Source organism: Orbicella franksi, chromosome 8 (assembly GCF_964199315.1).
Source record: "Orbicella franksi chromosome 8, jaOrbFran1.1, whole genome shotgun sequence".
NCBI lineage: Eukaryota > Metazoa > Cnidaria > Anthozoa > Scleractinia > Merulinidae > Orbicella > Orbicella franksi.
Genome location: NC_138152.1, coordinates 7,610,794 through 7,746,103, shown reverse-complemented (window position 1 = coordinate 7,746,103; position 135,310 = coordinate 7,610,794). Strand labels below are relative to the sequence as shown.

At 38.9% G+C, this 135,310-nt stretch overlaps 7 protein-coding genes, 2 long non-coding RNA genes, 1 other non-coding gene and 3 pseudogenes across 20 annotated transcripts; 6 read left to right on the top strand and 7 right to left on the bottom strand.

The window, feature by feature from the left end:
- Window positions 1–4,450: 4,450 nt before the first annotated feature.
- LOC145494142 (uncharacterized) lies at window positions 4,451–13,611 on the bottom strand. Its single transcript, XM_081473603.1, has 6 exons — window positions 13,530–13,611; window positions 9,807–10,057; window positions 9,101–9,215; window positions 8,484–8,600; window positions 7,973–8,206; window positions 4,451–6,417 (listed from the first exon to the last, which is right to left on the bottom strand). The coding sequence occupies exons 1-6, from the start codon at window positions 13,600–13,602 to the stop codon at window positions 6,110–6,112; spliced, it is 1,098 nt and encodes a 365-aa protein (XP_081329729.1). The 5' UTR covers window positions 13,603–13,611; the 3' UTR covers window positions 4,451–6,109.
- Window positions 13,612–25,845: 12,234 nt separating this feature from the next.
- LOC145494140 (solute carrier family 25 member 32-like) lies at window positions 25,846–38,137 on the top strand. The gene is made up of 6 exons (XM_081473602.1): window positions 25,846–25,893; window positions 26,481–26,538; window positions 27,045–27,109; window positions 35,882–35,974; window positions 36,460–36,515; window positions 37,879–38,137. Exons 1-6 carry the CDS (start codon window positions 25,846–25,848, stop codon window positions 37,931–37,933), a joined length of 375 nt encoding a protein of 124 aa, XP_081329728.1. The 3' UTR covers window positions 37,934–38,137.
- Window positions 38,138–40,408: 2,271 nt separating this feature from the next.
- Window positions 40,409–46,954, bottom strand: LOC145494139 (uromodulin-like). Its single transcript, XM_081473601.1, has 6 exons — window positions 46,747–46,954; window positions 44,246–44,508; window positions 43,809–43,929; window positions 43,327–43,449; window positions 42,845–42,973; window positions 40,409–40,767 (listed from the first exon to the last, which is right to left on the bottom strand). The coding sequence occupies exons 1-6, from the start codon at window positions 46,814–46,816 to the stop codon at window positions 40,409–40,411; spliced, it is 1,065 nt and encodes a 354-aa protein (XP_081329727.1). The 5' UTR covers window positions 46,817–46,954.
- A 5,749-nt stretch (window positions 46,955–52,703) lies between these two features.
- LOC145494138 (uncharacterized) lies at window positions 52,704–59,968 on the bottom strand. Its single transcript, XM_081473600.1, has 7 exons — window positions 59,824–59,968; window positions 59,108–59,286; window positions 58,079–58,193; window positions 56,652–56,768; window positions 56,124–56,357; window positions 55,471–55,620; window positions 52,704–54,017 (listed from the first exon to the last, which is right to left on the bottom strand). The coding sequence occupies exons 1-7, from the start codon at window positions 59,966–59,968 to the stop codon at window positions 53,686–53,688; spliced, it is 1,272 nt and encodes a 423-aa protein (XP_081329726.1). The 3' UTR covers window positions 52,704–53,685.
- Window positions 59,969–61,873: 1,905 nt separating this feature from the next.
- Window positions 61,874–70,436, top strand: LOC145495582 (uncharacterized). Of its 4 annotated transcripts, none has more exons than XR_014050445.1 (4): window positions 61,875–61,926; window positions 65,053–65,137; window positions 65,527–68,408; window positions 69,420–70,436. It is a non-coding gene; the product is annotated as an uncharacterized LOC145495582 (long non-coding RNA). The 4 variants fall into 4 exon arrangements; XR_014050444.1 differs by having other exon boundaries at window positions 65,053–65,648; window positions 68,276–68,408; XR_014050446.1 differs by lacking the exon at window positions 65,053–65,137 and having other exon boundaries at window positions 61,874–61,926.
- A 7,192-nt stretch (window positions 70,437–77,628) lies between these two features.
- Window positions 77,629–95,051, top strand: LOC145495554 (ribitol 5-phosphate transferase FKRP-like). Of its 6 annotated transcripts, XR_014050436.1 has the most exons (6): window positions 77,631–79,593; window positions 80,056–80,104; window positions 82,757–83,199; window positions 90,362–93,506; window positions 93,603–93,673; window positions 93,824–95,051. XR_014050436.1 is itself a non-coding variant. In XM_081475192.1 (5 exons), exons 3-5 carry the CDS (start codon window positions 82,956–82,958, stop codon window positions 93,896–93,898), a joined length of 531 nt encoding a protein of 176 aa, XP_081331318.1. In that variant the 5' UTR covers window positions 77,629–79,593; window positions 80,056–80,104; window positions 82,757–82,955; the 3' UTR covers window positions 93,899–95,051. The 6 variants fall into 6 exon arrangements, 2 of the variants coding, with proteins under 2 accessions (XP_081331318.1, XP_081331317.1); XM_081475192.1 differs by lacking the exon at window positions 93,603–93,673 and having other exon boundaries at window positions 77,629–79,593; window positions 90,362–90,573; XR_014050437.1 differs by lacking the exon at window positions 93,603–93,673 and having other exon boundaries at window positions 90,362–93,103.
- On the top strand, window positions 85,686–86,209 carry LOC145495565 (uncharacterized). Its single transcript, XM_081475208.1, has 2 exons — window positions 85,686–85,893; window positions 86,037–86,209. The coding sequence occupies exons 1-2, from the start codon at window positions 85,686–85,688 to the stop codon at window positions 86,207–86,209; spliced, it is 381 nt and encodes a 126-aa protein (XP_081331334.1).
- A 1,226-nt stretch (window positions 95,052–96,277) lies between the features above and the next one.
- Window positions 96,278–113,459, top strand: LOC145495573 (uncharacterized; annotated as a pseudogene). Its single transcript, XR_014050441.1, has 17 exons — window positions 96,278–98,908; window positions 99,094–99,449; window positions 100,313–100,477; window positions 100,932–101,042; window positions 101,427–101,552; window positions 101,928–102,024; window positions 102,481–102,699; window positions 102,852–103,228; window positions 103,308–103,506; window positions 103,700–103,779; window positions 103,957–104,073; window positions 104,685–104,775; window positions 105,036–105,410; window positions 105,968–106,090; window positions 106,864–106,986; window positions 109,132–109,263; window positions 112,681–113,459. The product of XR_014050441.1 is annotated as an uncharacterized LOC145495573 (transcript).
- A 58-nt stretch (window positions 113,460–113,517) lies between these two features.
- LOC145495587 (uncharacterized) lies at window positions 113,518–114,592 on the bottom strand. Its single transcript, XR_014050451.1, has 2 exons — window positions 114,126–114,592; window positions 113,518–114,083 (listed from the first exon to the last, which is right to left on the bottom strand). It is a non-coding gene; the product is annotated as an uncharacterized LOC145495587 (long non-coding RNA).
- Window positions 114,593–118,207: 3,615 nt separating this feature from the next.
- On the bottom strand, window positions 118,208–124,051 carry LOC145495546 (uncharacterized). The gene has a single exon (XM_081475187.1). The coding sequence runs from the start codon at window positions 120,632–120,634 to the stop codon at window positions 119,768–119,770; it is 867 nt and encodes a 288-aa protein (XP_081331313.1). The 5' UTR covers window positions 120,635–124,051; the 3' UTR covers window positions 118,208–119,767.
- Window positions 122,303–122,384, bottom strand: Trnal-uag (transfer RNA leucine (anticodon UAG)). The gene has a single exon. It is a non-coding gene; the product is annotated as a tRNA-Leu (tRNA).
- A 4,090-nt stretch (window positions 124,052–128,141) lies between the features above and the next one.
- On the top strand, window positions 128,142–130,459 carry LOC145495499 (uncharacterized; annotated as a pseudogene). The gene is made up of 2 exons (XR_014050431.1): window positions 128,142–129,109; window positions 129,379–130,459. The product of XR_014050431.1 is annotated as an uncharacterized LOC145495499 (transcript).
- Window positions 130,460–133,943: 3,484 nt separating this feature from the next.
- On the bottom strand, window positions 133,944–134,876 carry LOC145495538 (melatonin receptor type 1B-B-like; annotated as a pseudogene).
- Window positions 134,877–135,310: the final 434 nt, after the last annotated feature.

The window sequence follows — 135,310 nt, the reverse complement described above, 5'->3', positions numbered from 1 at the left end:
GTGTAAAATTGGCTTGTTTTCTCCCGAAACTTTTGACACGACTTGAAGCTCATTTGACTTGCATGTTCAGTGGCGTGTAACAAAGAATAAGAAGAGTAATTAGAATTCATTATCACCAGTTATCGCGAAATCGCCTCGACTACGCGAGGCGGGAAAAATAGGTCAGGTGACTTAAGTTTTAAAAGGAACAATTTATCATGTGACGATATTCGAAGTCAAGTCATCAACCGGAGCAAGGTAGACATCAAGATAGCGAATCCAAAGGATCTAACGACTCAACAACAGAAATTTTAAGTTTCGAAATCGCTTGTCGCTTCAACTGAGAATGTTGTAAATAGTAATTTACCTAACTACTAAATTACTTCAATTTCAGTTGACTACGATGTAACAACGGACGCCACGAACCGTGTATACTCTAGTGCAAATAAATCCGACAACTTTGATCCCTCTAATCTTCCAGCTAAGTTGCACTTTCAACCGCAGGAGCGAGCCATCATTTATTATTTTCTTGGTCTTCTTTCCCATGCGACTTTCACTCTAATTTCGTTCAACTCTAATTTCGAAAGCATGGGTGAGTAAAACATAGTAGGGAACTCCTGGGTTAAAAGACTAGGGAAGGCATGAAAAAAGTGGCAGATAATCAGCACGGAATACAGAGAGCACAAAATCGAAGTTAAATTTATGACCAAGAAGGCTTGCAAATGCCCGTATGAAGCAAAGGGGAGACACATAATAACTCAACACAAAGAGTGGGAAAACAGCGACTACGCAATGGAAGGGGAGGTGTTGTAAAGCACTGTGGGGACAAACACTTCTCATTCATGATCAGATAGATTGAGATAGATAGATAGATAGATAGATAGATAGATAGATAGATAGATAGATAGATAGATAAGTATATTTCAACACGGTAAAACGTTCCTTCAGTCTGTTTATAATCTTAAACAATGCCTAACCAGTTAACAACATTAAACCAGCTAACAAAATTTAAAAAAGGAAATCCCAAAATTTCAGTTTTAATGGACAAAAACCTTGTGCCAGAGTAACTTTAAGTATATTACAGTCCTTTTTGAATTTTGTAAAAGCTAAAGACATAAACAGTTGCCTGAAATAACACCAATACCAATTTCCAATGGGAAATCGATAAAAAAAATTTCAAAGTTCAGAGAAACTGTGCAAACACGGGTGAGATTTCTTCATCACTTTCATTTCACCGTTATTTTCAAGTGTTTCATATGAACTTCAAAATTTGTTTACGACGTTCGTTTTCTCACAAATGATTTCTTTTGAGGAACTATTTTAAAACAGCCGCACAGAAGTTTGTAATACGATGTAAAAAATCTCGGTACAAAGTTATTGTTCGCTTGTTACTCGAACTTGTGGTGGATTCCTTCTTAAAGTATACGTAGAAAAAAAAATTGAATCATCTGCCAACCCGAGCTATCAACACTTAACAAACGTAATGAACTCGTATCATCTTGCCGCCACAGAAACAAAGCCCTCCTACAAAACAACTAACCCGTTAAATTTCGCGCTGCATATATTATGTAAATTATATTGTATATAAACGGTGGTAAAGATTGTTCTTATTAAATCCCCTGATGAGTGGGCAACCACGAAACAGGCTTGTAGGGATGAACTTGTAGTTTATTTGTGTTTTTCCTCCCACATTATCTATCTATCTATCTATCTATCTATCTATCTATCTATCTATCTATCTAATGGATTTTCCAAAAACATGCCCGCTATTTATGTGCTAAGTCTTTAACACGGTTTTCATAAATTCAGACATATATTGGCACAGAATGTCCTAAACTGCACAGGGAATCCCCTAGTTTGACTCTAAATGCTTTAGAAAGGTCGACAGAAATTAGACACGCTCGTTTCTCGACCTTTCTGGGTCATGCAGTCTTGTTCTCTTGAAATATATGTCTGGATTTATGAAAACGGTGTTAAAGACTGAATCAAGTGTTTTTTGATTTATTTATTTATTTTTTCATTTTTTTCATTTTTTTTTTTCTGCTTTCGCTATGACAGCAACTTGTAAATCTTACCTAGCATGAAATGTAGAAACTCCTTGCGGCATGTTTCATTTATTTAGGTATTTTTTTCATTATTTATCAACACCTCCCCACCCCCCCCCCCCCCTCTCCCCCAACCCCGTTTTCAATTTGCGTTAAGTTTAGCCCAGGCTATACTCGTCTGAATTCAGTTCGCGCGGTGACTCTGACAAGGAGCGACCGATTAGCGTTCTGTATTTGCTGTCTAAAGGAAGTCTTCCCGAGGACATCATTAAGTCCAATGAAGGCCCAAGTCTAACGATTTGCTAGTAAGCGTCGTCCATTATCGTACGTGAGGCGGGCCTGAGGAGATGTGTAAACTGTACGGGTCACATTTAGTCCCGTAACAGGAGGCCGTTTGCCCTGTGGCGATAATGTTGTGCTTGCTTTAGACAGCAAAACTCTTTAGCCACATCGATTTAGGGCTCAGACGTGCAATGGACTAGACATTTCTAGCTGCTGTTGGCGTCATTTGCTCTGAACTTTGATGTAGCTAAAAAAAAAATCTGTTGAAATCTGGATGTGCCATTCCGCGCTCGACAAAATTGAAGTACATCCGGGACATTGCTATTTGCGAGCAAAACATGGCCACGAGGAGAGAGAAGAACGTGAGTTCAAGCGCTGATCGTGAGTAGAATTTCCTTTTTTTTTATTAATTTTAGGCGTTCTCGGCTTAGCTAAGTATCAGAACTGTCCGTGATTCGCTAGCGCGGAAGAAATTTATTTGCGTGGCTTCAGGGCGATAATTGACGTAACGACAACATGTTGAATGTTCGCTTACTGCTAACTATGGCCTAGTTTGTTTGAGGTTCAATCGATTCTCGATGTAGGAAGCTCTTGTTCAGTCCATTTAGGACGATGCAGGCCTTTAGAAAGCGATAGATTAGCTCTCGGCCGCGGTTTTGATATCTGTGCGTTCGTATTGATTTAGACTCCAATTTCATGTTGAAAGCAGTCTTAATTAAATTGTACAATTCATGATTCAACGAAAAGACGGTGAATTTAGTCTTCCTGGCTTCAAAAGGCATACAGGAGAGTTATTTGCTGTTATTTGAGCTACGTTAAGCCTCGTGGAAGGCTAGTTCTAGGACAAAATTGTATCAAGGTTATCATTGACAAGTAAAATTCTATGGCTATGTTTTTGCGAGTCCGGTCAGATAGATAGATAGATAGATAGATAGATAGATAGATAGATAGATAGATAGATAGATAGATAGATAGATAGATATTAGCAACACGAGATTTCAGATTTTAAATCCTATAGCAACTGCTTCATTTTTTTTTTTTTTACTTTTTAGTATTATTATTATTATTATTTTTTATTGCCAGTTTTTCAATGTTATATAGCATCTGTTTTTCCATATCATAGCAACTGTTTTTATATCTCATAGCAACCTAAAGTTAGCTTTTAATTGCCAGTTTGTGAAATTTAACGGTCATTCGTTGATATTGCCTGATGAGTGTGATCATCCTTTGACCATACGAAACAGCGTTGTCGCAATAAAACGATGAATTGAAGTCTTGCTACCATTGTTTATTATATATATATATATAACCGAAAAATGGAGTGAAATTCTCATCTACTACAAAGTGCTCAATAGCTGAACTAGAGCGGAAATAACAGTAAAAACTCAAGAGCTAGGTTATATGGTCATTTAATCGCTACTCCGAGTTTCATGCCTCATGCGAGGCATCATCAGGCGACTGCCAGAAAAAAACAGTTACATTCAAAGATCTTTGAATGTAACCGTTTTTTCTGGCAGTCGCCTGATGATTGCCTCGCATGAGGCATGAAACTCGGAGTAGCGATTAAATGACCATATAACCTAGCTCTTGAGTTTTTACTGTTATATATATACATCTATCTATCCATCCATCTATCTATCTATCTATCTATCTATCTATCTATCTATCTATCTATCTATATATATATATATATATATATATATATATATATAAACCTCTGGCGATGATCTCAGTTTAAGTGTAAGCTGATGTAGGGACCAATATTGCTTGTCGGAAACAAGATGGCAAGCGGTTCCACACCTCGGCTGTTGTTGTTTTTTTTCGGAGCTACCTTCAACCAGACATCACTATACGAATTACAGACCTGGGAAGGGCATGGAACAAGTGACAGACGACGAAAACGATTTGGCGTGTTATTAGTTGTTTGGTCGCCAATCCTAAGGTTTATTATTATCATTATTATTATTATTATTATTATTATTATTATTATCATTATTATTATTATTATTATTATTATCATTATTATTATTAATATTATCATTGAAAGTCTACATTTAAGGAATCTTTGACTTCAATTTTTAATCTTACATTTTAAATTTCAGCGATATTTTAGATTAAGGATTTCAATGCAATCCTATGAATCCCCAGTGGTAATAGGAGACACCTAAAAAGAACTATCTAAGAATAATATACAGAAAAGTCCTATAAGAGATATTAAAATTATGAGTTACAAAGATGGCAGCCGCTACATCCATCTAGGATGTTGTCTAGATCTAGCCTCCGTACGTCGGTCTTAAACTGCTTGAGATTTATCGCCGATCTTTCTTTATTTCTTAGTTTGCTCCATAGTCTTGGGCCTAGAAATCGAATTGAATGTTTTCCACGCGTAACAGGGTTAAATCTAGGTAAATGAAAATCTCTCTACCATAAACTATAAGTGTGGCTATTAGTATAAAACATGTTACAAATAGTCCGCAGGCACAAATTATGTTTAACCTTATACATGAACTGTACATCCTTGAAATAACCGACACATATTTTCAAAACTAATATTATCCACCCGACTAACGTTCCTCTTTTCTCTGTTTCGTAAACGCTCTTTGCGGTTTTGGTTATTGTTCGGAATAATCGCAAGATATTATAGGTTGCAGAATTAGATTATAACTGTCACCGATGGTTAAAATGTTAATATGATGACAAGTCTTAAAATAGGATCAACAATATTTTTACTTAACAATTTTTTTTTTTTTTTTAAGTCAAAGCATGCTAAGTTTCTTAATAGACCATTTTACAGTTGTCTGCCCAGTGACTTGGCCTTTTAATGGTAACAAGGCTGGAGGTGACATTGCTTTAAGTTGATACAGACCTCTCTGCTTTTGCCATGTAAATGCACCTGATAAGAATTAGAACAACTTGATTTACATAACAATAGCAGTGAGGTCTGTATCAAAAGAAGGTCACCTCCAGCCTCGCTGCATGCCATTCAAAGGCCAGGTCACTGAACAGACAACTGTAAAATGGTCTACTATCCAAGGTATTAAAGTAATATGTTTACTCTGCGCTCTTCAACCTATAGTGCACGCAGTAATTATATTGTCTCTTCCTGATCCAAAAACAACAATTTACGGCCTGCATTCCTTTTCATATTTAGCTGCTAAATTATGGAACTCTCTTCCAGAATCACTTAGGACTCTAAGCGAAAGATATTACAGTATGACTGTTTTCAGTAGCATTGCAACTTTTCTCTAGTTTTATTACGTACGTAGTTAAGCTCTTTCATTATTTTTAGCATATTTATCGTATAAGTATTGTATTTTGTTATATTTATGTTCTCGAAGATATTAGCCAATTTTAGCTACCTAAACTTCGAGAGTAAATAAAGTATATGTGTATGTCTTGCTTATGGGGAGGGGAGGTTCAATTACCTGTTGTGGAGGTGTTTAAGTGTTTTGAAGACCGTACCGTCTCTAAGATCTTTGGTAAAGTAATGCGATATGCGCTCCATTGCTTTCCGCGAAAAAAGTATAGGTATGGTAAGAAATTTCCAGTAAAAGTTGGATGTGCTTACTTCAAAATCGGGACTATTTATTTATCTGGGCCTAGCTTCAGAATGATATTTGTAGGTGTTTGATTCAAATCCTCCTCGACTGCGTTGTTATGTTCTATTTGCAATATATTTTTTTTTATTTAGTTACAGTGTCACCAATTAGCACAATAGTGCTTAATTAAATACATATGAAACCTTAAATAAAGCTATTTATTTTAAGAATACGTTCGATGAATGATCCAATAATGTTGGTCACTCAAAGGAGATAAAATACCTCCACCTCATCGGGAGTGAAACGAACAATTGTGATTTGTTCTTCTACTCCAGTTGGAGCATCGTACGAGATGCCAATTCTTGTATATGAATTGCCATTACCATTTGCGTTATCAGCAATGTAAATATCATGCCCTCCACCAAATGTTGGACCGTAACTTAGATTCACGTAAATTGCTTGTGGTGGATCTTTCACCATACCCTTAATTGGGCGAATTCCTTCTTCATTGCGTAAAGAATAAATAAAGGCCTTGTCAGTGTAGCGATATCCACCATGATTGGTTGTGGAACCTAAAGAAAAGGGAATATAACTTAAAACTGAAGAACAATAGGTTCTATGCTGAGTTGAGCCCAACGGTCTGGACTTAGCCTGGTAGCTTCTTTTAAGCGAGAGCTTCACGGATCAGCGCATGTGCAAGCCACAACGTTAATCATTCAATTATATCCCATTGTTTATAAAAAAAATATCGGGAGCGTGCAGTTGAATCTTGCGGGAAAATTTGCCTTTGAAAATTCCTCGGTCAGTCACGAAAACGCGACGATATACCTATTTTCCGTCATCGTGGATTAATTACACTTTGTGTACACCATGGTGTAGGCCATGGCCTACCCTATGGCCTACCAGTGGTCAGATTTTAAGAAACATTAACAAAACATCAGTAAGAGTCGAGCGAGTTAGCTGGCATAACATTGTATCGTGTTAGTGACTTTTTTTTTAGTATACCCCCATTAGCGCTGGCTTATAATTTTATGCCAGCTAACTCGTTCGACTCTTACTGATGTTTTGTTTATGTTTTTTTTTTTTGCAAATCTGACCACCGGTAGGCCATAGGGTAGGCCACAGGGTAGGCCATGGCCTACACCATGGCCTACACCATGGCCTAGGCCATTGGCCTAGACCATGGCCTACCCCACGTTTTGTCCACACCCTCCACCACGCCCAATTAGTTGGGATTTGCAACAAGTTTTGTGTTCTATTATGTCTCTCGATTTATAGTGTTCCCATTAGCGCAGTAGTGCTAAATACCATGGCTTTTAAATAATGCGGTTTTCTTTCACCTCTTTGTTTATTTTACTTTTGCAAAACATGGAAGAAACAGCCTCGACTTCCACATTGGCTGTCATGTCTTTTTTGTTACTGGGAAGTGCTATGAAAAAAAGCTGATCATGCAAATTTGACGAACCCTCTGACTTTCTGCTTCAATAACTGCTTGCAAAAACATGGTTCACATTTCAACTGAGAGAACACATGGTTGGTTGGTCACCTTACTTGGCGAGGCTCATTTAACTTTTAGGCCAAATGGTTGGTATATTAGAGCCGCGGCCTGGATCATGGTGTTGCGTCAATGGTCAAGTCATTTTTCTCTCACGGTGCCTTTCTCCACCCTAGGGAATAAATGGGTACCGATAAACCGATCTGAGAAAAACTCTGCGGTTAAAAACCCATTCAGGATTAGTAGGAGCACTTCGGCCGAGACCAGAAGGAAGGAAGGCAAGCAGGCAGGCAGGCAGGCAGGAAGGCAGGAAGGAAGGAAGGCAGGAAGGCAGGAAAGCAGGAAGGCATGAAGGCAGGAAGGAAGGAAGGAAGGAAGGAAGGAAGGAAGGAAGGAAGGAAGGAAAGAAGGAAGGAGGGAAGGCAGGCAGGCAGGCAGGCAGGAAGGAACGAAGGCAGGAAGTAACAACTTTATTTAACAAGTGTAACACATGACGGTAAAAACTGATAAAACAGTGACAGGCAGACAGGCAGACAGGTAGACAGGTAGACAGGTAGACAGGTAGACCAAAAGAGATGAGAGGGGCTGAGCGATAAGACAGATAAAGAGGTAGCAATTACACGGTCATTTACCCCATGGAACGTCCGTGTATCCTCCGAAGACATAGTGATTACTTTCGATAACTGTAACAGTATTTTTCTTTCCGTCACACAAGCTGTGAAAGGTAAAAGCATCCCAGCCGTGTAAGGAGGCGCGGTAACACAGCTTCCACGGAGAACCATTACCAACAGCTGGCCCAAGAAAATGAAAGAGATGGGACACATACGATTCATCTTTCGACAGTATTGTTGAACTTATTGGCAACTCTGAAATGGAATGAGAAAGTTTGAAAGTAAAGGCTTAATGAGTTAATAATTAATATAAAATAAAAATACAGTCGACATTTTCTCCAGTGCATCTTCATACTTATAAATACAAACATTTCTATCTTATAGACAGTTCACTTGCATGGTCGCATAGAGAAAAAATTAACAATGCATATACTTGTAATACCACAATACGGACTCTCAGGTACTGCGACGGAACTCTTGTGCAACTGGTGAATTTGTAGGATGACGCATATGTAATATTATAATAACTTACTAGTTTCGCATGTTTTCCCAGCAAAGCCAACCTCACACCTGCAGAAGTAGCCGTCGCGTGTATTTTCGCATTCACCGCCGTTCTTGCATGGATTCTGCACGGCGCAAAAGTTTATGGCTACACGGAATAAAAATGCAAAAGGAGAATAAATTAAGAGGTGAACGTAAATGATGTTTCAGTGACCAGGCCTACCTTTTGGCCAAGGGCAGAACGGCTAGGCAGCCACTGGGGGATTTGAGCGTAGCAATCCGACGGTAAGCCAAAGAAAAAGTGAGGGTTCCCTGATGTTGATATTTATTTTTGCTATTTTTATTTCCCCTAAGCGAGGAGAAATACTATCGGCCATGAAGAAATAATGGTGAGAAAACTGGCAATTAATTGGATTTGATGTGGGGCAATTAGATCCGGAAATATTTTCTGGTTCAATTTTCAGAATATCAAAATGTCAACATTGCATGCCTTTTAGAGCTGCATGCAGTCGAATGAAGATGCCAAGCCCAGTGATTCAGCTGGTTTGGAGCAAATAGCCCAACTGCAATATTCCGGTTAATTTACAAATGCAATATATTCTGTCAACCTCAAGCTGAAAATATACGGTAAACATTTTCATTTCTTACCAAGTTCACATTTGTCACCTTTGAATCCAGAGGCACATAAACAGCGATATCCTTTGCTGGTAAAACCCGTTTGACAGGTTCCGTTGTTATGACAAGGATCGTTGGTACAAGCATTCTTAATAAATTAAACAAAAAAATCTCAGTTAAATCGATTACAAAAACCCTAAGCTGTTTTAATTATTACTACGCTCATTAAATATGCAGATAGACAAGCTTACAGCCTTGTGGTTTGTCTTTTTCCCAGGGCTCATTGAACATAATTATAACAACGCTTTCTTCCTTTTCATAAGACCCTGAAGTCATTTTTGCCGATGCGACGTGTGATAAAACGTCACATCTTCAGTCGTCTACAAACGGTTCAGTAAATTGCAGTAAAAAGAAGGTAGATAAGTTAGTGTATTTACAGTTCTTTTAATTTCTCTTAAGATCGTCGAGAGAGCAAGCAAATAGGAACCGTGGCGATCTATCGTCTTTGAAGGCCCGTCTTTACGAGTCACAATGTTACTGTTGAGCGGAGTCGTTCGATGGCATCTTTCGTCTTCAGTAGGCACATGTCCCGGGGTATGCCAGGGAAATGATGATGAATTATTGTTGACTGATACTTCAATTGTCATATGCTAGCAAAGACATTCCCCCGTTTTAACTGTCGAAATTTCATTTAAATGCAGACGGAGACTGTACATGCAAAATACGGACGTTCTACTCACAATTGTTCCATGGTATACGTAGCCTTCTGTTTTAGCAGGTCCTTATCGTGTTCTTTATGTGTTGCATTGTTCAACTCACAGTTGTGTGTTCCAGTAAACTGAAAGTTAATGCTGACACAGTTGTGTTCTAGGTAGCATTGCAGTTCACAAGAGTCCTGGTCCAACACTTTGATGGTTCTTATAACGTGATTAATCAGTCGTTCCCCATAGAAGAAGTAGGAGCCAGGAAACTCTAACTCACGGCATTGATCTGAAGCGTTCAAATGATCTCCTATTAGCTTGGTAATTAAGAATACTTTGCCACTGCAGATATTAAGGATTTTTAAGTTGACTAAGCCTATTTTAATTTACTGACATTTAATTAGCTATCGAAACAAGCCTATGCACATAAATTTAGGACAAATGCTGCTCGCTGATAGCCTACCATTACTGTTAATAAGTGTGAGTAATCAAAATTAGATCGATCAAAGATCGGCAAAACCCGGTTTTAAAATCGGAAAAACGGTTTGGAGATCGGCAAAAAAAAAACAACAACAACAACAACAACAACAACAACAAAACAGTTTTGGGATCGCCAGAGATCGGTAAAAATTCGTTTTGTAATCAAGAAAAGCCGGTTTTGTGTTGGACTAAACCAGTTTTGAGATCGACAAACACCGGTGTTGAAATTGGCGAAAATTGGTTTTGAGATAGCCAAAAATGGGTTATACTATCAGCAACAAAAGAAGGTTTTGTGGCTTAAAAAGCGGTTTTTAGATCGCCAAAAGGCGGTTTTGAGCACGGGAAATAAGCACTACATGCTCGAGGGGTCGTGTATCTAATTGATTATCTAATCATCTAATTACCTACTGATAAAATGAATGAAATATCAGAAATTAATTTACCTTATCGCAAATCTAATTTCCTTAAATATCGGACTAGATTTTGCCTTTGAATAAAATTGTTTAAAATCACGAGAATCATTAAAATATTCTGAAACACAGTTCCACAGTACAGTTCCACTGTAACAAATAGAATTTTTCATGAAATAAGTGGAAAATCGTCGAACGACGGCCTTATTATGTCCTCTTAAGTCATACGGACTATTACGCCATACAACTAAATCTGAAATCATTGCGGGCATATAGTTCTGAACTAATGAGAAATCCTACTTGCTGTTAGCTTACCATATATAACTACCAAAAAACGGTTCTAAGATCGCCAAAAACTGGTTTGTTTGACAAAAAGCGGTTTTGAGACTGGCGAAAAGTGGTTTGGGGATTGCCAAAAACCGGTTTTGGGATCGGAATAACCAGCTTTGGGATCGTCAAAACCGTTGGTAGACCGCTAAAACCGGTTTTGTGTAGGACAAAAGCCGGTTCTGAGATCGGCAAGAACCGGTTTTGGATTGGATCAAGACCGGTTTCGCTTAAAAAAAGCGGTTTGGGGATCGGCAAAAACCGGTTTCGGGACCGATAAAAACTGGTTTTGATATCGGGAACAACCATGATAGAGAATGCTGAAATTTTCGGCTAATTTAAGGAGTATTTTGTTGCTCATGATATTACTGAGCTGGTATAAATGAACGGAGCCTTCTGGATTTATGATTGTTGGGAAACCACAAATTGCCTCTTAGGCCCGGTTCAGACGCCGTTCTTCTCATGAGCCAAATCGAATTCAATGAACTGAGTTCATGTGAAGTCCGGCGTCTGAATCAATTCGAAACGTTCTTCACGCCTGGCTCAGCCGGGAATAACGGCTCTGGTTCGGTTTTGATTCAGACGTCGATCTTCACGTAACCCAAACCAAAGACATAAATTAATTGATTTTTTTTTTTTTAATTTTGAAGACGTGGGTATGCGCAAAAGTATAAATTGTACGTCAGCGTATCAAAATGGGGGGTTTCGCTCATCAGAGAAGAAGCCGATATGTTCAGTTTGCTGCCACCTCGGTAAACAGCATCAAAATTAATGAGCATTCATCACAGTGCTTGTGTTTGAATTACGTGTGAATATATTGCATTTGTAAATTAACCGGAATATTGCAGTTGGGCTATTTGCCCAAGTTGTGCTGTATTTCATGGCATACAAAAAGGTTGGAAGTTGAAATTGACCAATTTTTCAGTCGTCTTCTTGCAGTTACATATATATAGATAAATGCTCCTTTTTGCCAACGTTTCATAAATTTTTCACATGACGGCTTTTGATCGTGCCTGGTTGTTGTTTACTATGTTTATGGGACTTCAGCACATGTCAGCGCTGATCGAAATGCACTTTTATCTCCTATTGAATTTTATTCGGCTAGAATTGAGATAGGCGTCTGAATCACTTTCGCCGGTCTAAATTACTTTGGCTCGGCCTAAATTCGAATTCGATTCGACTCATGTAAAGTACGGCGTCTGAACCGGGCCTAAATAGCTAAAACCTAGCAAATATGCGAAGAACAACTGAAAAAAGCAAAAGCAGTTGAAAATATTTTTTTTGACAAAAACATCAGATATCAATATTTGAAAAACATGCCTGTTAAACACTGGTTTCCATGGAAACATAAAGGTCCTTAACCAACAACAATTCATGCAAATTCTTCCCACAAATTTGTTTAAACAGTCGCCTAAGTTGGAGATATTTGCTTTATATATATATTTTTTAAGTTTTATGCCGGCAAAGATGGTGAGGCCCCCATGGACGGTCTGAATAGAAAATAAAGATAAACGAAACAACAATTCCTCGACAATTTCAAGAAATTTTCAATGCTTTAGCGGCATGATAAACAGTCCATCATTATATGACGCGCCGCCTGTAAAGGGAACTCCCCTGTTGCAAAATTGCCTCGACTGAATTAAAAATTAAAAATTTAGCCTGTAAATGCTGCGTAAAAAGCAAAAAACATAAGAATAGATAAAAATGATAAAGAAAAGTATATTCGGGTTGTAAAACGATTTAACGTTGTATGATTCTTATCATATGGTTTGTACCTTGAAACAATTCCATATTCAAATTTAATTGTCACGTACTGTTCTCTGAAACTGTGTGGTAAAATTTTCCTTCCAGATTCTAACTTGTACGATCGACTGCGCTTTTCTTAAAAAAACGGCATTAACAAAGCTCCCCTAACACATTGTTCCTGGAAAACGTTTCTCCTAAAAGACGGATATTTTGTGAGAGATAGGCAACGCGGATAAATTAAGTCAAAATTTCGTCGTCTGAAGATTGATTAAGTTTCGCGACCTACTACACCAGAATAACAATTAATTATGACAGGGCAATTTTTAAGCCTTAAAAATTAACTTTCCCCCCTCGACTTTGCGTTGTTAAGCCAAACAATACTATCGAAATACATGTATCACGTTACCATACGATCTAGCTGGAATTGTACCTGTTGTGTAAGAATTAATTCCTTACACTAAAAATCACTCGCTTCTTAGTATGAACATTACTTTCTAGAAACAAATGACAAATTTCTTTATGACGTGAAGAAATACGTATATCAGTATTTGCTATCTCTAAAACTACAGGTGGGAGAATTTCACACTTTTATGGAAAACAAATACCCCCTCCCCCAATCCCTTCCAAGAACTTATCAAAGCGTTGTAAAAACGGTAGCAGCTTATCTAGATGATGCTTTGAACGCATTAACGCAGGGGGGCTTGAAGGGAGCTTTATTTAACGAAGCTTAAAAGTCCATATCTTGCCTCTAGCATAATAAATTAGTGGGTAAAACAGATCAACATTTACAAGACCTACCATCCAAGCAGCTCAAAATAGCTTTGAGAGAAAAAAGAAGAAAGCAGATTCGATAATGTGTAGGGAAGCCCATGTCGGAGCAGCTAAATGTGCCTTGAAGGTTTCATGGCGCAGAATATTGTGCACAATATTAAAATTCAAATAAACTGCAGCTGCAGGTGTGTTAATTCAGATCTGAGAGTCGTACATGACAGGTCTGTCAAGGCACTTAGCAGTTGTTTTATTAGTTGCTTTAATGAGAGTTTTGGGTTTGTTGTCATAACGCGGTCAAACTAATATAGACAAAACAGGTACGAGCTTAACCTATTGATTATCACAAGGGTTACTTGAATCGTTTTGTGAAAAAACACAACTTGAGCTAATTACTATTGGTAGTTTTCCGGCACAGAACATAGAGATGCAATGCGTATTGGAAACCACTACAAATCACCATGAATGAGAATATGACAGTTGTCAGACGGACAAAAAAATAATCTCACATTAGCACGTGCAGGTGGCAACTGTTATAAACAACCGATTAAATTTAGCAGAAATATTAATTGAAATGACAGTAGTCCGACGTTGTGATGTTTCTAACAGGAAAGGAAAGCGTGAGGATAGAGTCTGTTCGTAGATCAAAGGAAGGTGTTCGTTGATTATTAGCATTTCTTTAGTGAGACATTGTAATAATTTATTTCGGCATGCACTTTTTGAGTACCGTATAGTTGCTAATTAAATTCAGTTTTGCGTTTTGCGCTTCACGAGTATGTGTTTCTCAATTGAAGAGTTAAAAAAGCTAGGTATGCTGTGCAACGCGTTGTAGATGTCGGTGTGTAACCAACATAGTCCATATCGCTTGAACCGCATTGTGACTGATGATTTCAGCTCCTTGGGTTTTAACATGCTTCTGATCGATTATTCTGCTTAGGAACGCGGGTTTTAAAAGTATTCCGTCTTTGTTGCTAAGGAACTGTAGTTGTTTCGTCGTACTGTTGGCCGATCTCTGATGCTAAACGGAATGATGATGATTGCGCTTTTATCGTTTTCAATGCAATTCCCCTTTAACACGCTGGATCTACCGTCAGTGGCTTGATTGTTCGTGAATCTCTTATCAATTACGTTTGTAGGGTTGCCGGGATGTGTGATTAAAGGCATGAAAGAAGTTTAGAATAGGGAATTATTTCGGGTCCAGACAGGAATTGACATCTAACAGTTATTATTTTAATTATTATTTAGTTATTTAAGTAAACGTGGAAGGCAATATTCTACACCATTTACCGGCACTGAGATAGAAGATTGTTTTGCAGAAAAAAAAAAAAAATAAATAAATAAATAAATAACAGTTTGATCTGATTAACAAAGATCGAGAAATCTACCGGTGATGCCATTTGATAACGGAACCCGAAACTAGAAGTAATTCGATGCAAACGTAGCTACTCTAGATCAACGACTGGAATTCTCAGGGGCTCTTGTATTCTGGGGAGAACGACTGATTAATCACGTGATAAGAACCGTCAATGTGTTGGACCAAGAACACAGAAATATGACTTGAACAATACAACGGATAAAAAATAAACATGGCAAGGACCAGGTGAAAACTGCCGCCTACTTATACAATGGGACTAATGTAAGTGAGGCAACTAGGCATTTTCTTACACAGACCTCTGCAAGGTGATTTTCCGATAATAGTGCAACGAGACAACCACTCGTGAAGTTAATTTATAATCAGTTCACTGTGCATCATTGTTTGATCACTAACGGTCTTTTTCTTTGTTCACACAGATATAAGCATAGAGCTAGACCTCACCAGCACTTCCAAAAATTCTACATTTTTTTTTTCTGGGTTTCTTATACGGTTTAAGTAAACGCGGTTAGCAGAGGGTTTGGATCGATGAAGTTTAATTGATAGCTGAGAAGCTTGGAATTGACGAGGTGTAGATGATCGAGCGGCAATCAAATCTTCGCAGTTGAATTCATACTCATTACTCCCACCTGTTTGGACAACTTTGAAATCGGCGGCAGAAAGGATCACGTGGCCATCAAATGGTGAGCCACTAAAGAGACCGGCACTTTTCACAGTGCCAAGCGTGTGAGTGTTTCTATTTTGTCCGAGGTACTATTTCACCTCACCCGTTTGGGGATTAAAAAAACACGCTATCAATGTCGCTGCGACCTTAGACATTCCATGAAATGAAAGAACATTCTCTTCCTCTCCCAAATCGGCTGTGAGCTGAAATTTTTGTATGAACCATCGAACTCCCCTATAATACCAGTTATGTTCAAAGCGTCGTGTCCCCTACCAGTTTTGATTAAAATTTATTTGCTTCCTTCCACTAACCCCTTTTTCGCCAAGTCCCTATAGTCACCTATACTGATGACGTCGTTTTGGCTTGCACTTGAATCTGTACCACTTGTGACGCATTCCTAGTAGTGTCTATTTCAACACCTTTAAGCTCGTGATCAGAAATAAAATCTATATCGACAAAAACATGAACCCCATCATATTCAGTGCCCTTTTTAGATTTACCATAAAAATCAAAGCCGACCCACCCCGTCGTTTTACCCAAACCAGTAAAAGGTGGGTCTTGTGGCATTTTAGGACTATGCATAAAGTTATTTTCTCCCACACACAAGGATTGATCACCCCTTAGTTCTGCTAGGATTTCTGGTCTGTCCGGAGATGGAGTACCCAGATATCCTCGTTTATAAAAAGACGCTTTGGATATTGTGCCAACGTCTTTCATTTCCAGATTATAACCTGAGTCTGCAATACAAGCAGTCTGGTTGTTGACATAGACGTCACTGTACTGTGATCCCATTTTTCCCAGGGTCTCCATCCACTCTCAGTTCGAGCCTTGCAAGCATCCCTCAAGTCCTTGAGTTGCCCAAGTCTCTCATTGTAAGCTTTCACTGCCTCCTTGCCGTAGCCCAGAGAAGCAAGAAGCTCTACCAATGTTGCCGCGATACCAAGTAAGGCCCCTGCTATAATCCTGATTGGACCAAGTACGGCCGTTCGTGTGACTATTGCGGCAATAAATGTGGTTAGGCCAATTACTCCAGCAGCAATGCTCAACGAGGCTGCAGCGATACTTGCAGGATTATTATCTCTAATATTAATGTCCAGTCCCCAGATATTAACACCGATTGACAAAGTGTCGGTGAGTGGCCCAAGCACCTCGAGAACGGAAGTTTCTCGCAACCACTTACTTGCTTTGGAAAAGACTTTGCCCACCCGTTACTCAAAAGAGGATATCTGTTAATATCAGCTTTAAATGCTTTTTTTTTTTCAAGGCTTCCTGTGCTCTTTGAATGTTGGTTTGGTCGATGTTTGGTTTCCTGAATTCAAGCTCCAAAACCTCGGTATACACTTCAAAAGCTTTTCTGACGTTTCGAAATTTCTTTCTGTTTTTGACGTAGTCAACTGTTTTCTCCGACACGGGCAAAGCCACTCCTCCTCCAATATCCAAGAGATAATGTCAAAGCTGTTTGTGCAAGGCTTTCTTTGGCTTTGTCCAACTTTTCCTGCTCCATTAGGGATATTGCGGCCACGCTACGGGAACGGGAGTGGGCGTCAATGAGTGTATTGGGTATAGATGCTGCCATGGAGTACTTTTCAACTGTTTTGGTGAAGGAGGCCAAGCCACCACTTGAGTAAACATATGATATGAAACAGAAAATTGCCAGACATTGCAGGTTTATTAACCAAAAGCAAACCAGAGAGGCTTTGATGCCCATCATTTGTGAGGTGACTGGTCCCTGCTTAGTTAAGAAATTGTTACAATTAACACATTTCTCAGTTATTGTCTCTCATGCAAGTCTAGTCCTGTAAGGCAAATAAATTCAATTAATAAACAGTTGTTCAATAGGAACGGGCCGTCTTTTTTTAACGGGGGGGGGGGGGGTGGAGAAAAAGCCTCTACCGGTTCCTCTACGTACTTGCTTCACTGGTATGTAGCTAATACGAAGGAGCTTCACCTATGCTCTTCTTTTAAGGTAAAGCTTTGTAACTTAGTTCAAGGATGTCGAAGCAATGATGATGAAACTTACAGGGTATATCTTACATCTGAGGACGTTTCCTTTGAGAGCATGGGACGAGGACTTCATATCACGTGGTCAATACACCTAAGTCGTTATCTACAGGCAAGAGCAATCGGCGTCAATTAGCCATCTTTGTATTTACTTAGTTTCAAAAACGCCAAAACATTTTGAAACGGAGCTTTTCGAAAACGACGACGTTACGATAATCGTGGTTTCCCTGACCGAGTTTTCCTCAAACACAATTCCAAAATGACCGGCGATGGTTGCGTTTTTATATTTCTCCCTCGTAGTGTGATGGCGCCTTAATTTTATGCTTTTCAAATTAACAAATTTATATGTAAGTACTTCGTTAACGTACGAAGTAGTTTAGGCATGAATGAATGTTATTATTAAGGTAATTCTCCTGAAATAAAACTGCACATAGATTTCTGTTCAAACTTTGCCCAATGAATGTTTATCATATGAGAACTTTAAACATAAAATTAAAAAAAGAACGGTGCCCTTGCTCGTTGAGCAGTAGTGAGGCATTGAAAATGTCCCATATGCATTTTAGCGTTATTTAATGGTTATTACAAGAACACATTCCAAGTTATTGTAAACTCTTTGTGAGCCCAGACTCATGAAAACACGCCTCAAACTACAGTCAATACCTGTGTCGGACACAAATAAACTTTTTAAGTTTGATTTTAATAGACAGCTGAATCCTTTTTTAAAATATTGGAACCAAATTGCTTGCCATGGCTATCAAACTGCAAAACAGAAAAGACTACAGTGCAGCTGCTATTTTCCTTATTTATTTAATATTCAACAATGGAAGTCAGATCAGTCTTTCCTCACGCAAAGCTAATGATCAGTTGATTAAAATGACTGGAAAAACATTGGGGATGCCCGAGCTCGTTAGTGAGCTATAGCCTTTTTTCAAGTGACAGAACTCAATATCAAGGCAAATCCGCTATTTTTTCAATGTGCTCGTGCACGAACGCGCGCTAATAACGCCATAAATTATGCGCAGTAACGACGCGCAATGCGATACTAGGGAATGACCTTAATAGTGACAATCGAGCGATTTTCGATTGAGCAGTGAAAAGTAATTACTTTGGTTTTGGTTTTTATTTTGTTACGGGTTGAGAATGGCTGACAACTCTAATTAGAAAGTAATTCGTTTGGTTTTGGTTCTACCACAATCAATTTAATACCTCTTTAAAGTGTCTGATTGTATCAATAAAGGTCTCCGAGCTTATTCACGCTTGTGCCTTCAGCATCTCAATCAGGGGAATGCGTGAGTTATTTTTTTCGTAACTGTTACTTTTTTAGAGCTATGTCTGTTCTGTAGATATAGCACTGGCACTCCTTGTCGACGTATTACTTGTATTGCAATAAATGAAGTCATGACACATGCACCAAGTATTTCATTCTAACTTGTTTTTCTCTTTTCCTTTTTTAAGTCCCCTTTGTGCTGTTTCAATCATGAAATCGAATGATAACAATGCCTATGTCTCCAGTTTTCTACCAACCTTTCCACTCCTCCCTCCCAGTCGCCTGTCACCTTCTCCCCTCTCGCTTTCGAATTCATGGTCTTACCCTTAGATCTATTACATCAGTGCTACCAATCCAAGAATTCTTCAAACTATTTATGGCATTCAATAAATATTTCAACGGGCTTATACTACAGTTTTTCATACTAAAGCATTGCTTTGGAAACTAACCGATACAACAAAACTGCAGTATTTCATTGATTTATTGATTTATTGATTTATTGAATTATTTATTATTTTGTTGCTCAAACAATTACAATTAAACTTACACTACAGTTACAAAACAGTCAAAAACAGCCTACGAGTTCGTATCTATAATAATATCAATAACAGAGTATTGACATGTGATTTGACGTCACTTTCCCGCGTTCCTTGCCTTAAAAGGGCACAATATTGGATGTAGTATAGGTACACACGCTCTAAAGTTTCAGTATTACTTCCGTGATATAAGTGACTTTACCAAGGGAGGTGGATTCTATACCCCTCATATCCTCCCCGGTCGCAGACGATCAAAAAAGCCCGGTCAGAGTAGAGTTAGATAACCAAAGACTACTGGTTATGGTGTGTACGGTTAAACTTCACGCAGCCATACCTTCTTTGTCATTTGTTTCTTCAGTTGTCATCGGTATGTGGCTAGCTTTGTTGGTTTTATTGTTTCTTCAATACTTGGTACAAGCTCATTCCAGAAGGCCATCTGCTCTGGACGCATCTTGGACCTCACTGTCAAATTAGGAATCAGATACTCTTCAGATACTCTTTAGTGTCATATGTGTACTGGGGCTAAATTGTCCCTACCAACATTGGATTTTTTGGATTTCTTCAATGTACGGGAAGAAAGAAAAATATGCTAAGGTATTCAATCAATTCTATCGAATATGAGTATAGGTGAACTTTGATTGCAAGACACAAGAAAAAAGTTTGCAGGTTCACTACTGGTAGGCGTCTGTGTATTGCATCGTCTTCGAACTCAACTTATTCCAGCTTAGTACACGATTGACCAGAAGATGCTGTTGATCGCCTCTCGTGCTCTGCACGGATTAGAACTTCAAGATCATTACTTCAAGCCTCTTCCCCGTACAATTTCATCTCACTGTGAAACTTTAATTTTCGTTCCTCTAGTGTCGAAAGGTTGAGATTTGCGGTTCGAAAGCGACCTTTCCCCACTGGAAGTTGAAATTACGACGAGTTCCCTGCTTCCAGTTTAATCTCATCCGATCATTAATAAATCCCCTTATCAATAATTCCCATCTGATAAGTAAGTAGGTAAGCAACAACCTTTATTTAAACATGATGAGATTAAAAGTATTACATGCTTGAGGGAACGAGCCGGACCCTGAACTATTAAAATCTGGTAATTCAAAAGCAAGATGGGAAAAATGTCCGTCCTAAACTATCTGCGAAATTGATAGAAATAATTTTTTAAAAAAGGAACTCTCTATCACCTAGCTCACTTGCTATGCTAAAGTGCACCGACACATGAAGACTGCAGGTGTTTTCCATTATGCCAAAGATTCCTAACATTTCGGTCGAAAGCCAAATGGGAAGGTCCGTTTCGGTTCCCTCCGACCTAAATATTGCGGTCAGACCGGTCCGACCGAATTTGCCATTCCATTTTTGACAAACCGGTTCATTGCCCTACTTCTCTTCACTTATATTATGTAGGGAATTCGGAAAAAGGAATAAGACATAAGGGCATTATGCCGTTTTTTGTTTTTGTTTGTGTGTGTGTGTGTGGGAATCTTTCGAGGCTCGCAAAAAGAGACTCCCGGCTCCAGGCTCGGGCTCGCAGACTCGCAAGTCGTTGTCCATGTTAAGTTCCGCTTTGGCGAAGGGGTTTCCCAAGCAGCGGATGACAGTCTTGTTTGACCCTAGAACTGTTACGAACCCGCTAACAGATCCATGAGTTGTGTTTATAGTCTGTGCAGTCTTTGAAGATACGCACAGAAGGAGCATCGAGAAAGCATCGAGAAATTGAGAAATACGTATTTTTAAGATAGCACAAATGTGTGACACAAGGGGCAGTGTTGAGTTATGCTTCAACCAGGGGACTAAATAAAGGTCTATTAAGCATAATTTATGCGCTTATAAGTCCGGAATATCCCGATGTATTAGGACAACCATGACGTCATAAAGCTATTGTTAGCAGAGAAAATGGCGGACCTTTCATGTGGACAAAGAAAATATGTTGTTTCCAGTCTCGCATAGACTCTAGCCAGAATTAAACGGGACTTTTTGCGACCAAACGTTGAGAAGGAGAATAAGCGGCCATTTTGGTAGTGGGAGAACGTGAACTGTCTTCTAATCATTGAGCGTTTTTGGTGTCAAGCGACGATGTACACGCGATTTTGTGGTCAAATATTAAGGTTAGTAAAGACTACGCGTTATTTTCTAGTATTTGCGTATTTTTAATTGAGCCGTGTATATTTTTTACTGGTTCTAGTGTTGGTAAAGTTTCACCATGCCAAATTCCACGGTTGTAAACAACGCCAATATTTTGTAAACTCTCTTTGAATTTGAGGCCTTACAAGTGTGCTTGAACCGCTGTTGTTATAAGGCTTGAGTAATGCATTGTTCCTTCACTTTTATGACAGTTGTTTTCAATTTTTCTCTCTTAAGAGCCAGTTCCTATAAATACCGAGAATGAGATGACAGTCGCGAAATTTTTGATTTCTTCATATTTTGTCCAAATAACCTCTAAAGTGAGTTGTTTTCGAAAATAACATTCAAAGGTCCTGAAGCGCTCTAGTTTTTTCGAAATCGAGGAAAGTTTGAAAATCGCCATTTTAGCTGCCTGACGCCGCCGAAAATGGCCGAAAATTGTGCATTTTCTTTTCGCTCGTACAGATCAACGCGATGATATCTGTCAATATACTTTGGGTAGCTCATAGTGCATGTCTTGCTGTTTCTAAAGCATTAATTTGATTAGCAAAAGCTCCAAGTTTAATAATATTTTAGGCCGATACAATTACCTTCATCGAAGCTCGTGAGCGAAATGGCTAATTTTAGCTAATTTCAATACCATCAAAAGCCCACTGGTACATTGAATTTGAAGTCGAAACTAAAATTTTCTAAAGGCCCATACTCTTTATTATGATGTGTAAAAGTCTCTTCCGCGGCCCAAAAAAACTAACTCGTCGAGAGAGATAAACGTGTGGTACATTTCTGTAAACTCGTCATTCGTGAAACCAACATGGAACTTGGCCAGCTACCTTCATCAAGAACAAAAATAACCGAATAGAAACCTTTTTTCGTTAATAAGGATACTTGCAATTTTTTTTTCCCTTTTAGATTGACCACTTGATTAACTTTTGCAAAAATTTGCAGTCAAATAAAAATAGACGCTCCTTTTGGTACATTGTAATGTTATACAAATTTATCTCGATCACCGGCACGTGCATATCGCCCGAAACTGATTTTCCTTCCGCCTACTGTATGTTTCTTTTTGAAGGTTACAACTGTAGCACACATTATTCGTTCACTATCGGCAGTTTTAACTTTTGTGGAACACCCATGGCCACAGCCAAACTTGACTTCAAGTAAAAAAATAAAAACATTTTGAAACGTGAAGTTTGAGTAGTAGTAGTATTGGCATTATCGGACAATCTAGTCCATAATTTTAGCGTGTGTTAGTAATTGTACATTTCCTTAAACATTTTTTGAGATGGCTTTGGAGTCCGATTCTTGATCGGCAGATGCGGTGACAAGAACCACAGACATAAGTGGAATCAGTGGGTGGAGCAAGGGCCCTGGCCTTCTGACGTTCTCTCCTGGTATCCACTGTGATGTGCAGAAGCTTTTCTCCCTCTCGTAGGGCTTCGGTGCAATTTGTTTTCCACGCACTCCTGTCACTGGCAAGAGTCTCCCGAGAATCGATTGTAAGACCAATGGCCTGCATATCCCTCTTCGCCACGTCCTTGAAACGGTCGTCCTACCGGCCTTTTTCCTTGTACTAGTTCTCCGTACAAGAGTTGCTTGGGAATGCGGCCCTCATCCATTCGATGTACATGGCCAATCCACCGCAGACGTCTCTGGCGAAGAAGGGTGTATACGGAGGGGATGCCTGCTCTCTCTAAGACAGCACTGTTCGTAATGCGGTCCTGCCAGGCGATGGAGAGGATGCGCCGCAAGCAGCGCAGGTGGAACACATTCAGGCGTTTTTCTTGTGCTGCATACGTTGTCCAGGACTCGCTACCATAGAGGAGCGTGCTGATGATGTAGGCTCTGTAGACAGCCATTTTGGTGGGAGTAGTGAGCTTCCGATTTTCCCAGACACGTTGTGAAAGTTTGGACATGTTGGTTGCAGCGTGCCCAATCCTCTTTCCTATTTCGGTGTCAATGGAGGTGGTGCTAGTAACGGTAGAACCAAGGTAGATGAAGCTGTTGACCGTTTCAAGTGCATAGTCCTTGATGAAGAGAGAAGAGGAAACGTCTGTATCCTGAGTCATGATTTTGGTTTTTTGGAGGCTTATGGTTAGGCCGAAGTCATCACAGGCGTTCGAAAAGCCATTGAGGAGGTTCTGGAGATCGTCGTCACTATGAGCAACCAGAGCTGCATCGTCGGCAAACAAAAAGTCTCTGAGGAGAATTTGGCTGACTTTGGTTTTCGATCTGAGTCAGGCAGGATTGAAAAGTTTGCCATCAGTGCGGGAACGGAGAAAAATGCCAGCATTTGTTGCTCTAAAGGCATGTTTCAGGAGCATTGAGAAAAAGATTCCAAAGAGGGTGGGAGCCAGCACACAGCCTTGTTTGACTCCGCTGCGAATGTTGAATGCCTCAGACATGTTGCCATCGAATCGAACAGTACCGTGCATGTTGTTGTGGAAAGACTCCAGAAAGCTCAGAAGCTTTGGTGGGCAGCCGCTGAGAGGCAGGATCTTGAAGAGGCCATCTCTGCTAACCAGATCAAAAGCCTTAGTTAAATCGATGAAGGCAATGAAAAGAGGCTGTTGTTGTTCCCTGCACTTTTCTTGTAGCTGTCGCACAGAGAAGATCATATCAACCGTTGAGCGTTGGGATCGAAAACCACACTGAGACTCAGGGTACACTCCTTTTGCAAACTGCGGAAGGCGACGGAGTGCCACACGGGCAAAGAGCTTGCCAGCAACGCAAAGGAGAGAGATGTCCCGATCATTGTTGCAGTCACTGCGGTCACCCTTGTTCTTGAACAGGGTTGTGATGATGAGTAAACAATCGATTACAGCTGCATCCATCATGTTTGGCGTAAATATTCGAACACAACCATTTCATGTAAACAGGTACACTCTACTTTTAAAAATAACCGTCTCATCGCGGCATTTCTTGAAATCCTGGTCTGAGACGAGGTAATGCCGATAACAAAGCGCGAGCGGTTGACGAAACTTCATGATCAACTATCGAAACGTTGTACTTGTGGAATAAGCAAGATGATTCAACCTTTGTATTTCTTACCCGTGTGCTTGTAATTCTTATGGATACAATTGCCCCTGTCTTTTACCACCAGATTTATAGATGAATCGTTCGTTTCGTATTCCTTAATATGGCACATACCTCTGAATAAAACATACTGTGACATCATTTTTCTTGGAGTGTTCCAACAGGCGTCCGCCAATTGCAAAGCGTAAGCAGCAACACAGAAAACTACAAAGGCTTCTTCATCAATCGCACTTCGCTGTCCAGATTTCTTTCTTATAAAGTTTCCAGACTTCGCTCTCTTTTAAAATTCCAAGACTTCACCGTTCTGTTGGCCAGTCCGAATAACTGTCATGGCGTTAGTTGAGTAAGTGCTTGACTTTGTTTAGTGGTCCCAGTTGGGACAATTAGGCAAATGTGGATTGCGTGAGAATCGGCCACTGTACCAAATATGTCGATATCTGACGTTTTGCAAAGTGAGTGAAGATGGCGACGTGGACCTCGAGGGGAAGATCCCCTAAGAGGTACCAAGATCCTGTTTTTTTCTCCTTTAAAAGATGCCAATTCTTACATAACACATTATCTCCCCGCGTCATATTTTTTTGGCTCAATACCCTAAAAGGCATCGCCAAAGCTCCCGCTTTGGACTTTTTGAGGCTGAACACCCTGTGGGCTACTAAAACTTCATTTTTAACCCCTAAAAGGTACGACGAGCTCCCCCGCCCCGGGGGGCGTGGACAGGGAATCCAAACTGCTCCTTGCTCGCCTCGTGTAGGCAGGGCATTTTCTCTATATCTGCGTGAAAAAATGGAAACTACAATCGAACCTGCACAACCACCTCTCCACAAAGGACCACCTCTCTGCAACGGCCTTTCTTTTCATTCCGGCGGACGGTCACTCTTATTTTAATCTCTCTACAACGGCCACCTCTCCACAACAGCAACAGCCACTAAAACACGTCCCAACTGCCAAAAAAAACCTCTTCACAACGGCCGGTCAATCAACAACTGACGAACGCTGTCTACAAAACTGCATTTTTTATTGGACATGGTCACGAAACTTGATCCATGCCTCAGGTCTTTGGTCTCTATTTCTGTTTGGTTTCTGTCCTATTGATATATTTTGATTTTGTTACGAATTTACATGTTACACTAAGCCTTTTTTAAGATAAAAACGTTGAAACCCAAGAAAATATCGGTGTCATATTTCACCCCTACTGATACCGCTCCATAACGGAGACTTTCCTTGTCCCCAAGGTGGCCGTTGTAGAAAGTTTCGACTTTATTACCGTTCATAAAAAAAACACACCCTTCCTATTGAACTTTAAATTATAGGTATATTGCTCCAGGTTTTTGGTATAGAAATGCACCAGGGACATGACTGGGATGGAAAAAGAAGGTCTAGGAGGCACTAGTCTTAAATGGGTACGTGTTGAGAATTTACCTACATATTTACTCCTGTTACCGGTTCTTTTTTAAACCTATATAAACTATACAGTTGAACCTCCACTAACGGTCACCTCTCCACAGTGAACTCCTCTCTACAACAGACTCATTTTTTATTTATCCCGGCAGACAGTCCATACATTCGCTCTTATTTTTGCCTCTGAAATGCGCAAAATAAGGCTACAATACATCATGCCTAACTATTTTATACCGCCTAATTATGGATGGGAAGTTCGCTACAATAGGTCAATAATTATAATAATAATAATAATAATAATAATAATAATAATAATAATAATAATAATAAAGATCTTTCAACAGGGAGCCCACTTCACATACATGTGGCTTTCAGTGGGGCCCTGCAAAAAAAAACATTGTGAATTCTCAAGGTAAAATAAAGGAAAATTTTAGTTCTTCTGAGTATCCGATTTTTGGAAAGCGCCCATATTATTGTCTATATAGTTTAGCAGAAAGCAACAGGGATGGATATGTATGTAAACTCATACCGCATATCTAAGATCTGATGCCCTCTAGGCCTCCTTTAATTTGTCCTTTATGTATTCCAGCCCTATCACTGGTACATTTCTATTCAAAAAGTACGAACGACAAACGTGTATTTTAAAGGTAAAGAGGAAAGGTGTTTGCACAACTTTTGTGAACGCGGTAATACTTTCCATTAATCTAGGTAGACATGCCGTGATAGCAGGACCCGCGCACGGCTCTGTCAGTTCGTCGAGTTCTGTCCTCTTGCAGAATTTAACAACACCCCCTTCCCCTACATCCTTAAATTTCGTCCAAAAATGTTTATTTAGGCTGACAGTGCGACCCACGTTACTTGCACGAGCAAACAGTTTCACTTGCCGACATCTTCACCCACACTTTGCAAGCGGCCGTTTGTCACGCAATCCACATTTGCCGGATGGTCTGAACTGGGACCACCAAACAAAAACAAGAACTCACTCAACTAACACCATGACAATTATTCGGACTCGCCAACAGAACGGTGAAGTCTTGGAATTTTAAAAGAGAAGGAAGTCTGGAAACTTTGTAAGAAAGAAATCTGGACAGCGTAGTGCGATTGACGAAGAAGCCTTTATGGTTTTTCTGTCTTGCTGCTTACGTTTTGTAAGTGGCCGCGGACGACTGTTGGAACACTCCAAGAAAAATGATGTCACAGTATGTGTTATATTCGGAGGTATGTACCATATTAGCTAAAGAAACGAACGATTCATTTATAAATCTGGTGGTAACAGACAGGGGCCATTGTATTCATAAGAATTGCAAGCACACAGGCAAGAAATACAAAGGTTGAATCATCTTGCTTATTCCACAAGTACAACGTTTCGACAGTTGATCATGAAGTTTCGTCAACTGCTCGCGCTTTGTTATCGGTATTACATGGTCTCAGACCAGGATTTCAAGAAATGCTTCGATGAGACGGTTGTTTTTAAAGTAAAGTGTACCTGTTTACATGAAATGGTTGTGTTAGAATATTTACGCCAAACATGATGGATGCAACTGTAACCGATTGTTTACTCAAACTTCACGTTTCAAAATGTTTATTTTTACTTAAAGACAAGTTCGGCTGTTGCCATGGTTGTTCCACAAAAGTTAAAACTACCGATAGTGAACGAATAATGTGTGCTACAGTTGTAACCTTCAAGAAGAAACATACAGTAGGCGGAAGGAAAATCAGTTTCGGGCGATGTGCACGTGTCGGTGATCGAGATAAATTTGCATAACAATCAAATCTACCAAGAGCAGCGTCTGGTTTAAGTTAACTGCAAATGTTTGCAAAAGTGGTCAATCTAAAAGGGGAAAAAAAAACAGATTACAAGTATCCTTATTGACGAAAAAAGTTTCCATTCGCTTATTTTTGTTCTTGATGAAGGTAGCTGGCCAAGTTCCATGTTGGTGTCGCGAACGACGAATTTACGAAAATGTACCACACGTTTATGTCTCTCGACGAGTTAGTTTTTTCGGGCCGCGGAAGAGACTTTTACACATCATAATAAAGAGTATGGGCTTTCAGAAAATTTTAGTTTCGACTTCAAATTCAATGTACCAGTGGGCTTTTGATGGTATTGAAATTAGCTAAAATTATCCATTTCGCTCACGAGCTTCAATGATGGTACTTTTATCGGCCTAAAATATTATTAAACTTGGAGCTTTTGCTAATCAAATTAATGCTTTAGAAACAGCAAGACATGCACTATGAGCTACCCAAAGTATATTGATAGATATCATCGCGTTGATCTGTACGAGCGAAAAGAAAATGCACAATTTTCGGCCATTTTCGGTGGGGTCAGGCAGCTAAAATGGCGATTTCAAACTTTCCTCGATTTCGAAAAAACTAGAGCGCTTCAGGACCTTTGAATGTTATTTTCGAAAACAACTCACTATAATGGTTATTTGGGCAAAATATGAAGAAATCGAAAATTTCGCGACTGTCATCTCATTCTCGGTATTCACACGAACTGGCTCTTAAGTACATGGAAGAGCATACTCGACTGCTCGAGGCACTTTGCCGAATTTGTGGGGGAAAAAAGGGAAAAGAGATCTAGAGGAAAAAAGACGTCGCTAAGTACGCGGATGAAATTAAACAAATTTGGCCGGGAGGTCTCTCTGTTGGTGGATTCACCGACTGGTACCCCAGTTGTGTCACTGCAGAGCCAACAGCCTGTTGAAAACCACCTACAGCACAGAAGTGGCAGCGAAACAGACGGGCCAGGGGTAGTGCAGTGATTCCCTGTAAATGATTCTATCGGTATCCCAAGGAATGGCACAGAGAGTAGAGGAGATTGTTTGTGCTCATTTACCAGACGTTTGAGGGCCATGCAAACATGTAAGTTAAGGTTTGTAGGGGGCATTGTACTCTTTTTTTGGCATTTTTTTTTTTTAAACTATACACACTGCAGCTGTTCCTAGTAGATGATGATTCTTTTAACCTTCCCATGAAGCTTGAATGTACCAGGAAGTAATATCTTTGCATAGTAATTATTATGAAAGCAAAGAGTGAAAAATTACAAGAGTTTAGAATGTAGTGTCGAGTGTTGAACGTTACTAATTGTGAAACTAATGCAAAACATTACTTGATTGTGAACAGGAAACATATCAGTTTGGTTAAGAATATGTAATAAAATATAGAAAACATATGAGTCATCAGACCACTTGAGGGCCCTCTCTTATTTAGTGAGAACTAATGTGTTAACTACATTCAAAATAAATTCATATTTTAAAACGAAAAATACATTTGTAATAATATTGACATTTGTGAGTAATGCAATCATCTTCTAAGCGCTTGTGATTTGTTTCAGGTCCTGCATTCTGCAAAGACGCAAATTCAAGGTTGAGAGTACCTAAAGAGTGAATAAAATAAAATGGATTTTACTTTCAAGACTGAATTTGGTTTGTATACTTTAAATGAATATATAATAAACCCTTGGGACATGTGGATGGATTGTCAATGCTCCCTTGTTAACCTGTCCAGGAATTATATTTTGATATTTTTGGGTAAGTAACTTGTTATGGTCAACAATTATATGTAAGCTTTCATAATTTAAATGTGGAAATCAGACATGATGTCTTTTAGCACAGCAACAAATAGATACAAGAAATATTTGAAATAAATACCAAATGGAGAAACTTCAGATTTACAAAAAATATATTAACAGAATTTTCGATCGCTGCATCTGACAACACTAAAATTCTGGCTACATTTTTCTAGCTTAGTTTATTTTGTATAAAAGAGCAAGAATTTCTCACTCGTATGCGTTATTGAAAATTCTGCTTCAATAATGATTTCATTTCCTCGATTTAGCCAAAATGTATAACGTTTTGGACATTTACAATTTATCTTTGCCGACATATAAGAACACGTGCGTGCTGTCGATTTCGGCCCGATAATCCCTAGATAAGAGAAAGGCCTCAATTCTCATATCGATCATTTCTGTGCTTAGAAAAAATGCAGAGTAAAGATGCCTACCGATTGTACGGTCTCTTTTCAAAGAATGATAACAGCAGCTCGTCAAACTTAGCCCGCATTGCGTTCCGTAATGCTTCCTTCGGTCCGAGGATCATCGTTATCTGGGTAGAATTGTGTGTGACATGGAACGCGAACACAAACTTTCCTTTTATTTTATAATTTGCGAGATAAATATATACCTCCTGAGGGCCCGCATTCATGGCATCGGAAAGTATTCGCGGCTCTCTTTGTCCGCCATCTTGAATCTCTTGGTTTGTTATGAAACACAACACTCCAACCAAAACACGCATTATCATTGGTTGGAACGTGAGTTTCGTGACATCATAGCCATCCCAATATATCGGTATATTCCGGACTGTTTATACCATGTGGCAACGAATCAAATTAGCATATCACACAGATACCCCAACGCGGAAAATATCATGTGGTTATAGTATCGCGCTTTCAATTTGATTCGAAAGGAAAGAAATACACGCTCTTCGGGCCGGGAGGTCTTGTTAAAGGTAACATTGAATTACACTGAGTTTATAGAGGGTACAAAAAGTACCCTATTAATTTTAAAGCTGTACCGCCGTTCTTGTACTCGAGAGCGAACTTCGCGAAATGATTTCCCAAGCTTAAGGTGGATTTCTCTAGTCCTACGCAACACTATGCATTTGTAGTATTGAAGCGTTTCGCTCGAGTAAAACGTCTTCTTTCTTTCATTAGCTGTCAGTTGCTTGGTTAAAGCAATTTTTCGATCATATACCCGGTAATCGGGTACGGTTTTTGCATGGAGTTGCTTATAGCCCGCCCACCGGTCTGAAATTTTGACACATTTTCCACGGAATGCCATATTGAAGCTCTTAAACAATCTATGATTGTTTGGAAAATCTAAGGGATACCGATTTCGTTTTTGGTTTCCCATTTAATTCAGAATTTTCTGAGGTTGAGTATGAGTATACTAAATTAAAATCGCCATGTCCTCGGCCCGGCCTATTCTCGACATCTACAATTTATAGTCGGAGTCATAGCCCAAAATTTTTGTACAATTTCGACAGAACAACTTAGCAATGGGACCTCCTGAGATTATTTTACGATCTTTCAGAAATGCCAAGCGATTCTCAAAACTGTGGAAGAATCTTCGGAGCAATCGCTTCATGGTCATTAGTGTCAGACTCACTTTGATAAAAAATTGCGTGACTTGCCCGTGTTCTGCTTCCGTTTCTTTTGGTATCACAAGATCACAAAGCTTTATTGTTTTCATTACATTCCATGTTATCTAAGTATCATAATAATTGGAGACCTTAGTAAGTTTCGGTTATTCATAGCGCGACATTTCGGGGAGATTTTCTCTTTTCAGTTCCCCACTCCGATGTCGGCCACCACGCCGCACGATTCTCGGAATCGAAATCGAAACCGCTGCATCACCATTACAGAAAAACCACATTACGTTTACGGTGTATACCAGAGAAATTTTAAAGTTATATCATTGATTCCCGGATTAGTCCTCGTCGTTTTTCGAAGAGTCTTCACCTATCCGGCCCAAATACCGACTATGTTCTTGAGTAATCGCAGAATACCCTCTCACTGCTGGAGAAAATCATCGTCAAAGCAACGACTGTCACTCCTTCTATACTACAAGTACGGAGCTTAATTGAGAAAACCACGACGGCAACGGCAACGGCAAAGTCGCTAAACAAAAGGTTTAATGAGGAGAACAATGGCTGTACACGTGCGTTATGATTCTTGGTGTATTTCTTTGCCGTCCTCTGCAAAAAAACAACGTCAACGGCCAAATTCTGCGTTGTCTGGAGAACGTGAACCACGACGACTAATTTTTCACATTTACAGTGTTTTTGTAATTCCTTGCAAGAGATCTCATCGATATGGAGACGGTAGGGCAGCCTTGAAGCATTGATATCTGCAAATGTTGTATGTCTAAAGAAAGACTACTCCTAAAGAATGAATTCTTTTTTTAATGATGCATCCGGTTACTAATTAGACTCCTTATTTCTACATGCAGGATTCGCTACATGCAGATGAGCATTCGAAGCCAGGATCCAAGTGAGAGGGAAAAAACCACCAGCTACAAAATACGCCTGTCTCAACATGTTTTGCTTTGGATAATACAATATTGTTCCCCGCGTTATTTCGTCAAAGCTGTTGCGAAGCATTCTGAGTTCATCATATCAAAGACTGGTGACCAGAAAATCAAGCCGAGCATGTTTTGCTGTAAGTTGGCAGCTCGAAGACAACGCAACCTAACAAACAAAGGATTGGCAGTCAATTGTACCTTTTCAAAGGAAAAAAGGATATAGTTCTTGATCCAATTTTATAAGCCTAAAACTCATACAAAGCTCCATACAAACTCTCACAGTACTCTCTGGATACCTACTTAGTGTGTGTGCTTGGTTGAGCGGGTCCCACAGTAGCGGAGAGGACATCCAAGGGTAGGAAACAACTTGTAGACAAGGTAGAAACTACAATTCTTTATGTGAATGATTTGGTGTCTGGGGCAACAATCAGTTACAACATGTGGCGACCTAAAACAGACTTTTATGCTCAGGATAGTGAATGTGACATCGAAAGGTTTGTGGACACTCATTCGGTAATCTTGTTCCTGCAGCTCCTTGAAAACGATACCAGGCGTCAGGGCTGGACAGCAATTGATAACCGTCACAAAATAGATTCGAAGATTCGGTATAGTTAATATTTCTATCAGAGCTGTTTAGGGCTTCGTATTGATGGCATGGATCAACTAAAGGAAAAAACAAACACCAAACAAAGACAAAAAAAGAAAGAAAACGAGAAAAGAGAGTGAGTTGAATTGTTCTATGCATAAACTGTGAACTGATTTCATTTCATCATCACGTTTACAGTTTGTTTCTTATTTAATTTTGATGTTACGAAAGAATTGGTTCATAGCGGAACTTCAGCTCTGGAAGCGCATCAGAGGAGCACCATGGGTAGAGATTTTTAGTACACCATCAAGCCGAGAAAATTTGGTTATAACGTAAGAGCAAGCGAGCGTCCGTCCGTACAGACATTGCGAGAGGGAGAGAAAATCACATGGATCAACTAGAAAAATCAAACCTGTCTGGTGTGTTTAGAGACTTAAAAAAAGGGTAAAAACGGTAAAATGTGGTTGATTCATTGATCAATCAAAAACATTATTTCATTTCACTCCTCACAAATTTTGCTTGGCGTTTCTGCCTGAAAAATTCACACTGAAGCGAATTGCCAAATTGCGGTAAGAGACTCTTTGTAGAACCCTTCGTCGCGTTTTCTATAAAAAACCGTAACGTTGCTTCGGCGAGATATCTTCAATAGGAGTTGTTAAGTCTTCCTGGTTTGAAACCATGCTGTGAGACACTTAATAAAATTTCATTGTTTTAATTCCGCTAATCCCTAAACAGTGATACTTGAGTTGCATGCTTTGTCGTAGGTTCAGTTGTTTAAGTTGCATATTGTAAAATTATAGTTTTCTCACGTTTTTCACCGATATAAAACTCATGTCTAAAAAAAAATAAAACTGTATTTGTAAATACTGTCAGGCGAGTTTTGCTAGTTGCGAACGCAACAGGATTTGTTATATTTGACGCTTGGATATTGTGTTAGACTACGAGTAGTCCCTCTTTCGCTTTTTTCGCCGTGCGTGACGCGATAAAAAACGGGGGAAGAAAATCGTTTCCCTCTCAACCTCAATGACATTGCGAGTCTCGGGGAAACAAAACTCACTGTTTCCCTTGGTACCAGTCATAAAGTGCTTATTTTTGCACTCAGATTCAATGGCATAAAATTAATGATACCCTCATTGTAAAACATTGCAAAGAGTGTGTGGAAGAGAAACTAATGATGTTTTGTTTAATTGTAAAATTCTCTTTGCTCAGGTGATCAATATGTCACCTACTTAAGCTCTGTGTCTTAAGAGTGAGGAAGTATCATTAATGGTTTTAAACATTCATAACCTTACAGTGTGTGCTTTTTTAATATGCCATAGTCATTTATATCTTTTATGGTTGGCTGCAGTATCAAGCAACTCTCCCTTCTGTCAGTAGTCATCATATCTTCTCAGGCTTACACAACTTCTAATACTCTTAACTCTTACTTTAAGCCTGGCTAAGCGGGGTGGTGAGTTGGGGGTTAAAGCACCAGCTTCTAGTGTCAACATTATGCAGTATCATTCTTATCCTTTTGAAACAATTCTGTCTCACAGACGCACTTTTAAAGTTATGGAGACATGAGGGACTCCGAGGATTGTACAAGGTGAGAGTATCGCCTGTCAAAAAATCTCATATTGCTGTTGTAAAGTTTTTTGTGAATATGATCTTTTCCTCAAGTTTCAGTTACGGCGACCATAATGATTTATGAACACTTGCGCTTGGGGCTCCAGTAGGTGTATGTTACTTTGAAGGTGTGGCACTGAGCATTACCATATTGCTGTAAGATACTGCAGTATGACCTTTTATATTATTAATGCTGATGATCATTGTCGTCACATTATTTAACAATTAAAGAGGCCTAAGCCGTGTAAAATTACACAGTGATAAAACACGACGGGCATTGGAGAACTCAAGGCAGGCGAGTGCTTTCTACATTTCTCAAGTGTTTTCAAATGCCCGGTGTGTTTTATCACAGTGTACTTTTACATGGCTTAGGCTTGATCATTTGCTTTATGATATAGAAGTAATGTGGCGAAAAACATTAAAACACGCTTTTTCTATGTTTTGTACTCTGATAAAAGATCGGTTTTCGACCAATCAGAGCGTGCGCAGGTATAAAAACTGATAATCGAGCCAAGTTGAGCCCCTCTAGTACAGGTGACAAAGCGCCAAACTGAGTGCCCATGTTATGGTAGTGTCTGTATCATACAGGGGGAGATTCTATGAATTCTGATTTATCTGATGACCGTATTGTTTAAGTGTCTCTGAGGAGGGGTGTGACTGTATTTGATGTGGTTCAATTTTAACTTTGGTTTAATTTTGTATTTTACATTGTTCTGGTGTATTCACGATAATATTATGACTACCGTAATGCAGGTCAAAGAAAGTAAAATATCAAATTTTACGAAGGCTAGAATTGAACGAAGTTAATAGAGGGGTATGGTTATGAGATCCAAATTTTAAAGTTCTTTGTTGTTTGTTTTTGCTCGCTTTTTTGGCCTTGACCTTGCACAAAACACAATAATTTTTTACTACTGACCGAGGAACTGACCAATAGAAACGATTTTGCTGCGTAATTCATGTATAGTGTATGAGCGGAAAACAAAAGATTGTGCGCGCGCGGTCGTGGACCTTCCAATGTAAATCTTGGCATTTTTGTTTGCTCCTTTGATGTTTTCCGGGCTTCATAACCATTCCCCTCTATTAACTGTGAATTGAACCACAACATATACATTCAAAATAGACCTGTTAATATTTTTCGAGAATCTGCAAGCCTCTTCACGTAAAGTTTGTTTGATCTGCAGGGGTATGCACCGGGACTTGTTGGTGTTTCACATGGAGCACTGCAGTTTATGGCATATGAGGAACTTAAGCATGGCTACAGCCAGTACTTTGGAACACCAATCAATAAGAAACTGTAAATAAATGTTATTATTTGAATATGCATTTGAAACCTTAAGACTAAGATTGAAGCAAAGGTACTCGAACAAAACATGCAAGCAGACATTCAAACACACTATTAAAATAAGTCTGCAGTGCTTACAAGTGTGGATTACAAGCTAACTACTTGAAAGGAGAACAAACTGAATTATCTTGAAAAAAAAATGGAAGACACCAAGCCTTTAAGGCTAGTATAAGTGTTAATAAATGGCCTGTAGTGGATTTAAAAAATAACCCTTAACTCTCTACTCAGAACTTAGCATATACATGTAGGTCAGTGATACTAGAAGCTGTGAATATGATATGTTTTAGGGAATAGTATTTAAATGTAATTCTGTTCATTTAGAGGCTGAAATAATGCATCTAGAACGTGACTCAATTATTACTTTTTTCCTAGAACTCCACAGAATATCTCATAATTGCGTCATTGTCAAAAATCGTTGCCGCCACTGCAACGTATCCCTATCAAGTGGTCAGGTCAAGGCTTCAGGTAAGGACTGACCAGGCATTGTTTGATGTCATTCAAAATGGCGCATCACTTCCCATGTAAAGCTTTTTAGACCAGAGGGCGTTTCAAGAGCAGTGGGTCATCGAATATATTGTATGGCTTTGTAGGACTGGTAACCAGTCTAGAGGAGGTTACCAAGGGAGGCACGGTATTCCAGAATTTGTGGTGTTCAACTGTTGAACGAAACTATTCACACTATTTTTTGACGTCAGAGTATCTTTTAGGGTGCACTCTCGAAAAAAAATAAAAACAGAAAGTAACAAGAAAAATATTGTTATTTCCGATTTTCCGTTTTAAATGGTATCTTTTGAGGGTCGAATAAAGTTCGAGCCACGCGTCATTGGAAGAACAGACCTTATTTTAGAGAACAGATTCAAAAGAGAGCGGTGTTTGCTGAGAGGAGGGCTTTATATTAAGTAACGATACCTGAACTGAACTATTGCAATTGTCAATTTTCTAATTTTAAGAATCATTACACAATGGCCGAGTACAAAGGAGCAGTGAACATACGAAAAACGTTCAGGTGAGAGTCGAGTCGAGATCTCTTACCCAGCGAGAAACAATGAAATTAAATAGTAAATGGTTATTGTGTTCGACTTAAGCTAACAGTGGATGTCTGTTGACTGTCTTTAAGTTGTACTCTCCTCTAACAAATTAATTGTTGAGCAGTGTGGCTATGGACATCTTCAGTAGAACAACAAGGGAAGGAGACTCCTTTCTTGCCCCTCACGCCTGAAAAGATATAAGGCCCAGAGGGCTGAAAGTTCTTCCCCCTCCCCCCTCCCCCCTCTCCCCCGTTATTGGAGCCACAAAGGGTCCATCCTTACTTCGGGGCCTAGGCGGGCAAGAGAGGTCCATCTTAACTTCGCTTTTCCATTGATCACGTCCTCTGTGTTAATAGATCAGTAGCGCGTACATGTAGTTAATCAAATTTTCGGCGCTATCAGATGCGGCTTGAGTTAAAAGTTCCTGAATTTCCAAATCCAGGCAAATGACACGGAAATGTCCTACCAAAGTCTCTGGAAATTCTGAGAATTGTTAAATTTTCGAAAAGCGAACCAGCATTCAACTAAGAAATTCGAAAAAAATTCAGCGTGCAAAATAAAATGGAACGGAAATCCACGGGGAGAAACTCGACAAAATTTGGGCATACCATAGTCTGGAAATTATGAAAAATGCTGTTCCACTTGGGAATTGCCGGTCTGGAGATTTGAACCGAAATTTTGGATGTAGTGGAAAGCACGCTCCATTAAAATGCATTTATACAACCGACACTCTCCGGGGGGTACTCCCTTACACGAGCTATATAGGTATGTGCAGCCCAAAAGGGTATGGTTTTTGAGCCGTTTTGGTCATAAGTAGGTTCGATTTTAGCTGATTTCGGCCATTTTGGTCATAAACAGGGTATGGTTTTTGCGCTTTAGCCTTGATATGGGTATGTTTTTAAGAAGAAGCCTGCACTTTTTCATCATTATTGAAAAGAAAATTCACAAAAGCCCTTCACAAATTATGTTTACAATAATTTAACATTGGTCTGAACTAGGGAACTGAAACAGGTCTGAAACAGGGTTTTAAGTTAAGGGTCAGGTCATAAATAGGGTAGTGAATATTGCAGAATTTGGTCATAAATAGGGTACGGGTTTTGGGAAGTGGGCTACACACCCCCACCCAATTTTTCTGGGAGTACCCCCCCCCTCCCCCCGGGGGGCAGACACTTTTAGAAGTAGAGAATTATTAGAATTACTCGTCAGAATCAGCAGAGGGACGCTTATACAAACCCAGCAGGTGTCTTAAGCTTGTCTGGGTAATGCGAGGCGTGTCACTGTAGTTATATTATTGTCGTCTTAACGTGACATCTTCCTTCTTGTTCCATTTCAAATTTATAGATACGAAGGGGTGAAAGGATTTTACAAGGGACTGGTTCCTAATGTTCTGAGATAAGATGAATTTTTGACATATACAATAATCCCAAATTACCACAATTACCACAAAGTCTGAGAACATGCGTTCTTGTTTGCGTCTCTCCGCGTTGTTCTCAAATCCCAGTGTTAGGAACCAGGATTGCAGTTTGGGTCATTCTTGCTGGTGTGACGGTATCGAAGTACAGCATGCATGGTAGGCTTTTGTAGAACACAGTGGAACAGATAATGCATCTACATTTCTCGGGTGTCCGTATTAAGCGGGTTCTCATAACAGACTTAGCGAACACATGTTTTGTCGATGCGTAAGTAAATCATAACTTTATTTATCAGTGCCGATGTATTTAGCTTAACAGAGCTAATTGACGACGCTCTAAATTACAATTTATTGTAACAGAAAAAAATGGCAAAAAGTATTGAGTATAAATCTATCTTATCTAAAATTATATACAAAAAAATTTACTGAATTATAATCTACTTCCAAAATATCTATTTAGTCTATGTAACTAAAGAACAAATATACAAATGTCTCGCACTCAATTTAACGTTCCCTTGTCAAGTGCAAGAGCATCCATACTCAATTATTATGGTAAGTTTAGGATGAAATTAAAAGCTTTCATTTTCTAACAGATTAGAATTGGTACATAATTATGAAAATCTGCAGTGTGCAAATAACCAGTGTCTGTAACACGAGGTGAACTTTGTATACGAACTTGTCACTCGGGAAACTGGAAAATGTACGTTGTCGTTGTTAGCCGGTCTCCTTATCTTATCTCCTTATCTCCCTGTCATTATCATTGACAGCAGCGAAAAAAAAATTAGTCGAGGTTTGACTGAGCTTCAGAGTTCGCGTGCTTCGAAATAATTCAACTACTCTTTCACTTGATGTGGTTAACAATGTTTAAAACATAAACACCAGTGAAAGAAAGAGCAAAAATAATTACATGTTACAAGCAAACACAGACAACAGAGTAGCCAGATGGAAAACGAAATAAAAACAAACAAACAAAGGAAACAAGAAAGCAAACATTAAAACACGATAACAAAAAATGAAAACTAGGAAACAGAAATCAAAACAAGCAAACGAACCAACTAGCAAAGTAACCAACACAAACAAACAAACAAACACGAAAACTAGAAAGCACGTAAAAAGGATATTACCAACAAACAAGCCAACTCGAAACCAAATTTTGAAATCAATAAACAATCAAAGAAGCAACTGTCTGTCCTTATGTGTGTGTGTGTGTTTTTTTTTATTTCATTTTTTTTTTTTTTTCGTTTTTGTTTTTCAGAGTGACTCCAGCTTGTGCGCTTACCTTTATGGTGTACGAAAACGTAATTCACGCTTTAATGCCGTCCAGTTAGCATCGAGGGAATTAATAATGAAATAGAAAAATGCCAGAGCAGTCTGAACGATGCCCTTTATACCTCAAATGTTCCCACTGAACCCTTGGCTTGAGGAAAAGGATTTAGTTGGAAGTGTCCATCGTTGAGGAAAAATCTAGAAATGGACGCATAATTTTTTACCACAGTTTTAATATTAAAGACCAGCTACAAATGAGTTTTTTCTTCTTTTTTTTTTCGTTTTACTCTTTTTTTTTTCTTACAATGGAAAAGAAAAGAGGTGAAAAACTCTCAAGGGACATTGCAATGGAGCTGGAATTTACTCCGGTTTGATGCAACAACAAGCTGTATTGCTTGATGCATGTTCTTATTGGTCGTTCGTTGGTTACATGGTTGGTTAACAACTTGAGTCTGGTATGGTTGACTCAGGCTGAATGTCATCAATCTTGACATTGAACGATCTTTGGAATGCCTCTAAATTAGTATTATTAGTAAAGTGTTGTACATGATATACTTCATTCCGCGCGAAATCACTCGAGTGAGTGTAGAGTCACGTGTACTATAGTACTACAGTTGTATAGCAAGAATACAATTGGTAATAAAAAATAAAATGCATGAAAAAAATTCCTGCGCAGCTTGCACTCTCCCCTTCCAAAACGGAAGAATGATGGAGAACAAACAAAAAATCCAGTTGTAAAGAAGATATTTTGACCGAAAATTGTTAACCCCGTGCCCCTCATCTCCCATGATTTCTACAACATGGTCCAGCATTGAGGCATCACCCCACAATATAATAACGTCTTTAATAAACCTTTTTCGCTTGGGCGGTTTGTTTTCCCAAAACAGACCACGTGATATTCTCTAGAGAATTATTCTTTTATCCATCTAAAATTATTTATTCACATACACGGGACGATTTGAAAATTTGAAAGGAAGAATTCTCAAGGGTATCATCACATGGTCTGTAATGGGCAACAAACTACCCAGTCAGAAAAGGTCTAATGTTAAGCAAATTCCTTTTCGAGTTCCATTTCCTTGTTTTTCGGGTACCCGGGCCTGTTAGTAATCGCAAAGAAAAAAAGACCAATGAAAGTGAACGTATAGAGCTGTCACTTAATGTCTAGGTTTTACAGTAAGGGCATTTGTAACTGGATTAGTCAGTGCTGCAATAACGGGAGGGACATTGGCCCGGGTTACCCAACCTGTAGATGTAGTAGGAGCTGCAGTTCTTTACTTGAATAGGGAAGAATATGTCACAACAGAAAGACTTAGAAATACAGACGTTTCTTGTGACTTTACCCTCAGCCACAGTAGGATGACCACCGCTCAACCAGATAGGGTAACTTGCATCACAACGGTCAATCGGTGGACATGTTGTCACCATTTTTGTGCCTGCAGCTCCTTGGAAGCGATGCCAGCCACTGAGTCTGTTGTCACATTTGCTGTTTCTTGTTACGTAGTCATATTTTCTTTCTGCATCTGTCAAATTTTTGTAGTTCATACATACGTCATCTAAAAAAAAAAAATAATAATAATAATAATAAATAAAAAATATGCGTAAATAATCGACTATTATCGTTGGCATTATTTTTGTACAATACTGTATCGGCTAAAAACAACAACAACAACAATTTTGAAATAAAGAAAAATATGAACAATAAGTATAAGTTATCGTCTGAAAGCGACTGCAATTTTAAATTTAAAAGGAATTACACTACGAGAGATATTCGAAAATTTTCTTTTTAGGCCAGTGCAATTTGAAAGTATTTTCAACCATCGTAAATCCTTAATTGCTCGAGCTTTCATACGATTACCCGCCGATAGTATGACTGAGAGGGGTACGAACGCGCGCGCATTAATAAATTTATCAATTAATAAATATATCAAAAAATAACGATAAATAGGCCTGCCATCAGCCAATCACAACAGAGTTATGTCACAGTCTTATATATAATATCAATACATTGTTAAAAAATACATGATTAAACGTTTACAACGATCTTTAGTTAATACACACAGGTTTCTGCGTTCCTTGATAAGTTTAATCGCACTTTTTCAGAGCCAAAAAAGATAAAAATAATAAGTGCAACGACACTACATAAATCACAATCTATATACAGTTCGTTTTCACATGACCTCGGCAAGATTTGAAAGTTCTCGAAATCATTGTCACTAGCTAGTGGCGGAAGGATTTTGTTTCTACGGAGTGTATCCCCATGGTTTCCCTATGTTTTTTGTTTTTTTTTTCTTTTGTTTTTTGAGACACACTAATTCCATGATTCGATTGTCTTTAAAATGTACACACGAATCCCTTATGCAGACTTGTGTAATATGCCAAAGTTTCAGTTTCATTGTCGGATTACACCCGAGCTCTGGCTATCCATGGAGGTCTTCTGAGATTAATTTGCGACCAAATGTTGAGCTGTTTTCAACAACGCTCCCACAGAATTATGACTGGCAGCTAGGCAACTCGTACCCAGTGCTTTCTCGTGAGAAGCAAGGACAATGATAACAAGGTTGTTAAGACATCTAAAGTCAATCAGAGTCACAGTTATATGACGATGCTATTTACGCGACGTATTACATGACAGTGACAAGCCTTTCTAGCAGAAAAAAAATTAACACATATCATGCGTCATTATTATATCAAAAAATTAAAATTGGGAAATTAAGATGGAAAACTCTGCTTAAATAGCAACATTCTATTGCAAAAGTTAAATCATTTCTGGGATCTCGCGTCTCGCGTCTCTTCCAATGTAAGTAAGGCCGGTGCGTATTCCTTTTGCTCTTAAGGCGCTATTTTCATCGCGTCCAGTACAAAATTGCACCGATTTTTTCATTGCCATCTTTTTTTCCATGATTTTACCCTTACATGTATGCAGTTTCTGAAGTAAAATAGCTCTCGCATTGTTAACATTATATAAATATTATATAGATTTTCGCATGCGTTGCAAGTTTTGCGTATTGGGGGTAAAATACCGAAAATTTTAATTTTTTTTAGTCTTAACTTCGAGAACAGCAAGTGCAACGCACATTTTTACTTTTAGTGCTAATCGTATGACCCCGAAATATAATAGCACGCAAGAACATAAGTATTACGGCGTTTCTTGTAACGTCCGTTTACAGCATGTTTCAGTTGTTATTCACTTTCATGGGAAGTTAAACTTAGGATTATATTGCTGGACCCCGATTGTGGAATGTCTTACTTAAAGCTGATTGCTTGAAGATAACTAATTCATAGCTTCCTTCCAAAAAAGAATGGAAGACTTTTAACTAGTGCTTTATGCTTGAATGCTCTGACCAATTTTCAAACCAACAAAAAGTTACGTGACCTGAAAATTACTATAATATATTTAAAGCTCAATCATTACTTAGTTGGTTTAATTTCATGGAACGCAATTCTTTTGAGAGAATTTTAATTAAAAAATAATGTAGTTTCGGTTGAGTTCGATTCAGACAGTCAGGTGTACCATCAGATAATATATGGGTTACAACTAATGTAGTGAATAATGACTTGTTACGGCTCCCTGAAGTTAATCTTAAGCAAAGTGTATTACCTATGCTATGAACAAAATTACATTATATATACCTTCGCAGTTAGAACCCTCCATTACAAATCCACCTTTGCAAAGGCAGTTGTACGAACCATCCGTATTCATGCACTCAGGTTTAGCAACTGTAACGCATGGGTTGACCTGTGCAGCACATTCGTCGATATCTGACATGAAAGAATGTGATATGAATGTTATATTTATCCACCGTTGTAAAACACATATCTTAGTTCCTGTCCAATTCGCATCCAAGTGACAAAGGCGTGTTAAACAAGCATATTCTGTATCGGGCATGCGACCTCGTTCCAACGGATTTTCAAGCAGATTGTTGAACGGAATAGAGCCAAGCTCTATTTTCGTTCAACAACTTTCGACATATTGAACGGATATTTCAACGTTCAACATCACATTATACTCTGTTCAACATTTGTTGAACAACAGCTGCAGCATTTGTTGCTCATCAAATGTTGAACCGTGTGTCATTGGCTTAAAGTATGCTATACACAGACATGAAACAAACCTGCGCAATTTTGTCCATCTCCAGTGTATCCGTCTTTACAAGAGCAGTTGTACCCTCCCTTGGTGTTGTTGCAGCTGGCGTTCACGTGGCATTTGTGAGAACCTCTATCGCATTCATCAATATCTAAAGTTAAGGTAAAACATGTTTCATAGGATCCACTGAATCGGAGAAGCAACTAAGTGCCTTTAATTCGTCAGATTATCTCTAAAAATTATAAAATTTGGAATGTAAGTTAAACTTGGTTTTAAGAGCCAATTTAACTGTTAATTTTTAACGAGGAGCTGCCTCTAAGTGATCGAGAATTTGTCTGGGGAAAGGACCGGAAAATTCGTTTAAGAGGGTCAAAAATCATGGCGAACTAATTTTCTAGAAATATGCGATCTTCCAACGTTTAGCTTCTACCACAGAATGTTTGATGTTCAAAGAAGTTTGCGCTAAATGATAGTTACAACACAAGGGTATGTTAGGAGTAGCATAGTTACCATTCTCACAGTGTTCGCCCTCGAACCCAGTACTACACGAACATCGATATCCTTTCTGTGTAAAACCGGACTGACAAGTTGAGTTGTTCTCGCACTTCCATCTGATCTTTCCGCACTTGTTCTGAAACGCAGAAAAGGAAAATAGTTGCTTATAATTAAACTACTGCTATCTCGTTGTTGGAATAAATATATGAACGACTGTTCAAGATATAGGTTTATTTCACAATTGGAATTGAAATTCTTGTCAGCCGACTTTAGCCGACTTAACCCGGAAGAAAGAAAAGTAATTTATGCACAATTATTAAGATCTTAGTTTTCGTGGAGAGCTTTTATGCCCATTATCCTTGGTATAAATTGGCTTATTAAACAAGTGAAGGCGAAAAGTTAAACAAAATTTTAAAAAAATAATAATAAAAATAAAAATGAGAGCCACTTACTTCGGCGCCACGATAGTAGTAAAGCGGGCTGTACTGCAGATGCCCGTCATGCTCCAGGTGAGTGGAGTTATTCAGCTCACATTCGTGTGTTCCACTGTCATGATCTTTGTTCTTGATATTAAGACTGACACAGTTTGCATCCAGGTAGCAACGGTATTCACACTCGTCCAAGTCCTTGACAGTCATGGTTTTTATCCAGTGGTTTACTAAATGTTTTTCAGCATAGAAATAGTAGGCTGGAAAGTACAGCTCACGTCCTCCATCTTGAAAAAATATAAACATGTTTATCTAAAGAGCTTGTAATAAACTAGTAATAGTTATTACTAAAGCTGCCCCCGCTTTCTTTTATTTCTGCTGATTGAAAACAATAATATTGAGCATTATTGCATGGAATAAAAATATTATTTTTTTTGTAAACTATATCACTCAAACTGTTCCAGTAACTTAGGCATCTCACCATGAACATGATCCAAACAATCAGCTAAGTTAACTAAACCAACACATTCTGTTTAACTCATTCTATCAGACGATATTCTTTACATAATATTCTCACGAATCACTTTCTGGAAAAAAAAGCTTGCCTTCATGGAAACTAATATTTTAGTAGAACTTTATAGGGAAACAAAAGGTTAAAAAATTATGGCGAAACAAAAACTTATTTAAAACTACTCTGCTGTTCCAATTTGATGCCGAAACAAACCATATGTCTTATATACGATCAAACGTATCTCGAAAGCAAAACAGAAGTCGAGATTTTTTTCCAAGACGTAAACAGAAGATCGCGTTGCAGTCATCATATATGCAAATTAGAGTCAAGCTTTTTGTTCTCAACGAAAACGCTGCAAAACATTTAAATTTACATTTGGATCGCTCCAAAGTCACCCAGCCGTCACATGAGCTGTACGCCACGTACGATTACTCAATACAAATAAGCGAACCGAATAAACGACATGCCAAAGGTAGAAATGGCGATCGGAAGGGTATTTCAGTCACAATTGAACACTCGCCTCGAATACGCGACACTGGCCTCAAATATCGAGATTTACCAGTACTTCAGAATTACTTGCGATACCTTCTGAGTTGCTTTTATCCCAAAATCCATCCTCAGGATCTTTGAAATCGTTTTCAGTTTTTTCTATATCAGAATCGCCGCCATTTCGAAGCGAATTTACTTGATCGCGGTAAAATCGTTATGCAAGGAGTATATTAACCGGGACCACCGTGCGCGCCTATAGACAAATACTAACAATACACCATTACCTCTTTATTGATGCCTCCTCGGGTTTTGGCCTCTAGGCCAAAACCCTGACGGGGCAATAAAAGAAACAGGCTTTTAGAGTCCGAAACAAAAATCAATAGGCAAACATTTAAAAAGAACAGACTAATTGCGGAGTTCTGTTGCCTACGCAAATTTGCCTCCATTGTGGGTGGTTTTAGACAAACTGTAACAACTTCCTCTAACATACAAGTTTCGATTTACCGGCCAAAATAATGTAGTGAAGCGTTTAAACTTCTCACGCTAGGAAACGGACTGATTTAATGAAAAGCGTTTGCCATAAATGCATGTGTCGCATAGTAAAATTATGTTTAAAATGCAAGATAAGAAACTTGTAGGTAATTTGAATTTGGTAAACATGGCTGATGTACGTACGTTTCTCATACATGATATTGTATTCAGATAAGATAATTAGCAAAAGAATATTCGCATGTCGCATGTAACTCATTTGATTTCCAAAAAGGTGTAACCTCTAATTATTTCCAGAAAATCCAAATTCGACGTTGTTTAATAGACTTAAATGGACCGAGTGATTGTCCTAAGGATTTACGGTAACCACCTCACGTTAACTAGTAGACACCTTTTCCAATGAAGAGGAAAATGCTCGGCATCAACCTTTATTCAAGTGTTCATGGTTTCTTCAAACTGCTGTCATTTGGTTTTTATATTTTAGACATAAAGCTAGTTTAAAATTAGTCTCACTTCCTCGCTTTACATGCTGACAATGCGTAATTTTCCAGAATAAAATGGTTATGAACACAAATGCTTGCAGCATTCTATCACATTGCTTCCAAATCTACGACTAATTGGAGGTCATCAGCGAATGTGTTGGCCCCCGATTCAAACGGAAGACTTCAAACTAACTCCTGATCACGACCAGAAGTAGATAGGCCTGTTTAGATACCACTTGATTTTCAAAATTGGACAGAATATTGTGACAATATCAATGGATTATACGCTTGGCTTTCTTTATTCTCTTGATGTGTCCGCCACTTGACAATATTAATACAGCATGGAGAGATATGGCGCCGACTCTGTGTAAGTCAGAATGGAAAGGATGTGATGCTAATTCGTAGAAATTCGGTATAATTTCCGACAATAGATTCGTTGCACAAATTATCAATAATCCTAATTTAACAGCCATCTTTAGCCCAACTGAAGAAGCCTGAATAAGGATAGCATCTATAAAATACAAAGCAGGTAGAAAGGAAATTTTCAAACTCACCCTGCGCTCGAGTTGGACAAGGGATTACTGAAATCCATGACACGAGAACGAAAAGCAGAGAAAAACTCATTCTTAACCTGCGGCGGATGTCTCCACTTAATAAGTCCCAGATACAAGTCAATACAGTATTGAATAGCCGGTCACCAGTGATGTCTTGTCGAATTAAGCTCCAACGAAAGCTAACAGCGACTAATGAAAGATGGCATTATTTGGCTCACAGTTAAAACAACGCTCAGATAATAGGCGTGAACCAATCATGTTACGTCTTCGCTTGACAGCTTATTCAGCGCATGTAAACTTCCCATTCTAGTTGTGCATTTTTGATGAAGAAACAGAATACGGTTATTCAATTAATTATTAATGTACATTTTTTCCCTACATGTAGGCTGGTTGAATATATTCGAACGAGAGCCATTCTAGTTTAAGTTCGAAATAACCCACAAAGTTAAACTAATTCACTGTCCTCAAGCGATTACAAAGGAGATTTTTTTGCAGTTACACCTTAGATAGAAGAAGAAAATAAATTTCCAAAATTCCGGTTCTCCTTGTAAGAAATATGATTCTTTCTTAAACTAAGTGCAACGATGATTGAGTTTTTGATTCCCGCTATTTAGTCTCGCATCAAGATTCTTTATTGGTGTACTCTCACTTGTTTGAACGTTATTATTGTGAACAGGATGGTCTATCAAAATTTTATTACATAGACACGAGTGTTTTACTGGAAGATACACCACTCGCAAAATTCATACGAAACTACATCCGGGACTCGAGTGGCGTATTTTCCATATCCTCAGCAGTGAAGATATCGGTGATTTCACCGATATCAAGTTTACCTCTTAAATTGTACGTAAATTCGTTGGTGTACGGTCGAAACATCTTCGGGTCTTCCTCGAACGCCTTCGGCAATCTTTGGCAATCTTCGAAAATTTTCGGAAAATCTTTAAAAACGCCGTCATCAGCATGTCTATATAATAAAAAGAACATTACACGTTAGCTCGATGATATGAATTTTATGTTCTCGTGGCAAGAACAATATCTCACCCGTTCGCTGCGCTCACTCGTGAGATATTGTTCTTGCCACTCGAACATAAAATTCACATCTTCTCGCCACCGTGTAATATCATCTATGCATCCCTTGTTAATGATTTTTTTTCCGCTTTTTTTCTTCTCACATGATTTCGCTCCTACGTTTTTTTTCCCTGAAACTATCCTTTGCTGCAATGAGAAGTTCTAGATTTTGAATGCCACAGCAAGTTAAATGTGATTGAGAAATAGGTGCTAAGACATCTATCAAGCCCATGACAAAAGACTTCCTGGTCAAAGCTTACACTTTCTCCGGATGTCTGAAAACTTTGCATTTTTGGAATTTTGCCTCAAAATATCAAGTTTATGCTGATAGTTCCCAGACAGCACTTGTTCCCTTAAAATAATCCAAAATTATCCCTTGTCCCATGCTAGTGACTGATTCTTTGTTCCCAAAAATCGTTTAGAGTCTTTAACAAGCAAAGAACGAGAAAGATAACGATTATAAAGAACTATTAGTTTAGCTAAACATGTTATCAAGATTGAAAAAATTGTGATCATTATGCGACCAGTGTTTGTTCTCACAGTTTGACATCGTCATTATTAGAAGAGGTTATATTTCTATTTAAGGAAGACTCGCCAAAAGGGTTGTTAAAGAAACATAATAAAATGCGCAAACAAATTTACTAAAGAGCAGTTCTTAGAAGGATTAATTACCCAACAGACGTCTTTTGTCCGCCCACCACCGAGCATGTTACTCAAGCTAACTAACTATTTTTCCAAAGAAGACGTTTTATTTCCGCTTTGTGAACAGTGCGAGACAAAAAAAGTTCGTTGAGCTTTAATATGAAAGAAGATATAAAACTCGCTCGATATATGTACAACACAACACAATTTTGTTCGTTCAGTGACCTAAGCTAATCCTGCAATTATCGAAAAAACGTTTACTCAAAAATTAATGTTTACATATATACGGAAAATAACGTAGCTGTTCCAGAAGAGAAGTTTTCTTGATCCGAAAGTTGAAGCGTTCAATTCAAGGAAGAAGCTTTCCAGAGAAATGGAATCGACTGCATGTCGGTGGCTATAATCCCGTAATTATGAGGAAAAAAAAAAGAAAAACGTTTTACTCAAAAACATTATGTTAACATCTACACGGAAAATAAAGCACTTGCTCCAGTAGAGAAGTTTTATCCTTCCTGAAAGTTGAAGAACTTGTAAAATTAAAATATTAAACCTTTGGAAAAACTTAGAGATCGGCTCATCCTTGATCGTTAGATTATCGATCAACTTTGTTCTCTACACGAGGAGCTGCGATTTGTACTTTTTTATCGAGGGTTATCGTTAAATCTTCAAGTGTCGATAGCGATCAGCACTAATTTTCTCCACATGTTCGAAATACTTATTAAGCAAGCATTCAGGTTAAGAGCTTTTAAGAAGATGACTACAATAAGTGAAATATGGCTGCTGATATGCACGCACTTTCTCCCAACTGCTAAATGCGAAAATGTATGGAGACAAATATGTTAGAAAAGTTTGCGCGTTTGGCAAATTTGAAAGAGAGTTACAAATTTTTATCTCGCCACGTTTCACAAAGCATGTTTTACGAAGGGTTTTCAACACTCTTATGCTAATTTCATACTTTTTTATCGGCGTCGAATGAAAAGTTAGCTTTTAACGATAATAGATTCAAAAGTCAATAATATTTATAATTTATAACCACTCTGCATAATTTAAGAATATTGTTTTTGCCCAACACGTCCGCTCGTGTTCAGACTTGCAGCATCTTCCGAAGGAAGAATATTGTTGTATGTTCTTGGGACGTATAAAACCTAGAAAAACTGACCAATTTCAACTTCGACGCAACTCACTTTGCCTGCCGTAGAAAATGAGCCAACGAGGAAGATAAGGAACAAGGACGGAACATCCCGCGTGCAAAATGCCATTCCGTTGACCAATGGAATAAAACCGAAATGCAATTTGTTTACAACCAACGACGACTAACTTAGAGATATATTAGAAATAATACCAAGATAAAATGTTTTAGTCGTGTGTTGTTTGAATATTTAATGATCCGTCGGTTTTTTACTAGCACTTTATGCTAAGGGAAATTTTTATTATTTTAGTAGGTTGTCGTGCAGGAAGTTGAAAAGTAGTCAAACAACTCCACAGCAGCTAGTTTCTTGAAATTTATCCGACACGATTCAGTTTTAACTTTGCCAAACGAACTGAGCCACTCTTGAAAGGGTTCCGCTAGGCTGGATAAATTTGAAATGCCAAATGTTAACTAAGATAACATTTTTATCTTTCTTCAAACAAAAAATACACTTGTATTTCGAATTTACAATTCGAATGTCACACAGCTCTGAATTAAGTGCGTGCTCTGGGGTATTTTTTTTACTTGTTTCTTAATATGTTGTGTATTTTGGAGAGCTCACTAGAAAGCTAAGGAAGATAATTAAATATTATGACGCAGTGGATATAAAGATGTTTTAATTTGACTTCCTCCCCAGATGGCGATCGGCTTTTATTTTGCAGCATGAAATTACACCTACTCTAAAATTCCTAAAAATGCAATATTTTGCAAACAGAGTATCTTGGTTTTTGTAGCTTCACTGAAAATTTACTCATCGTTATTTTACATATTAAATATTAAATGCGGTTTCCATTTTTAAATGTGTTTATATTGAATGATCTACTGACGTAGTCAAACAGACGTTAAAAATATTTTCATACCCGCTAAATAGCCTAAGTTACTCTAAGAAGTACGTTTAATTTTCGAAATTTGTGCATCATTAGGAATAAAACATTCTATTTACTACGTTATACATATCGGTTTTAGCTTTTCTTTTTGGAAATTGCGGTCACTTTGACTTCCCGTTAGACAGTTTTCCACACAAGATTGGAAAAATGATCACGGCTTTGAAATTAATATCTATGTTGCTTTCTTTTTTCCTAATGGTTCATGCTGAAGTTGGACGTTTTATAAATATAAGGCTTTATAGATATTGAATTCGTATCCGAGTACGCTTTGAGATCTTTGAAAACATGTCCAAACAATGCCAGTCAAGAAATGTTTTTTTCCGGTGAAATGTTTTTCAAGGTGGAGCACGCATTAAGGCAAATAAAAATTTTAATGTGTTCTATATCTCAGCCTAGACCTACAATAACATGTATTCAGGCTAAAATAAGCATATATGCCAAGTTTGGATATACTATCAAAGGAAATGTTTTCCCACAAGCCAAAAGGGTGAAGGCAGTTTTTATGAAAGGTAAATAATAACAATACATCGAGTAAAAATATGAATTTTTCCCGAATCTGTAGGGGACAATAAGAAACAAGACACCGAAGCAGAGGTAATGTTTCAGCGATCACAAGCTTTCGACACTGTCACAGCGTCTTTCTCAAGTGAATATGGCGGGAATATATTTGTCATGTGAGTTTGAGTGAACCAAGTCACGTGCCAAAACATCTCTGTATAGGGCCGGAAGTTCAAATCGACTGTCTCGATTGGATTGGCACAGAATCTCCAAGGCCTCATAAATTCTTCTTCTGATCAAGTTGTTTTCTTCTCTTGCTATGACAGTCGACCTATTTTCCTCTAACTTGTTGTCTGTTTCCCTAAGGTGTTCTCCAAAGGCGGAAAGTGTCAATCTAGTAGTGTTAGAACGGTTCTTTAAACGGACCGTGCATGGGTAAAAGGGTCGGGCGGTTTCCTAGTATAGATCTTTTTACAATCAGCACACGCTAATTTGTGGATGACGCCAAACTTCCTTCCATCGGTTGTGGGATCTTTAGAATGTACAAGTTGTGATCGGAGAGTATTGAAGGAAACATTGTAGGTGTTTGTACCATGCAGCCAGGGAGCAGCGGGTACAGGTTAACAGCGACGCACCCCGAGTGTCCCTCTCCCCCATGTACAAAGTGTATCGGAGAAAATCTCTCTCGCCTTCCGCAAGGCAAACATGTACTTTGACCCTTTCATGCTTGACTTTGCTCCAAAAAAGCCGTATTTATTACCGTTATTTTTTTATTTATTTATTTATTTTTTTGGCATGCAATGTTGCTGAATTGCACTAAATTTTGCTAGGAATACAATATTTTACATTTCATCTAGATTTTCCACTATTTTCCACAGTCTAATGAGCAACGTTTTACTTTAGCGCATGCGCATAAGCCATTATTTTGCTGATGCGTTGCGAGTTTTGTTCTGCCTCCTTTTCCTTCACTTTTTCTCTCTCTTTCTTTTTTCGCTATCTTCTACTCTTTACTTCCTTTCTATCAGCTGCAAAAGAATTTGTACTGACAAATGAGACATTGATCAATTATGGAGGTAATGGCCAATTTCACCAGCAATAGACCAATTTCGATATATTAAAATTCAGCCTAACACAACAGACCTCAGCACGATGTTCTGGGCAATAAACCTCACAAACTCTGTAGTTATTCCCTTGAGCCTCGTACTAGTACTGAGGTCTTGTTTTTGGCTGAATTTTAACATATCGAAATTGGTCTATTTTGCATTAATGATTGAATATTTGTTTTTCCAGTAGCTCTGTCAGCATTCAGTCGATTTTCAAAATGGACACACGTGTAGAAAGTTGTCTCTCTTGAGTTTGTTGTTTATCAGAGCAATCTGCTGACGTAGAAATTGATGACGTCACAATTAGTTCTTTGTGTACCTTTCCAAATGTTGTCTGGGGACAACACTGGCCGCGAAAGGGTTAACTTGTAGTACGATTTTTATTCAATTACTTTTTTATTATTATTTTCAAATTTGTAACGATCTTTTTTTTCAGGTAAATATTACATTTCTAGATCATTTTAGCTCAGATCCTTCTAAGTCAGTTTTCATGATTTTCTGACTGTAAGAAAACAGGTACGCAATGCGCACAAGTGTATTGAGGTCAGCGGTGGTTCTTGTAATCTGATTGGCTCTCACTGGTGTGATTTAGTCACGAATCACATTAATTTTACCCTTAATCGCATCTTTTCCCAGCCCAAAACTAGAAACTAGTAGCACTTGAAAACGCGGGAGAAGCAAGTAAGATGCGTTCGCTTATACACATAGAGTCAAAGGAATTCACTACTCGATACAAAGGTGTCCAAGTAAAAAAGCTTATCTACACACACGCACATATCGCTGGGATATCTGTCAAGGAAGTTTTAAACCTTTAAAGGTGTTCATTAAAACCCTGGGACGTGTACACAGCGGCTTACTTCATATCCATTCACAGTTTTTGTGTACAACAGTTATGACTTCTCTCTGCTAGGGTTGGGGAATGCAATTAATATTGCGGCATAGTTCACAAGAATTCATCCAGCCGACCACAACACTGCAAATTGGTTTCATAAAACACAATAAAGCACCACCTTACTTTCTTGCTCGGACTGTTCAATGATAATTCGATTTTCTCTTTTTCAGAGTTATCTTCGTTGTTCCTGACATTTTCGCCGTAATGTACCAAGAATTGTCGAGGAAAAGGTTGTTGTTATTCATTGTGGTAGATGCAATAATAAACTGTATTATCGTTTGTCTCACGATGTAGTCACTTGAGATGTAGATCGCGACGTTTCGACTACATCGTGAGACAAACGATAATACACTTTATTATGTACCAAGAATTATAACGCACGTGCCCAGACATTGTTCTGCTCATTAAACCTTTTGCTTAGCGACGTTCTCGCTGCCATTGCCGTCGTGGTTTTCTTGAGAAAACATCAGTTTAGTTTAGGTATCATCGACAATATCGAGAAAATATTTTCAGCTATAGCTAAGAAAATGATTTGCAAGTAAAAACATGTTAATTTTTCTTCCTTAAGTGGTAGCAGTGTTAAATTGTTTTTAAGTTTCGACTCGTTATTGTGTGTTTCTCTAGAACACTTCTGGTGAATGATCCTGTAGTGCTGGTCTCTCAAAAGAGATAAAATGCCTCCACCTCACTAGGAGTGAAACGAAAACTTCCAGCTAGGATTGTTTTCTGGTCTTTTACTCCACTTGGACGATTGTACGAGAAACCAATCTGTGCAGATGAATTAATATTACCATTTGCCTTGTCATCAATGTAAATATCATGCCCTCCACCAAATGTTGGACCGTAATTTGGATTCATGTAAATTGCTTGTGATGGGTTTTTCACCTTACTCTTAAATGGCCTTAATCCTTCTTTATTGCTTAAAGAATAAATAAAGGCCTTGTCAGTAGCGCGACATCCACCATGATGGCTGGAACTGGCATCTATATCTCCTAAGGTATATAAAAGAAAGAAAAGGGAATGACTGCGAAATCGAAGTGTTCGCTCGGTCGTCTAAAAACGGCGCAATTGGTCAAAATACTCTTTGAATAGAGCTTTTCGTCTAGCGCGCTTAATTTTCACGGGCCAAACTGGCCATTTAGATATGGTATACCACAGCATAACTTTTTCTTTAGAACCTCTTATTTGACGAGATTTTGGTATACTAGAAGAGTTAGGATTCTCTCAAATCAGTTGAAATTTGGCGGCTAAATTAAATTGCGATACTAGTATTTTTCAAGTGGTCAAGAGGTAGACGAAACGTACTTACTTCAAAATGCATTTTAGCTCAGAGAAATGATTAAACCGAAAATCACAAGCTGTGAGAATGTGAAATCCAGTCAGGTTTCCTTCTTTCTGTACCGGCTTGTTTAAAATGCACAATTTTGCATATATTCCATATGCCAACTTGGTTGATCAAGTAGTATTTCGAACTTTCCTAGATTTCACAAAAAATATGAACTCGCTGGAACTTTTAACCCTCGGACGTACAAGCGAACTCGTACCCCTACCGTGGTACAAGGGGGAAGGGGGTTGGGGGGTGGTGAGGAGATGATGGGACCTCCCCATTGGGTTTTCGAGCGAAATAAATTTCATTGACTTGATAGCCCTGAGCTTGCTCTACAAGATAAAACCATTTTTGTTGGTTATGATGTCTATGACGTCATATGACGTTCAATGACGTCATTTGAACCGACATCTTGGATCCGCCATCTTGGATTATTTTCTTAAAAGTCAAGAAATAACGGAGATAATTCATGAATTTGTACAATTTTATGAAGAAAACTGGAAGAAAAAAAGTTGATTTTTGGCTAGGCCTACATGAGATTTCATGGCTGCAATAACGTCGTCAAAAATGATGGACACGCAGTTGACATGTCAAAATTTTCGCAGAGAATGAAGGAACAACTTCTGAAAGTTTAAGCTCCTTAGAGTAACTTGTATTTTCAAAACTTTGAAAAAAGCTCATGGGGGTGGCATCTCCAACCCCTCTCCCCTTGTACGTCCTAGGGTTAAAGTATGTTTCTGAAAATAGTTCACCAAAAGGGTCTTGTTGACGTTATAAAGAAAATTCGAATTTTCCGACTTGCTATCAGATTCTCCATATTTAGAGGCAGTGGCTCTTAATGACGTAATTTGACGTCAAATGGCAGCATGACCAACAAAAAGTGTGCCATCATTCAAAGCAGGGCCAATGCTATCTATTGAAGGAAAACGATTTGGATATCCCATTACAACGAAAACCTGGAAGAGTCCAATCTCGATCGTTCCCGGGGCCTTTCCCTCAGAAACGCCCTGGGAACAAGTTTGAGGAGAGCCGGCCCTTGTACTCTTGTTGGGTATGCGTCTGCATGTACGTCTGAGGGCTAATTTCATATTTCGTTTCCTAGATCTAGTTCAACTTACCACAATAAACATACTTTCCGTTGTAGACACTGTTCAATGAACACCACAGGGAAGAAAAGTAACTTCCATCTGTGGTACAGTGGTGATAGGTCTTTCCCTCAAAGTTGAAAGGAAAGTAACAACATTTCCCTGGCGATGGACAAAGACTCCCTGTGAAAGTCAATGATGTTCATTATCTACCAAGGGCTGATTGAATATGGTAATGAATCGAAATCGAGCTGTTTTAATCTTCAGTGCGATGTTCTTTAAAAGGGAAGCACAGTGGTGTCACAGAGTTAGTATGCCAAGAGACCATGATCTTCGATTCGTTAGATCATGGTCTTTTAGTATGGTGGACTCATTACCAAGTGGTCTGGGTTCGAACCCTGGGCAGGGGTATTCTGCTGTACCACTTTGCACTTGGAAAAATTTGCCTCTCTCTACCAGATGTATAAATAAGCACATCATATTTCCCCGTCTTATAATTTAATTTAAAAACAAAAAAAACAGATTCCAACAAACCAACTAAAGTAACCAGCCACAGACATACAAACTGACTGAATGACTGACACACAGACAGACAGACTGACTGATTGACAGACAGACAGACACCCAGACAGAACAGTATGCGGTAAAGTACTTGAATGGAATAAGGAGGTAGCATGGTCATTTACCCCATGGAGCGTCTGTGTATCCTCCAAAGACGTACTGATTACTTTCTATGATTGTAACAGTATTTTTCTTTCCATCACAACGGCTGTGAAAGGTAAAAGCATCCCAACCATGTAAGGAAGCGCGGTAACACAGCTTCCACTCAGAGTCGTCCCCAACAGAGGGCCCAAGAAAATGCAGAAGATGAGTGACATAAGATGCATTTTTCGACGGTATTGTTGAGCTTATTGGGAGCTCTGAAATAGAAAGAGAAAGTTTAAAAGTAAGGTCGTGATGGGTTAATAACATCAAATAAAAATACAGTCCAACCTCTCCTCGAATATCCACCTCCAAAGCTGTAAATGCTTTTGCATTATGCACAGTTCACTTGCTCGCATGGAGAAAGAGAAATGCATATACATGTTATACCATAACACGGACTCTCATCTACCGCGACGGGGATCTTGTGCAACTGATGAATTTGAAGGATGACGCACTTGTAGTGGGTATTTTTTTTTATTTATACACAAATTTGTTATATAACAACTTACTAGTTTCGCATATTTTCCCAGCGAAACCGACCTCACACTTGCAAAAGTAACCTTCGCGTGTACTTTCACATTCACCTCCGTTTTGGCATGGATTCTGCCCAGGGCAAATATCTATGGCTTCACCGAGAAAACAAAAACAAAACGAGAAAGAATTAAGAAAAACATGTAAATGCAGCTTTAGTCACCAATCCCACTTTTTGGCCAACGGTATGAACGGCTAGGCAGAAATTTTAGCAGAGCGATCCGTCGGTGAGACAGAGGAAAAGTGAGTTCTCTCCAATATTTATAAACTTTCCCTTTCTATTTACATCCACTGACAGAGCCTCAAAGCGTTACAGGTTTTCTTTACCTGCACAGACATGGCCATCCCAATGGCATCCGGCTTTACAAGTGCAAATGTATGGCCCAATAGTATTATTGCACACATTACAACTGTGAATTTTTTTTTCCTTGCACTCGTCGATATCTCAGTAACAATATAAAATTAATACCCATATACAAAATAGTCAAAAAAATATGTACAGTATTTTGAAATCTTGGAGGTTTTGCGTTACCGTCTTTGTTTATTATATAAATAATAGCAAAATAATAGCAAAATAATATGTACAATGTTTCTACGTATTTCCAATAATAATAATAATAACAATAATAATTTTAATAATAATAATAATAATATAAATTGAGGGTAGCACACAACAGTAATCACTGAAAACCAGTGGCCTTCATATAAATATTTACAGAATAAAATTAAACATATAGAAAGATTATTCATAAATATGCAACGATAATATAAAAAACTAAGATATGAGACACACTAAAATATTAAAAAACAAAGCATTAGATTAAGTCTAAACTAAGAAATTTAAAAATTTAGGTGATAAAATGGTCCACTTCCTCATAACTGTTCATAAAATGTTTAAAATTACTGAGAAATACCTTCCATCCTCAGTCTCCCGTTTTAATCGGGGGCAGACAAGGTTTAATTGAAAAACATTGACGGAAAAATGTCAAACAGCTGCGTGGCACTGGGTAAAGACTTGCATGAAAGTTGTCAGTAAGAATAATCATGAATAAAAGTACCATATTTCGGGTAATGTTTCCAGACGTTTCGGGCTTTGCCCTTCGTCAGGGGAAAACCATGTTCGTCGAAATCAGTGCAACGTTTGCATAAAGGCTTAACTGACCATGCCAGCTCGTTCTTCCGTTCACGTCTGCATTTCTAACAAACATCTTGGTAAGATACGATGGACACTCCCCTAAAATTGACCTCCCGACAATAACACAGAGGAGGGTTGTAGAATTACTGCTCTCTATCCCAACCCATAAAGCCACCCGAGATGATGGCATTAGTGCCAAATTACTCAGAATTGCTGCACCTGCAATATTACCAACGCTGATTGTTTATCGTTCAAAAAATTATTTCTTACCAAGATCACATTGGTCACCTGTGAATCCAGAGGAACATAAACAGCGGAATCCTTTGCTGGTAAAACCCGTTTGACAGGTTCCGTTGTTCTGACAAAGAGCGTTACCACAAGCATTCTAAATTAACAAAAAAGCGCAATTAAATCGATGACATAAAATGTTCAGCTATTTTTAATCATTACCACGCCCATTGAATTAGGTAAAATACACACACATACCCTTGTGGTTCTTTTTTTTTCACAGTAACCATTGGACGTATTCAAAATAGCTTAAAAAACGCGTTTTTTTCTTTTGTTAAGAAGGTGAAGTGGTGTTTGAACATTATGTCATATCTTCGTCCACAAGTGGTTTAGTAAATCACTCTGTGCAAGAAGTGGATCAGCTAATTATATATTTATAGTTTTTTTTTTTCTTTTTTAACAATGTCTCTTAAGATCGCCGAGAGCTTAAGCAAATGAGGACCGTGGCGATTGAACGAGCACGGACCAAAAAAAAAATGCGTTTTTTTTTATCATTATTATTCGCTTGCACGTCGTCTGGGATGACTTTCAAAAGTAGTTCGAAAGTTATTATTGAGCTATGTAATGACCAATTCGGAGATCCAGCTGTTATATGTCCCAGGAACCCTACGGGGCATTAGGCGTCAAATAAAAGCGTAAAATTTTAATTGTGCCGGTTTCAGATGTTGTCTTTTCTTCTATTAAAATATACTAGAAATTCGAAATTCACGAGCAATTCTCTATGTTAAAATAGAGTAGAAAGTCTTTGAAGGCTCTTTTTCTTGAGCCAAAAAAGTTGCTGTACAGTCGGAGCCCTTCATTTAGCACTTTCGTCTTCCCCTCCCCTCCCGGCACATCAACTAGTCAAATATGCGAGGGTATTCGCGTGGAAGGTAGACGACGTTGTCTGTTGAATGTTGATTACTACTTCAATTGACAAATGTTGCAAAAACATTCTTCCGTTTTAAATGTCGACATTTCATTTAAATGCAGAGGGAGACCGGACATGCAAAATTCTGACGTCCTACATACAATTGTTCCATGGTGCACGTAGCCTTCTGTTTTCACCAGGTCGTTCTCGTGTTCTTTATGAGTTGCATTGTTTAAGTCACAGTTGTGTGTTCCAGTATATTCAAAATTAACGCTGACACAGTTGTGTTCTAGGTAGCATTGCAGTTCACAAAAAAGCCTGGTCCAAAACTTTGATGGTTCTTATCACGTGATTAATCAATCGTTCCCCATAGAAGAGATAAGAGCCTGGAAACTCCAATTCACGGCATTGATCTGAGAGGTTCAAATAATCTCACATTAGCTCTTTGCTGTTAGCCTACCATTACTGATAATATGTATGGGTAATCAAAACTTAATTAAAGTTAATCAGAAACCCATGACCAGGAACCTCAATCTCACATACTAACCTTGGATTTAACCCTTTCCCGCGCCCTGTCTTTAAAACGAACAATTAGAATGCAATTATAACAATATTCCATTGTTGTCAGGCAAGCCGTATTCGCGCTTTTTAAATAACAATAGAAAGAAGGTTGGCTAATATAAGAGACCAATTTCGTAGATAACACCGGGGGGACAGACGTTGATGTAAGAGTTCGCATCAGCAAGGCGATAGCAGCTTTCCAACAGCAGAAGAATGTCTTGAGATCATCACTTCTCGGCACCAGCACTAAAATCAGGATCTTTAACACCATCGTGAAGCCTGTATTGCTCTAGGGAGCCGAAACCTGGAGAACCACCGTCGCCACTATGAAAAGAATCCAGACTTTCATTAACACCTGCCTCAGAAGGATTCTTAAGATACGCTGGCCAGGCATCATCAGCAACCAAGATGTGTGGAAACGAAAGAGACGGCCACACCCTTCGGAAGTCCTCATCTAACATCACAAGGCAAGCCGTCACCTGGAACCCTCAGGGGAAAAGGAACAGGGACCGACCAAGAAACTCGTAGCGCCGTGACCTAGAGGCAGACATGAGGAGAAATGGCTACACGTGGGGAGAACTGCAACGACTGGCCCAGGACCGTGATGACTGGAGGGTGCTCATTAGTGGCCTTTGCCCCAGACGGGGCTACAGGCAAGATGATGATGATGAAAATTCGAACTAAAACAATAAACATCAGTACGAGGCTCTGGGGAATAACTTTAGAGTTTGTGGGGTTTATTCCCCAGAGCCTCGTGTTGAGGTCTATTGTTTTAGGCTGAAATTTAATATATCGAAATTGTTCTATTCGAAGCAAACTTCAATGTTGTTTCTTCGTGCGAATAAGTTCTTCTTTAGAGAGCAATGACGGGGGAGGTTGTGACCCAAGTACTGCTGGGTGTTGTCAAGTAGTTTTGCGCTTCTTGGTAATCCTCGCGTATTCTTATCGCCACCATCCGAGATCGCATAACATAGTTCTCAATCTCTGTTTTCACCCTGAGAACGACCTTCTCCAAAGAATCCAAAGAGCTCTAAAGCTTTTCTTAATTAATAAGCTATTTTATCAGACTAATCGAACAACATACGGCTCCCGATCGCGAGCGCGAGCACGATTCGATGTTTAATTTAAACATTTGACAACTCCAAGATCAGGAAAAATGTTTATTCAACCTCAAACAAGTTCTCTGGGCTGTAAAAAGGGAAGGAATACCCCTAAATGTTCAATAAAACAGACGAAGGACACGAGAATATGCGTCGACATCACAGGCTATTTTTAACCGTAAAATTGAGCCCAGGTGGTCCGCGACGAAAACAGTATTGCTCGCGGGAAATGCTGCTTCATAAATAGAAAGATACGGGAAAGGATTAATTGAATCAAGGGTATAATTCATATGGAGACTCTGGAGTTATGGGTTCCTGTGAGTTAATTTAACGTCATTCCCGTTAAAAAAGAAGCCAAAGTAACTATTATCCAATAACCAGTAACCAGTACCCATTATCGAGTAGAGAAAAGAAAATAACGGTGGAGATGTTAATTTATAGCGTGAAAGGTGTAAGAATAACGGGCTAATTTAATAGCGGAGCTCTGACGGCACGAAGGGCCGCCAAGCGGAGCCCCATAATCATATGGGAAACAAAAGGAAATCCATGAATGAATTTTCTCATGGTTTTCATGGCTAGCGGTATTGCTCGTGGGCGCGTGCGCACGACGACGACGACGACGACGACGACGACGACGACGACAGCGACGGCGACGGCGGAGTTGCCCAACATGGCGGCCATACTCCAGCTAATAGGTCGACAGAGACATGCACCCTCGGTCTCTAGCAGAAGAATGCCATTTTTCTTGGCGGGATTTTTAAAGAAAAGAAAACGCATTTCTATTTGTTATGTCGACAAATGATAGCGGAGGTTGATCTAATGTTTTTAAGATAGGGTTGCACTGAAGGAATTAAAAAGAAAGCAAGAATTAACAGGCAAAGAAGTAGCGAAGAAGATCGCGAAAAAGAGCGGGCCAGCGCTGGGGAAGGAGGCGAAACAGTACTGAACAATGGCGGGAATTATAGCGAGTCACGGGCTAGAGAAAGGAAGTGAAATAATACCGAACAATGCCGTTAACCAAAGCTAACGAGGGCCATAGATAGGATGTGAAAGTACTCAGAAGACTGCAGTGCCAAGTTTTTTAAAATTCGCGCGTTGTGACGCTGTGCAGCCGTGCAAGAAAAGTCACATGATTTGGTCAGGTGATGAACAAGAGAAATCAAACATGTCCGAGTGTTACAAAACAGTAAACACAGCGGGAAAAAGTGGTTGATTCGTTGATCTGTCAAAAAGATTAGTTCAGTTCAGTCTTCACAACTTTTGCTACAAGTTTCTGCCTGGAAGATTTACACTGGCCGAACTGATGTTGCTAACTTGCGGTAAGTGACTTTTGCTGTTGCGTTTGCTATGAAAATTAACAAGTTGCCTCAGCGATATAAGCTTATTTTCAATTGGAATCCTTTGAAAGTCTTGCTTATTTGAAGCCATGTTGTGAGACAATTTATAAATTGCATCGTTTTAATTTCTCTCATCTCTAAACAATAGCAAGTGAATCGCTTTGTGGAGGTTGTTGTAAGTTGTAAACAAATTAAGCTTTCTGTCGATTTTCGTCGTCAACCTAAGCTTATAACCTCACGTCTAAAAATAAGCTTAACCAAAACCGTATTTGTAAACACGGCCGGGCGAGTTTTGAAGTTTTCTCTGTGTTAGTTGGCACAGCCGCCTCGTAGACAGCTAGAATTTCTTCTTCTGTTGTTGAAAACCAAGAAAGGTGTACAAACAGGATTTGCTAAATTTACTTTCAACGTTCCTATGGGAAGATTTGCATATTGTGATTACAAAGTATGCAGATTTCCTCGTTTTGTTAGTTCAGTTTATTCGGTTTGGCGAAATGCTTGGGTGAATTCCCAGGTTAATTTGGCTGAAGACTGGCAAAGCTACCGCCGATAAAATGACTGCAAAGCTAAATTAAGCCTTCGGCAAAAATGCACACTGTAATATTCAAATTTAAGCGTGAATAATTATTAAACTTTTAACACTGCAAGGTTAAACGATTTTCTTTATCCTCTCTTTCATTCAGTTACCTTTCAATGAGAAGGATTTGCTTTTGATACTCAGATGAAGTGATATGCATAATTATTGTGTTTATAATGTAGATTTCCTCGTTTTATTTTGTTGTCTGTCCAATTAGTTCGGTTTGGTGAAATGCTTATATAGTCCAAATGTCGAGTAGACAATTGTGCATGTAAATCCTGTGTGCAAATAAAGCTCTACTTTCATTTTGATTTACTATTTCATTTTATTAGTGCCACTGCTTTTGGTTGGGGGTACATGGGTTATTCCCCAAATATGCAGTATTTACACTTAATATGGAAATGTCCCTCAAAAGTGAGATAGTACTAATGGAAAAAAAAAAAAATGCGAAGAGCTTTACTCGGTAAATTGAACAGTGTAAATGACATTTACATACTTAGAAAAAATTTAGGGAGTAGAAGTTCTTGCCCTGACCATTTCTCGGTAATAGAAATAAGTTTTACATACATACATACATACACAATTTAGTTGGTGAGAGCGCTCTCCTCTCTCCACACACACACTCTCTCTCTCTGCTCTTTTCTTCACACTAATTTTGTTATTAACTACATTGTAACTCATTAACCGAATGTCACTCACTGTTTTCTTTGTTGTGCATGCATACTTTTTTTGCTCGTCAAAGAAAGTTTCAGTTTCTTCCTGGCTGTTTCCTTTGTCCTGTCCAGTACCAATTCCTTTGTAATATAATTTTGTGAATTCTCTATTCTCCTTAAATTTTATCTTGTCAGGGTGATAGAATGCACTCTCAGAGTGTTCAATCATTGTTTTCAGTCGCTACAATTTTCAGGAAAAAAGCAATAGTTTTCTTAATTTCCTTTTACTTTGTGTTAGGACCTTTTAGCATGCTCGTAATTGACCCATGGGCATAATTTTGAATAAAGTAAAGAATTAGATCTGTTTTAGTGTTAAGTATTTTTAAATTATTATGAATTACATGTAGGCATTTCTTTTTAGTTTTTATTTTTAACCGCGCGGCCATGGGCCGAGCGCGGTTCTAGGTTTACCCGTGGTTTATTATTTTTTTTTTTTTTGTCGGTGACCAGACGCAGACCTCCGCTCGGCCAAATTTTGAGTCACGCAACGTGTGATGTTTTTCCGCCAGAAGCTGTTAAAACATAAATGCACGGACAATTTTACGGATATTGTTTTCTTTTTTGTAGGTAAAATATATTTTCTTTTTTTTTTATCAAAGCGTTGGATTTAAAGGGAATAATAAATACGCTGAAAAAAGGTATTACGTCAGCCATGGAATGCGCTGACGTTGCAGCTTTCACTTTCGCTACGTGACAAATAAGATCGTGTTTACTTTGCAAGTTTATTTCGGCAGAAGCGACGGTCATTAATTTATTTGTAATTTTGCCAGTATTTCTTGCGGTTTTAGGCAAATGAAGTAAATCCTTTGACTGTTTCATCGCAGCGAGTTCATAGATCGGAAGGAAAATTAAATATTTGCAAGCCAAGCAAAGAACGTGTCAGAACGTGCAAAGATTACGTCATTGATAGGGAAATAACCACCGTACTAAAGATAGCCGTAGATAACGCAATTCTTGAATTATGTGACTCGTGTGACTTCTTTGCTAACCCTTAACTCAAGGGAAAAAAACAGTTAAATTTAATCGTGACTTTAAAGAAAGAAAGCGGTTTGTAATAGTGTTCATATCTTCATGCCCATACATATCCCGAAGAAAGTTCCAGATTAAGACTATTACGTCATCGGAGATGTCACAACGGCTACGACTGATGGTGCGATAATAGAGTTTGTGTTGATCAAGTGCTGTGATGTCTACAGTAATCAATGAATCATCAAAGATTGCTTTGGAATATGCACTGCGTTGCGACTGTGGTGCTAAGAAAACAGTTAAATTTTAAAAGCGCGGTTATAAGATCTAACAGATCTTCTTGTTTATTTTAGTCACATGTGATGTTTTATGATTTTACCGACGTATACCATGTAAATGTAAATAATACACTAGAATTAGCCAATCAGAGTGTGCATTATATCAGCTTTAAACACAAACCATATGTAATAAATGTATGTAAATGATATTTTTATGACAGAGAACTGGACAGGGCAAGAACTTCTCTTTCTTTTGTAAATTTATACATTCATTCCTCTCATTGCTGTCAAAATGTCTTAGGAACCTTCATTTTTGATAGTCCATTATTTTCCACCATACCTAGCACAGAAGCTCACAAAATCCTAACTAATAACCAACATGTGTGTATCTCTGGCCTTTGCTGTGTACTACGTGTATATTCTGTTATCCTGTCTTAACTGCTAGAAACAATTTTGACAGAGCTGTTTCAACAGTTTCACTTAAATTAATTCCCAGTAACAGTGCTACATGTGGCAGTGTTATTGGGTATGAACTTTATGGAGGGTTTAAATTTTTATTTTTTTATGAATACAGGAGACAACAAAATATACATGTGTATACATAACCTGATGTTGGTGTTGGTTGCGAATCGTAGTTCATAATAATCATCCTATTACAGGTAAGGGGGAAAAGTTCTGAGAGTTTAGAACATCTCTTCCCCCAGCACACCTTCTGTCTACAGGTGCAATTATTGAGAGGTTATATATATATATATACGAAGAGTAATGTAAAGTTATAAACTTAACATTAAAATCTGACATTTGAATGCCTCCTTTGCTAAAATTAGTCACGATTTAATTGTTATCACTCCCTGTGAATTCATAGAGATTTCAGAGGCAAATTATCACCTAATGTGGAAGTCCTGTCTTCAAGTTAGGGAAAATGACATAAAAAAAGTTACAGTGAAAGTAAAGAGAATTGTGAATGTTGATGTGGTGTACTTTGTACATCATGTAAAGGTATTTGGTGAGTGCCAAAGGCATAACATTTCATGCATTGCTTTTTCAGGACAAATTATATAACAGTGATGTTTTAAGGTGTGATCACAAAAATAGTCAGTACAATGTCCAGGCAGTACCAGTTTATGGAAGGCATATGCAGACAGTAAGAGGAACTGTAAGCATTACCGGGTAAGTTTGTTTTATGCTTTTGACTTCTTGTACTTGGATTTTTTGTCATTTCATCACAAGAATAGGTGATGAAAGATGCAATAGTTGTTGCAGTTTATTTTTGAAGGCAAACTTATAAGTCTGCCTATGCTGGATAACAGCCATGCGTAAACTGAATGTAAAGCAAACACTCTGTTAAAGGTGGGGCAACCCTAAAACCCAGAAACTGGAAGCCGGAATCCAGAATGAAAAACTGGAATCCAGTAACCGGAAACCAGAATCCACAAATCGAAGAAAACAAGTTCTTCAAATACTCGAAAATTGTTTTGCTTAGGTTTTTGCCTGTAAAAAATAAGCGGCCAAGTAAAAAGGACCTCAAACTGACACAAAAGTTCCCCATCTGTCGAAATTCGTGCAACCATTATTTTTAGTGAGGGCTATAATTATGAGAATCTTAGTAAAGTGCGTCATAATTTAATTCTAAGCACCCTGAGAGCATCTAAAATAAGCTTGCTGGCAATTAACTGCACGGCCATGGGCCGAGCGCGGTTCGTGTTCTACCAGTGGTTTTTTTTTTTTTTTTTTGGTGGTCGGTGACCAGACCCAAACTTCCTCTCAGCCAAATTTTGAATCACGCAACCTGTGATGTTTATTCGCCATAAGCTGTTGAAACATTAATACAAGGACAATGTTACGGATATTGTTTTCTTTATTTGTGTATAATATATATTTTCTTCTGGTTTTATCGAAGCGTTGGATTCAAAGGGAAATAATAAATACGCTAGAAACGCTAAAAAAGGGTATTACGTCAGCCATGGAATGCGCTGACATTGCAGCTTTCATTTTCGCTACATGGCAAATACACTGTAAGATCATGTTTACTTTGCAAGTTTATTTTGCCAGAAGCAATGGTCATTAATTTATGTGCAATTTTGTGAGTATTTCTTGTGGGTTTCGGCAAATGAAGCGAATTCTTTGGCTGTTTCATCGCAGCGAGTTAAGAGATTTGAAGAAAAATTAAGTATTTGCCGAGGTAAACAAGAGCTTGCCAGAACTTGCAATGTTTAAGTCAGTGCTAGGAGAAAAAACACAACCGTTCCAAAATTAGCTGTGGATAACGTAAACCCCCCTGATTGTGTGACTTGCGTGACCACTTCAAAGCGCAAGCAAATTAAATTTTGACGTTTCAGGAAGAAAGCTGTTTATTAAAAGCATTATTAATAGCGTGACACTCGTTTCCTTTTGTATCATTCATGGGCATGTCCCGAGCAAACTTCCAGATTAAGACCATTACATCATCATAGATTTCGCAAAGGTTAAGACTGATGGTGCAATAAGATATGACACAGTTTGTGTTGATCAAGTGATGTGTTTACAGTAATCAATGAATCATCAAGGACTGCTCTGGAATGTGCACTGCGTTGTGACTGTAGTATTAACAAAACAGTTAAATTTTAAAAGCGTGGTTATCAGATTTAAAAGATCTTCTTGCCATTTTGTTTAATAAGTGATCTGCAATTTACCGGAGGTATAAATTTACCCTTTATGTCTAGTAGATACTGAACAAGATAGAAAATGTCATAGAGAACAGGATGTCTGTCAGTGGCAGCCCCCTGTACATTGACGGTCACGCCCCCCACTTTCGAAGTTCAAAGGCTAACCTGGCTCATCTTAATATAATATTTGATTTGTCCAACAGATACCAAACTAGTTTCGGATCAACACTATTTCCACACTGATACTGTGACAAATCAGCATTTCATATTCTTGGCGGCCATCATATTAAAACAATTTATAGAAATGTTGCACACTTACCTCTGTCTGCTTCTCACTTGCTAACAGATCGGACCACATGTTGTTAAAAGATGCTTAAAGACTGCCAGAAACTCACCAAAATAGCGTGTTGTTATTGTGCTACTCACCAGTCTTCTCATAGCAATTTGATCTAGACAAGAACTGCACTCTCACCAGAGCCAGATTGAACAAAAGATGGGTAACTAAGCCTTTGAGCAGGCTCTTGTGTTTGGGCCGGGGGCATGAGCGGTAAAGCTGCATGAAGGCACTTGCTGACATGCCAATGCAGAAAAACACTAGACACTTATTTAGCCTGCTCAGGCACTAGAGACATATAGTAGAGCCTGCTCGCAGGCTATGAGTAACTCTATCCACCTGAAAAATCACTAACCCTGACTGGAAAGTGATTACCCAATGGATAGCTTTATCCAGCTTTTGAACAATTGGGCCAGATGTATAGCTAAGGGTTGTTCAGAACTAGTCAAAAATTTTTTAGCAATTACAGTTTGTAGCTGAAGTAAAGCCAAGAAAGTAAATAACAGCAAAATAGTTTTTCCCCATATTTATTTATTAGACATTGCTGAAGTGAATTATTTCTATCATCATTCGTAATATCTGGATTCAGGATTCTAGTTTCCAGTTCCGGATTCCGGTTTCCGGAATCAGTTTTTTAGGGTTGTCCTTAATGATGTATGTGCATGTTAATCTTGAATAATCTGAAATTTCAGAGAGGTTAAGAATATCATATCATATCTGTGGTGGTTCTGTATCTGTTGGTGTGCAACGATCTTCACCAATATTTCAACGTAATGATGTACAGTGTATATTAATTAACCAAATTATGCTGTTTTTAGTTGACCAATGCTACTATTGTAATGTGATGTTGAAGCCCACAAATTGACAAACATGCCCAGCGTCAACTTGTCAAATATATGAAGTGGCCAGACAGTCTAGATTACAAAATTTTCTGAAAGTTGGAATTACCAGGTAAGATATTTCTTAAACATTATTTTGTAATTAATGATTTCTCAGACATTGTTTTCTTCGAGAAAAGATTCATACCCCACATGGAGGTTTTTTCAATATTAGAGCTCTATCTTCCTGATACTTTAATTTGGAATTTTTGAAGACTGGCCATGAATGGGTGTTGGGTGTGAATATCTTCTGGTATTGCACATTCAGATTTACATGTAGTAAACAAGAACATCAGTATTTATCCTGACAAACTCTGATTTTCTTTTGGAAGCTGAACTCATATGTAGTTGTACAGTTATATGTACAACCAAACAGCCTGGATGGCCCTTTGATTGGGACTGGGCACATTGTTGTAACTTGCAATGTTTTAGTTTCTTGTTTAAAGCAAACTGCATTTGATCTCAAAAGCAAGTCGCCAAGCTCATTTCAGTTAGTAAGTTTTCTTTGCATCTCAGGGCAGAGCCTGCCACTGTGAAAGTTGGGGTACCAGCCCGGGGGAGGTACTTTGGGAATTTCTGGGTGGGGATGTGCCGCTTGGACCCTGGAACCCTTAGCCTATACTAGAGCTAGTTCAGCTGAATTTTGCTACCCTATACTAGAGTAAATTCTCCAAATCCCCCCATCTATCGACACTGTTGAGGCTGATTTGCCTAAATTTAAACTTGATTTGATTTTTTTATATTTTTGAGTGGCAATTCCTGATTTCCTTAGTCTAACTAAAATCTTCAACCAACTAGTCAATTTTGTGAAAATGATATCCTACTCTAGACCCAAACGCTCTGATTTATATACCCTATCCTAGAGTAAACTGCTTGAAAACCATACCCTTCACAGCGGCACATACCTATATAGCCCATATATGGCAGTGCCCCCCCGGGGGTACCAGCCCCTAGCATTTGATTCACTAACACTGAGTAAACAACTAACAATGAAGTACACTGTATATCAAAGAAAGGAATGTCATCTGTTTGTGTGTAAAGATTATAATAAATTATAATCGACATGTTTTTATCTGAATAACAGTGGTGTTCAAGTAGCAGCTACAGTATGATTACATGTCTGTTCCTGTCATTCAATATATGAACAGTTTACACATGGGCAGCCTGTATTAAGACATCAAAGATTTTCAAAGCAACCATGGCCTGGTGAGATATTTCTGAAGAAATATAAATTTAAAGTCCTTATGATTGCTTATAGGCATTGATTTTTATTGTAAACAATATCTTACTGAGTGTATTTTTCTTGTGTACTAATTGTTGTAGAACACAGAGATCACTATAAGTATGACAGAGATATTAAAGTGTGAAAAGTTCTATAAACAAATGCATGCAGGAACAAATTAATTTATGATGGATGCAGCTTCTGAGAGATCCCCAATGTTAATGGAACATACACCGTACATACATGCAAAAGAGTTCAATAATTTATTACTTAAGATTGCAATGATTTGTTTGGTTTCTCTGTATTTACAGACAACTTGATGGGATTATAATTTCTGCACCAAGTTCATTGAATAAACTGGCTTAGAAGTTGAGTTCTGCAACCCATCCTGTGTGTTGTAATATCATGGCTGCAACATTGTGACAGATACACTGTATTACATTATTAAGAAACACATATATTAACTAATTATTTAAGGTGCCTGTTAAATTAATCAGTTTTTCTTAGAGATAATTTACTCATGGTTTATTTAAATAATTGCTTTTTTGGCTTTAAAGTGATATTTATCGTGTTTGTAAATCAATTTTGTGATAATCTGCATTGGACATGGCATAAATTAATATTTTGCCAACACGAAATGGAGACAGACAGCCTTGCCATTCGCAACGTCCAATAAGGCTAATTTGTTCTCTACTGTTGTACAAATAGTGTTCTCTTGTTTATAAATTATTTCAATCTGTTGTTTAAATGATTGCCTCGTAACCCCTATGTCCAGTTTGGTGCATGTAGGATATTGATGTATTGTTTATCCATTTTGCTGTAAATTATCTTAATTGATGTGTCAATCAAAACATATCTTGGATATGCTGGGCTCTTCTGACAAATCTACCCATGCCTGAAGACCTTTGAGTGCATTTGGTTGTGTAGTGCAGACAAAATACATGTACATAATATAACTTACTCTTAGCTTGCTTATAATTCTTGGTATAATTTAATCATAGCAAAATTAATTAATGGAACCCAATAACAGCTCCTGTAGTCCACAATCTCAGTCAAGAAGAAGAACAAATCACATGGAAATTGAATAATAAAATTATTATTAGAAGCCTATGCAAGTATTCATGATCACCAAAAAAAAAATATCAATTACCATTCATGCGAGAGTGATTTTGCTTATTGCAAACCCTTTCAGCAGGAGGAGACTCCAGACAAAAGTGAAGATGGCTAAATGTATCTTTGGGGACAAGTTAGAAAACAAAACTTTCCAACTTTTCACATATGTATACTATTTTGGTATTTTTGCGAGATTTCATTTGGTAGAGATTTAGGGACTGAGTATTGTAACCGCTGCATTTCAATCAGTCCCCACAGCAAAAAAATGTTTAAACTTCTTTTGTGTGGGAGTCCCCATGTTAACTAAGAAAGAATATAATGATTAATAACAATGTCTTGTCTTTCTGAATAAGGTAGGAAAGAACAGGAAATGCCACCAAAAAGCACAGAAGACAGTTCTGTTATGTGATCAAGATTTTTAGTGGCTTCCCAGAAATCCTTGAAATCATGGCTCTATATTTCACAATCACACCATCTTACACCTCGATCTGCTGATGTGATCCTATTTCCAGCTGAAACTATTAAATAGTTCGCAATTTACCTCACATACATGTTCGATTATTTTCATTAGTAACAGCATTCCGAAAAAATACTGAGGAGTTCCGCTTTTAGGCTCGGCTAAATCTATATATTATCATATAATATAGTGCGTGACAAATTGTCCTCAGGTCCCCTCACTATTCAGTTATCACTCACTAACCAACAGAAACACAGTGGTCTTAAGTTGGACGAGAACTGGTTTTAGGATCGCCAAAACCGGTTTTGAGTAGGACAAAAACCGGTTTCGGGTTTCGGCAACAAAAACACGGTTTTGGGATCAGCAAGAACCGGTTTTGAGATCGGGAAGAAACGGTTTTGGGATAAGCAAAAACCGGTTTGGATTCGGCAAAAACCGCTTTTGGATTCGGCAAACATCGGTTTTAAGATCAGCAAAACCGGTTTTAAGATCGGCAAACACCGCTCGGTTTTGGGATCGGCAAAAACGGTTTTGAGATCGGCAAGAACCGGTTTTCATACAAGACAGAAACCGGCTTTCAGATCGAAAAAAAAAAAATATAGAAAAACTGGTTTTGGGATTGGCAAAAGCTGGTTTTGATATCGGCAAAACCAGTTTTAAATCGGCAAAAACTGGTTTTTATATCAGCCAAAATCGGTCTTGGAATCGTAAAAACTGGTCTTGGAATCGGAAAAACTGGTCTAGGAATCGGAAAAACTGGTCTTGGGACCGAGAAAAACTGGTTTTGGGTTCTGCAATAACCACTGGATTTTCCTCAAAACCGTTTTTTCCGATATCAAAAGCGATTTTTGCCGATCCCAGAACTGTTTTTTGCCCATCGCAAACCAGTTTTTGCCGATCCTAAAACCGGTATTGAGAACAGTAATTATCGGTTTTACGATCGGCAAAAAAACCCGTTTTGATAGCGGCGAAAATCGGTTTTGGCATCGGAAAAAAAACGGTTTTGATATTGGACAAAAACTGGTTCCGGGACCGGGAAAAAACGGTTTGGAATCTTAAAAATCCACTGGGTTTCGTTGGTTTCTTCTGACCGTTGCCGTAACAATTTTTCTCATTCACGTACACGGAAAGAATGCCGAAATTTCGCGCCTAATTTAATCAGTATTTTATTGCCCATGTTTCTAAAACAGAGAAAATAGGCGAAGAACAACTGAAAAACAAGTAAAAGCAGTTTTTTTTTTGGTTGGTTTTTTTAAATTAAGACATGAGATATCAAGATTTGGAACACATATATGTCGGCTAAATTATGATTTCCATGGAAACATAAAGGTCCTTGCACAACAGTAAATCCCGCAAATTATTCCCAGATATATTTATTTAAACGTCGTCAAATTTGGAGATCTATGCCTCATTTTTTTAAAAGTTTTTCTAATCCTGCAAAGTTGGTTTAAACAAAAGACAGTTTCTTGGCAATTTAAGATACTTTTTAATGCTCTAGCGGCAGGATAAACAGTCCATTATTATATGTCACACCTGTAAAGAAAACCTCTCTGTTGCAAAATTATCACGACTGAATTGAGAATTAAACAGTTTACCCTCTAAATGTGGCGTAAAAAGCAAAAAAATACACAAGAATAGATGAAAAATGATAAAGAGAAGTCAATTCGGGCTGTTAAACGTTTTAACCGTTGTATGGTTCTTATCGAATACGATCAATTGCGTTTTCCTTCAAAATCCGCGTAAAAAAAGTTTCCCCACTGAGACATTGTTCTAGAAAAATATTCTTTCGCTTTAAATAAGAAGATTTTATGAGAGGAAAATGATAGGTAACGCGAATAACTGATGTAAAACTTTCGTCGTCAAAAGATTCATTAAGTTTGGCGACCTACTACACCAGAATAACAAGTAATTATGACAAGATAATTTTTAAGCCTTAAAGAGCGAGACAAACTATAATATCGAGAATTTCAGATACCCCCACGCTCAAAAACCCGCAAAAATGTTTTAAGAGCGTTATAAAAGCGATAGCGGCTTGTCTAGCTGATGCTTTGAAGGCATTAACGCAGGGGGGTTGAAGGGAACTTCATTTAATGAAGCTTAAAAGTTCATATCTTGCCTCTAGCGCAATAAATTATTAGAAAACAGATCAACATTTACAAGACTTACCATCCAAACAGCTCAAAATAGCTTTGAGGGAAAAAAGAAGAAAACAGATTCGATGATGTGTTGGGAAGCCCATGTCGGAGTAGCTAAATGTACTTTGAAGGTGCAGCTGCAGGTGTGTTAATTCAGATCCGAGAGTCGTACATGACAGGTCTGTCAAGGCGCTTAGCAGTTGTTTTATTACTTGCTCTAATGAAAGCTTTGGGCTTGTTGTCATAACGCGGTCAAACTAATATAGGCAAGAACAGGTACGAGCTTAACCTATCAGGATTATCAGGAGAGTTACTTGAATCGTTTGGTGAAAAAACACAACTTGAGCTAATTACTATTGGTAGTTTGCCGGCACAGAACTTAGAGATGCAATGCGTATTGGAAACCACTACAAATCACCATGAATGAGAATATAACAGTTGTCAGACGGACAAAAAATGATCTCACATTAGCACGTGCAGGTGGCAACTGTTATAAACAACCGATTAAATTTAGCAGAAATATCAATCGAAATCAAGTAGTCCGACGTTGTGATGTTTCTAACAGAAAAGGAAAGAGTGAGGATAGAGTCTGTTCGTAGGTCAGAGGATGGTGTTCGTTGATTATTAACACTTCTTTAGTGAGACACTATAATAATTTGTTTCGGCATGCACTTTTCTGAGTACCGTATAGTTCCTAATTAAATTCAGTTTTGCGTTCTGCGCTTCACGAGTATGTGTTTCTCAATTGAAGAGTTAAAAAAGCTAGGTATGCTGTGCAACGCGTTGTAGATGTCGGTGTGTAACCAATATAGTCCATATCGCTTGAACCGCATTGTGACTGATGATTTCAGCTCCTTGGGTTTTAACATGCTTCTGATCGATTTTTCGGCTTAGGAACACGGGTTTTAAAAGTATTCCGTCTTTGTTGCTAAGGAACTGTAGTTGTTTCGTCGTGCTGTTGGCCGATCTCTGATGCTAAACGGAATGATGATAATTGCGCTCTTATCGTTTTTAATGCAATTCCCCTTTAACACGCTGGATCTGCCGTCAGTGGCTTGATTGTTCGTGAATCTCTTATCAATTACGTTTGTAGGGTTGTCGGGATGTGTGATTAAAGGGATGAAAGAAGTTTAGAATCGGGAATTATTTCAGGTCCAGTCAGGAATTGACATTTAACAGTACATTTATTATTTTAGTTATTATTTAGTTATTTAAGTACACGTGGAAGGCAATATTCTACACCATTCACCGGCACTGAGATGGAAGATTGTTTTGCAGAAAAAAACAAAAAACAAAAAAAAAACAAAAAACAAAATAGCAGTTTGATTTAATTAGCAAAGATCAAGAAATCTTCCGGTGATGCCATTTGATAATGCAACCCGAAACTAGAAGTAATTCGATGGAAACGTAGCCACTCTAGACCAACGACGCGAACTGGAATTCTCAGGGGCTCTTGTATTCTGGGGAGAACGACTGATTAATCACGTGATAAGAACCGTCAATGTGTTGGACCAAGAACACACAAATATGACTTGAACAATACAACGGATAAAAAATAAGCATGGCAAGGACCAGGTGAAAACTGCCGCCTACTTATACCATGGGACTAATGTAAGTGAAGCAACTAGGCATTTTCCGACACAGACCTCTGCAAGGTGATTTTCCGATAATAGTGCAACGAGATAACCACTTGTGAAGTTAATTTATAATCAGTTCACTGTGCATCATTGTTTGATCACTAACGGTCTTTTTCTTTGTTCACACAGATGTAAGCATAGAGCTACACCTCACCAGCACTTCCAAAAATTTTACCTTTTTTTCTGGGTTTCTTTTACGGTTTAAGCAAACGTGGTTAGAAGAGGGTTTGAATCGATGGAGTTTAATTGATAGCTGAGAAGTTTGGAACTGACGAGGTGCAGATGACCAAGCGGCAATCAAATCTTCGCAGTTGAATTCATACTCATTACTCCCACCTATTTGCGCAACTTTAAAATCGGCGGCAGAAAGGATCAGGTGGCCATCAAATGGCGAGCCACCAAAGAGACCGACACTTTTCACAGTGCCAAGCGTGCGAGTGTTTCTATTTTGTCCGAGGTACTATTTCACCTCACACTCTGGTGTTTCGAAATTTCTTTCTGTTTTTGACGCAGTCAACTGTTTTTCTCCGACACGGGCAAAGCCACTCCTCCTCCAATATCCAAGAGATAATGTCAAAGCTGTTTGTGCAAGGCTTTCTTTGGCTTCGTCCAACTTTTCCTGCTCCATTAGAGATATTGCAGCCACGCTACGGGAACGGGAGTGGGTGCCAATGAGGGTACTGGGTATAGATGCTGCCATGGAGTACTTTTCAACTGTTCTGGTGAAGGATGCCAAGCTAGCACTTGAGTAAACATACGATTTGAAACAAAAAATTGCCAGACATTGCAGGTTTATTAACCAAAAGCAAACCAGAGAGGCTTTGATGCCCATCATTTGTGAGGTGACTGGTCCCTGCTAAGGTGAGAAATTGTTACAATTAAGACATTTCTCAGTTATTGTCTCTCATGCAAGTCTATGTCTTGTAAGGCAAATAAATTCAATTAATAAACAGTTGTTCAATAGGAACGGGCCGTCTTTTTTTAACAGGGGGAGGGGGGAGGGTGGAGAAAAAGCCTCTACCTGTTCCTCTACGTACTTGCTTCACTGGTATGTAGCTAATATAGGAGTTTCACCTATGCTATTCTTTTAAGGTAAAGCCTTGTAACTTAGTTCAAGGATGTCGAAGCAATGATAATGGAACTTACAGGGTATATCTTACATCTGAGGACGTTTCCTTTGAAAGCCTGAGATGAGGACTTCATATCACGTGGTCAATACACCTAAGTCGTTATCTACAGGCAAGAGCAATCGGCGTCAATTAGCCATCTTTGTATTTACTTAGTTTCAAAAAAGCCAAAACATTTTGAAACGGAGTTTTTCGAAAATGACGACGTTACGATAATCATGTGGTTTCCCCGACCGAGTTTTCCTCAAACACAATTCCAAAATGTCCGGCGATGGTTACGTTTTTATATTTCTCCCTCGTAGTGTGATGGCGTCTTAATTTTATGCTTTCCAAATTAAAAGATTTCTATGTAAGCACTTCGTGAACGTACGAAGTAGTTTAGGCATGAATGAAAGTTATTATTAAGGTAATTCCCCTGAAATACAACTGCACATAGATTTTTGTTCAACCTTAACCGTAATAGATTTTATATTTTAGGGGTTCGGAAAGTTAAAAAAAACAACAACATATTATTGAAAATAGATTGGTGTTCCCTTGTTCCCAAAAATCTACTCAAGAGTTCCCTTGTTCCCTGAAAATAAACTGAACATATCCCCTGTTCCCTGAAAATACATGCTCCAGTTCCCTTGTTCCCTAAAACCCCTGGGAGGGGCTCAATACTTTTAATCTCATCGTATTTAGTTAAAGGTTTTTGCTTACCTACTTACTTATCAGATGGGAATTAGTGATAAGGGGATTTATTAATGATCGGATAAGATTAAACTGGAAGCAGGGTACGTATGTTACATCCATGTATCCCCCACCTGGGAGGGGCTCAGTATTACATGCTTGAGGGAGCGTGACTAATGTGCGAGCCTGCGAGCCGGGCCCCGAGTCGCGAGCCGCGAGCCTATTTTTGCGAGCCACTCTAGATTTTTCTGTTTTTTTTTTTTTTTTTTTTTTTTTTTTGCGAATTTTTAATTTAACGTTAACGTTTTACCCAGTAAATGCTACACTCGACAGAAGGAACAGAAATTTTCGATGTTCTTTTCATGCGTGAAATTCCGCGCAAGTAATTTTTCTGTCAGTGTTAAATTTAATTTCATCATGTTCATCGAACGGATTCTGCAGGTAAGTTTATATTTTCATCTACGAATGAAATTTTGAGTTCCCTCTTAAATTTTTGTATCAAAATGTTGATTATGTAAAATTAACTACTACCCAAATGTCAAACACGAAAACGTTCAAGTGAGGCGAATTCTAGGTAATCAAGATTATACTCTAGAACATTAATCAAGCACCGCCATGAAAGATTCATATATTTGTTTTTTGCTTGCCAGTTGTCCATTGCTTTGTCTCTCGGGAAACCAGGCTCTTAATTTTTTTTAATGGTTCCCCGGTAAAATCGAACGACAGGACGACCGCTTATTTCGAGCAATTCAATAGTTTGGGGATAAAACCCATCCGCCCGGCCATAAAACAAAAACAAAACAAAAAAAAAACAACAACAACAACAACAACAACAAAAGCCGAAGTTGGTTTTTAACCAAATTTACACATCAGTTTCGTTTAAAGTTTGCTTAAATCCCGACAATCTCGCTGGAGTATAAATCATTTATGTACTTCATTGACCCTTCATTTCGCTATAACGCGAAACTTCGCTCAGTGAAAGTCAGTACAATTTGCCCAGCTGAAAAATATCACAACTCCTTGCAAACTAATTAAAGAGTAGCAAAAGTTTCCCTCGCGTCCAGCTACCAAAGTCTGGTAATTCAAAAGCAAGATGGGAAAAATGTCCGTCCTAAAATATCTGCGTAATTGATAGAAATAACTTTTTAAAAAAGGAACTCTCCATTACCTAGCTCACTTGCTATGCTAAAGTGCACCGACACATGAAGACTGTGGGTGTTTTCCATTATGCCAAAAATTCCGGACGTTTCGGTCGAAAGTCAAATGGGAAGGTCCGTTTCGGTTCCCTCCGACCTAAATATTGCGGTCGGACCGGTCCGACCGAATTTGCCGTTCTATTTTTGACAAACCGGTTCATTGCCCTACTTCTCTTCACTTATATTATGTAGGGAATTCTCAAAAAGGAATAAAACATAAGGGCATTATGCCCGTTTTTGTTTTTTTGTTTGTTTTTTTGTTTGTTTGTTTGTTTGTTTGTTTGTTTTTTTGTGGGAATCTTTCGAGGCTCGCAAAAAGAGACTCACAGCTCCAGGCTCGGGCTCGCAGACTCACAAGTCGTTGTCCACGTTAAGTTCCGCTTTACATTGGCGAAGGGATTCCCAAGCAGCGGATGACAGTCTTGTTCGACCCTTAGCCTAGAACTGTTACGAACCCGCTGACAGGTCCATGAGTCGTGTTTATAGTCTGTGCAGTCTTTGAAGAACGCACAGAAGGAGCATCGAGAAAGCATCGAGAAATTAAGAAATACCGCCGGGGTAAATACCGCCATGACTGTCCTGTTGAAGTCAGCTGGCAATGTAGGTTTCAAAACTGCAAGTAAGATTACCTCAGCGTCTATTTAAGGTATCTATGGGCGGAAAGAAGCAACAGCCGGAAATACGCTAGTTTGCGTATTTTTAATGATAGCACAAATGTGTGACACACGGGGCAGTGTTGTGTTACGCTTCAACCAAGGGACTAAATAAAGGTCTAATAAGCATAATTTATGCAGAGGCAGTACGTCTAGTCTGCGCTTATCAGTCCGGAATATCCCGATATATTAGGACAGCCATGACGTCACGAAGCTATTGTTAGCAGGGAAAATGGCGGACTTTTCATGCGGACAAAGAAAGTATGTTGTTTCCAGTCTCGCATAGACTCTAGCCAGCATTAAACGGGACTTTTTTGCGACCAAACGTTGAGAAGGAGAATAAGCGGCCATTTTGGTAGTGAGAGAACGTGAACTGTCTTCTAATCATTCAGTTTTTTTGGTGTCAAGCGACGATGTACACGCGATTTTGTGGTCAAATATTAAGAGTAGGTGTTATTTTCTAGTATTTAAGTTTTTTTGAATTGAGCTGTTTATATTTTTTACTGGTTCTAGTGTTGTTAAAGTTTCATCAGGCCAAATTCCACGGTTGTAAACAACGCCAGTATTTTGTAAACTCTCTTTGAATTTGAGGCCCTACAAGTGTACTTGAACCGCTGTTGTTATAAGGCTTGAGTAATGCATTGTTCCTTCATTTTTATGACAGTTGTTTTCAATTTTTCTCTCTTAAGTACATGGAAGAGCATACTCGACTGCTCGAGGCACTTTACCGAGTTTGTGAGGAAAAAATGGAAAAGAGAGGAAAGAAGACGTCGCTAAGTACGCGGACGAAATTAAACAAATTTGGGCGGGAGGTCTCTGTGTTGGTGGATTCACCGAATGTGTACCCCAGTTGTATCACTGGAGAGCCAACAGCCTGTTGAAAACCACCTACAGCACAGAGGTGGCAGCGAAACAGACAAGCCAGGGGTAGTGCAGTGATTCCCTGTAAATGATTCTATCGGTATCCCAAGGAATGGCACAAAGGGTAGAGGAGATTGTTTGTGCTCATTTACCAGACGTTTGAGGGCCATGCAAACATTTAAGTTAAGGTTTGTAGGGGGCATTGTACTCTTTTTTGGCATTTTTTTAAAACCTATACACACTGCAGCTGTTCCTAGTAGATGATGATTCTTTTCACCTCCCCATGAAGCTTGAATGTACCAGAAAGTAATATTTTTGCAAAATAATTATTATGAAAGCAAAGACTGAAAAAGGACAAGAGTTTAGAATGTAGTGTTGAGTGTTGAACGTTACTAATTGTGAAACTAATGCAAAACATTAATTGATTGTGAACAGGAAACATTTCAGTTTGCTTAAGAATATGTAATAAAAAATAGAAAACATATGAGTCATCAGACCACTTGAGGGCACTCTCTTAATTATTTACTGAGAACTAATGTGGTAACTAAATTCAAAATAAATTCATATTTTAAAACGAAAAATACATTTGTAATAATATTGACATCTGTGAGCAATGTAATAATCTTCTAAGCGCTTGTGATTTGTTTCAGGTCCTGCATTCTGCCAAGAGGCAAATTCAAGGTTGAGAGTACGTAAAAAGTGAGTAAAATAAAATGGATTTTACTTTCAAGACTGAGTTTGTTTTGTATCAGTTTAAATAAATATATAATAAAACCTTAGAACATGTGGATGGATTGTCAATGCTCCATTGTCAACCTGTCCAGGAATTATATATTGGATATTTTTGGGTAAATAACTTGTTAAAGTCAACAATTATATGTAAACTTTCATAATTTAAATGTGGAAATCAGACATGATATCTTTTAGCACAGCAACAAATAGATACAAGAAATATTTGAGACAAATACCAAAATGGAGAAATTTCAGATTTACAAAGAATATATTAACGGAATTTTTGACTATCTATGCATCTGACAACACTATTTTTCTAGCTTAGTTTATTTTGTATAAAAGAACAAGAATGTCTCACTCGTATGCGTTATTGAAAATTCTGCTTCAATTTTGATTTCATTTCCTCGATTTAGCCAAAATGTATAACATTTTGGACATTCACAATTTATCTTTGCTGGCATATAAGAACACGCGCGTGCTGTCGATTTCGGCCCAATAATCCCTAGATAAGAGGAAAGCCTCAATTCTCATATCGATCATTTCTGTGCTTAGAAAAATGCAGAGTAAAGATGCTTACCGATTGTACCGTCTCTTTCCAAAGAATGATAACTGCAGCTCGTCAAACTTAGCCCGCATTGCGTTCCGTAATGCTTCCTTCGGTCCGAGGATAATCGTTATCTGGGCGGAATTGTCTGTGACATGGAACGCGAACACAAACTTTCCTTACATTTTATTATTTGGACAGTATTTAACCCAATTCGAGATAAATATACACCTCCTGAGGGCCCGCGTTCATGGCATTGGAAAGTATTAGCGACTCTCTTTGTCCGCCATTTTGAATCTCTTGGTTTGTTGTGAAACACAACACTCCAGCCAAAACACGCATTCGCAATGGTTGAAACGTGAGTTTCGTGACAACACAGCCGTCCTAATATATCGGGATATTCCGGACTGCTTATACCATGTGGCAACGAATCAAATTAGCATACCACACAGATACCCCAACGCGGAAAATATCATGCGGTTATAGAATCGCGCTTTCAATTTGATTCGAAAGGAAAAACACGCTCCTCGGGCCGGGAGGTCTTTTTAAAGGTAACATTGAATAACACTGAGTTTATAGAGAGTACAAAAAGTACCCTATTAATTTTAAAGCTGTACCACTGTTCTTGTACTCGAGAGCGAACTTTGGGAAATGATTCCCAAGCTTAAGGTACATTTCTCTAGTCCTACGCAACGCTGATGCATTTGTAGTATTGAAGCGTTTCGCTCGAGTAAAACGTCTTCTTTCTTTCATTAGCTGTCAGTTGTTTGGTTAAGGCAATTCTTCGATCATATACCCGGTAATCGGGTACGGCTTTTGCATGGAGTTGCTTATAGCCTGCCAGCCGGTCTGAAATTTTGACACATTTTCCACGGAATGCCATATTGAAGCTCTTAAACAATCTATGATTGTTTGGAAAATCTAAGGGATACCGATTTCGTTTTTGGTTTCCTATTTAATTCAGAATTTTTGAGGTTGAGTATGAGTATACTAAATTAAAATCGCCATGTCCTCGGCCCGGCCTATTCTCGACATCTACAATTTATAGTCGGAGTCATAGCCCGAAATTTTTGTACAATTTCGACGGAACAACTTAGCAATGGGACCTCCTGAGATTATTTTACGATCTTTCAGAAATGCCAAGCGATTCTCACAACGGTGGACGAATCTTCGAAGCAATCGCTTCATGGTCATTTGCGTCAGACTCACTTTGATAAAAGATTGCGTGACTTGCCCGTGTTTAGTTTGCTTCCGTTTCTTTTGGTATCACAAGATCACAAAGCTTTATTGTTTTCATTACATTCCATGTTATCTAAGTATCATAATAATTGGAGACCTTAGTAAGTTTTGGTTATTCAAAGCGCGACATGTCAGGGGAGATTTTCTCTTTTCAGTCCTCCACTCCGATGTCGGCCACCATACCGCACGATTCTCGGAATCGAAATCGAAACCACTGCATCACCATAACAGAAAAACCACATTACGTTTACGGTGTATACTAGAGAAATTTTAAAGTTATATCATTGATTCCCCGATTAGTCCTCGTCGTTTTTCGAAGAGTCTTCACCTATCCGGCCCAAATACCGACTATGTTCTTGAGTAATTGCTGAATATCCTGTCACTGCTGGAGAAAATCATCGTCAAAGCTACGACTGTCACTCCTTCTATACTACAAGTAGGGAGCTTAATTGAGAAAAGCACGACGGCAACGGCAACGGCAACGGCAACGGCCACGGCAACGTCGCTAAACAAAAGGTTTAATGAGGATAACAATGGCTGTGCACGTGCGTTATGATTCTTGGTGCATTTCTTTGCTGTCCTCTGCAAAACAACAACGTGAATGACCAAATTCTGCGTTCTCTGTAGAACGTGAACCACGACGACTAATTTTTCACATTTACAGTATTTTTGTAATTCCTTGCAAGAGATCTCATCGATATGGAGACGGTAGGGCAGCCTTGAAGCAGTGATATCTGCGAATGTTGTGTGTCTAAAGAAAGACTACTCTTAAAGAATGAATTCTTTTTTTAATGATGCATCCGGTTACTAATTAGACTCCTTATTTCTATATGCAGGATTCGCTGCATGCAGATGAGCATTCGAAGCCAGGATCCAAGTGAGAGAGACAAAACCACCAGCTACAAAATACGCCTGTCTCAACATGTTTTGCTTTGAATAATACAATATTGTTCCCCGCGTTATTTCGTCAAAGCTGTTGCGAAGCATTCTGAGTTCATCATATCAAAGACTGATGACCAGAAAATCAAGCCGAGCATGTTTTGCTGTAAGTTGGCACCTCGAAGACAACGCAACCTAACAAACAAAGGATTGACAGTCATGTTAATCATCTTGCTCGTAGTTCTTGTTAGTCTCCACCTGGTTATTCTTCCATCTGCGAGTGGTGGCTATAATGACGAGTGTTATTTAACTGATGAAAAACGTCAAAATTTGAGGATTATGGTGCAGAATATCTCGAGGGTGTTTGACAAGTCTGGTGTTCAGTATTGGCTCGACTATGGTGAGTTGCTGTTTATGCTTCTAATTAGAATAGAATTAATTGTGATATTAAGGTTACAGTATACCTTCGGGTCGAAAATTTTCTTCAAATTTGGATTTTTGGGTCAAAGTAGTGGTCGAGGAATAATCTCTATTTCGTGACAAAAAAAATTGAAAAAGGCTTAATATTGACGGACAAATTGCGGTTTTACGCTTCACCGGAAGTAAAAGTTTACCTCTTGATTGACAGCCCTATGGTGCGTATGCAATCAACCGAGACGATTTACGCGGGAATTACCTGTATGGATGTCACGAATTGACTACTCAGTTGAACAGCATAGTTGTTCTGACTCCCAGTATTTTTGGTATTAGGTGTAACTCTATTAAGTTATAAGTAAACATAGACCACGTTAAAACCATGGACCAGTTCGAAAAAGCCAAAACAGCAAAGAACGAATGAAAATACATCAATGAGTGAAGAAGCGAAAGCTCGCCACGCGGATGAAGCTATAGCTATCGAATAAGGCGGGCAAAATATTCGTGGTAAGAGTAAAAAAAGGTTCTGTAAAAATTTCGGAACTTGACAGCAATAACAGGGATGCTAACAGAGACTCTTCTGATGAGTCCGATATCGGCGAATCGCCGGACTCATTGAGACCATTTGAAATATTATTCATGCACAGTTGACCACACACAGTTGCTCCCGCGCTTTCTTTTGTTTGCTTTCTTCGCTCAGTCACTCTAGCGTTTGTATCCTTTTTAGCCTTCCCCATTTAGCGAGACCAGCTTCAAAAAAAACCGAGCTACAGAAAAATTATCTCTCCGCCTTTGGTTCCTTGAGCGCATTGCGAAACACAAGAGCTTTTTAGAGATTCGCGCGTAAATTTTACAAGGAGGTTAACGGTAGTAAGCTTTTCCTGCACTGATTGGCTCAGTTATCTGAGAACCCAGTTGAAGGCGTTTGTGGGCGGAGTTTGTTTACGAAGCAGAAGATTTTTCTTAGAGCTGTTTTCTCGAATAAATTTTTTTTTCACTTGAAGCAAACACTTTAAAGAGTTACAACTCAAAGGGAATTTGCTCAATTGCCCTCAAAATTGGGAATTGTTAATTTCGAAATACCTTTTCTTCGAGAGCGATTTTTGTACGATCACTCCACATTTTTTTAATCCTATTTCGAAAATGTTCTTTAACTTTTTACTGCAATTGAATATGCCAAAACGCAGACACGTTTTTTAAGCGCTTTGGGCGGTGAAACCGAGGAAAAAAATTAAGTTGGCGAAAAACGAAATTCGCTTTGACTTGTAGCTTTCGAAAGGTGATTCGGGCGCTCGCATTCAGTGGTCGTGAAAAATTCGGAAATTCAATTTATTCAAAATTCTTGGTATAGTTTGATAGCCAGCTCTATAAGCTTTAATTTGTCGAGGAAAAGGTTGTTGTTTTAAGCTTTAATTTGATATAGGGGGTTTAGGTATCTACCGCTTAAACTGCACGCGCTACATCGCTTGCACGCGAGACACCCCTGAAGATATACTGTAACCTTAAGACCTTAAGATACGTTCGCACGTACACGTGTATGCTTTATTGCTACTTATTTTCGAGGGAGTAATTTTGCGGGGCCTAAATTTGTCTATAAAATACGCGAAAATAAACTAAATTTCGCGAGATTTGTCAGAATACTGATCTTTATTTTATAATGAACATTTATACTTAGTTTCAGAATTGGCGCAAATGATTATAGTTTTCCTCATCGATAGTTAATTGCATTGATACTTGTTCGAGTGTCAAATATATGTTCAAATGTATGATCTCTTTCATATATTCACTTGTAGTCTTCACCACCTATGGGTATATTACGAACTCACTACCCAGTTGGCTTGAAAGCTCAGTTGGTAAAGCACTGCGCCGGTACCGCAGAGGTCATAGGTTCGAATCCCGTTCAAGTCTGAACTTTTTTCAGGCTTTAATTTCACGATAAATATAACTGCGATGATCAATCATATCTTCATACCTTTCTCCGCAGTTCAAATTTATGATCTTTCGTATATTCACTTGGACACTTGACTAAATAAAGCAGAGCTATACAGAATACAGGACAAAGTCTATAAGCCCTTTACTAGTGACGTAAACGTGGATTAAAGGAGAACGGAAAGCTACAGGGTATAATTTTTGAAATGATCTGAAATTGTAGAAAGAACGTAAATTACAAAGAATCGATTGAAAAAAGTTCGTATTTCAGTGCAAATCAAATAGAAAACTAAGAGTACTCGCCAGAATTGAACATCCGCCATTTTGTTAGCATTCTCTTCCGGTTACTTCCAAATAAGGATTACCGTCCGCCATCTCGTGACGTCAAAGCGCTCAAGCTTTCTTTTCTACTTTGCGTGCTCGCCTCCGCGTGCTATGTTTTGGTGTTCTCGCCCTTCATTAGTCGTGATTAGTCGCGGATTTTCGCAGCTATATTGTGTATAGTTTGGGACAACAGAACGCTTGATAATACAGTTACAAAATATGGCTGAGTTTGAACCCTATTCCTTCGAACCCATGCGAAATTTCTCGGATTCCGATGGAGAAAATACAGCTGACGGCCAGAACGAGCTTGCAAGGAGGGGAAATACCTCTTGGTGTAATTGCGAGCATTGTGAAAACTGGGAAAATCAGCAGGAGAGAGAGTGCGTTTGCTGCCAAGAGATCGAAGAAGCCATGACAAAAATATCAGGTGAAATATTGTTGATTAGAAGGATGATAAATTTCATGAAACGATTCATTCACTGTTTTGATTTAGTCCTTGTATTTTCGCTTATGAAAACCCAGCCATTTGTTTTCCATTTGTCATTGCTGCTTTTTTATTATATGACTTAGATTTAGAGGACGATCCCCCTATTCGCTGTATAAGTCGTCATCCTGATTTCGAAACTGTATGCTTGCGAAGAGAAGTGTTGGAGACGGCCATTGTTGGTTTGAGTCAGGCGCGTGGCATACGAGCGCCACGGGAACTTGCTAATGTGTACGTACCACATCTCCAACATTGTTAATCGTTTTGCTCTTTTCCTGGGATGATGTAGATTAGATCAATTTGCCACAGGCACTCTGTATGTCACAAATTCTGTAAGGATGTTAAAACGTTTAATTGTCATTATAATACAAAATTCAGTTTGAGATACTTGATTAGCCCTATCAATACTGCAACACAATTTTGAAAGATATAAGTAGCTAAACTACACGAATCGTTTTAGTAACTGTAGACTTAGTGAAAGAATTATTCGTTCATTGAACTCAGTCGACTACATTTTACACACACGGCCATTGCCTAAATTTCCTGTAGGTTCTACGAAATGAAATTAATAAACAGAAGCGACTGACAGTTCTGTGTAGCTACACCCCGATCAGCGGGTGATAGCAAATTGTCACGGCAATTGCAATGACCTTTCAGCCTTCCTTTCCATCATAGCTTGAGCAAATTTGAAAAGATTTTGCAATACACGTTTCATTCGTATGTTTTCTTTTTGCAGCAATTATCGTTACGCAGCTTACCACCAGTTTACTTGGTGGGTACATGACAGACTGGGGAGATACGTGAGAAAAGTAATCCCTGCTTGTGTAGTGAAAGCAATACGAGCCGTGTATCCAAACGCAGATGGGAATTACACGGGCTTTCGCACCCATGATGAAAGTTACTCAGAAGTGGAATTATCCTGGATACAGGAGATTGTTAGAAATTAAATATAAATCATTCAGTTAGTTTCCTGTATTAAAACGAGATCTGTGCTTCTCTAGCAAGTCGTTCTTGGGTGGCCTGGGGGTTGGAGCGATGTTCGCGGCGGCGGGTTTGGGAGGTAGCAGGGGAACTTCAATGTCACCTTTCTTGAATGCAAGGAGAGAAACCATTAAATCATTAAAAAATGCGTACGATTTTTCCTCGTATTGCGGCTTTGCAATCCACCCAACACTTCCCTTGGGGGAGACAAATTTGTGTTTCTTTGCACCCTCCTTGGTTTGGCCTTGGCTCCTTTCTACATTGTGGTTGTGGTCAAGAACAGCTAACTGAGTGCGAGCCCTCATGCCATCATATGAGTAGTGTTGCACTTTTTGGCAGTACTTCTTTGCCATGAGGCCATGGTACATTTCTAAAACGCCAGTGTGGATAAACTCGGCTAGCATGCCGATGTCGTTTAGAAGCGACTTGTTCAAGGCTACCTCCTTCAGGGTGTCATGAGCAGGGCTTCCAACCTTTAACAAGTCTTTCCTTCTCTCTGTTTCTCTTGGGATGGGTGGGTGTGCACACTGGTGGAAATGCTGACATCCGTCCCAGTGGTGGATATTAGCCGTGTGGTAAACGATGGATTTCCATCGTTCCACACAGTCGGTAGAATTGCCCTGCGAGGTTTTTGCACACCACCAGAGGTGAGTTATGATGGAGTGTATCCAGGGTTTCAATGTCGCACATGGCTTTGATTGAGCCTTTTTTGATAGCTTCTTCTGAATAGACTTTGCTAAATGCCAAACATCGAAGTTGTGTTTGATGTGCGGCCTCTCTTTTTTCATGTGCGCTCTGACTTGCACGTGCCTACCTGTAGCAAGCTTTGCAATAGCCACTTGTTCCCGTTGTAGGTGATCTAGGCAACGTTTTAGGCCCTCCAGCTCCATCGCATTTGAATTTTTGACCTCTGTTACCTGGACCAGAGAGAAGTCAAGAACTTTAGATGAAGCTGTGTTCACAATGCTGTACGTGCCGTATTTAGCCGAGTGGCCTGGGCTGTCACAGCGACCATCACCTCCTGCTACAACCTCGGTGTTTCTCACTTCGTTAAGAATATCCACTTGATGCTCAGCAAATTTTTTGTTAACAATGGGGAAGAGGTACTTTTTCTGAGTAGAGCTAAAATTTCTCTGGCTAAAAAATTGGACGTTGGTTGCCTTTGTAAAACTAGCAATATTGCTGTAATCGTTGCCGGTAAATAGAATTCCAGCGCTGAACAGCAAATTTCCAGCGGCCATTGAACTTACAAACGGCTGTGTTTGCCATCGTAATGGTTGATCACAGCAACCAAGGCATTCAATAGTCGCAAGAGACCCCTTGGTTTTTAATGATGCTTTTTCCAAGTTCCGTCCACAGTTTGGACAGTGCACGTGACGAGAAAAAAGCTCTTTTAGTTTGCTTTCAAATACCAAGAACTTTCGCTCTTGGTGAAGATCACCGCAATCTTCGTTAAGCCAGTTCGTGGACTCCTTTTCCTCGTCATCGTCACGAATTTCAGTTTTTATATCGAAATCCTCGTCTTCAAAGTCGAAACTTTCACTAAATTCGCTAACTTCATAATCACTTAGGTCCGACATGTCCGATTCTTCATGATCTGAAACATCGGATGGAATCCACTCATCTTCAATTTCCTCTTCTTGGCAGTCAATTTGAGGAAAATCCGATGTGTCAATTTCGGAGAAATCCAACGTCCTCTTGCATTCTGGAAAATCTTTGCCAGAAACCCTAGGGACTTGCTTAGCGGGCACAACAGGGGAATCACTTAAGAGAGCGGCATAGCTGTGTCATTCGCTACAGCGTGACGAACGTCTGCTAAGGGAATGGATTTAAATTTATGAGGTGAATGCACAACAAAAGGTAAATCTGTTTGACAAGTTTGGTCCACCATTGTTATTTCAGTGTCAGTAGAGGCATCCACCAAAACTATCTTTGAAATAGGTAGTTTTCTCCTCTTCCTTTGTGGTTTTTCTTTGTCACCGAAAGTCTGACTGACATTGTAATCAGGAACCGCAGAAGTCGTGACATTTGCATCTTGAAAAGGCTGCGCGACTTTCGCTCTGGATTGGCCCGACTCTTGCGAATTACTATCACAAGCATCCAGTATTTGATTGAGGGCCTAAAATAGCAAATACAATTTTGTGAACGAAGGATAATTTGTTTAAAGCTTGCTTGCCAGAAAAGTAACACGGCGGCCAAAAGGTCACGTCAGGTCATATCAGTAGAGTCAGTTTTATACCGCGAATACATGACTTACCTCTTCGTGTAGAGCTCTATTTCTTCGGCGCTCGCTGGACGGCCTTAGGCTTAACTTTTTTGTGTGTTGAAACAAAATTGGAACGGCATCCTCTTTTAAGCGACGTCTGCTTAAATTGTCTGGCAAAATATCTAGTCGGTACTCACTTGCAAAACACGTGGGCTCAAAGTGTTCGGAACAGACGTGGCAGTGCTTCATTTGGGGCAAATTTTCTCTCTTTATCTGAGCAAGCCATTTGCTTAAAAGGCCTTTATCTTTTAAAGGAAGGCGATGAAAGCTTATTCCTCTTTTAGAATCTCTAGGTGATCTATTGGAACAGCCTACGGCAATGCAGTGAACCATTTTCCATCCGAGCAAAAAAATTAAATTTGGCGCGAACGCAAGTGAGCGCAATGACGTCATGCCATGCAGCCCAGCCTTCAACATGGCGGTCAAAATGGCGGACCTACATAGTATGAATGTCGTGAGCAATTTTCCAGTCAAAACGCGTTAAGAAAGGACAAATATGGACAAATACTGCAATTTTTACTCAAAACAAACTATTTGCTCTGTTGCAAATATGCAACGATAACTTCGTTTTTTACCTTCCGTTCTCCTTTGATAAAGAACTAAATAGCAGGTATTAGATTACGGGTGATTCATTGCCGCGAAAACACTTTTCGCGGGTCTGTAATTTTGCGGTTATAAGTAAGTAACTCGTATTCGTTTTTTAAAAAAGGCGCGAATTATTGTTCAAATTAAAAGACGATTTCTTCTTAGAGAATACAATTTCCTCTCAAAATGGCGGCAATGAGCCAGCGCGGCCGAATTTATGAGCACGGAAATCTCTCTCCGACCAATTCAGAGGTGAAACTCTTAACATGTAGAACCGTGGATTTTCCAAACAAAAAGCAGATTTGCGGTGATTTACAGGTAGCTCCGATTAGTGTCAGAAAAAAAAAAATTCACCATTTTCAACGGTGTTCAATATTCCAATAATCAATTCATTAATGTAATATTGAGGGGTACGCTAATCCCTTGGTTTTACTTTAAAAATTCGCTTGGCAAAATAGAGGTTTTGTGGAAAGACTAAACATGCAGTAATTAACGGATTCGTTTAGCCTGTATTATTCAAAAAAAAAAACGTGACAGCAAAGACTTAAGATTACTTTTGTTGGTACTATTTCGTTTCAGGAACCCTTCTTGGTGCTTATCACACGGGAGACATTCTGCCACACGACCACGACGCAGATATATTTATTTTAAGAACACAGAGCATAAACGCCTATTCGGAGTTGACGAGATCAGGAATTAAAGCAAATGGTTTCATGGCAATCTTTGGGAATGCGACCGCTGATTTCGTGAGGTGGATACCAGCAAATAGGACAACTAGCGCCAAAACAGAGGTAATGCTTCACAAATTCTATCCATCCTCGTCAGGGGACAACTTCATTCTTAAAGACCATCATACCTTGGAGACGTTTCCTGAGTCATGGGTCGTGCCACCAGCGAGGATCAATTTCCACGGAGTCCATGTCGCAATTCCCAACTCCCCGGAACGCTTATTGTCTTTCAGATACCCTTACACTTACGGACTATTCGGGTTTCAATTTCCATACAAATGGAAGTGCTGGGTGCCCTGTCTTTTAAGAGCAAGCAATGGATGCTAAAATCACACGCAGCGGAAAGTTAAGATGTTAGTGAGTAATAGTATTGTGTGGTACTATTGATTATATTGGTTAAGTGTATTAAATGAGTGGATGAATCTCTAGTGTGTGACCATTCAAGTGTAGGCTATTGAGCTGTACTTTCATGTGGTACTGTTTATTATGCGGTACAAAGTGGTTATAACTTTTAAGGTAATTCCCCTGAAATAAAATTGAACATAGATTTTTGTTCAAACTTTGTCCAATGAATATTTATTATATGAGAACTTAACTTATAAAATAAAAAAGGGGGGGGGGGTGCCCATGCTTGTTAAGGAGCAGTGAGGCATTGAAAATGTCCCATTTTAGCGTTATTTAATGTTTATTACAAGAACGTATTCTAAGTTATTGTAAACTCTTTCTGAGCCCAGACTCATGAAATTAAACACGCCTCAAACTACAGTCAATACTTGTGTCGAACACAAATAAACCTTTTCAGTTTGATTATGAAAGACAGCTGAATCCTTGTTAAAATATTAGAACCAAATTGCCTGTCACGGCTATCAAACTGCAAAATAGAAAAGACTACAATGCAGCTGCTATTTTTCTTATTTATTCAATTTTCAAACATAGAAATCAGATGTTTTTTCTCGCGCAAAGCTAATGATTAGCTGATTAAAATGACTAGAAAAAAATGCCCGAGCTCGTTAGTGAGCTATAGCCATTTTTCAACTGACAGAACTCAATATCAAGGCAAATCCGCAATGTTTTCAATGTGCGCGTGCACGAACGCGCGCTAATGACGCCATAAATTATGCGTAGTAAGGGCGCGCAATACAATACAGGGGAATGACCTTAAGTCTGCGATGAAACCTTAGCATGTGACCATACAAATGAAAGCCATTGAGCAGTGCTTTCATTTGGTACTGTTTATTATGCCGCACAAGGTGGTTCTAATTTTTAAGTCTGTGGATGAAACCCTAGTGCGTTACCGTTCAAATGAGACCGACTGAGTAATACTTTCATGTTGTACTGTTTATGCTATAAAAGGTGGTTTTTACTTTAAAGTCTTTGGATGAAACCTTGGTGTGTTACCATTCAAATGAAAGCGAGAAGTACTTTCATGTGGTACTGTTTATTGTGCTGTGGATGAATTCCTAGGTTATGACCGTTCAAGTGAAAACTACTGAGGATCACGTGTACTTTCATGTGCTACTGTACTTTGCATCAGGCGGTTGTAACTGAAAGTCTTCATATAAATTCAATAAAATATACAAGATACGTCAATTTTAAAACCGACCGATGTTTTGTAGATGTTATAGTCATTGCTTTTTTCTGTTTTTTTTTTTTTTAAAGAGGAACTAAATTTTTTCAGGACCTTTCTTAAAATGTGATTAACTTATTTTATTTGTTGTTAAAAATCTAAAATAACATGCTGTGATTAGCCAAAAAGTAGCGATGCGTGATGTCCCATGCAAGTTGGATAGGACCGATGTTCTGTAGAAGTTCCATAAATTATTTTGAGAGGTGCTAAGTATTTCTAGGACCTACGAAAAAAGATAATGAATCAGTGATTATATTTGTAATTGAAAGTCTAAAATAAATTGTTGCGATTAGCCAAAAAGAGCAGCTTTACATGATGTCTGGTGCAAGTTTAATGATCCGTACGTGGGCAAACGACTCCAGGAAACTTGTGGCAAGGGACGATAACAGGCTAGATTAATTGAATTCCTCTATTTTTTTGTGAGATCGTATATATCTATCGTTGAGTTCGATGGGCCGCCATCTTGGTCTCTTGATGCGAGCGAAACTGGGGAGAGTATTTTTCGTTGCTCTAGAAATTCAAACACATTGCGGTCGGTCACGGTAGTGTTTTAACAATTTGTTCGCTGTTTGCCGCTTCATATTGTAATCTACTTTAGTTTGGAGAATATATAGTTATAGCCTGGGTAGCAAGTGTTTTCGTGGGGTTCGGAAGCAAAGAATTACCGCGTAAAAAATCTTTTTTTGGCTCTCGCCCCATTTTTCGCGAGGGCAAAACACCGAAAATCCCGTTCATAGGTCTTTCTTTGGAAACGCTTGCTACGCAGGCCAGAATAGTTATGACGATGGGAAAGAGACCTAATCCTTTCTTCTGGCGTGACGAATTTCTACGGCGTCGGCCCGATTTGACCTGTCGCCTCCTCTACAGTTGAAGTACGGTAGTCGGGACACGGGGAGGCGTGAAACACAAGCGTGGAGCGTGTGGAGGCAGTGTGGCCGAGTGGTTAGAGCGCCGGATTTGAAATCCGTAAGTCTTAGGATTATATCCCGTTCTGACCGCTAGCTGATGCTGTTCTCGGTAGCCCCGAGTTCAAATTCTCGGCTGCGCTTGTAAATAGCCAACTGGTCTGTCTCTCGCCAGTTGGGATTCTTAACCGAGTGTTTATTTGAGTATTTATGTATCATTGTTTGTCTACATTGGTCCTGAATAGCCCCAATGGGAGGTGGTCAATTAAGTATACATTTTTTTATTATTATTATTATTTCAATTCGCAAGTTGCGCTCGTGATCGCGCTTCGCGCTCGTGTGTCACGTTTCGCGCTCTGGCCTCAATCCGCCTAAATCGACTTGCTGTTTGACTGGCTGTTTGACTCGCTGTTTGACTTGCTGTTTTGAATGTAGTTCAAAGGAATTTTTGTTGCTGGTTTCAGGTAATGTTTCGGATGACCTGATTCAATTGCATAAGGCCTCAGCTTTCGTAGTTTGATTGTCCCAAATAGAAGGATCTTAAACGTAATTTGCTACAGATTTGTGATTCAGTGCATGGTCACCTACAATCTCATTAGAATCGATTTTTCAACGCCGGGACCGGACTGCGGTGAGATGATATATTTTCTCTAATATCTTAATGATCCCGCTTCAGTTACAAATTACCATGCAATATGTCACAGAAGTTAAAGGGGGTTAACTGATTGGTGCGTGCTAACGATGATCGCTATTTAGGCTAACCGAAACTTCATTTATTTAGGTCGAAATCGTGTGTCATCGGGCAGGGATAGGAAACCAAGATGCTCTACTATATAAGGCTCCTAGCCTAAAGTAAGTTATTAAACAAAGGTAAAGCAAGTTACGAATTGCAGGACGAAATTTCTCAAGCTCGTGCTAGTTACATGCAAAATTTCCGTTTAACTCAACTTTGCCAGATTACGAATTAACCATTGTAACTGATGTGATTTGAAAATTTAGGCTGGACGAAAGAGGTCACAATGCCTACGAATAAATCACTTCAAAATTCCTTACAATGTAAGCTCCCAGAGAGATTTCTATTCGAGCCGTTCTTTTAACTCTTTTAAGAGCCGAGAAAATAAGCCTGCAAAAAGCAAAATATTGCTTCAAAGTCATGTATGATAAGTAAAGTTCTGTTTCAATTCCACATTTGTGCTAAATACAAACAGTGACTCCACTTGCTTCTAGCATGCAGTGTTCTTTAGGCCACTTGTTACTTTATCACAAGTTCTTGCTAAGTCCGCGTTTGTTGCTAGGAAGAAAAATACACATTTTTTTCTTCTTCAGGAGAATAGTAATAGGTCCATATTCTTTGTACAGAAATGGGATGACCCACAATAAGCGAGACATTATACGTGACTATATTCGTTTACCAAAGAATGACGATTTATTGCTCAGACGGGCTAAGCCGTGAAGTCAAAAAAAGCCACCATCTTCTCAATGGTTGCTCGCGCTAGTCACGCATGCAACTGATGAAGAAAGCCCAGTCTGATACTAAGAAGTCACCTTAATTCTATTCTTCTGTTAACTCTCTTTTGGAAGGAACGACATAACATAATTGTTTCAAAGTGAAAAATATTTGTTTTACAACGTGATCCAGTTTTCACACACTGAGCTATTCATAAATATAGTCTATCCAGCTGTGTTACCATAACCTTCTCGAGACCTGACTGTCATTAAAGATCATTAAAATACCAGTCTTCTTTCAACGAGCATGCTTTCTCGACGTAGTTGTATTCTTTTTTTTTTTTTTTTCTTTTTTCTTTTAATACTGCTAAGTGGAATCAGTAAGTGGCTTGTATTTTTGTAACATGAAAACCTTTTGTCTTTTTTTCCTGGAAAGATTAACACGCATTTCTCAGTATTTTCTCACGGGTCTGTGATCAGATGCGTGGAAAAATACTGAAACACGCTTCCCTGTGACATGCCGTCACAGGGATGCGTGTCCGGGATATGAGCGGTCATGCTTCTAAGGCCCGGTTCATACGCCGCATTTCTGCCATGTCGAATTCAATTCAACGAATTAAATTCGACAGAAATTCGACGTCTGAATCGGCTGCCGCATTTCTGCCGCACGTTCGACTGGTCTTGTCGCATTATCCGACAGAAATGCGACACCGATTCAGACGTCGAATTTCTGCCGTGTCGAATCTAATGCACACATTATCTTAATGTATTGAGCATGCGTAAATGTGTTCCTGCCAAAGAAAAAGAAGAAACTTGGCCATTCTCGACCCAATGCAACCTGAACATATTGCAACACATACTGCTGCGTTGTGAGCCTTCTCCTTCTCGTTCCATTGGCGGACAATTTTTAGCAAAATTAAAGTCCTTCGTCGCTCAGTACTTTCGTCCACCATATTGAATACTCTACGTTTAAAACATTTTCCGCTGGCCGACATACCCGACAGTATAAATTCTGAATTAAGTGCGACACAAGTGCGACGTATGAATCCACAGTCGCATTTCTGCCGCACTTAATTGAATTGAATTCGACACGGCAGAAATGCGACGTATGAACCGGGCCTTACGGATCACTGAAACAGAAACATGTCCATCGTCGATTTTAAGTGATTTCACAAACAAAGAGATGCGACTGTGCTTGTGATACGAAGTAATTTCAGCTCTTTAATTTTAAAATCACCTAAACCAAGGAAAGGGAAGTAAATATTTAAAATTCCTTTAAGCAGTAACAATAAACTGCAGGCAGTCCCCTTATTTTCCGAGCGTTTGACGCGAATTCACGAATGCGAAGCAAAAGAGGAACGATGGAGCAGCGTAATTGTAACTCTCAATTAATAGCGCGCAGAGGATTTCACGAAGAAGACCCCACTCCTTTCTTTTAGTTTAGTTAGTTGTTTGTTTTAACGTAGTAATTTTAAAAGGTCCTTCTGGTTTAAACCCGCTTGAACCTGTAGCAAACACAAAACAATCTATCGCTATGTAAACAGGATTTTTTTTTTCTGTGCCAAACATACAAAGTCTGTGACCATATAAAAGATCGAATGAGATTCAAATTAGGAAAGATAAAACAGAAAAGTCGGCAAACCATGATAAAGAAATACACAACGAACAATACAATCCTATAGATCCTTCTCACAGGCTGCTCTCGAGCTCTCTAACTGATTTGTTGACGCATTCCAGGCACGTTATGTGGAGGCCAATCTAAACACCTGAAATAATTAAGCGCTCCCTATCCGAGCGCATTTTCCTTGCTGAGTTAAGACATGCATGTCTCAAAGCAAGTACGAATCTACTTTAATTTCGCCTAATTCTATACATATAGTGTAAAACTAACATCGAAAAGTATCGAGACATTTCGCATATCACGGACCGTTGTCCAGCACTTTTAGCCCTTTAATTACCAGAAGTGATCAAACTTATATTTCTCTTTACATTTCCAACACATTAACCAGCAGGAATGTGACGAAAACGGAGAAGATCATGAACTTAGTGATATTGTTTTGACACAGCACCAAATTATCAGAATTTACATTAAAATTAACTTATGCCATCATTGAGAAGAACTGAACTTTTATAACTCACTAAAACGCTTAGTCCGTCTTTAATAAGGGCCATTTTCCTGCGCTGTAATCAGCTTTTAAATACTTTACTAGCTAGAGTTTCGCAAATTCGTTGCCAGAGTTAATTTTCATTCTTCTATAGATGTCTCATTGATAATTTTCTTCATTCATAAACGGCGTAAACTGGACTTCTTCAGGAGCCAGAATACGATTTTACTTCAAAAAATTGTTATAGATCAACGGGCTTTACACCAAATAGTAGGCAATCTCTACAAATCAATCTGCAATCTCTAAAAACCGCATTAAAGTTCATAAATTGTAGAACAGTGAACGGGTGATCTTTTTCTTAACATGCGCTTGTACTCGTGCTTTTTTTCATCTTTTTTATTGCTAAGGGGCAATAGTAAATTGATGTTAGTTTTAGAACGAATAAAATCTTTTGCCTTTTTCCCAGAAAGCCGAGATTAAACAATCTTTGTATTTACCTGCGCGATTGTGAAATCTGCAGAAAAGCTGTCATACGGTTGTGGGTAAAGGTTAAAAGCTTTGAAAGAAGTCGTGGTTTCTTCGATAAAATTACAAATCCATGAAACCGACATGCGAGCGATATCCCCAATAACAACTGCTATACTTGTGATGTTAACTTATTTATTGACGAAGTGACAAGCATTAATGAACGTGAACAGAAAGAGGAAATCTTAAAAGGTAGCCTCACGATTCGGAGCATGTGCAAGGCATGGCGTGACTTCCGCTTTCTTCCTGAATCGCATGTAGTTTAGAAATCACATGCAGGCGCTTTAATTGTCGAAATCACACGAAATATATCACCGGGTTTAAAACCGAGCTGTCAAAATTTAGAGCATCGATGTCATCATTGGGCCTAGGGATTTATTTAGGACACAATACAAGTTACCTGCTAGTATCTGATTGGTTTATAAACAATAGAATCGAGCGGTGCATGGGAGGTAGAACAGACGAAAGTAATTTGCAAGTGAAATATCACTTCTATCGCAGTTTTTCACGACTTTTTCCACATCTTTCAAGGCATAAATATAAACCCATTAGGTCGTCGTCGATTGTTGTAAAAACAATTGAATCAAACGGGCTATCTCTACAGCTTGCCTGATGTGCTTAACCACGACACTATTATTTTAACATTCCTTACACTAACTCAATATCCATTAGACAAATCGACACCGGAGCTCATTTCTATCGCTATCGATGTTGGAGCACTGGAGTTACAACCAAGTCCAACAAATTAAAATAATTGATTTAACTGTTATGTTACGTGAGATAATACAGCATTCTTGTTTAAATGGTCTTTTTTGCTTTACTTTTTACTACTTATAAGCCATTTCTCATATAAAAAAAGCATGTTAACATAAAACAAACGAAACATGTTACCATTAGCTTTGAATGAAACTAGACTGAGAGAGAACATGAATTACAAAATAATGACGTTAAGATAGATCAAATAAAATATTTTGCAAAAATAAGGCAAAACCAAACAAAAAACTGCAGACAGTCTCACTTTATTTCAACATGTGAGGGCCTTGACTGAATTTTAAAAACGGAAGACCTGCGGCAACGATAGTCCAAATATAACATAACATAACATTTTCTTAAACGATTTGCTGACCCATTCACTGTGTATTAGGCCACAGGCACTAGCATGCCAGACAAACACGAAATATGCAAGGAAGACAAAAAGTTCATTTATAATCGAAAATTAGAAACTCAAAGACGAGAGATTGATTTGTTATATTAAAATGAGAGATGCTTACGGCTGGAGACTTTTTTTTATGAATTTTGATTTTAATCTTTGTTGAAAAGGGGGTAGGCGCAAATGAGTAAAAGGGATATAGGGTGTGGTCTGAAAATAACTTCTGTCAGGACAAGAATTTGCAAATGCGAAATTTCTCTTTTGCTGTTTTGTCAACGACCTGCACAAATTCCCAATTGCGATGGAGAAATCAGGTCAATCCTACATCTTAATTACAAAACATGCAATAATTATGGCCATTAGTCTACGGACCAAGCACCTCTACCCACCTCCCCACCAAATATCAAGCATCTCCAAAATAACACAGAAAAACGGGCTATTTGCCATCATTGTCATTATGATAATCTTATAATTCCACTTGACAGTCAGTACTTATGCACAGATAGCTCTTGTAGTCATTTTAACGCACATCAGAGTACAGTTCCCTTTCATTCGGAGTAAGATGTCGTCTGTGCGCAAACACCCGATCTACTTCGTTCCAGTTTCTTGTTCATTTGTGCACTTGCTCCAGCCACCGAAGGTATGATAGTTTTTCTCTTAAAGTTCCGCGATCGTGTACCTTATATTAATCGCCAGTTGAAGATTATTTTATGCTTTATGGAAGAAATTTCAAGTGGAAGGGAATTGAGGGTGGGGCGCACCGATTAAGAGCTTCCATCGTAATTTATCAAAGACAAAAACAAATCGTTCGTTATTCCTTCACAGCACTCGGTTTCAAAGCTGGAAAAGATAACATAACTACCAGCACACCAGGACTATTTGCTTGCAAGGTGATCTACTTCCCAAGCCCCTTTTACGGCGGACAGCAAGTATCGGTTCTCGCCTCAGTTGGCCATACCGTAAAGAGCCAAACGCCTCGGAACGGCGCTGCAGTCTGGGTTGAAACTGTTACAGCAAGCGAATTCACAGCTTGTGTCCTTGAATTCGGAAATGGTTCCAACAGGACGGTGGAAGTAAACTGGTTATCCTTCCAGGCTTCGCTGCGAGGATCTCAGATTGGTACTACATCTTTAAATTCTTGGACAACGGGGACGGAATGCAAGAGGATCGTTTTTCAGCAGGTAAGCATTGCATTTTCCCTTTGATTTCAGCTAATTATTATTTCTCAACAAAGGAAAAGTTAAGTTAAGCAGAATCAGCGAAGAGAAAGGTTGCAGTTTACAAAAGCATATATTTTCGTAGCTTCTTTATTTCCTCGCCTATTCACTTCCTCGTTGCCTCGTTGCCTCGTTGCCTCGTTGCCTCGTTGCCTCGTTGCCTCGTTGCCTCGTTGCCTCGTTGCCTCGTTGCCTCGTTGCCTCGTTGCCTCGTTGCCTCGTTGCCTCGTTGCCTCGTTGCCTCGTTGCCTCGTTGCCTCGTTGCCTCGTTGCCTCGTTGCCTCGTTGCCTCGTTGCCTCGTTGCCTCGTTGCCTCGTTGCCTCGTTGCCTCGTTGCCTCGTTCCCTTGTTCCCTCGTTCCCTCGTTGGCTGGTTCTTTCGTTCCCTCGTTCTCCCGTTTCCTCGTTCCCCTGTTCTCTGCTTCTCTTGTTCTCTCGTTCCCTCGTTCCCTCTCTCCGTCTCTCTCTCTTTTCGTTGTTACCTGGTTGCTTCGTTTCCTCGTTGCCTCGTTTCCTCGTTGATTCGTTGCCTCGTTACCTCGTTGCATCGTTGCCTTGGTGTCTCCCTGGCTTGATCCCTCGCTCCCTGGTTTCACTTTTTTCGGACTTCCTCGATTTTTGTCTTTGCCTCATTACTCCTTTACCCATCGTGCTTGTTGAGTTTGTTTTGCTTTTACTTTTTATTCAATCGCTCGTTAATCAAATTCTTTCTAATTATCTGTAATATTTGGTCAATTAACTACTGTAAATGCTTCCATCCAATGAAATCCTCTTCTACCTTTTCTTTTTCTCGTTCATTTTTATCTATTTTTTTTTTATTTATTCCAGCGTTTCTCTACTCCTCCAAACATATTTGTAACAGCTGGTCACCAAATTCCCAAGAGACCCCAGGATGCCATGGCTGTGTGGGTGGAGGAGTTGAGTGTAGACAATTTTAAAATTTGCCTCCGAGGAGCTAAGATTTTCGATGGACCTCATAAAAACATCAAAATAGTGAGTGAGCTAGATATTAATTCTCTTTTACTGGATAATTCTTAATATCTGTCAATCAACAAGATCACCTTTTCTCTCCCAAATAACAAATCTAGGCAAAAAGGAAAACGATATGTAGTTGTCGTCAAAACCAAAAAATCCCGGTTTATTTTCAATTTTCATGCTGTTTAAGATGTTGCTTATTTCGTTGTGTCTCTGTTTGTTTGTTTGTTTGTTTATTTTTTCACCAAATATATAAGACATTTACATTTTAAAAATTTTAAAAAAGCCAAAAGGAAACAAAACACAAGAAATATTTGTATGCACTTATACTGAAATTCCCTGTGTTCATAATTTCTTTGTTGGCCCTATTGGCCTAACACTTCTAAACTTTGAAGAACTTTTCACTGATTTATTTTGTTATTTAGCAATTACTGAATTATTTCTCATTACTTGATTCCAAATTCTATTGCAGAATTGGATGGCATTCACGAATCTGAGAGTTGACAATTTTACCGTAACTGACAGCCTCGTGTTTACCAATACAAACTCACCATCTCATCAAGATAACTACGCTTTCTGTCAAGTAAGGATTAACTAGATAATGTTACCGATACTCATATAGGGGATGGGAAGAGCAACAACAAAACAACAGTAAGCTTCCATGGAAAGTGGTCAGTTGCGACAATTCATTTTCATTTTCCCTTTTTCAAGTCAACGTTGTGCTGATGTTTGAACAAAACAGAATCATCTATTATTGCAACAATGTGGCGAGCAAATAGTTTCCAAAGCCCTGTCTTCCTAGTTTATAGAGAGGTTTCTCTGATAGATCGACTGATGAAAATCGACAGTGTTAGAAAGTCCATCACTTATCAGACATGTCCAATTTGTATTTTGTTTCCATTATAAAAGACTCCCTTGGTTGTAGAACTGAACAATATTTATAGTACTATTTCCTTTAAAACTGCAGACAATAAACTTCACAGAGCCATTTTATGCTCCTCCAGTTGTGTTGGTGACGCCAAAGCGCAGTGACAACAATAACAGTTCTCATCTGTCTGGGTCACATTGTAATGCCGTTACTGCTTGGGTTGAGGTAAGCAATACGTTGCAAGATAATTGGGCACACTTTGTGCACTCGAGAGGACTTAACACCGTTTATTTTCTATGGTTTGTAATTAAGATTTTTATCATTATTATTATTATTTTATTTTATTTTATTTTATTTTATTTTATTGTTATTGTTATTATTATTATTATTATTATTATTATTATTATTATTATTATGCTTTGTTTTTGGAGGTACGAAATCGGTCCGTAGTCATTACTGGCCCTAGTATTAATCAATCAAAGCACAAATCATATCATAAATTTCTTCCGAACCTCCTTTTGTAATATTCGAAAATCTCTGTATCTGAGTGGACTAAAAAAGGGTAGAAACGCTCGCAATAATTTTACCTTTATAATTCAGCATACATCTACAACTGAGGCACAGATGTGTGTGAAGAATTACAACAGTGACGCCAACAACAACGATGTTATCACTGTGGACTACATGATCACTGGAGGTAGGCAGTCAGCAACATTCCATCTGCATACAGTTAAGAATGCCAAGCTAAGGTTTGAGGATGAAAGTTAATAACGTCTTTAACAAGCGAAGAAAAATTGCACGCAAACTTTGTGATAAAAGATTGAAAAAAAAAAAAACAGATATACACCCGAAACTAAAGATTTCAAGGCGTAAATAATAAATAACCGTGAAAAAAAAATTAATACTATTTCTCTTTTAAGTGTAATTTATTTGCACATATAACTTGAAACAACCTAGAAACGTCAGCTTGAGATTTCCGTTCGTATTTGTCTCAAAACAATATTACTTAGTTAAAGATTTATTCACTGATTGATTGATTAACTGATTGATTGATTGATTGATTGATTGATTGATATGATATGATATGATTTGATTTGATTTGATTTATTTTATTTTTTATTTATTTATTTATTTATTTTTTATTTTTTGCCAGACTTGAATCCCTGTATCAATGTGACATGCCATTATCACTGTCTGTGTAAAGCGTTTGGACCTCTTAATGCTCGTTGCGTTGCCGAGGACAGTTGTCCATCGTACCAAGAACCCGTCTGTTCATCAAATGGCACAACATACGACAATGAGTGTTTTTTTCGACAGGAAATGTGTCTTCTGCAATTGAACTTTTCCGTTCAACACCCTGGTAGTTGTGAAGGTCAGAATTTAATATTTTGATTTGTTTTAAAATGAATCGTTTGACGACATCAATAATCGACATTGTAATGATGATGATACCATCGACTTGTGTACAACTAGTAAATTCAACCATTTCTTCTGACTTATGATTTTTCTTATTATGTTTTTAAGGATTTCCTTTCCAACGAGGTCGCAGTCACATGCCACATATTCCTTCACTGGGATATTCGCATTGTGAAGTTATCCGCCTTAAGCCTTATGTGTTCTATCCAGACAAACCACTTGAAGTTCAGGCCACTGTCAATCATATTGACACCAGTGACAAGTCATATGTACATGATGCCGCTGTGTCGTGGATTGAAAATGTCAGTTATGATCGATTCACTACGTGTGTGATGACGGCAGGCTACAATGAGCGGAAATCACATGCTAACGTGACAGTTGATTGGATGGCGTACCAAGGGACTCCAGTGGGTGGTGTTGCCGGGGAAGTACGAATATCACAATGGTGGACTGGAACGACTTGTAAAGCTATCAATTTTCCATCGGTTTTTTTAAACGAAACAAAGAATGTCCTGATTTTTGTTTGTTTGCTTTATTAACTCCTTTTGTTTGTTTTCCATGCAGGGGAAGTTTTCAGTGATACCCTCAGTATTTGTAACTGCTGCGCATCATCATGCCGGACTTAAGCGTGACGCTGCCAGCGTGTGGATTGAAGACGTCACGCAATCTTCATTCAAAGTTTGTTTGAGAGAGCTGCAGAACTACGCAGGATCGCACGAAGATGTTCATGTTGTAAGTGTCACAGCTTCCACCAAATGGGACCTTTATAGAACTGGGCCACAAGAATATGCCCTTATATATTTAGGGAACGTTCGGGCTGGCTGAGTTGCAATCTCTGGTAGGGTTTACTCTATAGTAATGTATATTTTAGTTAAATACGGTTGTAGCAATGCAGTTATTCACCCATTTTTTTTTTTTTTTTTCGGATTTGCTCATAACTGTAAACTTTTTCTTTTCTCTTTTAAAAGAGCATAGTTCAGTCTATTTTGCTAACGCCCAGCATCCTCCTGCAGATTACAACAATGCTTTCTGCAAGGTCAGTATCAGAGTCTTTTTAACAAGGAACATCTGCATTTTGCTGATTAAATTGGTCAAAGTAAATTTAAGAGTTTGCTTGAAACTATGTACCAGTGAACCTGCATTGGCAACTAACTCCAAAGGTTTCTTATTGGATGCAATGACAAATGTAATGAGAATATTAATGTTTCTGTAGGATATTCGCTTTGCTAGGAAGTATAACAGCACCCCGAACGTATTTGTTTCCGCGAACCATTCAACTAGCGGTGGAAATCAACAACCAGTACACAATGGAATAACCGCTTGGGTAGAGGTAGGATGAAGGCCTTATATTTACACTCCGCTGTTTATGGAAATAGGTTTATAGCAAAATTAGAGTGCGCATGCAACTTAATAATTAAAAGTTCCACCAAATTTTACGGATTATGTTATTGGCACCCACTGGCTCTTCTTGGAAACAACGTGAAAAAATTCCTACGTAAATGAGGAAATTAATTAGTTCCACCTAAATAGCATATAAAGCTCAAGACTACACGACAACACATACCCTATTGCGCACCAAAATGGTCAAAATGCATTCCGGTCTTTTTAAGACCAAATGGTTTAGACAAATACTCTTAAAGGTTGCATACACCTTAAGGTGAATAACTTATGCATGTAGGAATAAGAGTCTGTAGTTGGTGGGAGGGCGGTGGGGAGGGGGGGGGGGGTTAAAAGAAAAACTGCACTGTGTGTTGCACCCTTCATACTTAAGGCACTTGTCTGACATGTCAAAGCTTTATTTGAGCGAGTTATGAGTTTTGGAATTTTTTGCCGTGGTTTAATAAATTATATACTAGAAATATGCTAGTAACCATTGTGAAGTAATGTCCATTTTAATTTCATTCTTGGACACTACTGATCTTGTTTTACTCTTTCTTGTAGTACATCAACAGGACCGGTGTCCGAGTTTGTTTAAAGGAATTGTACGCGAAAAAGTACGATCCTCTGTCCATCTCATACGCTGTTCTTTCAGGTAGGGAAACACAGATGTCTTGATGGTTTTAGTTTTTCCTTTAGCAGCGATGTATGAGTTTTGGTCTCACGTTGTTTCAAGGGCAGATATTTATCTTAAAAAAGAAAAATGCAACCAAATTTTTGGTGAGGGGGGCAAAACATGTTAAAATGGAAGCCTGGCCGTGTAATACAAACAGATAGGTGTCTCTGAAAACACAACTACAGGGCAATCACTTAATTGGCCTCTCTCACTTATGGTGCATTTCTTGCTATCTACAGACATTTGTCAGCCAGGGTGGACCTACTTTGGTGGTTATTGCTACTTCACGAGTCCCGCATGCGCTTCGTGGCTGACCGCTGAGTCAAACTGTTCTGCGATGGACTCTGATCTGGTAACTGTACACAACCAGGAGGAGAATGTGTTTATTCAGCACCGTCATGACGGCGATAAGTCCTGGATAGGGCTGAATGACCGCAGTGTTGAAGGCTCTTTTGTTTGGACAAACAAAGAAATTAGCAGCTTTAGGTTCTGGGCTCCAAAGCAACCAAACGACTGGAACAACGAAGACTGTGTGCACACTCTAGGAACGAGGCATGGATACACTCGGAATGACGTACCCTGCAATAACTGCTTCAACTTTACTTGCTTTACGGGTGAGAAATCTATTGTTCTCATAATCGATCGCCATTTATTAACTGACTTATTGGTAGGCCGATTGATTAAAGTATGTTTATTAAGTAAGTTTTTGCTGGGAAAGCTTATTGTTAACAGCACTTTTGAGGTAGAGAGTAATAGTTCCGAACAATAACAATTTCCATTAAAAAAAAAAAAAGAATAAAAGAAAACAAAAAACGCGCATTTAGGGCGGACAAGACTGTGTGCATACCCTAGGAGCGAGGCATGGATAGACTTGGAAGGACGTGCCATGCAATAAGTGCTTTAACATTACTTGTTTTACAGGTGCCGTTGATCGATCGTGATTTATTAACTGATTGACCGGTGGATTGAGTGACCAAGATACGCGTATGGATTTAGTTTTGCGGAGAAAACGCACTGTTAACAGTGCTTTTGAGAAAGAGAGTAGCAGCCGCAAAGAATAATTTCCAAAAAAAAAAAAAAAAAGATATGCGCCTAAAGATCAGGAAATCTTACAGATTTAGGCTTAATAGACTACATGTAGGTTGTTCAATGTTGTGTTAAATTGTTGCAGACCTGGACGAGTGTAATACTCATACTCATAACTGCGACATCAATGCGGATTGTGCGAATACTGTGGGCTCGTATTCCTGTACGTGTAAAGTTGGATATACTGGAAACGGACAAAACTGCAATGGTAAGTCAAAGAAACCAACAAGCCAGGGAACAAACAAATTAAACGCACTTGGAAATTAACGAAGAAAACAAATTGATGTTTTTTGATTACCGCTTAGAGCAACACAACCTCGAGATTTCTACATTTTCACACAACTATACATGATTTAGTACACAGCAGCATTGGTTAGCTACCTGTGTAAATAAATCTAAAAATGCTCAATCATTGTTAAAGATGCTTTGTCTTCCTTTTATATAACTGTAAATAGGTTACCATGATAGCAAAGAAAACATCCTTTTAAAACACCCTTTATTTCAGCTTCAAGGGCTCATAACTCCAAAATTAACATGGTGAACTCAATTTTTTTATCGTGGAAGTGCAATAGGCACATTTTGCAAAGTTTGAAAAAAAAAATGTATGGAGGGAATCCATACATGGCTCTCGATCTGCCTTACATAAGTAATTTTTCCAAATCGTCCATGTAGTTTCAAAGCGTAGAAAAATTCTTGGTGGTCCAAATGGGTTGTATTGTTATGGTAATCCATTTTGCCATGAGAATGACCAAACTCTGTCCATCAATGATAAGGCATCTTTGTGACACCACTTTTGAAACGTTAATTGATATAAAGTGTTAGTATTGACCCGTAAAAAAGTGTAACTGTTTAAAACTGATTGAAACTGTTACCCGTTGCTCCAAAATCGTGGTTGGTTATGTTTTTTCAATTAATTGTTATGTTTACTCCGGCGGCTTCCCCATCTATTGTGCGATATTTACTCCTGTAACTTTATTTTAGACGTAGACGAGTGCTCTTCAAACTCACATAGCTGTGACGTGAATGCTGTCTGTAGTAACACTCCAGGATCTTACACTTGCGCCTGTAAAGCTGGATATTCTGGAGATGGCAAAACTTGCAGTGGTACGTCAGTATCGTCATAAATTTCTAGCATATTTCTGTTCTCAGCTCGACTGAGTTGTCGTAATATATAAAATGACAAGAACTTTAAAACTGAAATGATTTATTTATGCTGTGTTGTCAATGCTGGCTGTAATAACACTCCAGGATCTCGCAGTTGCTCGTGTAAAGCTGGATACTCTGGGGATGGCAAAAGTTGTACTGATCTGTTCTTTAATAGAAACTGGAAAATTAACTTTCAGCACCCACAAGCTCACGAGCATGTTAGCTTATTCACGTTACTAATTGACATTCAATTGGTTAACCGATTGACTCCCGGAGTTTTTTGCGCGTTTTTGAACATTTTGGAGATTTCAGCCTGGATATGAGCCAAATTAGCTCCAATCTACTCGAAACACAAACATTATTTCGGAGAACTGAAACACAATGTCCTTTCAGAGCAAGGCATTTCCCGTCATTCAACAGTCTGCGGGTTCCAGGTTTCCTACCAACAGGAAAATGTTCGTGTCCTAGGTGAAACTAAAAGTCATGATATCTGTTACACGCGGCCCTTCCTGCGATCATAGTCATTCTGTGGACAACTACTTTGTCGCTCAGTCGAAACTTTTTGTCCGACCGCCTTCCCCAATCACCGACCTCAGTGCAGACTGTCTATGTCTATGTTTGTTTTTAGTTTGTCCGTGTCATTTTTCAGCATGGCGGATTTTCATCCCCATCTTTCCTGAAGAAGATTTCAATTAATGGTTTAACGGTTTAGTTTCATATAAAATCATCACATTTGAGGCCATTTATCCCAAACAGTTGTTAATCATCCTTTTCCCTACCTTTTTCTTCAGCAAACTAGTGCGAAGCCTAGCGAAGTTTTCGATATATTAATTTCTAAAAATGTCTCGCAATAAAAGGCATTTGCAACATGACAGCATGCCTTTCTTTCCACTAGCATCGCGTTTTACGACATTTTTGCTCGGGCATGCGCCTTTCCTTTTTCTCCTTTTATCTTTTTGCTGCAGTGATTCACCTTCCACTGGATCTGCTTCCAGTTCAAAAATTTCTGAGAAAGCATCATCGAGACGGCCAATTTTTACCACGGAGTAGCCAAGTGTAGTCGCAAGAAATTTTGCTCCGAAATTTTCATTCAAATTTCCGAGCATTTTCGTGCATATTTCAGGCTCTATTAGGCCGATCACTCTGATCTGGGTATCATTGGGAATGTATTTTCCTCTTGCAGACCTTGAGTATATATGATATCAATTTTGGTCAATGGTGATGACGTCAGAAGTGGAACAAAGGCCAACGCTTGTCACAGCCGGTTACGTCCGGCACTTTAGTCAATGGGTTAAATCTACTTCAGTTTCCGGACAAGTCGCAAAGCCAAAAGTTATAAGAAAGATGCACCGGGTTTTGACAGTTTAAATTTCAGAGCATCATGTTAAAAGATTTTTAGACGGATGGTTCCGACTTTCTGAAATAACACATTTGTATATGCACGAGTTTTAAATGTCTAGAAGAAGATTCGTAAGAGGCTTCTCAGTGAAAGGAACATCGCCAGAATGAAGCCATACGTACAGAAGAAAGTCTCACTATGTGCAATGCATCATTATAAGTTTAACAATACCACAGCCATAACCAATAATTATATAACGTTTTTTACATCAAGATCATCTTGGTGTTTCCAAGGAGTAAATTTCCTCGGGCGTGTGAAATGCTCGAGTTATTTTCAAATTGTCAAAATCATCAAATCATCATATCATCGATAAAATCAAGTCTTCCTACAAACCGCAGGTGTTCATAAGATGAATAACGCTATCCAGAGGACAACTGCAATCCAGAGAATAAAGTGTTGTCAAAAAATAGTGATTAGATTCATGTACAGCTAATTAGGTGAGGTAATTTATCCGGTGGATTGCGTTATCCGCCAGTTGAACAACTGGCACCTGTTTAGGAATTCTTATGTGGCCACCTCGAAATCGCTCAATTCTCGGACTACCTTCCTCACTTTCTATAACGTTATTTGTTCCACTTTTCTATGCCAAGGGTAATACCTCCCTTGAGGAAAAGTAAACCAAAAAAAGAAACAAAACAAAATAAGCAAACAAACAAAAAGTTACTAACACGAACCTCACAACTTTTCTTTTTCCACGCTTATAGATATCGATGAGTGCGTCAGCGGTGTACACGATTGCCACAATTCAGCTTCATGTACAAACACTGTTGGATCCTTCAGTTGTTCGTGTAACCATCCTTATGCTGGAGATGGAAAAACGTGCAGGCTCGTGGCAGGTAGATATGTCGCATTCATCCTGTGTCGCAATATTCAGAGTAATAATTTCCTATTGGGTCTATCCTTCTTTAAGTCACGTGGTGTTTTTGTTTCTTCTGTTTTCAATCTTAAATTTTGCAAGGGGAAGAATCGCGGAGATCTAATACTTACTAGGCAGAAATGTGGTGCTTTCGTTAGGAGATCGCTCTCAAGTTGTTTACCATTTCCAAAAACGTAATTTTAAAAAATAGCTAGAAAAAAAATATATGACACGCAATTTTGATCTGAACAGAAATGGTAGGACTTTTTTAGCTTGCCCGACTGGGAAAAGTTTCGCCAAGAAAGGAGCGTCTTTAAAGTAGTCCAGAATTTTCAACCTAGTCGGAAAATGCGCTTCCGGTTTGCTCGTATCTACCAGTGTCAGGCTTGTCGCTAGTCTCAACAGTTCTAAGCGTTCAGAGTAATTTACTGTTTATGGAGGAGCCAAATCGCATACGGGTTTTTCTTGGAGAGTACTTAATTACGCAGCCACGCTTCGGAGTTCAAATCGCATATACCCTTTACTCATAACCAGGAACGCGACAAAAACAAATACCTCATTTCGCTTTCTGCTGCACTGGAATGTTAGAAACAAATATGCCCTCGGTGTGCTCAAATTCGAGAAGTAGCGCGCATGCAACAGAATTCACTACACTAACGCAGTACACTGCCCGTACCGCAGGCACATGCTTTATTGCGCTTGAATGAGCTCGGGCTGATAAACTATGGCGCGTTTAACTCCTTGGACATTTTATAAATGTTAATAGATATATACTTTCTGTTGCGCCTTACGCTTCGTGTGAACTGTACGTGGGACAAATCCCTGCGACCAGTCTCTTCGTGTAAACTCTTTGGGGGACTAGTTGCAGGGACTAGTACCCTCGTGTGTGCCGACCTTAAGGCAAGGTGCTGTATGATCTGACCCTTTGTTGACAGAGCAAGCAACACATTAACATTAAGAAATTACAAAAACTAAATAAGAACAGAATGCCTGCATAAAAAACACACAACATTTTGCATTGCATTGTTTGAATTGTTCCGTTTGTTTGTTATATACAGTTGTCAAATCCACACAGTTATTTTACACGAGATCCACGGTTAAACGTACTTTCGATGTCTTCCCCAACTTACTCCCTACAATGGCCTCCTTATATTGCTTTGTAATTATGTAATTAAAATTGACGTCATTGGGAACTAATCGCAAATTTAAGTTTAGCTCGGTCAACAGACAAAAATTTTATTTCCCAAAATGTCAAAACTATCAATCTTTAACCAGTGCTGACAGGAAGGTGACCTACACCTACCACAGCATCTCATATGACAATGGACTTGGGGAGAGCGGGAAGAGCCGAGAGCGGAATGGTGACGAGGGGGAGCGCAAATCGCAGAATTCTTTTTTCGCGCTTAACGGCTCGCTTCGCTCGCCGTTTTTTTTTTTTTTTTTTGTTTCGCCTCCGCCGGATTTTTTTTCCCCCTCGCTGGGAGCCTGTTCGTAGGTTAGTTCACTTGCCGTGCTTCCAGCCGTTCGAACAGATACCGTAGGAAACGTTTTCACGTGAGAGGTCACATATTTGCCGATGCATTTACGTGGTTGAATCGGCAAAGTTCTTCTTTTAATGACACTTTTAGGGTCGAGAAAGTAAAATTGGCGATGTACTTACTTCTTTTTACGTGACGCGTGATTAGTAAAAAACTTTCTCCGTGATGCGTGATTTAATAGAAAAATTCAGCGTGATGCGTCATTGGTACCCCACCTTTACCATCCTCTTAAACCCTTTTTTCAGTGCTTTTCACAGTCTGAGGGGGACGAAGTCAGCGGGGCTAGACTGATCAATTTGGGTTGTCACAAAAGCAGGGAAAAGATTTATTTCGATCAGAAATTTTAAGTTAAACTCAATGCATGCATGCATAACACGATATATGATTTTGTAGTTTAATGTAGTTTAATATAGTTTTCATTTAGCAAAATATAAACAGAGAAACAAGGACTTCATAGCCTTCAGCATAAGTAGAGAAATTCTGAATAAATTTCGGAAGCAGCGTTTCTGTAACTAAGCCTTATTCCATTCGCAAAACTTTGGAAAGTTATCGTTAAACACTGCGTTGAATCATTTCGCCAAGCACATGAAATAACTACTGGCACACTTTTCGTAAAGCCTTTCACTTTCGTGATGACCGACTCCGCCTACGAACCCTTTCATTTCCCCGTAAGAGTACTTTTGAGTCAATTAATATACTTTTTGCCTTTCACCGATAACCTTTTCCTTTCCTTTCTCAAAACTTAATTTCGTCGCTTTGCTCTGCCGAGTCTGTGCTTTCTTTCTTTCAGCCGCTGTGACTGGTTTGTCGCGTCATCTCATGAATTTGGTGAGAATAAGCAACTTGATCGCGAAAGTAAACTACATTTTCCTCTAATTGACAGACTTTTTCCATAGTATTTCATAAAAGCGAAAGACCATTCTTTCTATGGGTTTACCGGCGCAAGAGGCCACTCGGGATGTTGGGAGAACACTCGAAAAGCTTGTAAATCATTCGCCTAACGGCTTGTAAGTTACAAGCTTGTCTCGTGTTCACCCAACATCCCGCGTGGATTATTGCGCTAGTAAACCCATAGAAGAATGGTCTATTACTTAACTAAAGCACGCGCGAAGCGCATGCGTGTACTGTATTGCGCTAAAATGAGCTGGAACTGACCAGCTCCTTGAACATTTTTTAATGTCTTATAGATATATACCTTTTACTGTGCATTGACCGTTTTCGCTGAAAGAGTTATTCTTGATTAAACGAAATAAATATCATGCTAGCCTTCTGCATTCGAAAGAAGGTCTAGGGACACGTATTTCAGTAGAGAACTAAACGTTAGTGAGTGCTGTTCGTTGAAGAAAGTTGCATACTGTCTCAAAAAGGTGTCTGTTTGTTGCATATTTCGGTCATTCATCAGCACTATCAAGAGAGCAACGCGTCGTCTTCCTTTTAAAGTTATGGTCATTTTATTATTATTGTTATTATTATTTTGTCATTATTACTTTAATTTTGAATGTAATTAAGGCAAGGTGCTGTGTGATCTCACCTTTTGTTGACAGAGCAAGCAACACATTAACTTTAAGAAATTACAAAAACTAAATAAGAACAGAATGCATGTATAAAGAAACACAACATTTTGCTCTTAGCATTGTTTGAATTGTTCTGTTTGTTTGTTATATATAGTTGTCAAACCCACACAGTTTTTTACACGAGATCCACGGTTAAACGTACTTTCGGTGTCATCTCAAACTTACTCGCAGGAATGACCTCTTTAAATTGCTTTGTAATGATGTAATTCCAAATTGACGTCATTGTGAACTAATCGCCAAATTGAATTTTAGCTTGGTTAACAGATAAAAATCTTTATTTCTCAGAATGTCAAAACTATCAATCTTTGACCAGTGCTGACAGAAAGGTGACCCACGGCAATATCCACGGCTTGTGCGACAATGGACTTGGTCCTGGCTGGTTCCGTTTCCAAAGAGCTGCGGGAACTAGAATGCCTACTTCATGTCCACCTACACACAGGTGTAACACTTATGCAACCGGCTGGTTAAATGGTGGTCATCCTACAGTGGCAGATGGCAAAGTCACCAAGGAGGTCTGCTTTCACTGGGTTTCAAACTGTTGTAACTGGTCCAGAAACATTCAAGTGAGAAACTGCGGCTCTTTCTATGTGTATTACTTCAACGGTACACCGTACTGTTCTCTCCGCTATTGTGGCACTGACTAAGTCAAAGAATATAGTTATTACATGTAAGTAGCGAGTAAACCTCAAATTTTTACCAAAAAAAGAAAGACGATTAGAAGTGATTCAGAAACGTCGATACTTCAATTCTGTCCACCTCTGCAATCAAAAACAGAAACAGCTTCTCTATCTTTAGCTAGTTTAACGTGATACACATTGCTTATCAATCGTTATCCTACATTGATTTTACCTGTACTAGAGTAAATACTAGTAAAATTAAATGTTATACAGCTAAAAAATATACAATTCATCATAAAGTTCAGTTTTTTCTTCATATGGAATAAGGAATATAGTCAATCCATGACATGGTTTTTGAGGTTTACTGATGGCATATAATCAGTTTTGTAATAAGTACACGGTTCAGAAGTAGTTACTTGAGTTTAAAAACAGAACAAAACAAAGAAATAGAAGGTAGTTAATCATTAGTCTACAGGGCATCATATTTCGTATACATTTTTGCGTATTTTCTTCGGAGTGATGATTCACAAGTTAAAATATAGGTAGAGCTTAACATCTGGAACAGCATAGAAAATTGATTAAGAGAGTCGCAGGCTGCAACGCTAATGTTACTTACTGACTTGAAGCTTCCATTGAACGATTCCGCGGAGTATAGTATCACTCGGACTGCATGTTTCTCGACTAGCGCCCTCCACGACACAGGAGGCGACAGGGGATGAGTCAGTGCTTCTTCCGAATTCTGTATCGAGGAGATTTGAGATGAGATTCAGTATTGCTTTAATTTACTGTGACACAATACCATACTACACTGGTCATTTGCATGTTCCCGCCGCTTTTCTTTAGTCGGTGTGCCCAGATTGAGTCCGCGCTCCACAATCATGAAATTAAAATAGGTTCATGTGATTTAAACAGTGGCCGATGAAAAGAGTGACTAGGCTTACTACTGTAGAGAACGTTAAAGAATAAAACTTGGTAACATCGCTAGAAATTAAAGACGAATTTGTTGCAAGATTCATAGCGTTATTGAAATATCAATTGAGTAACTTAATTAAAGAAGATATTCAGGAAACTCTCAGTTTGTCTATTTTTTTTGTTGTTGGTGACGGTGGAAACAGACCACAGGTTAGAGGGTGATAAAGGGTATTTTCGTGATTCGCGAATGGCCTAATTTTTTTCCCGTGAAATGTTTTCTTCTTGTGAATCGTGATTTCATTAGAAGCAGTGAACCGTAATTTTTCAAAACAATTCTCCGTGAAATATGGGAAAGAAGTGTTAAATTCGTCGTGAACTGTGATTCTGGTTGTGTCTTCTATTATTTTCGACCGAAATTAACAATACTGCGTCGTTGTGACAGGACAATCATCCCCCTTCGTGTTCTTGCTCGAATTTCTTTTTGCTGCGCGGTGAACAAGAAATGGGCGGATGATAAAGAAATCTAAATAACAAGGCTGAGTCCTTGGGAGTTATGCAAAAATACCATTTTGTGTTCGTAAAACGCGAAATGCCGATTTTACTTACCTTGAATTGTGAACGGACCCATTTCTTTTCCATGAGACGTGATCTTGACACCGCTCCCCCCCCCCCCCTCTCTGCCACCCTCAGGTTAATTGGTCGTCTGCCTAGTAATGGGCCAGGGAGGCGCGATGGCCTCATGGTTAGTGCGCTCATCTCCGTATCGAGCGGTTCGGGTCCGAGTCCTGGCCTGGGACATTGTGTTGTGTTCGTGGACAAGATCCTTTACACTCATAGTGCCTCTCTAAACCAAGGTGTGTAATGGGCACCGGCTAAATTAAGCTGCGGGCAACCCTGCGATGGACTACCATCTCATCCAGAGGGGAGTAGGAATACCCCTTTAGTGGTTTCATGATACAGAAATATAGATAAGCTCCGGCTTGATGGGCCACTCGGCTAGTATGCAGACATTACCTTCACCTAGTAGTAATGGGCCAAAAAAAATTGTCTGCCAAAAGTTTTCTCACACCTTGTTAGTTGCAGTATTTTGTTTGTTTGTTTGTTTGTTTGTTGTTGTTGTTGTTGTTTTTTTTTTTAACGTACCTATCGCAAATTGCAATATTACATTACATGTTGTCTTAATGTCTCCTGATAATCCGAACTGTCGTAAATTGTAATAACACTTTGTCGAGTTCTGTAAGAAGATTTTTACAGTTTTCCATAAAGCTCCTTTGTCATCAAATAACAGTTGAAGATGTCTCGGTGAAAAGTAAGTTTAGTGCTGAGAGCAGCGTAGTCGGGGCATCTCGGAATACTTTATATGTTTGTTTTCTTTTTTTCAGCGACAACAACATTTGCCTTAGCAGGATAACTCTTTTAAATTCTCTTTGTGCGTAAAATCTTCGGCAAGTATTTTTGTCGCCCCAGCACCCTTGTGCTAAAATTCTATTTAATCGACCGAAATTGCGCGCAACTGGGTATGAAAGAGTTTTGAACAAAACGGGTTTTTCATTACAAATTATGAGGCCTACGCGACTAGTCTGACATTGAAGTCTTGAATTATTTCCTTTGGTCGCTCTCAGCCAGTGGGAAATTTTCATGCTGATAACGGAACTAACAATAATTTTTGTGGACCTCTCGTGCAGCGGATTCGTTCGACCTCTACACGCGCGTCAACTAGAACTCGGTTCCTATTGTTACTCGAGCGCCTGCTTTTTATAGGCTTACATAATGGCGCAAGGTGATTATTGCTAATAGCTCATTCAATGTGGATCAGTTACCTTTGAGGAAGTCTATCAGGATGAACTTTGAAAAGAAATGAAACTACAGTAGTATATACGGAATGAGAAGATGTCTTCATTATTCAGTTTAGTAATAATTACGATTTATTATATGAACACGAGTGTTTTACTTACTGGAAAATAAACCACTCGCTCAAACTACATTCGGGACCCAAGTGGCGTATTTTCCATATCCTCGCTTGTGAGGATATTGATGACGTCATTTACCACTTTTTCACGGTTGGTTGTTGCAACAGTCAGTTTGTCTATATAAAAAAAAATTGCACGGTTGTTAGAAGATATGACTTTTATTCTCTCATGTTAAAAACAATAAGAGGGAACGTATAGGAAAGAAATTCAAAAGAAAAAGAAAAATTATTTCGCATGTATTTCATATAAACTACGTAAACTTAACAAATTGACGTCAGTTTTTCATGCGTCTGTCCTGTTATTGATCATGAATTCGTCATAACATTGTCAAAGTAGCTGTGGATCCGCAGACTACTTTGACAATGTTATGACGACATTCAATGTCGATAATAGGACAGACCCATGAAAAACTGACGTTAATTGTTTTTTACGATAACAAATTGTCAAATTGTCCGCTCTCGTTCTTGACGCATTGCATAAATTATAAATTCATGTGTCTGTCCGATTATTGACCATGATAATTAGCCAATGAGCGCGAGAATCTCTGCAGTTATCGTAAAAAAAAAAGATAATTACATGGAAAGGCTAGATATTTAGTGACGTTTTCGTTTCTCAGTGACCTCAATGGCGTTTTGAAGTTTCAAAACATCTGTTATTTACGTTCTTAATTTGAAAAAGTGGGGCGAGTTTTTTTTAATCCAATCGTTTAGCGTTGTAATGCAAAACCAATTCCTTCACGACTCTCAAGTGAAAACCACTCTTAAAGATGCTAACAGCTGGCTTAACTATTTAAGTTTAACTGTAGATCACGGATCGCTTCAGAAACGATTAGTTTTTTTAGCAGTAAACAATGGAAACCTTTCAAGAAATGCGTCTCGGGCAAATCGAAGTGATGACGGCGCAGCGACGAAAATTGACGTCCAGTCATGCAGTAATAGTGTATTTGAACTGAAATAGTGATAGATCAAAATTTATTTGTAAGTTGTAGGTTAAATTCAGTCGAGGAAACATATGGCATTGAAGTTCGGTATTATGACAGAAATTCTCAAGGCCGGGCCAATTCCCTCTAAGAGAAGCGCCTGCAGGGAATATGGTAGTTGTGTTTATCAAAACAGATATCCAGTCCAAGATGATGGATAAGCCGACAATCTACAAGGAGAGAACTCAGGGAGAAGTGAAAAAGACTAGGATAATGGTAACGAATTTTGATCAACAAATCCTAATTGCTGCAATAAACACCAAGTAAAAACATTTGTTTTTGAGGGCGTGGTTCAGAGTCAGTTTACCCTTTAATATTTTATTTATTTACTAATTATTTACCGTTTACTAGAATGTTCTAAACTTTAGATAGCATTACAGACGATAGCTTCGATTTTCACACTCTCTGACAAGCTTTTCCTAAAAGGTACCCGGATAACTGTGAGGATGATCACCTTAGTCGCCTTTATCTCGGAGTTCTCACCCCTAAGAAATCAGCGCTGATAAGAAAGGCTTCCATTCTTAAAGGAAGGCAATTGTTATTTAATTCACTGCTTGTGTTCGTTGAGGTAATCAACAGAGTTAAAATCCTCAATGCGCACAGTAAATCCGTATTGGTAGGTAAAGTCTGCATATGAGTCAAGTGGCCCATCAGGTCGGAGCTTATCCCGGTTTCCGTAGCATGAAGTGAGCTAGGAATATTTCTACTCCCACCTGGATGGGATGCTAGTCCATCGCAGGGTTACCCACAGCATTAAAGTCGCCGGTACCCACGTACACGCCTGGGTGGCAGGCGAAGAAGAACACAACGCAAGAACATAACGTAATGTCCTGGCCAGGGCTCGAACCCAGACCGCTCGATCCGGAGTCGAACGCACTAACCATGAGGCCACGTATTACTGTTTAATATTTTCTATCATCCAACGCGATTGACGGGATTTCGCTAGAGGGTGCTCTGTTTTGGCGGCGCGGTCACGAGAACTGCGGCTTGGCCGCTCTCGTGAGATACTCCGCGGCTGAAACAAGGCGCTCTCGCAGACAAGGCATTTGCAACAGGGCTCTTGCAGCAATGATTGCGCAAAAAAGATCCGAAAACAAGAGAGACTGATCAGAGGCTAAGGTGGGTGCATAGATCAGTCCAAATGGGACAAATCAGGGGCAAGTTTACACACAAACTAAATTATCTTATTTTGAAACGAATTTCTTACAAGGTTTTGCTCCATTTTGCGACGAAACTCTTGACCGGTTGGTTCCTAAGCATAGTGGTTTGCCTCTGTAAATCGATTCGGGATCGTTTCCTCAATACAAAGAATATTCGTGCATTTGTCCAAAAAGTTCTTTTTTTTTTTTTAATCTAGCTTCTGCATGGATTTTAGTCCAACTTTTTTGGTTTTTATTTTTTAGCATTTATTTATTGACACACAACAAAAAACTTTGTTGTCTAATCACTCTGCAGTGAAACGAAACCAAAATAATTTCTAACTTAGTACAAGTAAGAAAACACCAGTCGCATAGGTGGGGGTGGGGTGGGGGGTGCATCTCGTTTATTGATAAAAAATAAATAAATAAATAAACGTAAGTGGCCCTAGGATAGTTATAAATACAACAAATGTACTAAACAAAAACACGTAAACTTTACTACAACAAAATTTCTAGAATGAAGCGATCTAAAGCGGTGATGTCGTCGAGTGACAACTCCTAACAGACAAACTCCTTAAATGTTCGATTCTTAGCATAATAACGTAACCTGCATACCAACGAATCTACATGCCAGCACACAACTATCTTACAATAACAGCGTGATAAATTATATGCTGCCCTACTTACAATACAAACTACTACAAACTAAAGGACAATTTGACTTCTACATTACTTACAATATTTTCATTTAACCTGCTTGCTTACAAAATTGATGCTAATACAATAAATTCTTAATAGTACACTGCTTACAATGTTTTTTATCACCTTTTTAAAGCAAAAACCAAAAGAAGAAATTAACAACCACACCACTAAAAATAACGCACACGAACAACTAGCACTAAAACTAACGTAAATTACGTTATATCGCTAAAGATTTTAGGCTACATTACACAGAAGGGCAATGCAAAAAATAATTACAACATGAAGTACAGAAACTCAAAGAAATAATAAACACGGCACCACGGCCACATTCGTTATTAGGAATATTAAAACAGGCATTGCAACATTTGTGCAAAAGAGTACCAAAGGGAAAAAAAAATTAACTGTTTACGCATCGCAAATGCAGAGAGTGGTCCACTTAGCTTCGTATTTTCTGCAGTTAGAGGTTTTAATGGTCGTTTGTCGTTCACATTTTACCAGTCTTCCCAAATCAACTGATTAATACTCACGCGGCTTCAGAGCATCGAGAAAAACCTGTCTGGTCTTCCCGTCACTGAGCATTTTAACGCAGCTGGACATTCTATTGACGATGTCTTTGTTCGTGGAATTTTGCTCCGCGGCGTGACCTCCCAACAAAAGCGGCTGGAGTTGCGCTTGATTTTCAAACTCGCCACCAGTCATCTGCGCGGCCTAAATTCCGACTTACTTTTTTTAATTTCAATTTCAGATCCATGGCGTATGCAAACGCTGCACTGATTTCAACGAAGATGGTTCTCCACTGCTGAAGGGCCAATCCCGAAACGTCTGGGAACTTTACCCGATATATGGCATTTTTATTCGTGATTATTCTTATTGAACACTTTCATGCAAGTCTTTACCCAAGTGCCACGCAGCTGACGGACATTTTTCGGTAAATCCTTGATTAACATATTGTTCACAAAGAAACAACATTGCCTACTGAGGTTGGCGGCAAAAAACTACCAGAACTACTTAAACCATGCTGATTTCTTAGACCAAGGACAATCTTTACGGAAATCAATGCATCAATTCATTGATACGAAATGCAGTTAAGAAAGGATTAACGACCGAATTAAGAAAAAGAAATACTGATAGTGACTCTCTGAGCGCGAACAACCAGTTTTCACCACGGCAACCATTGCAGTTTGCTTCCAGAAGAATTGCTACAAAATATGGGATGATTGAGATAATTAGGAAAAGTAAACTGAGGAACGAAGTTGTAGCAATTTTTCGTTCCATTTGGGCAGTTTTTAATCGTCTCCTATCGAGAAGTGTTGGGTTGCTGGGCATGGATGTTTGCCTTTGAAAATCAACTCGGGAGCGTTTTCTTAAAACGAAGAATATCCCCATGTAGGCTAAAATGGTCGTCACAAGAGGAAATGTCGTGTGCAAATGTATATCTATTAGAAGGTAAACATCAATTGGAATTCCAGTCAGTTGGATTGAGGCAAAAATCGATGAAAAAACCACTATGCTTGTGTTGCATAAAGCAAGTTTCCTTGGTTTTACTGTGTGAAGATAGAAGTGAGGAACCACTACAGCCACGAAGCGATCCACTGACATCGCCGCCACAAACAGAATAGAACTGTTAACTCCAATGTAACCCAATATTCTAGCAATGTCGCCTTCTTGTATGATTTTTTTATCACCAAAAGCGCACAAAAATCGAGTTATTGCCTCTGAGGAGCAAACCACGATTCCAACATACAGATCAACCGCTGACATGATCACCAAAACTATCGAGAACGTTTTCCTGAAGCAGCGAAGAGGATTTCTGTACAACGCGGTCAACACAATTGCATTAGGAACAGAAATGACTATTGACAGCAGCGCAAAAGGTATTCCAGTTCCAAGACACAGTGATTTCTCAAAGACTCTCTCCATTGCAAAGCTAAAAGGAAGGAGAATCTTTTGTTACTGAAACAGAAGAATACGATGGTGTAATATCGTTGTCTGTCTTTGGATCGGAGCAAACACAAGGTTCTAGAAAAGTTCTGAATTTCCGTCATATTTTCATTTTATATCCTCTTCCCGTCACTACTAATCAAACAAAGAAAGAGCTTTGTTTTCCTGTATTTACTTTTCGCGCAATTAAATTAAACCGCAAAATTTAACGAGTTAGCAATACTATAAAAATAACACCTGCCATGAAATAAAGATTGGTGCGTTAAGCAGCAGAGCCACTGTTTGAAATTATTGAAACATATTTCCAAACTAAGTAGTGCCCTGAATAATCTAGACGCTGTGTTAGCTTGTTTTACAAGATTATCCCCGTATAATGAGACTATCTAGCCGGAAATAATTGTCCACTTTTCAGTTGCCTAATTAGCGAGATTACAAGTTCACCCAGTGTAAAACCAAACACCACAATTTAAAATGTAGTTTCTATAGCCATGGCCATTTTAAAGGAGAGAAAGATAGAAAGCAAACACATGAAGACTTACTGGCAACATCGCGTTCAAAGTCAGTCAAGACACTTTCTCTCACTCTATCCTCTGATACATTTAATCATGCATTATTTATTATTTTATTGCATCTTTAAATACCGTAAACTGATCTAGGGGAGGCCTCCCCCTCCCCTCTTTACTTTGGGTATAAAGAGAAAAAATCGCAGAGAGAAGAAAAGCCGACAGACCAAGCAACCCCCCTCCCCAGCCCCCCTTAGCTCAAGATCTGGATCCACCACTGGCCGCTTACAAGCCCAGGGCTTCTACAACTTCGTAAGGGCTTTTAGATGAACTGATAAACGGAGGGGCTTATGTCCGAGGGGGCTACAACCGGAATTTAAAAAAAAAAAAAAAACGGTTTCGAAATGAGCTATAGCTGTACATGTTGATGGAAACATGTTTTTCATTTAATGGTAATTAAGCTTTAAAACATCATAATAAAAAAGAATGCAAAACAAGGAAAGCTAGAGGGGAGTTATGTCCGGAGGGGAGGGGGGGGGGTGGTGGCGGCTTATAACCGGATGTATGTTTTGGTCATTTTGTTGGTAGATGGGCCTATACCCGGAGGGCTTTATAAGCAGCAGTTTACGGTATGCCTGTATACGAAAGTAGGATTTGATGGTTTTTGCTTATTAAAATAATACAAAGATCTTATAAAGATTTGTTATACGCTAGGGAATTTTGTTGCCCAATCGCAAGACAAATTGCGCGAGACGCTGCCTTAAACGCCTTCGAAAAAATTCTTTGAGTATTTCCCAAGGTTTTCGTTGCAGTAATAATTGTTTACCCATAGAGTGAACCTTGATTGCACTTCGTATTTTTACTTTTTTTTTACTTTTGAACTTTTTCTCTTGACTTTATGTAATGCTTCCTGTAACTAAAGCGTTGCTAGACGTGTTCATCAAAAGGGGTGTTTCAATGGGTAGCTTTCGGTGCAAAATGTATTGCAGCATAATTACGAGACAATGAGTAGGGAGAAAAATTTCCTTCTATAGTGCTAAAGTTTTTAAAGGCATCATTGTGTATATTACGACAATATTTCTACAGGTTTATTAGATTTTTAGAGATAAGTTTGGCTAGTGACTTTTCACAAAAGATAATGATGTGGCAGCCGTGGGATTCGAACCCACGCCATCGAAATGACTGGTGCCTAAAACCAGCGCCTTAGACCACTCGGCCACGCTACCAGCTCTTCTTTCACTTTCGATATTATTTAATAATATGACTACTCTCCCTCCTTTTCTAATAATTAACTGGTTTTTGTTTTGTTTTGTTTTGTTTTGTTTTGCTTTGCTTTGCTTTGTTCTGCTTTGTTTTCTTTTGTTTTGTTTTGTTTTGCTTTGCTCTGCTTTGTTTTGTTTTGTTTTGTTTTGTTTTGTTTTGTTTTGTTTTGTTTTGTTTTGTTTTGTTTTGTTTTGTTTTGTTTTGTTTTGTTTTGTTTTGTTTTGTTTTGTTTTGTTTTGTTTTGTTTTGTTTTGTTTTGTTTTGTTTTGTTTTGTTTTGTTTTGTTTTGTTTTGTTTTGTTTTGTTTTGTTTTGTTTTGTTTTGTTTTGTTTTGTTTTGTTTTGTTTTGTTTTGTTTCTTGCTGTCGTTGTTCATTCATCCTATTTTCGTTTTAGGCTTGACTTATAAAAATTTGGCGGGATGTATCTCCCCAGAACGAACTAAGATCTGTTCGTTACATTTTAAGCCAACTGTTTCTTGTAAAAGTTTGACAGGTCGCCGATATTTAATAGATGATGCAGCATCTCCTAAAAGGAAGGCGTCACGTAAGCGGTCGCAACATCCCTCTTCAGCAGTTGAGATGCCAATCTTCCGTAGCGTGAGCGAAAACAGCGATCCTCCGCTTCGGACGAAATCAGCGATTTGCGCGCACGTTAATATATATATTGCAAAGCTAGAAAAACAAATAAAGTCTCTACCGCTAGAAATTAAGCATCCTTTGGAGAACGTCGACGAGCTTCTCAACAGCCTGTTTGGAATGACAAGATTTAAAGACTCTGATTCGGACATCAATTTTTACACGGGATTTCCAAATTATAAAACCCTTCTGGTTGCTAAAAGTTGTTTTAAACCCAGGTGAGAATGGTGAGAACATTGTTTATGCTAACAGCACTACAGAAGATTTAGAATTTTCAGTATCAAGTGATGTGGATTGGTGCCAGGGCATCGAAAACTCAGTACCCTGGATGACTTCTTTATGGTCCCTGTCAGAATGAGGCTTGCGTTATTTGAACTTGATTTGGCCCACAGATTCAGAGTGCATGTTTCCACAGCAAACAGGATCTGCATTTCCTGGGTCAATTTTTCGTACTTAAAATTGGGCTACCTCAACATTTGGTAGGACAGACAGAAAACAGACAAGGCAAAGCCCCAGTCATTCAAGGACAAATACCCCAAAACAAGGGTCATTATTGATGGAACAGAGATCAAGTGTTAGAGCCCATCCTCTTTAGTTTTGCACAGTACAAGAGCCATAAAATATGTAAAGACCTCTTTGAACCTATTGGTGTTGGCGGCCTAAACATCCCCCCGTTTATTGGTTTGCGAAGTCAACAGACCCTTTTAAAAGTCATTACCACTCAAGAAATAGCATCAGAGCGAATTCATGTAGAAAGTGCCATAAACAAGGTGAAAAACTTCTACATTTTTGATCAAGCTATTCCACTGTTTTTAGCTGGTAGTCTGACTCAAATGTGGACTGTTTGTAATAATTAGTAGGTGGCTTGCATCACTAAATATCAGGGAGGTGTCCTTTTAAAACTTTACTTTAGTAAGTAGAAATAATTTGTCATCCACTGATACCGCTTGCTAATGTTGCCATAACAGTGACTATGCCAGTTGTTGGGACAGCACACACTTCAACTGGAACAACCGAACAAATACGTAGTAAAGTGCTTAAAGAAAAAGTGTTCTAATTTTACCAACATAGTGGTAACAAAGTCTGCATTATAGTAAATACGTTTAATGACCATCCCTTGAAATATGTAGGTAACAAAGTCGCACCACCTTGCCTCTGTTATTCGCATTTGCCCTTAAACCTGATAATAGGATTTGTGGTTTGTCTTTAAAACTGGGAAGCCATCATTCAGCTGCAGATTAAATTGACTATCACCAGCACATGCTGTCTTGGGCATGACATTTCGGTGTTTGCAGGGGCATTTAATTTCAGCAATTTCCTATTGGGTGTCCTTTGTCTCATCAGGTGGGCTTTACATTCATGTTCAATACCGTTTAACAAGGGCTCTGGCAAATTTCTTAGGTTTCCATAGGTATTCATGTCCCTAACAAGCCCCTTAAGAAAAGAATTACTGATAGATTTTCGATTTAAAATGTTTCCAAATGTTGAAGCTGTCGATCTGGATCTGCTTTCACTCCACCATCGGCTATTGTTGCGTTGTGTTTGTGTTTCATACCGAGTGTAACAGCATCCTCCTGTTCACTTATTTTCAAGGAAGCATAAAATTACTGATGTTCTGAAGGGCACTATGTGACAATAAACAGGGGGAAAAATAAGATACTGGTAAAGATGGATAAATTGTTATGGGAACACTGTCACTGTTACGTTGCTTGGAAAAGTCAACATTGCATGCAACTTTGAAGTTTCCTTCAGTGGGTGCCATTTGATAGCTGAAATATCCTCCCAAGGGTGCAGGCCTAACTCTGGTGGGTACTTTTTCACCCTCAGCATTCATGTACGAACTGCGCCCACAATTCTTGCTCAACTTTTGCAAATGGGCTTTGAAACTTTCAATCTTTGGGGCTGTCTTAATTGCACGATACAATGAACAAGAAATGCCAGGTGACGTTTGTACTGAAGTGCTAATTTGGGTTTCTTAAAAACCATGTTCATCAATGGTTCTGATGAGATGCTTCTTCCTCTAGGCTTGTGCCACTGCTGGGGAAGGGAGGTGGAAACCAAATAATTAACAATTAGATTATGAGCTCGAGAGAGGTGATAGTTGATGAGGCCGAATCAACTATCACCTCATAGAAATCGAGAGCGAATAATCTAATTGTTTTAGTAGAATTCTAACTGAAATTAACGAAATAACGGTTTCCAATTATTTTTGTACGCATTATTGACCTTCACACTATAACAAAATCGCAGGTATTGAAATGTCCTTGGTAAATTTGCAGGTGTTTACGGGCGAGCACCCGTTAACTCAATAATTTCATGATTTTAAGGTCAAGAAACTCTTATTATCCTTCTTTTAGTCGTCTCAGGAATTTAATGATCCGTTTACATCTAAACTTTCTGCCAACAATTCGGGAAAACGATAAAAACGTCGCATTTCGTGGACGACCGACAGCCACCGCACTCTAATGGCCATAGTATACAAGTAGCTCAACCAATCAGATTGCAGCATTTGCATTAGTATACTAGTAGAATTCTAATAGTGAGGAATAGATTTCGTTTTTGTCATGTAGTAATGAGAAACAAGATACATTAGGCCCACAGCATGATTATAAAAACCCTAGAGATCCAGGTACACAGGTGCAAGATGATGCAGGGACATATAGGGTTGTTTAGTGGAAATTGCTAACCTAATGTTACGCGGGGATTCATTTTTCCGCAGACATCGATAGCAAAGGCCTCTGAAGCAAAAGGTCTTGCTTCCCTTGTGGTGCTCGACTAAAACATTGCGGAGGTATATATCCTTCAATAAAAAAAAAAAAAAAATTCGCACCACGGTCAAACGGTTTCATCACCATGTAGTCAGGGGAATGTTGAATGTTTTTAACAGAGTTTCTAACATACTTCACAATAGAATTCTACGTGCATAGGGGAAAGTCGTCCAAAATTTTGTCCATATCTATCTCTTGGGGACAGAACCGGAGTTTTTCTTCTTTCTCTCTAACAATTTCTGAATTACTTTTTTTAGTTTGAACAGAAGAGGCTTCTTTCCCTTGATCGCCATTTTCATTTTGCTGAACGCCTGTCGTCGCTGCGGGTGAAGTGTTTGGAAATACTTCTTTCGCTCTAGGAAGTGAATAGAGGACGCCTATCTTAAAATTGTCATCTTTCTTTCTCTTTTGATCTTTAATAATCATTATTGATACACCATAAAAAAATCATCAGGTACAATAATTCCAATAAAATGTCTAAGATCCTAAACCTAAAATTCTAATACTAATATTATATTAACTTACAACAATACATCAAATACAAGGAAATAATGAAACGAACGTCGTCGTCGGCAGCCGTTCGTCTCGGGAGACGATGGTGTAGCGCTATGTCGATGCGGAGCATCGTCTCGAGTGGCTATAGAGTCCCACTATAAAGTGGCAGTCTCTGTTGCAAATAACGCAGACGAAGGAGGATGGTGCTGCAATTGAGGCAGCCCTGGTCTTCCTTCTGGTTCTTTTCAAGGCCTGCTAGTCATTTCTGGTATTCTCAGCCCTCCCGACTCCTGAAGATACTGCATGTCGCCAGGCCACTCTGATGTCAGCTACTTCTTCCCGTGTGTTTGGATCAATCTCTGCTTTCTTCATGTCTCGCTTGCAAACATCCTTGAAGCGGAGCTTTGGCCGGCCAACAGGGCGGGATCCCTCGCGTAGCTCTCCATAGAGCATGTCTTTTGGGATGCGGCCATCGTCCATGCGACGCACATGCCCGAGCCAGCGGAGACGCCTTTGCATGAGTAGCATGAACACGCTCGGAATGCCAGCTCGCTCAAGAACCTCAGCATTGGTTACTCTGTCCTGCCACTTGATGTGCAGGAGGCGTCGGAGACAGCGGAGATGGAAGCTGTTGAGCCGCTTCTCTTGCCCGGCGTGGGATGTCCAGCACTCGATGCTATACAGAAGAGTGCTGAGGACACAGGCTTGGTAGACACGGAGCTTGGTATTTACCGTCAACTGGCTGTTCTCCTAGGCGCGCTTGCCGAGCTTGGCCATAACTGCAGCGGCCTTGGCAATCCTGGTGTTGATTTCTGTATCAAGGGAGAGGGTGCTGGTCATTGTGGAGCCCAGGTAGGTGAAAGAGTCCACCACTTCAAGGGTTGTGCTGTCGATGGTCATGACAGGAGTGGAGTCTGTGTCCTGGGCCATGATGTTGGTCTTTTTGATGCTGATAGTCAAGCCAAACTCTTTGCAGACGTGGGATAGTCGGCTTATTAAAATGTAGGCTTATTAAACGCAGGCTTATTAAAATGGTTTCAAAATTTATTCAACGAAAGCTTACATGAAATCTTAAACAGTCTAGTTGTGCCTTCACTGTTAATTCTTTGAGGCTCACATTCTTGCTGCGAAGAAGTTCTTTAAGTTCGTTTACATGCATCTTTTCCACAGGTCTGTCCATGCTCACGTTGAAAACAGGCAACGTACAGTAGAAGCTAAAGATGCATTTCAATAAAATACGTCGCCATTGTGTTGCGTTTTCAACGCTCAAATCTGCATAACAATGCATAAGAATGAAAATGCAAACGCTGATTTAGTAAAAATACTGACCTTTACAGCTCCCCAAATATCTACTTAGGAATATTTCGACGACATATCTCCTTAAACCAGCTTTCCTTTCGATTTCTGCATCCGATTGCGAAGTGCAAAAGCTGCAAAATTCCTAGGAAAACCGAACTGGCCAGCCCTTAGCAACGGTTGCTACCAAAAAGCTCCGCTTTGGTGCTATCGTCACCATGTTTGCAATCGGTGTATGTCCCCTTTCGAGATCATAGCAATGAATTCCAAAACGTTGTCCGTAGGAGTTGAATAAAGCACTAAGCTAAATTTAGCAATAACGAAGCCTGGAAAAGGATGAAAGTATTGCCGAGATCTTTTGAAGAACTCAGTTGTGACTGAAATACTCCAGTAAGACATAGTTTCGAAATCTTGCAGGTCTTCTCATAGTTAGTGGAGGGGACTGGTTGTGAAACCCGGCAAACTTCAAGAGGCCGGCCTTTTGTTTCGCGTTTGAGGTTGAATTGCACCATCACGGGACATTAGGGACCTTAAGCACCGACGACGAATGGGACGACGACGACGAGTAAAATTGTTGTAGGACTGGGTCGAGGACGTCGTTCACGCCGTGAAAACCAAGTGCGAGTACATGTAAACAGAGCTGAGTTCTTGTAAACATGGACCTAAAACCATCGAAACATTTTGTCATGTCTTAATTTCGCGAGCTCCAAGACCTGTTTCTCTTGAGCTACGAAAACGGTACTATCGATGACAACACATTTTCAGTCCTACGTGAGGAATTGATGTCGAAAAATCCCGATTTCTCATACGAAGAACATAACAGGTTTTCACTCGAAGAGATGAATGATGCCGAATTTTCGCCCGATATAATCTAAAACGACCTTCACGGTATAACATTCTATCCTAAAAACATAAGCGAAAGCCTACATGTAGATAGGAACCAGAAGAAATGAAATACAGAGTCATTTTTCAATTTCTGAATTCATTTAATTTCCTAGTTTCGCTGACAAGCAAATTCAACAACGGACAAATCGCCGAAAAAATAAGGTAATTACCAACGATTTTCACACCAAACTCGCCGTAAAATCTAGTTGATACAAAGCTAAGAGATTAAATAAATAACCAACTTTCATTTCAATAGTTTGATATACATTTTCTGCCTGAAACACAGCTTTAATAGATTAATACTTACTCACGTTCGCTCAGGACGGCAAACCTGACGTTTTGACGTCCTAAGCTTTACGTGGACGACGAGTCTAGCATGCGCAGTAGCGCGGTAAGGGGAAATTTTACTTCCGGTCGTCGTCCTCTGGGCTCGTCGTCGTCGGTGCTTAAGGTCCCTGTTGACCGTGCACACGCCAAACGTTCATTCCCAAACAATATGGCGGACACGAACGATTTGTTTACCATTGGAGACGATTTTGACGCTATTTTAGGTATTTTGGAAGACGAAGAAGGGCTTGATGAACAGTTTAGAGAAGCTGCAGATGAAGTAAGTATTATATTCTTTCTTAGCCACCCAGAAGTTAGCGAAAAGCGCTGTGCTTTGACGTTCATCTTCTTTCAGCTCGATCGAGTATCATCGGGTATCATCGGTGCTGCTTTTTTGTAGCGACTTGTGTTATAACTAAATCCTTGTACTGACGATGTAATTATTAAGTGGTTTCTTATTTTATTTCCATTAACTATGCTTAGAACTAGACTTTGTAGTATCGTTTTATGACTGATTTCTCAACTGAAAGTTACTTTTGTTTACAACAGGTTCAACTCGAAAACGTGCCACAAGCCACAAACGTGCCACAACGAACTGTGCCACAAGAAATGCAAAAGCAAGAGCGGACTGAAACGACACAAGACAGTTAAACACAAAGATACGAGAGATGTCGAGAAGCAAAAAGAAGGAGGACAAGAGAGCTATTTAACTTTTGTAGCTTACTCAAGAATTGTTGAAAAAGCTAAACACAAAATTGCTGCCAACAAAATCTATCCAAAATAAATCAGAGACGAACTAAGATCCTACACCTACAACAACGATCTGCAAGACGTAACAGCTGGATTCTGTGATATTGAAGACCTAAATAAACGCTTGATAACGTCTGGAAATGCTGAAAGATTGTATTCTTCCTTGTACTCGACCATAGCTCTGAATGCAGTTAAGCATTTTGAGGGATTATCAAGGAACGCTGCTACACTACTGTCTACCAAGGTTGCTGATTGTATGTTGGCACACAGCAAGGAGAAAATTGAAAGCATGTATACTTGTGCCCCATTAACTAAACTTTCAGATGAAGAAAGAGCTGGACTACAGTATATTGGAGGTCATGTGCTTCATAAACTTCATACCAAGCATGCTGATAAATCATCAGAAAGGGAGCAGGCGATCTCCATCCTTAAGGCTTGTAAATTAGAAGACCAGAATGACATTGAAAACCAGAAGTTAACTTCATCTTTAAATCGTGGTGGTTTGTGGGCAATTTCAAAAAATGCTCAATCAATTTTTGAGAGAACTGAACATTATTTCAGGGATGCCACTTCCAAGACTAACATGCAAAATATTATTATTAACATGCAAAATAGTATTATATCAAGATCTGTTCATGATGTTGAAGTAGTCTCAGCATACAATTCAATGTTATCCAATTCTGAACTGATAATCAACAGTAGTGTTGCCAAAGATGTTTTGCACAACATCATACAATTGTATATCAAAGTGCGTTCATTTTCTTTTGCAAAAGATATTATCCAGAAACATAAGATTAGATTGAAACAAATGAAATCAAAAGCACTTTGTAGGGACATAAGCAGAGCCTCCCATGAGTATGACCAACAAAGGCAAAGCTAAATTGTGAAAATCACCATGCAACAAACAATTTTATTTATTGTGACGCCTTGACCAAATCATGTCCATATTTGTTTGTTGTAATAAGTTACTGTTGCATTTGTTGTTAAATAATGTTAACACAAGTTTGCTTATACTTCAAAACAATAACTGACTAAAAATAAAAACTATTTACATTGATATGTGCAAGTTGAAATATTTGCATAGAAAAATACCAGTAGCTGGTCAATCAGCATACATGTCACAATGTATATTTAAAATATTAGGGACGAAGCCCATTTTAAACTGGGGGGCTTGAAAACGAGGGCCGCGTGTGAGAGTTTGTAGGGAGGTCTGGTACCTCATACTAAAACAAATAAATGTCATCCTTGCGAAAAAGTGGCCGGGGAGGGGGGGGGGGGGGATGCTGCTACACTACTGTCTACCAGGCTGTTTACACTCATATGTGCAAGTTGAAATATTTACATAGAAAAAATACATGTCTATATATTAAACAATGAAACATCATCCTTGTGAAAAAGTGGGGGTGGGGACTAAAAGCCCCCCCCCCCTCCTCCCCGCGCTGTCCGTAAAATAAAATAAATTTGACTTATGTATAAGTTAATCATTGTTTCTTTCTCTTTGACACTGAGTCATTTGAAACATTGACCCATGATCTGTGTTTGTCTTTCCTCCCATGCGTGTTCCCAGACTGACAGGAGACGACACGTTGTACTCTGATGGTGTTGTTGTTGTAGCCAAACATCTTCATGTCAGGGTTGTCATTTCTTCTTCCAAGCTTTCTTTGGTTTCCAAAGTATTCTTCTAAAGGATCTTGGCAGAACCTCTCAGTTAAGACATACTCCACACCTTCATTCAGAAGAAACTTTGTTGCCTCTACAACTGAATAGGCTGAGATCTGCAGGCCTTCATAAGTCTGCCAGGATAAGAACATCCTGCTCCTGGCATTCTGAGTGAAATTACCAGGGCATTGGGCGATGCTGTCCTTCCAGTCCCTCAGATAGCCAAGGAAATCATTTGTCAACCAAAGAAATCTTGGATCATCCACTGATCTATATGGTGCAAGAAATGGTTTCCTCTTCCTTTGATGCTCAGTTGTGCTGCGCACATTGAGACAATCAAAATAAGAATCCACCATTTCACACAGCTTTGATGTACCTGTTGCATCTGGAGGACCAAATGACTTCAACACAGCTGCCACAGTAGAACTCAGTACCTGGGCTGCCAGACTTACACACATAGTTGAATAGGAATTCAGCTTAATGTGAACATAAGTTAATCTAGGCATCAACTTCAAACCATTCTCAACATCTTGGTAAAACAGCTGAACTATATGTTGCCACAGCACATAATGCCCGTCATTCCACATGTACCTAAGCAGAAATTGTCTCACATATTTTAATATACAGTATGACAGTGCTCATATATAATACTGGGGCCAGTTGTACGAAGTGGATAGTTATTCAGCATTTAAAAAGTTGGATAGATTTCATCTGCTGGTGGCCAAGGGTGAGGGCAAAGCAAGTTCTCGAAGGGCTTCTTAAGTGAGATTAACTCATTGAATGCATACAAGAGCAATTTCAAGGTTCATTTTTTTAATTATAAATAGAACTATGACATGGCATGTGTTTGGAAACAAAAACTAATGGGAACAGTAGAAAACAAACATGTTTTGAGGAAACATGTTTCAAATAAGCATGCTAATTTTTTAACATGTTTCAGTGCTAGGGTGAAAACAGTATAATACACCTTGTAGTATTCTTTAAATAATTTTTACTCTTGTGTATTTGACTGTCACACTAATAGATTAGTAGAACCACTTTAATAATAAAAAAACCCAGCAAGAGTGATTGCAATAACACTGTGAAATAGAAATTGAATGTCAGTGGGTAATGCTAACAGTAGTTTACTAAACAAAAAAAGGAACAAATATAAATATTGTCAACCAGTATCTATTAGTTTAGTATTGTGAAGGTTTATTGCAATCACACTATTGTTATTTATTGCGTTTCAATAATAGCTCCCAACTAAATGGTAAATAATATCACTTCACAAAACATACCATGTGCATGATCCGTGTCCAGAACTGTAGAGGCAGTTCCTTGTGGTCTTGATCAGATGTGGTACATCAGAGAAGAAATATATGTACCGATGTGGTGCATATAAGTTTATGGTTCGGTAACAAAAATCATCCTCAGCATTGTTATCGAGGTGTTTGTGCATTCGATAGAGCCTCCTGTTGGGTGATGCTCTATCAGAGGTGCTTAAGCAATCACCCAAAGGTTGCAGGTTAATTTAAGTACACCTATGGCCTCCCAGAATAGTGGCATTAGCTGATGGGAGATTACCCCATTTGTAGCAAAATATGCCAGACTGAACTTCAGCTCAGTGTAAATGCCTCTGATGAAGAACACCAGAGCATGGCTGGCAATCTCATCAACTTTTTCAAGTGTTCCAAAGTTTATATCTGGGTCTCCCAGGTCAAGATATCCAATCAGTTCTCCAGTGACTTTGTCAAAAACAAGGTTTGACATAACCTTCATCTCATCAAACAACAGTACAATGTATCTTTGGACATCAAAGTAGCTATTTGTTGAGTCTTTCAACGCTTCGATAACTTCTTCTTGGAATCCAGCCTTTGGGCGGATACAGTTCCTATAATCCTTGAGAGTTCGCTGACTTGGAGGGACAAGGATATTACTCTTGCGCAATTCTTCGTAGCAGGCTGGTGATTTTGTAGCAAGAGATAAACAGTAGCGTATGACCATGGGATGGTATGGTACACCTGTTGAGCTTCTGGTCAACAGCTTTTTCTGTTGCTGCCAAAATAGATCCATAAACGGAGTTATGTTCTTGTCTGATTTACCAAGAATACTGGTAATGTCCTCGCTCAACTGGTGATCAATTTCAACACTTGATTTCTGTATTTCAAGCTTCATTTCCTCAAGTTTTTGCTCAAGTTCAGCACATCTGAATCTCTGCATCTGCAGCGTGAGCTTAATTCGCTCTGGTGCGGTCTGTGAGACGGGTGAAAATAGATGTGCTGGCTCAGCTTGTTTCTTTTGTTTTGCCTTGTGACTGAGTTCAGATTTCTGTGAATACTGATGACAGCTACAACACTGTTCACCATGTCCAAACAAAACTGCACAACCACGAGTTCTCCAATATTCCTGATGTGGAAATGAACTGCCATCATCATCATCATTGACAAAAAAAGGATTAACAGACTTCGGAATTACGTGATGCACGATACTGCTTGACAATTCAGATGGTTTCACCCCAGGACAAATAGCCGACAGTGTGCTGATACTCTTTACGAGGTCAGACACAGTAATGTTAGTAATTGATCTCAAGTTTGTAGTGTACAGTTCATGGTCTTCTGGTAGGAGCCATCCATATACATAAATAGTGAATCCTAGACTATCATCAATCATAATCTCAACTTCTGGAAGCGTAACTTGGGAATTTTTCTTCTTTAAAACTACGTTCAACAGAAGCAAGACATCGCCTTATTCAAAATTGTCTTATATTCCCGTCTGAATTGCATATTTGTTGCAGCATATATGAAGGGGTTGATGGTGCCACTCAGATAAACCAAGAAAGCGTAAGTGAGGTACACCTGTCGCGGCAAAGTGCGTTCCCCGCGCGCGGCGTCAATGTTATCTATGACAGAGATAGGAAGCCAGCAACACATGAAGCCGACCGTGACTGATGCTAAAGTCTTGGTCACTATTCCTTTTTTCACATTCGCTCTGAGTTGCTGGAGATCATTTGCGTTCGATAATAGTTAATTTGATCTAGACACAGTACTAAAGACTTTGGCGTAGCAGAATGTGATTATAGTTAAGGGCGCTGCGATGTAAACGCACTCAATAAAGACAGTATAAGCAATATTGCTTTCAAATGTGTACAAACACATCGCTTTGCCCGGCTGAAACTTAAATCCGCCGTTTTTGAATAAGAATGGAGGAACAGATCCAACGAAAGCTACCCACCAAACAACAGCAATGTACAGCAAAGCTCTTTGTTTTTTTAACAACATCGTGTACTTTTCTGGTTTGACAACGTGGCAGTATCGACTAATTGCAATTAATCCCATAGTCTGAAGAGACACCAGTCCAAATGTCAAAACTCCGAAACCGTGAAGTCGACAAAAAGTGTCGCCAAACATCCACTGGCCGTGAAACAGGGTTACAACTGTAAAAGGCATACAGAAGGTGGACATGAGAATATCGCTTACACCAAGTGCTATCACAAACATGTTGGGAAGCGTACGAAGTCTCTGGTTTCTGTACGCGGCGTAACAAGTTAGAACATTGCCGAAGAGGGCGACAATATTAATAACAGCAAACAAAACTGTTTCAGTCCACTCTAGAGCCTTAGCTCGCGTGGCAAGCTCGACAGAAAGTAATCTACTCATGACCTCGTGATTCAAGGAAGCTTAAACAATTCGAATCTATCTGCGAAAGTGTTCGGGCTGTGTTATTTCATAGCTAACTGTGTGAACCATTAGCATTCTTTAGATGTAGTCGATGCGGGTGTGCCTTCTAAAATAACAGTGGTAACGCTCTGTCCGTCTGTTTATACGCGATGGTGACTACGTTCCTGAACCGAGTATTATTACTGATACCTGTCTTGTTACCCTTGCTCTTTCCTCAAACACTAAAAAAATTCACCAGAATTACTCAATACTGATTGGTCGAGAGCAGAGCAATTAATTCTAAATCGTGTTTCGTAGGGGTTGAGCTAAAAACTCTAAGTATAATTTAGCGAAAAGCTGCCACAAAACATGATAAGAATTGGCGGGATCTTTTTGAGACGTAATCAATGAAACACTACAAGTAATAAAAATTT

What these genes read in the sequence shown, in the direction of transcription:
- LOC145494142 (XM_081473603.1), bottom strand. Translation starts at nt 13,602, where the DNA reads ATGGGCTTCCCTACACATTATCGAATCTGCTTTCTTCTTTTTTCTCTC. An exon ending in CGTATACCATGGAACAATTG is followed by an intron (nt 9,216 to 9,806) that starts TGAGTAGAACGT and finishes TAATTTATTAAG; the next exon opens with AATGCTTGTACCAACGATCC. An exon ending in ATACACGGACGTTCCATGGG is followed by an intron (nt 6,418 to 7,972) that starts GTAAATGACCGT and finishes CCTTTTCTTTAG; the next exon opens with GTTCCACAACCAATCATGGT.
- LOC145494140 (XM_081473602.1), top strand. Translation starts at nt 25,846, where the DNA reads ATGACTGGGATGGAAAAAGAAGGTCTAGGAGGCACTAGTCTTAAATGG. An exon ending in GACAAACGTGTATTTTAAAG is followed by an intron (nt 26,539 to 27,044) that starts GTAAAGAGGAAA and finishes ACGTTTTGTAAG; the next exon opens with TGGCCGCGGACGACTGTTGG. An exon ending in AACATACGAAAAACGTTCAG is followed by an intron (nt 36,516 to 37,878) that starts GTGAGAGTCGAG and finishes TCAAATTTATAG; the next exon opens with ATACGAAGGGGTGAAAGGAT.
- LOC145494139 (XM_081473601.1), bottom strand. Translation starts at nt 46,816, where the DNA reads ATGAGTTTTTCTCTGCTTTTCGTTCTCGTGTCATGGATTTCAGTAATC. An exon ending in TTGTCCAACTCGAGCGCAGG is followed by an intron (nt 44,509 to 46,746) that starts GTGAGTTTGAAA and finishes TATTTTTTCAAG; the next exon opens with ATGGAGGACGTGAGCTGTAC. An exon ending in GGAGGGTTCTAACTGCGAAG is followed by an intron (nt 40,768 to 42,844) that starts GTATATATAATG and finishes TTTTTTTTTTAG; the next exon opens with ATGACGTATGTATGAACTAC.
- LOC145494138 (XM_081473600.1), bottom strand. Translation starts at nt 59,968, where the DNA reads ATGTTAGATGAGGACTTCCGAAGGGTGTGGCCGTCTCTTTCGTTTCCA. An exon ending in TGGGAAAATATGCGAAACTA is followed by an intron (nt 56,358 to 56,651) that starts GTAAGTTGTTAT and finishes TTTCTATTTCAG; the next exon opens with AGCTCCCAATAAGCTCAACA. An exon ending in ATACACAGACGCTCCATGGG is followed by an intron (nt 55,621 to 56,123) that starts GTAAATGACCAT and finishes TGACTTTCACAG; the next exon opens with GGAGTCTTTGTCCATCGCCA.
- LOC145495554 (XM_081475191.1), top strand. Translation starts at nt 82,956, where the DNA reads ATGTTTTGCTGTAAGTTGGCACCTCGAAGACAACGCAACCTAACAAAC. An exon ending in TCAGTATTGGCTCGACTATG is followed by an intron (nt 83,200 to 90,361) that starts GTGAGTTGCTGT and finishes ATTTCGTTTCAG; the next exon opens with GAACCCTTCTTGGTGCTTAT.
- LOC145495565 (XM_081475208.1), top strand. Translation starts at nt 85,686, where the DNA reads ATGGCTGAGTTTGAACCCTATTCCTTCGAACCCATGCGAAATTTCTCG. An exon ending in AGCCATGACAAAAATATCAG is followed by an intron (nt 85,894 to 86,036) that starts GTGAAATATTGT and finishes TATATGACTTAG; the next exon opens with ATTTAGAGGACGATCCCCCT.
- LOC145495546 (XM_081475187.1), bottom strand. Translation starts at nt 120,634, where the DNA reads ATGGAGAGAGTCTTTGAGAAATCACTGTGTCTTGGAACTGGAATACCT.